The sequence below is a fragment of the Rhopalosiphum padi genome, chromosome 3 (assembly GCF_020882245.1).
Source record: "Rhopalosiphum padi isolate XX-2018 chromosome 3, ASM2088224v1, whole genome shotgun sequence".
Classification (NCBI taxonomy): Eukaryota; Metazoa; Arthropoda; class Insecta; order Hemiptera; family Aphididae; genus Rhopalosiphum; species Rhopalosiphum padi.
In genome coordinates, this window is record NC_083599.1 from 47,628,051 (window position 1) to 47,750,193 (window position 122,143).

The 122,143-nt window shown below is 27.2% G+C and overlaps 6 protein-coding genes, 3 long non-coding RNA genes and 1 pseudogene across 10 annotated transcripts; 6 read left to right on the forward strand and 4 right to left on the reverse strand.

The window, feature by feature from the left end:
- Positions 1–3,745: 3,745 nt before the first annotated feature.
- On the forward strand, positions 3,746–8,795 carry LOC132925146 (uncharacterized). The gene is made up of 3 exons (XM_060989568.1): positions 3,746–4,568; positions 4,700–5,201; positions 5,283–8,795. Exons 1-3 carry the CDS (start codon positions 4,089–4,091, stop codon positions 8,615–8,617), a joined length of 4,317 nt encoding a protein of 1,438 aa, XP_060845551.1. The 5' UTR covers positions 3,746–4,088; the 3' UTR covers positions 8,618–8,795.
- Positions 8,796–33,328: 24,533 nt separating this feature from the next.
- On the reverse strand, positions 33,329–41,811 carry LOC132926489 (uncharacterized protein KIAA2013 homolog). Its single transcript, XM_060990856.1, has 12 exons — positions 41,589–41,811; positions 41,428–41,503; positions 41,261–41,358; positions 39,820–40,297; positions 39,638–39,752; positions 39,464–39,580; positions 39,117–39,382; positions 38,961–39,048; positions 38,722–38,861; positions 36,790–36,939; positions 36,609–36,733; positions 33,329–36,522 (listed from the first exon to the last, which is right to left on the reverse strand). The coding sequence occupies exons 2-12, from the start codon at positions 41,481–41,483 to the stop codon at positions 36,326–36,328; spliced, it is 1,830 nt and encodes a 609-aa protein (XP_060846839.1). The 5' UTR covers positions 41,484–41,503; positions 41,589–41,811; the 3' UTR covers positions 33,329–36,325.
- A 4,014-nt stretch (positions 41,812–45,825) lies between these two features.
- On the reverse strand, positions 45,826–56,135 carry LOC132927153 (RUN domain-containing protein 1). Its single transcript, XM_060991616.1, has 13 exons — positions 55,607–56,135; positions 53,765–53,849; positions 53,391–53,531; positions 53,158–53,329; positions 52,959–53,053; positions 51,631–51,721; positions 51,108–51,199; positions 48,759–48,886; positions 48,298–48,499; positions 47,099–47,308; positions 46,924–47,021; positions 46,752–46,846; positions 45,826–46,040 (listed from the first exon to the last, which is right to left on the reverse strand). Exons 1-13 carry the CDS (start codon positions 55,732–55,734, stop codon positions 45,934–45,936), a joined length of 1,644 nt encoding a protein of 547 aa, XP_060847599.1. The 5' UTR covers positions 55,735–56,135; the 3' UTR covers positions 45,826–45,933.
- Positions 56,136–59,649: 3,514 nt separating this feature from the next.
- On the reverse strand, positions 59,650–70,124 carry LOC132927144 (carbohydrate sulfotransferase 11-like). Its single transcript, XM_060991606.1, has 3 exons — positions 69,830–70,124; positions 64,352–64,560; positions 59,650–61,757 (listed from the first exon to the last, which is right to left on the reverse strand). Exons 1-3 carry the CDS (start codon positions 69,924–69,926, stop codon positions 61,068–61,070), a joined length of 996 nt encoding a protein of 331 aa, XP_060847589.1. The 5' UTR covers positions 69,927–70,124; the 3' UTR covers positions 59,650–61,067.
- A 3,857-nt stretch (positions 70,125–73,981) lies between these two features.
- Positions 73,982–85,595, forward strand: LOC132926387 (U3 small nucleolar RNA-associated protein 6 homolog). Of its 2 annotated transcripts, XM_060990738.1 has the most exons (11): positions 73,982–74,667; positions 75,046–75,234; positions 75,327–75,453; positions 75,510–75,662; positions 82,168–82,532; positions 82,618–82,749; positions 82,811–83,033; positions 83,096–83,320; positions 84,491–84,764; positions 84,825–84,972; positions 85,031–85,595. In XM_060990738.1, the coding sequence occupies exons 2-11, from the start codon at positions 75,161–75,163 to the stop codon at positions 85,080–85,082; spliced, it is 1,773 nt and encodes a 590-aa protein (XP_060846721.1). In that variant the 5' UTR covers positions 73,982–74,667; positions 75,046–75,160; the 3' UTR covers positions 85,083–85,595. The 2 variants fall into 2 exon arrangements, with proteins under 2 accessions (XP_060846721.1, XP_060846722.1); XM_060990739.1 differs by lacking the exon at positions 73,982–74,667 and having other exon boundaries at positions 75,083–75,234; positions 75,361–75,453.
- LOC132926388 (uncharacterized) lies at positions 75,671–79,252 on the forward strand. Its single transcript, XR_009661428.1, has 3 exons — positions 75,671–77,520; positions 77,603–77,758; positions 77,871–79,252. It is a non-coding gene; the product is annotated as an uncharacterized LOC132926388 (long non-coding RNA).
- Positions 85,596–104,511: 18,916 nt separating the features above from the next.
- Positions 104,512–106,338, forward strand: LOC132927752 (beta-1,3-galactosyltransferase 6-like; annotated as a pseudogene).
- Positions 106,339–106,509: 171 nt separating this feature from the next.
- Positions 106,510–108,075, reverse strand: LOC132927753 (inhibitor of growth protein 4-like). The gene is made up of 6 exons (XM_060992341.1): positions 107,870–108,075; positions 107,575–107,813; positions 107,404–107,512; positions 107,224–107,328; positions 106,915–107,153; positions 106,510–106,737 (listed from the first exon to the last, which is right to left on the reverse strand). The coding sequence occupies exons 1-6, from the start codon at positions 107,904–107,906 to the stop codon at positions 106,636–106,638; spliced, it is 831 nt and encodes a 276-aa protein (XP_060848324.1). The 5' UTR covers positions 107,907–108,075; the 3' UTR covers positions 106,510–106,635.
- A 4,240-nt stretch (positions 108,076–112,315) lies between these two features.
- Positions 112,316–115,848, forward strand: LOC132926334 (uncharacterized). Its single transcript, XR_009661413.1, has 5 exons — positions 112,316–112,445; positions 113,170–113,298; positions 113,867–113,996; positions 114,721–114,849; positions 115,726–115,848. It is a non-coding gene; the product is annotated as an uncharacterized LOC132926334 (long non-coding RNA).
- A 2,121-nt stretch (positions 115,849–117,969) lies between these two features.
- Positions 117,970–119,955, forward strand: LOC132926429 (uncharacterized). The gene is made up of 3 exons (XR_009661440.1): positions 117,970–118,103; positions 118,828–118,956; positions 119,833–119,955. It is a non-coding gene; the product is annotated as an uncharacterized LOC132926429 (long non-coding RNA).
- Positions 119,956–122,143: the final 2,188 nt, after the last annotated feature.

Genomic DNA, 122,143 nt, shown 5'->3' on the forward strand with positions numbered 1-122,143 from the left:
ATCAAATACCTTTAGTTTTCACCTCGTAGATTCGATCAAATCCGCACACATCCAGTGGTGGATCTAGGATTTTTTTGTGGTCGGGGGGGAGGGGGCCAAAACTTTTAATATTAATTTTGTAAGCGCGATATTCGGGATATGATGTTAGACCTTACAAATTTAATATAACTACTACCAAGATAAGGGGGATCTTCGCCCCCCCCCCCACACACACACACACACACATCAAATCCGCCACTGCACTTATCAATAATATCCATCATCACCTCAAAACTTTTTTAGCAAATTATGATACTTATTTGTTATATACCTAAAACTATAACATGTAATTTTATTTAAATTAATTCATTAATAAAAACAATAAAATTGTAAATCTCTTTAAATTCGTACGGCTCATGTTTCCATGGGTCACATATAACAAAAACTATTTGGTATATTGTTTTTCGATATCGTACGTTAATTTTTTTATTCTGTATGTATCTTTAAATTATTTTATGACTTTTTGATGAAATTAGTTTACCTTTAAAATTATCACTCATTTGTATACTACCTATATTATGGATATGTCTATACACAATAATCTATAACTATTATTATAGTATTTATTTACTTTAATTATATGAAGTGATTAAATTATTGGACAGAAATGTTTAATAATATATTCTAAATTTCTAACCATACTGACTGAACTAGGTTGTGAAACAAATAGATATATAGACCTAACCTACAGATACGAATGGCTAAAGTTGTCTATTTATATACACGCATACATTTAAGTAGATACTGATTTCTTTAGTACGCGTTTTTCAAATAATTGAATGAAAACGGATTTGGTTGTCAATGTAAAATAAATTCTAGACGAATATATATACCTACTCTAAATTACTCAGAATGGAACAAGGGTAGACGAGAATAATTGACATCTTGTGTAATATAAATGCGACCGGCAAAATAATTATTTGTAGTGCGTAGTAATGAAAGGTAATTCATTCGGTTAACCTTATGTCCCTTTTATTTTTGCCAACTACATTTAGCTTTACACTGGCTATAGATTAATAGTTAAAGTTACTATAAAATCAAATTAACTCGACTACATAAGTAATTAGATATAGTAATAAAGTATAATATATAATATTTCAATAATAATAATTAAAGCATTATACATAATTGTATATACTGTTGGCACTAGTAAAAGCAATAAATAGGTATTACATTTAAAAGAACGTGATTTAAATGTATGATATATATACATAACTTGGTTTAATAATATTATATGAGCAGCGTATAGTATTATTACTTTTATTATGAAAATATGGGACCAATGAAGTGGGGATGGATGCATGGTGGCCCATCATATTTTCTCGTTCTCCGCCATGTTAATCGTATACGTGAAAACAAAAAAGTTCTAACACGGTGGTTCGCTTTAAATTATTATTTTAAATATTTTATAATATTATTACGCACGGGCATTTGTACGCACTACCTATATATTATAAATTACTTTACGCAGATATTATACGTTTTTCGAGCATTTTTTTAAATTATACTTCGACGATTCTTTATTTGATTTGAATTTTTATAAACCGTAAAATATAATAATTTTTGTAAATTTTTTTTTTATGGTTTTTCCACCGACATGTCTACTAAATCTACTATAGACATAAATTATTAACGACTGAAGTTTTCAAATATATTTTAAATTTAGTCAGGAACCGTAGAGATGTCAAATTATTTTTCGCACTTATATTTATAATACATATTTTATGTTGTATTAGATATTTTATAAGTAAATACCTACTCATATATTAGATTACAACAACATGCATTGAACGGGTACCTAGCCTATACATACATAACTATATACTGAACAACAATAATAAATATATCAAGTAACATAATAATGTTTTATACTTGATGTTTTTTTTTAATTTACAAGTTTTTTTCCATACCTATTTATTATTGACCTTTTTCCTCATTGTTGATAGCACTGCGCGTTTTGCATTCGCACATATAAACTATTTAATAAACAGAATTATTGCAGTTTAACTTCCAATTTCAAGTACAAACTCAAGCTACTGGCATTAAATTCTATTATTATTTGTTAATTAATGTACCACAGTTGGTTAATTTATTATCACGGCACACCGGTAGGTATATATTATTAAAGCATAATAATTAGTTATTACCCAATTACTACCCAATTATTAGACGTGTATTTCATAATGATGAATGTATAATAATCAACAATTTTCAACACGAAAACAGTTTTTCTCAGGGCCGTAACTATAGGAAATATAGTTATTAGTCACTTTAACATAATATGTTATATACAGTGTATACAAATTATTTTCGTTTGATCGTAGTTTTCATAAAAAAATTTAAAAAAAAAAGAGAGAGAGAGAGAGAGATGCACGAGAGTGAGAGGTCGTATAGGGGTATCCATCACAACAATCATCCCCTCACGGCCTCGTAATATTGCTTTGCTCGGCCGGAGCATCACACAATACAAAACACCCTTTACATTTGCTGCAGAATGCCCTCCAGCTGCTGAAACCCATTCTTCGGCAATCGCCGTGCATACAGCCAGAGCTGCTGCAGCCTCGACAATATATTATATAGGAATGGTACGAACACCCTTATTATTATTATTATTATTATTTTCCTTTTCGTCCCTCTCCCACAGGTGACCGCCATGTGTGTGACTACGCGTAAAAAAATACGAACGAGTATGACGAACTGCGAGAAAAATTTTAACTGCGTCGTAAATACAACACAATACATATATATAAACAGTGAGTTTATACACAAATGGGACCAAATGAATTTATTATCCACCAAGACATATTATTATTATTATTATTATTATTATATGAACATATGTGTGACGTTTCTGCGCCGGGGTTTCATTCATTCACATATTATATTATTATTATACATACATATATTACATTTTTAAATATTCTTAATAGGCCATGCAAATACACACAAAAAAACATTATTTGTCGCACATGTCTTCGAACGCACCGTGACACATAAGTATTAGTAAGCATGCTAAGCTGTCAAAAAACTTGACTCTTGTTATTCGTTTTTTAGACAACTTAGATTACAATATCATAATACGTATACTTATATAGATACATTTTTAATATTTACGTCTTCAAAAATTAAAAAAAAAAATAGTATTAATAAGTGCATAAAGCTATTGAATAAAAATGTCTGTTTAGTGGGTATGACAATATTTGTTCAACCAGTCGATTTTTAACATAATATTGTCACGTGTCGTTCGCTCGGTTGCCCATACGATATTTCTAACAAAGCATTCATGATTACAATTTATTTTTTTGCAAAATACACATCTCCTTTGTTGTTTTATAATTGTTTAGAATGAGAATAGTAATAAATAATCTAAAACCACTATTAATGCAAAAATGAGAACGTTTATGTCTAACCGTCACTCTTACAATGGTATCATTTGGACCATGCAAGGTATACATTTTCGTATTTAAAATCCAACATTATCGTGATTTAGCTCGCTTTTTAAGTTGGTTGAACTAAAAATAAATAAATTCTAGAAAATATTTACGACCTACTTAAAAAATTTAATTAAACTGACGCATAAAGCCTCTCAGATCTTTTAAAATGTTTACCTTTGACATCATTATTCTTGCCTTTTGATACAAAAAATTAAATAACACAAAAACTATTCCTTGTTTCCAATTCAAAAGTGTATTTATCAAACAATCTATTATATAAAAATAAGTCCGGTTTTCCTCCCTGACGCTATAACTCCAGAACGCACGAACCGATTTCCACGGTTTTGCATTCGTTGGAAAGGTCTTGGGCTCCGTGAGGTTTATAGCAAAGAAAATTCTGGAAAATTCAGGAAAAATTCAACAGAAAAGTGGGGAAATCGTTTTTCACATACAGCGCCATCTATTATACATAGCATGTACTTCAAACCAATAGCAACGGTGCGTGATAAAGTGTGTGACAGATATCATTATTCTCTGTTCAGTTAATTTCATTTATTGTAAATTATATGGATCGTGCATTTGAAGTTAAATTCAACACTATGTCCATAGTCCAAAATGCCTAGAGAACGACGTGCGAACATCGGCCGCCGCACAAGACATGCAAGCCAGCAACAAGTCTATTCAAGGAACTTAAGAGAAGAAAGACAAAATATAATAAGAGAAAATGACCGATTGAGACATCGCGTGAGCACACGAAGATCATTGGCATCATACAATCGCTTGGCATTCCAATATGATCCCACTGCGAACTACAGTGATGATGAAAATTTGGATATTGGACGAATGACGACTATATGCCGATATTGCAATGCGGTAAAGTTCAAAAGAGAAACGGTTGGATTGTGCTGCGCAAGTGGAAAAGTCAAACTGGATCCATTACTTACACCACCACAGCCACTGAAAACATTGTTTGATGGAAGTGATCCCGATTCCAGCCATTTTCTTCAACACATCCTTGAATACAATAACTGCTTTCGCATGACTTCCTTTGGAGCTAATATCATTCGAGAAGGCGGCTTCATGCCGACTTGCAAGGTAAAAGATACAACACACATAACCAACACATAATTGCAACACATAACAACTTCATATACACCACACACTACACCATCACACGATTTACAATGTATTCATGAACAAATTTTAATGATTATTTGCAATTACAGATACAAGGTCAAATATATCATTTGCATGGTTCAATGGTGCCAACACCAGATGAACCGCATCAATTTCTGCAAATATATTTCATTTCGTCGATGGTGGATCAGCTGAACGTGCGGTGCAATATACAGGGAGCACAACAGTTAAAGAGACGAATTATTGAACAGTTGCAAGCATTTTTTCACGCTAATAATGCTGTGGTTAATATGTTCAAAACAGCATTGGAACGAATGCCATCGGATACGCACAAATTTGTCATAAGAGCGGATTGTACTCCGACAGGTGAACATGTGCGAAGATTCAATGCACCCACCGTTAATGATGTTGCTGCAATTATTGTTGGCGATCCAACTAAATCACGAGACATTGTCGTTCAGCGAAGAAGCAATATCATGCATCGTGTAAACGAGACACATCGTTTGTACGATGCGTTACAATATCCAATCATTTATTGGCAAGGGCAAGACGGATACGACATCACGTTGAAGATGGTCGATCCAATTACAGGTACAATATTCACACACTAATTATTTCCATTATTACTTTTATTGGTTTCCATTAACAATTCATTTAATTTTGCATTTTCAGGAGTATCAACGAATAATAAAAATCTAAGCGCAATGAATTACTATGCGTATCGTATGATGATTCGTACACATGAGGAGAATGTCATTCTGAAGTGCGGTCGGCTATTCCAGCAATTCGCTGTTGACATGTATGTCAAAGTCGAGACCGAACGTTTAGCGTTCATCAGATTCAATCAGCCAAAGCTACGATCTGAGGACTATATACACTTGCGTGATGCTATTCATTCAGATGGTGATGTTCAGAATATTGGACGACTGACGATTCTCCCATCAACTTATATCGGAAGCCCACGCCACATGCACGAATACGCTCAAGACGCTATGACGTACGTGCGAAATTATGGAACTCCGGATTTATTTATTACGGTCACATGCAATCCGAAGTGGACGGAAATTGAACGCGAGTTGGAACCGGGTCAAAAACCGCAAGATCGCCATGACATAATCGCCAGAGTATTTCAGCAAAAACTCAAGGTTATGATGGATGTGCTTACTAAGTATCGAGTTTTTGGTGACACACGTTGTTATATGTACTCGGTGGAATGGCAGAAGCGTGGACTACCGCATGCTCATATCCTAATTTGGTTGCTGAACAAATTACATTCAAATGAAGTGGATGACATCATATCAGCTGAAATTCCTGATCCAGTCACTGATCCCCGTCTACACGACATTGTGACGACACAGATGGTGCATGGACCGTGCGGTGCATTAAATCCATTATCGCCTTGCATGGCTGATGGAAAGTGCACAAAACGATATCCGCGACCGTTAGTTGCTGAAACAGTCACAGGGATCGATGGATATCCAGTTTATCGTCGGCGTTCAAAAGAAGATAACGGTCGAACTATCAAAGTTAAAGTTCAAAATCAAGAGATTGAGATCGGAAATGAATTCATTGTACCATATTGCCCGCTGCTATCACGAATTTTCGAAACACATGCAAACGTTGGGAGTTGTCATTCGGCCAAATCAATCAAATATTTGTGCAAGTACGTCACAAAAGGCAGCGACATGGCTGTGTTTGGTATTGCGTCGGAAAATGTGAATGACGAAATCAGCAACTTCCAAATGGGCAGATACGTCAGTACTAATGAAGCACTGTGGCGATTTTTGTCATTTCAAATTCATGAAAGATATCCCACAGTTGTACATTTAGCAGTGCATTTGGAAAATGGCCAAAGAGTTTACTTCACTGAGGCTAATGCGGCACAACGAGCTGAGAGACCACCATCGACAACATTGACTAGCTTCTTTGCAATGTGTGAAGCAGATCCATTCGCAGCGACGCTGATGTACGTTGAAATGCCCAAGTATTACACTTGGAATCAATCAACAAAGAAATTCCAACGTCGCAAACAAGGAACCCCAGTTCCAGACTGGCCACAGGTGTTTTCAACTGATGCACTAGGTCGTATGTACACTGTTCATCCTAGAAACGATGAATGTTTTTATTTGCGACTGCTGTTAGTAAATGTACGTGGACCGAAATCATTTGCGCATTTGAAAACTGTGAATGGCCACCAATGCCAAACATATCGAGAAGCATGTCAACTATTGGGTTTGCTGGAGAACGATTCTCATTGGGATTTAACACTTGCAGATTCAGTTGTTTCATCAAATGCGTACCAAATACGAACGCTGTTCGCAATTATCATCACCACATGTTTTCCTTCACAACCAATTCAGTTATGGAACAAATACAAAGACGCCATATGTGAAGATATCTTGCATCGCTTGCGTATTCAAACGAATAATCCTGACATCCAAATAACCGATGAAATCTACAATGAAGGATTGATTCTGATTGAGGATCAATGCTTGACTATTGCAAACAAGCTACTGATTGAAGTAGGAATGATTGCGCCAAATCGATCGATGCACGATGCATTCAACCAAGAATTAAATCGAGAGCTGCAATACAATGTTGATACATTGCAGGAATTCGTTAGAAATAATGTTCCGTTGCTGAATGAACAGCAAAAACAAGTATACAAAACATTAATGCAAGCGGTGGACAATAATACTGGTGGTCTATTCTTCCTGGATGCACCTGGAGGAACAGGGAAAACATTTGTCATTTCATTGATTTTGGCCACTATTCGATCAAGATGTGACATAGCTTTGGCGTTAGCATCATCTGGAATTGCGGCGACTCTTCTAGATGGCGGTCGTACTGCACATTCTGCGCTTAAGTTGCCACTCAATTTAAACACAATTGATACTCCAACGTGCAATATTTCCCGATCCAGTGCAATTGGAAAATTGTTAATGCAATGCAAGCTCATTGTTTGGGATGAGTGCACAATGGCACATAAGAAATCACTTGAAGCACTTAACTTCATACTGAAGGATCTTCGGAGAAATAACAACATCTTTGGCGGCTTGATGATATTGTTGGCAGGCGATTTCAGGCAGACGTTGCCAGTAGTTCCCCGTGGAACGCCTACAGATGAATTGAATGCTTGCCTAAAGGCATCACCTTTATGGAATAACGTAAAAACATTATCGCTAACCACTAATATGAGAGTTCAACTTCAAAATGATCAAAGTGCTGCACAATTTTCCAAACAATTGTTAGATCTTGGAAATGGAAAAGTCCCAGTTGATGCGACATCTGGATTAATTACTCTTACCAACGACTTTTGCCGATTTGTAGACACTCAATTAGTTCTTATTGAAAATGTTTTCCCAAACATTAGTGAGAATTATAAGAATTATGCTTGGTTAAGTCAACGAGCAATTCTTGCAGCAAAGAATAATGATGTCCACGCACTGAATTTCACCATTCAATCAAAAATTGCTGGCGATTTGGTGACATACAAATCCGTTGATTCAATAACAAATCCCGATGATGTAGTAAATTATCCAACGGAGTTTTTGAACTCTCTGGAGATACCAGGATTTCCACCACATAACTTGCAACTGAAAGTTGGTACAGTTATTTTGATACTGCGTAATTTGAATCCACCGCGACTTTGCAACGGTACTCGACTTTCGGTAAAGAGACTTATGCCGAATTTAATTGAGGCAACCATTATTAACGGAAAGTACGCAGGTGAAAATGTATGTATTCCTCGAATACCAATGATTCCGACTGATCTTCCGTTTGACTTCAAACGATTGCAATTCCCAGTTCGCCTTGCGTTCGCAATGACAATTAATAAGTCGCAAGGCCAATCGCTTAGTGTTTGCGGGATAAATTTGGAAAATCATTGTTTTTCACATGGACAGTTATACGTTGCGTGTTCACGAATTGGGAAACCATCCGCTTTGTTTGTGTTAACGTCAGACCAAAAAACAAAAAATGTGGTTTACCAAAGAGCACTACAATGAAACAATTAAATAACACTTCATTTTAGTAGGTAATTGAAATGAATTTATTACTGTTGTGAAATGAAATAAATATTTTCCTTTTCAAATATATAACAAAAAAAATTTTTTTTCTTTATCTTTTAATCACCAAACGAAATGTTACATAAAACGAATCTGGTGGCGAAACGGAGTTCGCCGGGTCTGCTAGTTTATTATAAAATACAAATCATATAAATCACTACCTAAATAAACATATTATTGTAATCTGATAGGTATCATATAGTTTTTTAAAATACATGTGGTCTCAAAAAAAATATACCTACACTGGTTGCAATTAATAAATGGACTCGAGGCTCGAGTCAAATTATTTTAGTTATCTAATAATATAGTTGTATATAGTTATCTCATTGATTAATGAGTAACGGATACGAAAATATTTTATTTTATATATTTTCATTAATATTCTCCAAAACATGAATAAAAATTAAATCGTTTGAAAACGACCGCTAATGTATACGTATTATCAACAATTTCATTCGAACACATTAATTGTAATTATTATTATATAGATACATTTTAATCAATCAGTTTTCAATACTTACGAAGTACGTAAATTACCGACTATAAGTGTATTATTGTGTATTTTCATTTTGTTAATATATGAAGTTATGGAACAATATTATAATACGTATTATATATATATAACCGTATTGTGTATAAAATAACTACCTATATATATTTGCGACCAATGTGTACCTACATGGCTAGTGGTTACATGCGATTAATGCGTTATGCGACCAATTTGACACACGACCAAATTAATTGCCGTGACCAAATGTATGCAACTATAATATTATGACGTTCATTCGAATTCCAAAACAGTATAGATACTGCAAATACCAATAATTGTTCTATATTATATTCAACATTTGGAAATATTTTATTGTACCTTGTACCTAAATATTACTTATATATATATACTATTATACTAATAAAATAGTAGATAACTGATAATATACATTGTATATGTACAATTACATCGAATGAGCTACCTATAAGTTATAACGGATGTCTTATTTAATATTATAATACATAGATAAGTATTAAAACATCTTATCTTCTCTGTTAACTGATTAAAATTTATCGGTTTCCTGCAATTTTACATTAATTTCCAATTGTAATTTCAAAATCATGTTTTATTGATAGACAATAATATTATGTGGTTTAATATACAATATGCATGGACTATATTAAATTAACGGTGTAACGCATTGACCGTTTTTTAGATTAGGTAAAAAGATTTCCAAAAGATTTTTGTATATTTCACAAATATTATTACATTCACTTGAGTTAAATTTCTATGATTCGAAAATGTATTTTAAAATGTTAAATCAACATATTTTGTACGGCGCACTATAGGTCCAATAGTGCGTAATATGTTTTATTTCTACGATTATATAGTAATGCGTCATAATACTAGCTGTATCCTGTTTTTGATCATAATATACGAAACCATGATTATACATCAAGAGTTTGGTTGGGTTCCTATACATTTTGTAAATTATATAATACCTATTAGTCCTAAAATACAAAAAATACGAAATAATCCTTTATTTGGTTATTCAGGAAAACATATTATAAGTTTATACTATCGTAGGTCGTAAATAATTGTATGCAATAATATTAGTATACAATAATACATATTATCATAATATTTTATTTTTTAGGTACCTACTGATTTTCGGACACAATATTATATTCTGCTACGTTTCTACCATGAAGTATGGAAGCCACAAAACACAACATACCTTATTTAATGTTTTAAATATTATCGCCGACCGAGAAGACGATTTTTGAAACATGTAGTATAGTATATTCATATGTAGTATATAACTATAATATATAAACTGGTATTATGACATATGACTCTGATATTGAATAATATTATTTTTATTCTGGTAAAGTTGCATCACCTAATTAAATCCAACACGTTTCCTAAATAACGTAAACAAAACTGTATATATTATGTTACACACAATCTTTAAAATCTATATAATTTATAAAATAATAGTTTCTGTAAAATCTTTGCATAATTTAAACGTCAGCAGCATCGTGGATATCGTATTATTTTAGAGTGTTGTTATTATTATATAAATATTACCGTGAAACGTAATATCTTTCTCTATCCCCCTAAATCCTGATTGGTAAAATGTAAATCCACCCTACCCCCCTACCACCAAACGACTACCCGTTGCTATACATAAATACACAATACACCTATTGCAGAATTATTACTGCTTTCGATATAATATTTTATGATACGTCGAAATTCATAAAACAAACACATTTGAAATGATTATTCAATCCGCCTATAATATTTTAATGGCGTTGACGATGATGGTGACAACGGAGACGATAATGGATAATAATAATAGTAATAATAATAATAATAATAATATAATATGACGCTGCATGTTGGCTACAGACAACCGGCATCGTATCCACCGTATTTCGTTTCACCGGATAAAACGGATAACTGCGTCGCAATAAATTATACAGGATGATTCTCAAAGCATGCGCACCCCCATATTTTCATCTAATAATGAATTTGTTGAAATTCTTGATTTTGAAATTTTTTAAATATACTTAGAAACCTATTTTATAATTTACCTAATTCAAAATTCGAATGATTAGTTTCATACTTCTTAAGTTCTTTGAGATTAATTTACTCTAAAAATTGTTTACAAAAATATAAAATAAATGTAATATTGTATCTATAGTATATGTATATTATACTTGGACCATTTTTGCAAATTATAACTAATGTGTATGGAATAATATTAATTACTTGGGGCCTTGGTCCTCTTAGTATTCTCCAAAATCATTATCACGAAGTTAGTATCTCCACAGGACACTTCCCAAACAGTACAAAAAGAATTTTAAAATTTGATCTTCAAATATACTTGAAAATTTAAAAAATTCTAAATAACTGTATTATTGAAGAAAAAATAGGCGAGCATACTTGGTACATCATTTTGTGCATATATACAATATACATGGTATTCCAGGAAAACGGGGAAATATGAAATAACTCTCAAAGAATCAGAAAAATATATTTACAGAACTACGTTATATTGTGCTATTAACAGTCAAAAGGTTATAAATGTTATAAAATATCTCAAAAATCTCATAAATGCATAATATTCAAAGAGTTATATTGCTACGATTCCCAGAGAGATAGGCAGATGACGGAAAGAGCCGCATGCACCATGCAGCGTACAATTTTAGTTATGTACGACGTACGCGTCTACAATATGGATACCATATCCCGTCTCACGGACATTATTTTCAAGACGTAGTGAGATTAAAAATATTGTAATACGTTTTATTTTACTTGTGATTGAGAGTCACTTTAAATTTTCCTGTTTTCGTGAAACACCCTGTACATATAGGCACAACCTTAACCGTGCGACCGTTCTCTGCAGTGCCCAGATGTTTACAGCGTCGGTGGCACATAATAATATTACACATATACGTATATAGTTGGGTAGGCATGTACTATATAAATATACGTTATACATATATATATATATATAATATACAACATTATGTGTATACACATTATAGTAATAAGATCAAGTGTACAAGCACATAAGTACATAATATGATGTAGTCGCATACGGGCTATATACTATAATATAATAGGTACCTATACCTAAAGCTGTTTGTTCCCCTCCGCTCGAATGGAATCTCACACACGCACACACGCGCGCGCGGGCGAGTTTCGAAGATCTTTTTTTCCTTCACGTCGTCCGTGTACACTTCATCGTAGTCGGCAAAGGTATTACTCATTATACCTATACAGTGTGCCTATATATATAATATATATTATGTATGACGTATATAGTAAATATAGGTATAATGCGTTTCGTGACATCGGCAAGACCGGCGGACTGAGGACGGTGTTACGATGAGCGTTGGCGGGGAGTAGTGGACGACGACGACGACGATGCCTTCAACTATACTATGTAATACTGCCACGATTAAACGCATTTATATACGAGACGACTGACGAGACTTGCCCGCAGCGGATGACCGGTGTGCGTAAAAGAAAAAACTTAGCTCCCAAATCCTGCGACCCCTCTCCGACGACGGTGCATCACCTATATATTTATATTAAAATAACCAGTTAAAAAATATACAGTACCCACGTTTACGTTTACACTGAGGTAAACAGTACCTATATATTATTCTTATATCGTTAAAATAAAAATATTAATTTTTCAATTCAAAAAATATGTTTAGTTATGAATTACGATAATAGTATTATTTATATTAAAGAGTTCAATTGTTCAAAAAGTTTAAATTGTAAATATAAGCTTTTTGATGTTATTATGGTCGCAATATTAGAACATGGCGGTCTATCCTCAAAAATCTAGGAACAGAGCAAGAAATTACTCGTACATATTTTTATAATGGTATTTACCTTAATGATAAACTGTTATAAGTTAAATTATGTATCTTAATATTATATACCATTACGTCGACGCATTGTCACAAATTTACAATACATAATTATTTATATAATAATAAATAATTGGAAAACAAAAACGTAACATAAATATTGGCAATATTTCACTTACTATATTTATTAATTATGAACTAACTCAAATATAAGTTTGTTTGCGTAGATAACACCAACTATAAAATTAGTGTCTATATAATAGTATAATAATTAAAAGTATGGAAAACCCTCACCTGTCAGATGTCGGACTTGTACTCTCTTACCTCTGTCTCTTAAGAATATAAATTAATACCAAAAAATTAATGTTATTCAAAAATATACAGAAACACCTGAAACAGACCGAGTGGTTCGGTAACAGGGCTACGCTACAGCGGACACGTTTGTTATGCTCATGTTACGAGTATAATAGCCAATACAGGTAAAAATTATACACTAGCCACGCCATCGTAATACGAAATTACATCGTCTGAATGTCCGAAATCGTAACGCAATAGTTTACCTAATCTATAAATAATAATAATAGAACTATATATTATATTCGTATAAATTGTGACTATTTGAATATGACATGCGTTATTACTTATTAGTTATTACCTATACCCGCCTACACGCAACATATAAAACATTCGAACGCAATATAATTTGAATCTCAAAATTCTCGGAACGCCGACAATTATTGCTCACTTCAATATGTATGTAATCACGTCGTATTACAGTATTCGTACTGAAATAGAGACGCAAAACAGTATACGAAAATCGTTACAATAATAAAACATGTCTCGTTTCCCAATTTGCTATACCACCATATATACCTACGTTATTATTATTATTGTTTTTATATTGCATAGCTTCTCTATTGTACAGAGAAGCACCATTTCTGAAAGGATAATATCACCACAACTGTAAACATATACGTATGCGCCACGTGAAGCGTCACCCTACTAATGCAAGTTGGTTAGGTTATACAGGTACCACCCACATAAGATAATAATAAACCTTCAATTTAACCACATTATTGTAACCGGGCACAAAGAAAATAGAAATCGTACTAGTTAATATAGGTATAACTATATAACGTCTTCTGTTCAAATAGAACTGTAGTATATTGGGTTATTTATTCCAATGCAATTTCGAAAATGTCAAACGTGGCGATACATGTGCATATAGTGCACGTTATTAATATTACGTCTAAAACAGACTACCTTCTGCAGTTATATAATACATTTTATTATTGTATACAACATTGAAACGGCCGGCTATGATCCAATTTTCAAAATTTCACACATAACACTATATAGAGTATAGACGTCACAACCGTATAACGCGTGGTCTCCGTTCTTACAAACGTAGTGTAACATATCAAATTTTCGTGCAGCAGAACCAACTTTGTAGTGTTGTTAACTTAATATTACAGTAACAGTAAATATATTTAAATTATTATCAAATCTAAAGGTAAGGGCATTATATAATTTTATATCAATTATATCAATGTAAAAGTTTACAATTTTATAATGATCATAACTCGCTTCAAAATATTAAAATATTCATAAAAACTTCTAAGATACACTAGATAATATTATTATCATTAAATTTGATTATAAGTTAATTCACTCTAACACTAGTAGTCTGACAATACAAAATTGGTTTTACTTGACGCAAATGTTGGCGTATAAGACGAAGACAACACATATATGCGTTACATCCTCTTATTAATACTTTATGAATAAATTATACACTTAAGACCTAAAAAACCTATTATACAAGTTTATTATTATTATCAATTATTGGTTCTACATCTTGTTAACGGTCAATTGTTTTCGAATGTATTACACGCCAGCCCTGATTTATGCAAGTGCAGATGGAGCACTTACACTTGGCCCCCAATTTCTGGGGGCCCTCGGGCTCTGTAAGTTGTAGAAAATTTTTTTTTTAAAATTAATTCCACAAAAATGTATTTTCTAAAGTGTAATACCAACTATCAATGTTCAGACTTTAGTATATTCTTATCATTAAATTGTCAGTTGAATTTTGGTTATTTTTGTCATTCCATACCCCAGTGCTAATAAGTTACCATCACAAAATATTAAAATAATAATAATAGAAAATTGTTTGAACATCAGAAATATTTGATACCTAATAACTAATTTAAATTCTTTTATGATAAAATGTAAATAGAAATTGGTCGTTTTTTATTTAATTTTAATTATATAGAATAAATTGTTAAATTAATAAATTATTTTCCATTTTTATAATTTTATGGAAGACTGAAATTATTTAATTTTTATTTAAATTTTTATAATAAAATCCTTAAGTATTTGTATTTTTTAATATTTTAATGTAGTATAGTTTTGTTATGTTATTTAATTGGTATTGTCTTTTCATTGTTCTTAATTTACTAGACCAAGTAACTAAATTGTATTTATAGTACATGCAATAATGTACAAATATTTTATGAGTTTTAAGATAGGTATTTTGGTATTTAACACTTTTGTCTTTTAATATAGGTATAAATATTTTTTTTATCATTAACTTCCCCCCCCCTTTCTATGTAGAATTTTTCTAGAAAATTTTTTTTACTTGAGGGCAGGGCCCCAAAAAAAATTGTGCACTTTGCCCTAATTTTATTAAATCAGGCCCTGTTTACATGAACTCAATGCTAAGATTTCAATGACACAAGACCATTTTACTAATTGTTCAATTCTACATATTATTAAATGAGTGATATTGTTCACAATAATATTGGATTAAAATGGCTGATTGTCCATGCTTTAATAAAAATAATTTTTATTAGTTGTTTAAAATGCTATTTTAAAAACCGTTTATTTGTAATACTAGGTATATTAGATATTATATTAATTAGGTACCTAAAATGTTTGCTTTGAGTTTAAAAAAAAAATGTAATAAATTTATTTATTTTAATTGTTTAACTTTTTGAGATTGAAACGTCATAGCAGAACATTAGAAGCTCATGCATCCTTTTTACCAAAGGTGTAGATGCACCAAATTCCGATTAATATTTCTATTCAGAATGATGAGTTTTAGTTTTAGCCTTTTAGGTAATTAACTATATGTAAAACATTTTTAAATAGGAAAAAAATAATAGTGTAAATTTTATTAAACTATACAGGACTAATATACATAATGCCATAAAGGTACACAAAAACAATTAGCTTTTCCCCCTCCTTCTCATAAAATGCTAGCCAAACATGCCCTTGTTTATTGAATTGTGTATTATAAAATGATTATAGTATGGAAAATAGAACCAATAATAAGCGAATAGTATCATAAAGTTTAATAAGATTATTTACTGCATTAGTGCTTTGTCTATCATGGGGCATTACATAGAATTTTTTTTAATTGTATTACATTAGATTCTTCTTATGAAATATTATTACCTGTATGAAATTTATAAAAATTGTTTTTATTTTAAAGTTAGGTACATTATTTTATTTAAAATTCAAACGGAAATCTATAAGTACTCTATATTATAATGTACCTATATAAATTATATAATATAATATATATACTTTCATGTATATATATATTATCTTTCTTTAATATTTTTATACATAAATCTTTTACTCAATATTACAGTAGAAGAGACCTCTCTCTCGCACTAATGTACCGTATCGATGATACATTTGTATAGGTAGTTCATCTCTTTCTACTTAATCGTCATCATTTTCTTGTTTCAGTAAAGGAAGGAGCTGTTTGAGTGTTTCAATCAATTGAACTGTCATATCGCATTCGTGCCTTTTTATTAAATCATAAAGTTATGATAAACAAACGTGTCTAAAAATTTAAGTGATTTAAGAAACATTTTTGTCATTGTTTTAATAACAAACTAAATGATAGATCAGCGTATAAGTTTTACTTAAAAATTCCAATTAGTTTTTGTCAATTCAAACAATAAGTTCATGATTTTACTTAAAAATGTATTATATTGTATGCGTGTGTGTGTGTGTGTATGTGTGTTTTTTATTAATTTTCTTTTGAAAAGAAAAACTATCATATATTAATTTCTACTACTGTAGTATAAGTATAGGTAGACGTGTAGGTACATATTTACAATGTTTGTATGTAGGCCATAGCGGACATTTGGTTGAATTTTTTAGGGGGGCTATAATAATCAAATGTAAAGTGGTCCCCCCCCTTTCTATACACAAATATAACATATCGCCTTTGATGTTTGGGGGTCTATTGAAAACTTGGGGGGGGAGGCTAAGCCCCCTAAGTTTCCCCCTCGATGTTCGTCTATAATGTAGGCATATACAACAACAATATTGTCATAATTCCTTATACCTAATTTTGTAAGTTGGTAATTGTATTGTGATAACAATATAAGTAAATATTAGGCAGTTTTGCGAACAAAGCGATTGTTTTTTCTTTGTTTAAAAATTGTATCCTATTTCTTCCGATTAAAAACTAACATGATGCCACTGGGTGGACAATTAATACAATGGTTAAAATATGTACACCAAAACTGCACTAAACAAATTATATGAATAAAAAAATATTTTAATGTGAATTTGGTAGATGACAGTAGATAAAAGCAATAGCATTAAAATAATATAAGAGTTTAATAGTACCTATTATAATTAAGCTTTATAATTTAAATAAATATGTTTTTTATTGTTAAAGCTTTGAATTTAATAGAGGACTATATGCTCTCTAAATTCTTTATTAAAATAAAATTGTATTTCATGATTTAATAATATTTTACATTGACTTTATATAAAATTGTTTATTTATTAATTGGTGTATAAAATGTGTGGAATATTTTTAAAATATAACATTTTATTCAACATATTCTTATAATTGAATTTCGTGTTTGTTTAAATATTGTTATCACTTTATTTTTGATCGCTTCACATTTAATATAGTTATAGCATCATAGTAAAGTACACTACGACATAAAAAATAATATAAATATTATATTTATTATTTTCCAATATTGTACAGGAATAAATGAGGTAGATATGAATGATTTTGTGCTTACTCTAGAATATTATTTGTTTATTGTATTATTTATGAAATATTAAAGCAATAATAATGTTGTTTATTTCAAGCGTCGCGAGAAACATTTTTTAGGGAAATAAATGAGAAAATATCAAAAGGCGTATGTCGTTACCAATAAAATGGCTTACCAATACACCACTGATTATAAATTATAGTATACCTTATAGTTTATACCTATATACAGGCTATAGACTTCGCTTTATAGTATACCACGCATGTCTTCCAGTGTGGCTGAAATCCAATTGGCCGATTATTAATAAATTCACATATTCCCAATTTTCTGACTCTCAATTTGTCGACAAATCTGCTGCCCAATCATGAGTGTAACACTTTAAAGGGAGAGGGGGTAAAATAAAAAAAAATTTTAATTTAAGCTAAATAAAGAGGCAATGTTATTTTAACATATAAATATAAAATAAAATTATATGCTATTATTTATATACTTATTACTAATAAGTTATTAGTATTGGTATATTATAATTAATTAAAATAAATTTTAATAAGTACAGGAAAAACATAGATTAAAAGAAAATCAAATATAATCAAATGTATTATATTTGGTATTAAATAACTACTCTAAGTCATTAATGAATAATACTATGGTAATATTTATTAAATTATAAGCTAATATTATTTTTCCAGACGTGGGATTTAATCTATAAGTCAGTATAAAAATTATTTAAAATAAACCTGAACTCATGTACTAATTATATTATATTATTTAAAAAAAAATTATAATTTTGTATACATAGATGTGTTAAATTTGAATTCAATATCAACCTTATCGTCAAGTACAATTCGTGATATGTTATATATTATACAAAATTAAAATTAAAATTCATTGTGAAATCAATACATTCATCGTTTTGCTAAGAATCTAAAATATTATAGTTTCATGTATATATATATATATATATATAGTACATATTAAACTAATTACTGATTCAATAACGAAAATTTGTTAATAATAATTTTAATTTTATTTAAATAGTAAGTACACTGATTCAACAAAACAAATTATAGTTCCATAAGCTCGTCTGTTAATAATACACATATTATCGACTATCGTTCTATGTGTATAATGTATTTTAATAAATGTATTCGATTAATGACATTTATTATTTCTTCGGATTTTAATTTGAAAAACAAAATACAAATGTACCTATTAATAATTTTATGAGTAAAGAATTAGTTTTTTTGTAATATTTTATCTATACATATTTTGTATTTGCTAATCTCTCACTAAGTTTACAAAATTTCATAAATTTTAATCGGTTTAAAGCTGCGTGCTAACCTTCTAAAAGTGGTCAGTTGTCCGTGTCTTCGAGATGTGTGGAAAATACTTTTAACATTGAACTTAACGTTATTTCTGCTAACATCATTGTCATATCTGATTTTTCAATACTATATTGTCGTCCGTCGGTGAATTGGGAATACTATTAAAAGTCAATAAAACCGGTATATGTTTATCGAACGAATTTAATTATCGACACGCATCGGTAAACTAGAATGTCGACGAAATGGGAATGTTTTCAAAACATAACAAAACAGTATATTTGTCTGGGATGTCGGCGAATTGAAATTTGGCGAAGTGAATGTAGTGAACCGTACCACGGTATATTATATTATATAGGGTAGAATACGACTGTGTCCATTACTATTGCGCGCGTACCCTTTTGGTTTACGATTGCGCAAGTTTGCACGATTGTGCAGTGTTGTCAAACCAGGCACCAGCGATAGTATATAAATTCTAAGATTATTAATGTCGTAGTTATCTTTTATCGTAGTTTTGAATTGCCCGCCTATCAGTTTATACAACAAATCATAAGAATAAAAAAAAAAACACCAAACGAATTAATTAATTATTTAAGCGAACCTGGCTAGCTTTGTAAACCTAAAAAGTTGTAAATAATTTTTATATAATTTACTGTTGATTGTATACATTAAATGAGTTTGTAGTTTTTAACGTGTTATTTACTGTAGTTACAATTAAATTAAACATTTATGGGTTAAAAATTAAATCACGCCGTTGTGCATAATCTGGCAGCGTCGCAATAAGTCTTACACGGAATTGTGTATATTGTATATCATAATATCTTACCCAAAATGTATAATATTATGTTCGACTGTCCCGTCGAGACGTGCGCAATCGTATTTTACCGATTATTATTGTATCGTAATACATTTTTAACGTTTAATAATAGTATAAGTATACACTTATGCCGCTTAAAATAATATTGTGTTCAACTATACAGCCGCTTTGTACGCTGATGCAATCACAGTATATTATTATATAAGTGTAGGTACCCGGCGGAATATATATCGGAATATATTTTATACCCTCTGTATATACCAGGTGTTATACCTATAGAAAGGGACGTACACATTACATTGTATAGGTTGCTGGCGTTTGGGCACAACTGGAAATACCTGTGGCGCATCGGCGAGGATCCTGCTTCGCTTTATTATATACCTACTTTTCGACAGCTGGTCTGTATGCAACGCACACACGCACGCACACACACACACACACACACGATGTATTATATATTTTTTTAGTTGGCAGGAAGGTATAAGCATCGTATAGTAGTATAGGTACGCCACCATATTATAGTGTATGTATATACGAACGCGGTTCATGCACGAACGGTCTCCCTCTTTATATGCACATAATATAATACATTTATATGCGACGATACAAAATTGTAGGTATACACAACACACACACACACACACACACGCGCACGAGCAATATATAAACGTGTACGATGGTGGCGTTGTTCCACGTGTATAGGTATATACGACTATAACGTATATTGTATGTATAGGTAGGTCTATACCCAGGTGCCGAGTTAAAATAATATGACTATAAGAAAACCGTAACAACTATAGGTATATTGTGTTGCATTTGCTCTTCATTAAGCCGATAATATATAGTTTATTACTATTATGTCGGAAGACTTTTTTAATGGATTTAACAGGGCCACACGTAAGAACACAATAATATTATGTATATGTTGTTGTTTTTGTTGCAGTGGTGACGGTGGTGGTGGTTGTAGACGTTGTTGTTATTATTAGTACACTGAAACGCACGGGCGCCCCGAGACGAACACTGCAGACGTATACTAGTGTAGTAGTGTTCTACTATATTATATACCATCAGTTTTGCCTTATCTGAATACGTCTTAAAAACACAATATTGTCCTATAAACTGCAGTGCACTCAAGAACAAAGATCATAGAAAAATAATAATAATGTATCGTATAATATGTGGTTGTCGTATAGTATTTCGTGTGATCCTCTCCCTCTCACAACAGGTAAAATTCTGTGAAGGTCATTCGAAAGGAAACTCATCTATATATAGGTGCCCCCTACGCTGTAGGCATGTCCGCTGCTTATTATAACTGAACCGAATGCAATAAGGACAGATGACGTTCCGCAGTCACGACGAGTGTCATAAATCATAATACTAATATCATATTATATTAAACGATAAGTATATCGTGTTATAGTACTATGGAAAAAAGAAAATTGGTAGAACGCGAAATCGTTCGGATAAACATTTTTTTTTTAATAGTACGTGTAAATCAATACGATTTCCAGCTTTTCACTCGAGAAATTTCAGTGAATATATGAAAACGTAAATATTTCATTACATGATTCCATATCGAAATCAAATATAAATGAACAGCAATAGGAGGTACCTGCCATGAAACTGACGAAGCTGTACCTATATACGTATTATGTTTGCGTAACGCAAGTATGTAAATCCTAATAATATGTTAATTGAAACGATGTACTTCAATACCGACAAATTATGATCTCAATGTATTATATTATAATATATCACGTATGAAGTAAAAATGGAAAATATTTTCAGTTTCCATTGTACCTAGTTTAGTGGGAATCGCCTTGAATCTGATACGTTCACTGACCGCGAATCTTCTATAAAAATATATTATAGGTAATTCTATTCTAAAATATGAAATAACCTAAAATATGCACTCAAAACAAAACATATACCTATAACGACTTACGACTACACTATAACTGATTATTGAATATAGGATCATTATTACACGTGAAATTATCAACTATGACACTAACATGGCTGTGTTAAGAAAAAATTTCGTTTTGATGTGTCGTATACTGCACAGATTTCTAACGCATTAATTTAAGCTGTTTTTATAAGACATAAAATCACAATAACTATATTGTTTTCTGTAATCAATGGCAATGACATATAAATAAAAAAGATTATAGTTTTTCGTGGAGTCAATTATACGCATTCGATATGATTGTAAAATAGAAACTAAAAAGTAACCTATACCTATGGGGCTATATAACACTTATGTGGGTTTTGTTGAATCTATTGAAGAATATTTTATGGAAATAGGTCATCGGAAAACTGTTGATTTTCCATAAGATTCGTCCACTGTTTTAAGCTTTTGATTTTATCTATATTAGATATATTTATTAATAATTATAATCTGTGACAAATATAAAATAACGCCAGTGGATTTACCTTGCCTTAAACTCTGTTAAATGTAAATGACATGTATTACACTCATCTAGTTGGTTTTGACCAAATATAAAATGCAGATCGAAGATTATGTTCAATATTATTATAACTATTTTATTTTATATAATCAATAATCAATGACAACACGCGGATACGAAAAAAAATTCGTTTTTCTCGCGTCAACAAATCCCCGTGGTACCCTTATTGAAAATTTAAAATTTAAAAAAAAAATGGCTTCGAGGTGCACATCCTCATTCCTCGAGTATAGGATTACCTATTTATGAGTACCAAATTTCAGAACCATGAGTACAATAGACTTGGCCGTAAATCGCTCACACACACACACAAACATTGTCTTTTTATTAATATAAACGATAATATATATATATTATAGGTTACGTACAACTTTTTTAAAAGAAAACAGGACGTGACAGCTGAGCGGAAAAGTAACTATAGGCACACTATTAACGGTTTTATTCAAAATATGATGTTCGTAAACGAAATGCTTCGTATTATATTATATTATTATAAAATATGCTATATAGTAATTATTTTTACCCTTCACAAATTCGTTAGTGCACGTTAGTTTAAAATCTTTTTAGATTACTCGTGTGGTTGACGGTTTATTTATACCCATAAGAATTCTAGCGGCGTACTTCTGTTCATTTCGCCTACGGATATAGGTAATATTATTATGTTGGTCTCCGGGATAATATTCTTTTCACAAGATTGTATCAACGCAAAAACCACTAAAATAAACGAACTGTGTTCGGAATCTGAAATACTTTAAAATGTCCACGTTTTATTGCTCGTTTAATAATATTTTATAATATAGTGTTTTTTCTATATATGTATTATACTTTATATAATATACAATATGTAATAGGTAACTGATACATTATACTGAATAGGTTTTATATGAAAATAACAAAATAAGTAAATACGTACCCAAATTAAAACTATGTATATAATATTATATAGTGAGATTCATCAAGCATGCTCAACCCTATTTTTCCCATTAATAATTCAAATTATGATTATCGAGACTTTTTAATTTATGTAATCAAAGGCCATATATTAAATATACAAATTTTTAATTTTTTTGTACGAAGTATTTCCTGCAGTGGAAATGCAAACTCCTGTCTTTTCAAATGAGAATCCCCCTTCCCCTCTTTTTCCTGTAAATTATTTAGTTGATAATTTTTTTTTTATGTTTAAGTACTTAAATCGAAGTCCAAATTACTAGTTTTACAATCATAAAAGTGTTTATATTAAAGATAATGGTTCTTAAGAACTGTTTTAAAAAAGTGTAAAAATTATAAAATAAATGTAATATTGGATCTAATATTTACAATACATGCCACATGGATCATTTTTACAAATTATAAATGTTGATAAATTAATATAAATTACTAAAATTTTAACATCTTCCAAACCCATTATATCATAGAACTATTATCAATAGTACACACAGTTTAATAACTCAAAAACCTTGTATCTCAACAGGACATTCTTTAAAGTAGACCTAAGGTCTTGAGAACCTTAAAATATGGTTTATAATTGTATTGTATATTTAAAAATCTCAAAAATCATATTTTCAATAACTGCGTTGTCAAAGAAAAAATGGGTTGAGTATACTTGATGAATCGTCCTGTATACCAATAGCGTGCCATGCATTTATGTACCCGTAGGTATATATTTTATTGTTCGAAGTCAAAACAAAAAAAACGTAACGTACTAATTTGCGTACACATTACAGGCGAAACAATTACCGTAAAATCTCGATTTAAAAATAATATAGAAAAAAAACAAGAAAGTAAAAATAACATTATACCACTTTAAATTATAATATACCTATACAGTATACACATATAGTAATACTATATTCGTATATACGTTCTTCGTCGTAAACCGACGCAATATATTTGTAGTATTTGTAAGTACATATATACATAAGTAAGATATTTTGTGCAATATAATAATATAATGTAGTACCTACACTATAGCCGCCTTAGTTTCTTTGTATAATATATTAATATTTTAATAATAATAAGTGTAAAACTAATAGGTACACCACAAATTAAACATATTAACAATAATTAGTGTTCTCCATTAGGGACCATTATATGACAAGAATTTGCTTTAAAAGTCACACTTTCGATTGCAGTAGTAAACAGACGAAAGTCAATTTTCCTACAAATAAATATTTTTTTTAATCGTAATTTTTGTGTAGTATGACATATAGGTAGGTACTACTATTTTTTTTATTATCATTAAGATTTTTAATTTATTTGATGGCAGTTAAGGTACATTTTAAGTATCATATATCTAAATATCGAATAGCTTTTTATGTTAATATAAAATATATCGAATATTGAATAAATATTAGATCATTTTATTTATTAGTAAGCATTTTTAGTTTAGATTCAAGTGGAGTAAAATTGTTAGGGATACCCCGAAAAATTAGTGGTACACTTATACGACATTATTTATTCAAAACTAAATATAGTAAAGACATCAAAGTTTTTTAAAAATAAGTAAGTATGTAGATATTCTGTTTCTAACTATGAAATTAAAAATATTATCTTGTATACAAATATAGATAATTATTATTTATTATTATTATGTTGTAAAAAATTAGATTTTTTTGCAAAAATATATAGATACATCAAAAATGGTATAATTTACTAATTTTACTCTAGAAGTCTAGAGTCTAGAATATAAAAGCTGACTTAAATAATTAAAATAACAATTTAAAATGTATCACTCCGAGTAATATACAATGTATAATACTGTTACAACAGACACAATAAAGATAATACCTATTTGTAAGTTTTAATTTAATAAGGGTATTTTACCTAAATCTCCAGAAAAAAACTTCTGTAAAAAAAAGTCCAGTAAATAAGTCCAACATTCATTTTTATAATTTATATAATACACGGGTACTATTATTTTTTGAATAAACACATATACATATTAACATTTAAATTGTATTTTACTTTGTTTAAATAACTAGTACATAAACAAATAAATGTATAATTAAATAAAAAAATCTTTAAAAAAATAATACAAATTCGTATGAATATATTTTATCAACTATGAAAAATTTACAATGTAGTATATTTAGTTTATTTACATACATAAGACATATTATATTATAGAGTAATCTAAAATTTACTATAATATAGTACTTATATATATATATATAGTATAATTATAATGTAAATATATAAAAAATAGTTTTTCAAAAGAGGATGTTTAGTTGAGGTGGCGTCCAGAAACTGGAACAGTGATAATTAGGGGTCTGAAAATATAACGAGGAAAAGAAATTTCCAAGTACCATATAATTTATCCACAAATATATTATTATTTAAAATTGCAATTAACTTAAAATAAATAAAGTACGAGTAGTAAATACATTTTAACATTTATAATATATGACTCTATGCCCGAGCTGGTACCTATTTATTAGTTATTACTTAGTATTGCCTCAATTTATATAAAATTGTCCATTAAACTCAATTCTACTATTTCGAAAACCCTGCAGTAAACACATTGTCATACATTAGTTTAAGGCAATCGTGTAATCTAAAAGATAAAATAATATATAAGTACGTCTGTCCAACAAAATGTATCTAACTTAATAAAGTCGCGCCCGCAAATAATAACTTAGTATATTCATATTACTCGTAGACTTTTATTCTATTAAACTTTTTTTACCGGTTTTTTTGTCGCTGGACTTTTGTTTAGGGACCCCTTAATATTAATAACAAAAAACTATAGCAACGTGTCTTTTGCTTACCTATACAAATTGGATATGTGTAATATATTACCCGCCGTGCGTTATACTCACACACTGACACACAGTCACACTTACAGCGTAATAATATTGTTCGTATTTAATAAACAAAGTGTACACGCAATAAGATACAAGGTGTGGCAAAAATCCTCCCCGGTTTGGTATGTGATTGTAACACAGAATATTCTGTGATTGTAATTTGGGTTCGGGCGGAGGTGTATCAGTATATCAGTATATTTACATCGACAGAAACCAATATTTTAGTATTTATCTCACATAGCTTGTTGTTCACTCGGTATTCTGTGCTAGAAATGCTTCACGCGCAATAGTATCTTATCTTATCTCCTTGCATTATGATTGGTGACATTAAGTTGCTGTCGCGTTCACTAGATACGAACCCATGAGATTTATTCCTCTCGGACTATCTCAAACCCCAAGTGCATACATTTTATGCTAACGAAACTCTGTGTGTCCCGGTCAATTATATAGAATGAAATTATTTGTATCGAATACCACTTTGAATTTTTTAAATGTGTTATGCAATACAAATGTACAAATTTACAAATATAAATAAAATTTATAATTTAAAACTGTACAAACAATATTTTTGGGTATGTCGGCATATATTTATTGTGTCCTGCATACGCAGTTGGACGTGCCAAGTCATTATTATTGTTTGTAATTTTCCGTTTAGAACGTTTCCGAACCTTCAATAACTTATGATATATAAATATAATATTATAAGGTATAGTTGGTTGGTTCCTATATAAGTTATAACAATAAGAAATAAAAACGCATATGAATGACTCACGTGAACACCGTGTGTATAATATATTATTATAATTTATATCAAATATGCGTACCTACGACCGACGACCGCCTCGCCCTGACTTGTGTTGGCCGGTCCGTGTCGGAATAATTTCGACTGTGGTAAACTCGGTATAAAGTAATAATAATAATATTATAATAATCGTTCGAACCATCGACTATAATATAAAATAATACCTAGTTGTTTGTATATACAGTATACACGGACGATGTAAAACGTAGGTAGATAATATAACTGTATAGGTATATGTTATACACATTATATTATTATAAGACCATCGAATAATATGGTATCTGTACAGAAAACGTGTTTCCATATTCACCTTTACACGCATGACTTACAGCTTGTTTCCACTACCGTTTCGAGTCACGCTATCTAAGATAAGTGCCTGCGTAATTCGAACCTCAAATCGCGATAACACCACAACAAAGATCAATTTATATATTATATCTATTACACGGTTATGTCAATTTTATAGGCATGGAAAATTATTCGAGAAAATACGGCAATAAATTAGGTATACATATAGTGTATTTCATTGTGCGAGTAATAAAAATATAGGTTAATTGAGATTACTTACTTCGTCATTAATGCGATATCAAGACGCTGACAATTAATATTCAATTTTAAAAAATCGCCGCCTTTTCTCGTTATTGAACAATCTTAACTTTTCGAGACTCGACACCTAACACTGCCGTTCGGTTCCATACGATATTTGACAAGTACAGTAAAATTATAGACTTGTTACGTGTCTCGTGCTAATAGTAATTAGTAGTATCGATTATCTATAGGAATAGGACACGAAATCATTGCTACTTACACGCAGCCGTAATAGAGTATTTGTTCAACGGGCTACAATAATGTGCCTATATACAATAGTCAATAATTAATTTAGAGGAGGTCCTGCTACTGCTAAGCCTGTATATATAGTTACTATTGTTTTAAAAACGTATGTAATAATAAACTTAGAAAAACAAAAAGTATGAACAATTTATTTAAATTAGTGAATTTTTCATTTTTTTAAGTCGCGGATACCTATGATATTATATATTTTCATTTTTCTTAAAATGTTATTAAAATTGCCTATACTAAATTCCTTAAAAACGCTTGTGAAATATCGTCTTAACTACCCATAACCGAGATTAACTATATCATTCAGATATATTAGGATTTTACTCTTAATAAAAGCTTACCAGGATATCTAATTTTACCAAAATGTAAATGATAATGAGTAGTTATATAATAGGTACGAATTTGAAATTTTTATTTTCTATCTCTCATTAGGATTTTTGACTTTTTGAGCGACAAATTGAAATTGTGGATCAAGCCACGTGTATTGGCACTCAACCTGCATTTAGAATAATCATTAAAAGCAAATACTATAATAAGTGGTAATACGGCATATGACGTGAGTACGCGATGGATGTACGTATAATCTATTAAAAATATAACACTAATATATAATATTAAAGATAAATAATTAATAAACTAATAGTAGCTATTCGTACAGCACATACAGGTCACCGACTCTTCTGACGGTGGTTACTGATTTTATTATTAAAATATGAGGTTAGGTCTAAGGTCAAGACGTTAGCAAGCATTTTCGCTATAAGTTATATAACTGACGTTGTAATAATTCTAATTTCCAACTTTGTTTTTAGAAATCGTAAAAATAATATAATTAAACGTGCGTTAATCAAACATATATAATGTTGTCGAATAAAAATATATCAACTGTTAATATTTTACGAGTATTATGTATATACATATATCCTAATAATATTATGAGCACTTGTATTTATATCGTTATAAATATGTTATAGTCATCATAATAATAATTTAAATAATTATATACGTCGTAGGTAATCGTTATAGTCGGTTGCATAGGCGAACTATGCCGGCGGGAATCGGGGCTTTTCTTTGGAGCTGCGGCTGGTAGTGGGCAGTGGACTGTTCATACATATTTAAATGATTAGAGGTATAATTCTTGTTTGTGACTGTAGAGAAAAATCTATTTAATAATATTTTTATGTTGAAGAAATTATTGATATTGTTTAAAGTGATTAATGAGATAAAAAAATATGTACCTACATTTTTTAAAATTATATATTATATGTTCCGTTTTTATCAAGTCCAAAATACGAGTTATTCTGTTTAATATTTAGTGGTTACTGATTTGAAGGCAACATACTTTATAAAACTTCAAAATAAGTATAAATGTATACTTTAAAAAAAAATAATCACATAATATATTCAGGATAAAACAAATATGATGGCTGGTAAAATAGTTTTCCCCGGCTGAATTTTTTTTATAATCTAAAATTGGAAATTAGTATTAGTCGGCTGTGTATTGTGCATAAATATATGTATTATTATTTATTAGTATAAAAGTTCAAAATATTGTCCATCAAAAATGTCGAAATTAAGAAAAACATATTGATATAAAAACGTTTTTTTTTTATAGCACTATGAATGATTATGTTTTTAGTATTCGAGCGATTATAAGTTATAAATTATTAGGTATAGGTATCATTTTAAAAATTGTAAGGTATTATTTAACTACGCGTGATGTGCTTCTATAGATATTATTGTTATTTGTTAGACAAAAATAATAGTTCGACCACACAACTACTAAACAAATAGGCGCGTGTGGTTAGTAATAAACTAGAAAATTGACGAAAGATCATCGATCAAAAATATTTTTCATTTCGTGCAAACGGCGACAGTGAACATAATATAATAAATAATAATATACTATAAGCCCGGTTTCGACATTTCTAAGTATGGTCACTACTCACTGTAAGCTCAACTGGAACCGCAGACACGACAGCTGGACTTCATCGTCATCAAAAGAATCACTGCAAGCGTCTGCATCTTGCAAGTCCAAATAATATAGTCAGGTTTAGGTACCACCTAATTATTGTTGCGCTGACGACGACACGGTGAAATACATTTTATATCGTCTCGTGAAACAGTTCTATACCAAACCGATTGGCGATTGACCTATACTCACACGCGGGGCCCCCGCGAGGGGGGCTGATGGACCTTGAGTACAGGGGCCCGGCTATTTTAAGAGCCCGTGGGCCCGTTGAAATTTTTGAAATGGACCCGGACAAACATTTAGTATAGGAGCCCGAGATTGTATGTGGGGGCCCTGCACACAAGGCACCCTTATTACAGACGCTCATTTATTAATAATTATTATATATTATTATAAATGGCATTTCATGATACCATATTACCCGTACAAATACAACCAAACAACCTCATCCTCGTAATAGGTACAATCTGCGACCGCGGAATTCGATCGTCACTCGAATCTGCTATACCTGTTGCAGCAGTGGTGCCTATACGGTTCCGAATCGTGTTTATGACGAGAATATTGTATAAGTAGTAAGTTTTTACCACAGTAATATTATAAAACCTAATAAACTGATATTTATATCAGTCTTAAATAGCTCGTCTTACTGTCCTACGCGTGGCTAGATTTGAAAACAAATGGAAGCTAAAGTGTAAAAAAAACATAGATAGATCAAGCCACATCTTAAGTTTTTTAATTTCAACTATTTCGAGTAATTAATATTTAAATGTCATAGATTATAAATGTAAAGTAATTAAAATCGCATTACACGGCCCCCTTTCCTCATCAGTATCTACGTGACAGTACCGACCTATGATTGACAAAAGATTGACACAGTTTGGTCGATGATCGTTTGCAACCTCTAAAGGGAATTCGAGTAATTCGACATCGACCGCTTCTAAGTGGTTGTGGTGTAAATGTGTGTGTAGTAAACGATTATTAGTGTGAGTGGCAGTAATGTAAAATAAATAGTATAAAACCTACTACCACAGCCGCTTCCCAACCACACACACGCGTGTGAATAAAACGCTACACGAATATTAATTGTTTAGTTAGTATTTCTAAAAATGTTAACGGAATTTTTTGTTAATTATATAAACTAACACATTCATGCGATAAAACTTCTGAAAACATAATTGAATTTGTCATGCAGTAAGTTTATTTGAAAACGGCTTCTTTGCATTTTTTAATTTAAATAGGTATAATAAAAATTTATAATATTCAAAATTGTATTTAAATTTAATTTTATTTTAAAACAAATGGAGAAGTTATTATTTTCAAGTAGTCTTGATAAATTTAAATATGTTCTCAGAAAATGTATCCGATTTTTAGAATGATCATAACGTTTGGCATAATATACGAATATAAGAAAGGTTTATTTTTATAGAAAATCTAGCTGGTCGATTGATCCGATTGAATCCTTTTAAAAGTAGAACAAAAGAGAGTGCCAAAAAGAGAAAAGTAAGATTTTTAAAACGAAAATCTGTTTTTAATATTTTTTGATAATATATAGCCATATTATATTAGTAAAAATGTATTTAATTTTATGTAGGAAGCAATGACGTTAATTTTTTTTTATGTTATTAACTTTTTCTATGATAGGTATGCAAAAAAATCAAATGATCAATATGCCTTATATAAGTTATCATAACTATTATTTTTTATTTTTATTTATGTCTATGACTACCTATTCCTATTTTCTATTTGTTATTGGTAAATCTATTAATTAAGATTTATTATTGACTATTGAGTATTGATTATGATTAGCTTTTAACAGTATTAAAACTGATTTTTATTGTAGGTATGCAATGATTATTATTGATTTATCATTTGAATGAAAATACACATTCATTAGGTATAGCGAGCTACTCAAGGTACACTTGAAACCTATACTGTTTAAGAGGGCATTTAGCTATTTGACCTGTAATTTAACAGTATAATAATAGTTGTAAATAAATCAAAAATTTTAAATACGTAGAATTTTCACACGCTGCGTAGTAGCTTACCACGCACACCCAGTAAGCATGCATATGAACACTTTTTTATTCTGATTCTACATTATTCATACCAAAACGTATGTCAACAATAAAGAAAAAAATTAGTGCTACGTCTATAATAGACAAAAAAAAAAAAATGTAACATTTTTGTTATACGAACAAATTTGATGCGGTGAAACATTATTATTATGTAGCAGTAGGTAGAAACTAGAACATTGATTCATTAAGGCATATACTCAATGTCAATATGTTAAATATTTTCTATTTCTACTTATTTATTAGTTTTTATTTTAATAACGTTTACAAAATATTTCAAGTGTTTTATGTCATGTATAGAACATTATTATCAAAATGTTATAATGACGTTTGCAAGCGTGGATCATAACGAAAGAAACTTTCAAGTCTTAAACTAGTGTATAACAACTACATATTGTTTAAGCATATAGGCAAAAGTCACATGGAATTTAAGTGCACTCTCCTAGTTTTATGGTTGAGTGAACTACAACAGGCAACAGCACTAATTTAAATGAAAGAATTCATACTACAAATAATAGTTACTCGTCCAATATGATTCACTGAACTCGGCTAGGTAAATAAAACAACATTTCTGGGTAAGAGAAATGTTTAAATATTCTAGAATTCTACAAAGAAAAATTTATATTAATAATTTATCTCATTAAAAAAAAAATAAAAATAAAATTAATGTCACTTTTACAAATTACATCAAAGCCACAGATGCCACTAGCTTTAAACTACAATTTACATAGTTGAAATTTAAGATGAAAAAATATGAAAACACTATTGAATTTAAATTCAACATTAAACATTTGTGTAAACTGTGAAGTTAGATATTATATAAATCTTAAAGTATTAACTATAATTTATGATCAAACAGGTAATATTATTGAAATTTGTAATAAATACATTAAATAAATTTCATTATTTTAAACAGATTTTTCTTCTACATGTCAGGGACAGTCAATTTGTGTTTAAAAAAACTATTTGGAAAGAACCACATTTAATACTACATAAACAGGTTAGCTTTAAAACTCAACATAATCATTTGACACTTGTAAAGAGACTTTTATTAGAATATAATAAATAATAAAAGACAAATGATAAATTTAAAAAATAATTATTAATTTAATGATGCATGATAAAAATATGAAAACAGTCATAGATAAATGTGGTAATAATATTATATTTTTATTAGATTAAATATTGTGTACAACAACAAATGTATACATATACTAATGGAATTATATTTATGAAACATTGTTTAGGGTAACTTAATTATGTTATATTTTTACAACTGATTAATATTTGTAGCATTATGATGTTGACTATATTCTAATATTCATACATAGTTAGCAGTATTATCACAAAATACAATAAATTAATAAATAATATAAATAATATAATATTAGTTTTAACATGAAAAAATAAATAAGAAAATAACTGAATAGAATTGATTATACTTTTAACAATAACACATAAAACTTTATTAATTACATTAAAATTAATTATCAGTTTTTATTTATTTACTATTTTAACAAATTGCTTAATTAATTTGTTGATATTAATTATTTGTTTCTTATTGATTAATAGGTAATATAGTAAGTACTACTAAAACATATTGTAACTATAGGTAAATATATTTTTTACAATTAAGTATGGTATACATCACAATTTATTAATATTAAAATATTTTATTTTATTTAAATCATCTTTGTAATTTTTATTTTTGTTGTAAGATTTTTGGTCCATGTGCTAATGAAATATATTAAAAATATGTTGTTAAATATTAATCAAACTACATTAATTTGGTTGATGTAAATTAATGTATGAATTCAGAAATCATTGTTAGTTGTGAACAGGGGCGGACTGGCGCCTTCAGAGTGACCTGGGAATTTTTTTTCAAAGTAGCCCAAAAACCATTGTTTAATCTTATACTAATAACAGCACTTATGTTTAAAAAACCACACATTTTCTCAGTTTAATATTCATAATATAAATAATAACAGTAGACACATAACACGTTTTAGAAATACATGGTTATGATTAAATAATCATCAATCAATCAATTGGCTTGAGAAATTAATAATTTATGAAATGTAATTTTTTAATTTTTTTAATCTGCAGTCTAGATTTTTAGTTTTACAAAATATAACAATTATAGGGATGTTTAATGTAACCATAGGTGAAATAAGGATTAATAAAATACAGTAAAACCTCTACTCAATTTCCGAGCCTTAATTATTAAAATTGAAAGTTATATGAATTTTTAAAACCCAATATCCCATAAGTATTGCCCTTTTATTATTATCTTTGTAAGTTTTTATCAACATTTTTATTCAAATACTATAGAAAAATATAAAATATGTGGTTTTACAAAAACGTAACAATTAAACAATAAGAATTAAGAAAAATTAGATTTCAAAACATTATCCGGGAAAATTTATCCGTGGAGACAACATGGTGAGATACAAATGGTCGGCTCCCATGTCGCTAAACTTATTTTTCGAGTAAAGTTTTTTTGAACTAGTTAAAATTATTTGTTGTGTTTAATTAAATAACTAAAGTTATCAAAATAATCAATCCATTTCATCTGTAGAGAGTCGCTTGTCACTCTTTCCTTAAGACAAAAAATTCTTTGTTTGAGCTTAGTGTATCTACTGTAAATTTTTTTAACTAGTTTTCCATATTGGAGAAGTTTCATGTCATCCTCAATTTTCAGAATTCAGATAGTGAATTATTAAGATTTAAAATCGTTTCAAATAATAATTAATATTTTTTTGTGATTATTTATCACTTTCTAAATAACAAAATTAAAAACCATGTTTTAATATAAAAATAATTTGAAAATTATGCCGCAAAATGAAACGGTGTCGAAATTTCCCGATCTTCTGTCCGCCCCTGATTGTGAAAGTGGTGCAGATAAATATATTTTCTTTTGAATATAGTTCTTATTATACATTTTTAAACAAAGTGATTAATCCTTAATTTTTTAATAATAAAATGTTACTGAGAAAATTTAAAATATAACAAATGTGAAATATGTGGATTCATAAAAATTTTTGGTTGAATACTGAAAAGTTAATTAATTAGTGATTTTATAGCAAAATTTTGTTGAATAAACTAAAAAGATAAATATTTTTTTATATAATGAAAGTATCAATTATAATTACAATTCAAACCCATAGGAAAAAAAAATTCAATATCCATTATTACTTATTTGATTAATAAAAAAATATCAATAAATTATATTAATAGTTAAGAATGGGCAAAATAGGAATAAATTTTAGATATCAATTTACAATTTATGTATTAAATATTTATAACTTGTGCATATTTTGAAATTGTATTATGTATTTTTCATTTTTAGTTAATATAATAATTAATAATATTGAGGATCGGGGAAAACAACATCTTACATAATTTTTTTCCCCTAGTTTAATCCTAACTTCTAATAGGCATCTTATAACAGATTACATTTTTGAAAGATTTACTATTTATGGCCATGCTCTATATTATTATTTTTTTGACTAAATAGTATTAATGCATCAATACCATTACATATTATATTTTAATAATAATATTTAGTACATATTTCTGTATAATTATATTTAATATTTATTAATGAAAAAAATTAAATTGTATACACTTTTTTGAATACATTTTTATATTTTATATAAATTATGCAATCATTTTGCCCAACCCTGTTAACAATTAAATTATTAAATATTTTTATTTATTCCTTCTTTACATTCCATGATAAGATATTAATCCAAATGTGAAATATTTTGATAATAATTTTATATTATTAAAGGAATAATAAGTTTAAATCTTTAGTTGTATTTTTAAGTTTATAATTGATATTATATATTTATAAAAATTTAATTCTAGGTAAGACTGGTAAGACATTAATATATTGTCAATAAATAATAATAAAATTAATTATTATATATTTTTGTTAATGATTGTTTTATTAATCAAAATAGTTGAAATCTATAATTAGATGTTTTAACATGAGATCTTATAATTTTAAAAATATAAATGATAATAACTCAAAAAGTTATTTATAAAGGTTTATAAAATATTTTTAAGATAACATTTAATATTTATAAAACAGTTATTACTTTTATTAGCATTTTGAATATAAATAATTATAACGATGTTTATTTATATGCTAGTTTACCATATTTTATTCTTGATTTATCTTGCCAGTTAATATATTCATTGTAAATTAGTTTGAATAGGAAAAGGTGAAATACAACAATCAAACAACCGATTGCAACCCAGAAAAATGTAGGCAATCCTCCAAGACGGTGGCCATGTTTATGAAGTGCTAATACATGATGTTCATGTGCAGGAGCTAAAATATTATCATTGTTAAAAGTTTTTGATATTAATAGTACTAATTAAATAGCAAAATAAAAACTAGTAATAACTAAGTAATACCTTCTGAAACTTCTTTAACATGAATTGCATGTTTTAAATCTTCCATATGTTTTTTATCATAGGTTAAATATAATATTCCCGTTACAGGATCAGTCAGCTTAACTGGAAATGTTTTATACTCGGGCCTGTAAAAAATATTGATTATAATTTTTTTTATAATTTTTCTTAGAACAATATTTACCCTAACAAAACTGGTTCATCTAAACATCCACCATCACAAGCATAATAGTTCTTATCGCTGCGGTCTATAGCTACAGAGATAATAGCTTTATTATTTTCTTGGACTGACACTGTCACATTGATGTGAGTCATATTTCCATAATTGAGGCGCCTATACAAAAATGTATTAAACATATTCATTAAAAATATTAACATATAAAACCAATACATAAAATTTAATGTTACAGTTGCTGTTGTAATCAAAATCTACATTTCAAAAATAAATACAACTACAAATTTGGATAATTTAAAATAAATTACCTAATCAATTTAATTAAGTTTTTACTATAATAACCAGGGCTCATGACTTATAGTACATATAAGTGGGTCGCCCATTCAAGATAAGTTCTCGCCCTGCTCTAGCTCCCCCCCCCCAGATATTTTAACTCATATTAACTGGTGTGTGATCGAGGAGCGCTAGACCAAGCTAGTTCCCTAAATATTAAACAATATTATTGTATATAATATATAACAATAAACAATTTTTGAACACAAGTAATATTCTGTGATTTCGAATAATCGGACCATGGCCAGCTGATTTTCTCATGATTTTTATCAGCGATTATTCAACAATCACTGTAGTGCTGACTGCTATACTTTATACAGTTTACGAGTGTATTTATTTTTGATAGACACATTATTTCTAATCGTAAATAATAAGTAGGATGACTATCTTCATTGTTCACTCTCGATAGTCGATAAAAGTGGCACGATTCAAAATGTTTAAAAATAGCGGCTTAAACATAAATATACTTATTTAAATTTTTTCTTAGTTAAATCTTACTATTATGTATTAAATTTATGTTGTATTTTTATTTTTAAATATTACTATTATGTATTAAATTTATGTTATATGCAGAAATTCACTTAAACAGTATTATAGTGTTCACTGATACATAAATCATACATAAATCATTACTTAACTTCTTTTTTTTTATTATTATTGAATGAAGTAAAATTGTTGACCTTGCCCTTTACCGCCCCTCTTAAAAAAAAATTCTGATGCCATGCCTGACTAAAAGATGAGCTACCATGCTGTACGGTTGGTGCTAAATGATCATTGTGATGAATGTGTTAAATTTGATTTCATTGATTATTGTAAACAAAAAAAAAACAGTTGTGATCAGATAATCAGTCTATATAACTAAGAATATTTATTTATGATATGTTTTTTAATATTGCTTTTAAAGTTTATTTCATTATAAGTATATTTAGAAAAATATAATAATATAAATAAATATTTTACATCACAAAGAATATTGTTTTTAAACTATAGCAAAACAATAGATATTCATATACTTATTCATAGTTTAAATATGTAATTATATCCAAATATGAGCTTAAAATGTCTGTATAAAAAAATATTTTTTAGATTCAAGTATAAATTACTTATAACTTGTAAGGAACTTTGTATTAGATTTTAAAGTCTTAGCTATAAAAACTACAGATTTTAAAAATTTTCAATCGCAAAATAACAAATAGTGGAAATTCTAATTATGACTTTAAATATAAAGTAGAATCAATTAGCTATCCAAAACCACCCTCAAAATTGGAAATTGAAACATTTTTCAACAATTGATTGTACATATATCATACATACACATAAAAAACACCATAATTGTAAAATAACTAAATACATTGCCCCGTTTAGAATCTAAAATAAAAATTTAATATGTAATTAAATTGTTGTATTTAATGATGTATTGTATACATTTTAATTTAAATAATAAAAGTACAGAATTTGGAATAAAAATCAAAATTTTTAGTATTATCCATTTTTGATACTAAAATTGTTAATTTATCAGTTATGTTTTACCCAGTGATTGAACAACATACAACAATAACACAAATTATATTTTGAAATATGCATATGGCATAATATTTTTAATATTACCGGAAATAAAAATCTCTGTGTAAAAATTTTGGATGCATATTAAATTCCAAATGTTGGTTGCTAAATCGAAAATTACCAAAACTTAAAACCATTGCTTGAGCTACTCCAGCAGCCCCTGCTTTAACAAGATTATGACATCCCTGAAACAAAAATTAAAAGTAGATTACATAATGATCAACTATAAAAAGAAAAGTGTTTATATAATTAATATTTATGAAAATAAAATTAACAACATTTACTTGTTTTTCTAAAGTAAGAATCCATAATGACACAGCATTGTTAATTTTTTCAATTGAAGAAAGATTTGTCCATAAACCTACAGCTTGTCTAATATAATATCAAGATATATATGATTAAATTAATTTTTTTTTTTATAAAATACATAATATACGTACAAAGTATCATGGTTTGCACCATAACAACCTTCAACATATGAAAGACTGCTTGCAACTTTAGCAAGAACGGCAGGAGATGATGAAATTTCATAAGAAGGTGCTCGAACACTGGATAGAACATTGTATACTGTCGCATTGATTAAATCTCCATTTAAAACACCACTTGCTTTTGACATGCTTATTGAAAATCCAGTACTCCATAGCTTCTCCCAAATATCAATATGTGTCTTCTCAATGTTTTCATAATTTGAGACTTTCAATATTGACTGAGGATTATGAAAATAGATATGAAATAAATATGCACAAGTATTAAAAATAACAATAATAAAAAGAATAATCAAACTTACTTCAATTGATTTTTTTTCTAAAGTTGACTTAATTCCAGTAAATTCTAAGGAGTTTTTCAAAGCCAAATATTCTATTGCGATAATAATACGTAGTTTAAATATACTATGTGGTGTGACCTATAAAAATAAACATAATAAATATTTCAAAATTATTTAATTTACTTTTTAATTTACCTTAACACTAATTGGAAACTGAGAGTATGTTATTGAAACACCATAAATTGGGTTGTTAGTTGTTGATGTACTAATACCAGATTCAACTATAAAACTTTCCGTCAGGTCAGGTAATCTACATTAATAACATAACAATATAATAAAATGTATTTATGTAAATATGAATTTATAAACCAACTTACTGTATGGAACGTGTGCTATACATTGACCAACCATGTGTTTTATGAGATTGTTTCTTCAGTTTAGCAAATAATACAAAATCTGTAGGATTTGTAAGTTCTATATCCTGGACAAGAATTGTTGGTAAGGCTCGGAATGCATAATATTTAATACTACTTTGGAGTCGGTTGGAAAAACATTCATATCGGTATGCTATACCATTTTTATAACTGACAACTGTAGCCAATTGTGATGGAGCTTCAATATCTATTTTGATTATTGGATACCAATAAATAGGTATTGATAATGCTCTATTGCCTTTTATATATATTGGAGAATCATAATCTAGTGTTATTCCAAAATAACCATTTCCTATAAATTCTTTGTAAGGCTTTTCATCAAGATCCAATGGTTCATGTCTAATGTTGGCATCAAACATATCATAAGCTTGCTTATGAAAAGATAACTTCTCAAATAGGCCATTCTTCATAAATAATTCATCTATAAATATAAAATAAATATTATACATATATTATTAAAAATAATAAATTGAAGTATAAATTAAATATATATAAACAGGTAGGTTTTAATTTAATACATTTATTTAATAATTATAATGATCATTAAGTAACTATAATATGTGATTGTTCTATATCTTACTTGGGTACCAATAACATATAAGATCAACTAATTTTGTCTAATGATTGAGCTAAAAACTTTAGACATTATTTTATATTAAACATATGAAAGCATCTATAAGATTTGAGTAAACCACTGATAGCGAGATGCACTTATCCAGAAATTTTAAAATTTGTAAGATTTTAATTGTATATGTTTACATGAATCTATATGTATTATAGATTATTATTATTATATTATTATATGTTTTATGTTTTTATGCTAGTATGATGATATTATAATGATTTTATTTCCCAGATACTGATATTTTTACTGATAAAAAAAATTTCAAACTATCAGTTAGAAGTAATAGTATTCGTGGATTTCAAACAGTTTTAACACCATCATACAATTTTAAAGTATTGAATATTTTTATTTATTTTATATTAAAAATTTAAGGAATCCTATAAGTTAGTTTAGAATTAACAATACCTACCATCTATCTAAAAGATGCATTACCTACTTTATACAATTGTATCTAAAAAATTATGTTTCAATAATAATTTTAATTTCAACTATGTAATTTATATTATTTAAGATAAATTATACTAATTACACATATAAATATCTTGCGCAAAAGTAAAATATTTATATTACAAAGCAAATGAACCTCATTGTGTATGGTCTGCATACATAAACATGATTGATAAACTTTTGTATATAAAAATAAATTCTAAAATTGTGGGTACCTATCAAAAATACTTAATCATATAGTATGTAGGTACTATATTTTACACAAACATTTTATCAATGTATACAATTTATTAGATATGATTAAAGACATACCATATTCTAGACTTCGGTTGTTGGATGATCTCCAGTAAGGACTTAGATAAAATATTAATGTGACAATAAAAGTGATCACAATGGCGATTTTCTTTGATCTGTAATTTACAATGCATAGTTGTTAATCTATTGACAGACACGCGACACTCGAATAAACAAATGCTAACATTTTTATTTTTTCTAAGCTCCTTCTCAACCGGTACAGGAAATCTCGAGGACTCATATTGTCGCGACGTGTACGAACTATCAACAACAACAACAACAACAACAACAATAATTAATCAGACTACAGGTGTACATTTAGATGATATTATAATATTATAGTTACATGTTCGCGTCACACGGCGTAAACAAAAACAATTCTACAGGCGGTATACCCGCGGAAGAGCGGAACTAGATGCCAATTATGGTTTCACATTGTTTTTACTGCCTAATTGTCGACACAAACATCGGTGGCGTTCGGGTGTTCCCTGTTCGACGAAATTTTACGATATACTACTACTAATAATAATAATAATAATAAAAGTACTCGGCACTACGAAAATTCCGGTGTTTAGTGATACTGTTATCTCAACGAGGAGTGAATAATAACCGATAAGATAATCGTATCACACTATTCACACTACTTTCGCCGTTCCAAAATGTCATAACACTCATAACTAGCAAATCACATCGCGTATTTTTCAACATTAATATTATTATATTTGAGCCGTCTATATTATGTACAATTATTATTGTATTAGGTACAATATGCGAATCGACACGATTTTATTGTCAAGCTGATCTTTCTCTTCGCAGTGATGAGTATTGATAGGTATTTATTTTTTTTTTTCACAATATGCGGGTACAAAAAGGTTTGCCATCTCTCATCTCTGATATTTACACGGTAACAGAGAAGATTTCCTATTTTATTATTTTATGTTTATCTGTTGTCATTTCAAAAAAAAAAATATTAATTAAAATGTACAATTTCGCCGTTTATTTTTTGAAAAAAATAATGTTTATGTGAATATTGCAAGTAAAATCAGCTATTCATCGCATTTTTTCTAATTTACAACAGTGACAGTCCTACCTTTTTCCAAGATAAGAGGAAATATCTAATTAATATTGATCAAAACGAAAAAAAACTTTATTATCCAGAAACGTGGAGTAACAAACTAGTAACTACACTGGAACGCCCAACAATGAACTGCTCATAACCATGTTTATAATATTAAACATTTGATAATAAAGTATTTTTTTTTTATATTTTTAAAATACTAGATGATCAATTTCTTTGTCCTCATCACTCATAATTTCGAAAATATGTAACCTTTTAAAAATATTTTTTTTTATAATTTGTAGTCAATTCTGAAAAATAATGATAGAAATATTGTTATCGTGTTATAAGTTTTTACTTTTTTTAAAAATAAAATTATACATTTTTTATTTCATATTCCGAAGCAGAATACAATTCGGAGTATTTTAATATATAAAATCAAATTTCAGACGTGTAGTTAATGAATTATTCATTCAAAATTAAATTATAATGTATCGAAATTCTACTTTGGAAAATGAAATAGGTAAATAATGTATGTTGTAATTTTAAAAAGTTTTTATATATATCATAATAAATAATAATATAATACCAATATCAATGTATACTTTCTGATGGTTGAACTATAAGAATCTTTTAAACTTATCATGAAAATTAAGTATAGCTAAAGAAAGTATTCAAGAGAATTTTGGAGTATTTTTTATTAGGTAACACAGTAAAAATCCTCGTAGATAAAAATTATTAATTCAGAAAAAAATACAAATAGGTATACGATAACTCTTGTACTTACAAGAATATTATAGTTGATCAAAATAATCAAACCTAATGAAACTAAATATTTAATATACTCAAGACTATTATTCCCGGTATTTATTTTATTTATTTCTAGATTTTAATTTATTGTAAATCAAGGTTTTGTTAGTTGTAAAAAATTTTATTTTTAAAATAAATAAATTGATTCAACGAATAATGAATAATTGGTGAAAGAATTATAACATTATAATGTACAAAAATAGAGTGTAATATATCATATATATTTGTAAAATATAATTGTTTTATTATTATTATTATTATTACTGTTACTAAATTGTATTTACAGTTACATTGGAATACAGTTGTAGAAGTTAATAAAAAGATCGCGAAGAGAGTATAATCACAAAATACTAAATAACACATCAATAATATTATGTCTATGAAGATAGCTTTCGAACATTTGCCAATTACACCATCGTGGTAAATAATTAACATGATTGTGTTATTATAATAATAAATGAACAGGTAATTTAAAATAAAATAATTAAAAACAACGTTTAAATTTCCATTGAATGCAATTAAAAGTAAAATGTACAAAGTATTATTTCATTATATCGTCAATCAAGTGGTGACTAACGGGCTTTAGCCCCCCCCCCCCAATGGTTAGCCACAAACATTTTGATAATTTTATTAAGTTTATTGACTTTAAATTATTATATAAAAAAATTATCAACTATTGAAATTGAAACATTAGATATAACATAATATTATATATTTATACCTGTCATTCCAGTCCCCGGACCTCTGTTGTCTATTATTATCGTCGTGACGTCGCTAGTTGAAACTTTGTTAAAACTTGTGTAGGATACCGGAAACTTCTTAGATTATATATTTTTATCGATACAATTTAGTTTATCGCAAACCGCAGGGATCTTCAGGAAAATTCCATTTTCATTTTATTACTTATTAATAGATAAACTTGTATTGTCGTGCAACTGTTCATTCAAGTCGACATCGTTAGTTTTTCGCGAGCTTATTTATTTATTTATTTTTTGTTAATTGTTTATTGTTTTTTGTTGATTCCAATAAGTGAATTTAAATACAATGAAACGTAATCATTCTGGATCATTATTAAATTATTTTAAAGTTTGGTCACACACTACACCCGCAGAAGTCCAAAAACAACCAGTTGCCAATGTTGCCATAGACAATTCATCGACAATAAATAATGATGTACACTTTCTGTGCATATTTCAAAATAAATACTATTAAAATTTAAAAATTATTTGAATTTAGCTCCCCCCCCCCGAAAAAAAATCCTGGGTGCGCCCCTGTCGTCAATACTATTGTTACAATTATGTTTACTGCACCCAAGTACATAGGTAAATTATTTAATAAAAATTACGTATGTGGTATGTTATGTAGTTTAAAACGAAATCATGTAGGTATAAGTACTATTACGTCACATACGCATATCATTAATATTTACAATTTAATTAATATGAATTATACACAATATAGTACATAATTTCAAAAATAATTATTAAAATATATTTATGTTGTAATTTAATGGAATGAAGAAGATTTTTAATGAGCTCGGCACATTTACAATCTATAATTATTGATTTTAACCTTGTTTACGTTACAATAAGTATATATAATTCTGTGGCAAGGTACACTTTTTACATTTGGTTTTGAATGCTAAAAATGCATGTTCACTGTTCATATATATTTTTATTCAAATACTTATTGATTGTTAATCGACATTGTTGTTAACCTTATAAAAATTATAATAATTACTTATAGCTCAACGTGAATAGCTGGGTGAATAGTTACTTTTGATTAGGTAGTGATTTTAATATAATATTCTTATAATAATTTGTGCAGTTGTGCTAAAAACTTATTTCATAACTTTTTTTACTTATTAGTTACTATATTTTTATTTACCATACCCACTAATTAATTTTGTTTGTGTTTGATTAAATATGTATGGGTTCCTATCTGGAAAAATGTAGGTATTGATTTCTATGGCAAATTTTGATAAAGAACATTTTATAGAATCAATTTCGGTTAAACCCTTTTTCAGAAAAATAACATTTCCGTTATTTTGCTTATGCTCTATATACATTCTTTATTATTATTTAAATCCTTATTCTAAAAATTATATTCTAATAAATATGTAAATTGAGTAAGGAAATAAGTAATTTAATTTATTATACACATTGATTTATTCGATAGATACCTATTTATATTATAATCATTAAATAATATTATTTTAAAAATTGCTAAATATGAAGAAAAAAACAATGAAGTGAAAATGTGCAAAATAACTCTTCAATTATTTTGAATTGGGACAAACTAATATTATGAAACTAATTGATATATCTTCAAAAAGATAAATAATATAAAAAACATAATATATGAGCCGAGTAGTAAAGAATGTATGCAAAACATATTACGAATTAAAATGAAACTCAGAGAAGCATTAAGAATAGAAAATTACTATACTAACCGGGCACAAGCCCTTGACAAGATAACGCAATAAAAGAGATAGGTAGGTACTTCAGTGTATTGGGTAAAGCCAACAGGAATATTATATAGCATAATATATATTTATATTCATACATGATGTGTTGGTTGATACAAGATGTTCTAAGATAGTATAGTCGATTGAATAAGTTATTAGAAAAAAAAACATAGTTTGTTTCACTCTATTATTGAAGTAATAGATAATAGATCTTCATTACAAATTATAGTATATGAAAGGAAAAAAAAATTATTTTAAACTTATTTATTCTACGAAAATAAAGTAATAAACAACAAAGACAAAAATTAGTTATTTTCTGTTTACAAAAATATTAATTGTTTTTAAAATATAATAATATTAAAAAGCATCTTTTATGTTTTGTAGCTGTCGAATAGCTAAATCTGCAGGTAGATCGAAATTATATTGGTTCAATTTTTCCAGTGAATGCAATGCATCGTCGAAACCTGAAATAAAATTAATTATCCATTGTTATATGCAATACGCAATACGTGATATAGGATATCAAAGTTTTATTTTTAATTTTATGTAGGTACAGACTAAAAATTATAGATACCTAGTTCTATCTCCGGCCTATTACTATAATATTTTAAAACCTTTTTTAATTTGTTGTATTTTACATTTGCTACACTTCGAATGTGATTTTGAAAATTAGTATTTATTTTATTAGATATACGAAAATACATTGTTAATTTATTTGATTATTTTTAATTTGATACAAAACTTAAATGTATAAAGTGCACAATTTGAACGTTCTAATACATATAATTCCGGTCTCTAAACTAATAACTAATAATGTAATATCATATTCTTGGGATACTAAGATAATTACCTATGTGGAATATAAGCATAAGTGTATAATATTATAACTGCAGTATCACTTTCCTCAATGCTTTAGAATATAAAATAATATATCAAATTTTGTTATTTCTGTCTACAACGCGTAAGGACACCACAAAAACTAATTTAACGAAAACAGTTATTATGTAGATATTACTAATTGCTTTGATTAAACTTTTTAATACTATATTTTTAAAAAAAGTCGTTTTTAGTAGGTACAACCATTGAGTATACACTCAATGGTACTACTCATATGTTTTAAACGCGAGTCAAATCAATTTATCCATATTTTTTAATGAAGTAAAAATAAATCAAACCTGTTTGCGCTACGTAACTCCAAGGTTGATAGTAAAGTTCGACCAATGGTTGACATTTGAATATAAATTTTAACCAATTGATTAACATTTTTGAACTGAAAAGGTAAATTATTGTTAAAAAAATATAGTTTAGTAGGTTTATACAGATAGTGTTAAATTGTATGCATCTTACTTCAGTCCAGCGCATACGAATGCTTTAAAGCACGAACCGTAACTTCGCTTATATCTTGAATGGGATGAAATTATATTTCCAATGATAGAAAGTAGACACTGTAATAAAAAAAAAGTCGTCGGTTGAAAAAAAAATTACTAAATTTACAAAAATAAAATATCGTGCGAGTAATTACTTGTTTATAAGAAACTGACGATTTGCAGCCTTCAATATCTAAATTGAAACTCTGAGATAGTTTACGGGCTGGTGTCGAGTTGAAATAATCACCGTTTTTTATCTCGTAGTATTTTAATATGAGCTCCCATGCGTGCATTGATGATTTTGAATTGTTCATCTTTGGATGCAAACAGTCCACAAATGGTACGACACTCGTGCTTTGACCCACCTGCATAATATATTATTGTTACGGAATTATAATTTTTTTCCTATCGACTAGATATCTGTAATATAATTAATATAATATTAATGTCTAAATGCCTTAATGTTGAGGTTTTTTTTAAATTTGATTAATGGTTTTAATATAAATTATTATTTTCATTAAATTGTGTAGTTTAATATACAGATAATTGCAATAGAAAATAAAAAAAAAGTTGAATAAGTGGATACCACCAGTGGCGTGCTCGCGGGATGCCATATCCCCACTTTGGATTTTTTTGTAATGATTTATTATCTACATAAAAAAATGTAGGTTCTATAACAAGTCAAAAATGAATATCCCCCCTTTTAAAAAAGCTGAGCACGCCACTGGGTATACCACTTTGCTGTATAGTATACATAGTAGGTGTCTAGTGGATTACTAGCTGTGATGAATGTGTTAAATTTGAATTCAATGATATGGTATCATTGTATATGAAAAAAATACGGAAGACTATCAGTCTATAATGTATCACCAAGTGATACATTTCATAGCATTTATAATATTATTATAAATTATTAAAATAGTATGTATTTATAACATGTATTTTTATTTTTTTATAAAATTAACTAAAATCATTATTATTATAATTTAAATATCTAATTTCAACAAAATGTTAATTTCAAATGTGTATACAAAACAAAAATGATGCTTATATATTTTTATGAATATTTATTTTCAGTAAGTACTACCAATAGTGAATCTCGTATTCTCGTGTTAAGTTTTAAAACTATATTGGTTATTATAAAATTATTGATTATTTTATAAATTTCAAAATTGTTTAAATCAGCACAGAGTCGGTAAATTGCGTCTCCTCAAAAAGGTCATATTCATATACTATGTAAACTGCGGCATATATGTACTTTTAAAACATACGTAAATTACATCCCGGGTATATATGGACCAAAAATTGAAAATCCTGATCTATGATTAATAATTTTTTATAAATTTCACTTTACCACCATGAGACCATGTTGAATCAAATGTTGAATGGCTGGAGCTAATCGATTCCGAACCATTAACGCTATTTTCCCATTGCATTCCATCGCGGCTATAGCACCTTCGGAGTCCGACATATAATCACTATCGATATGAATTTCAGGTAGAGCAAGCATTTCTAATAGTTCTGAAACAACTAACTCCAAGTTGGCTCTGTAGTCACTATAAAAAACATAAAACACAATATTATGTTTTAATGTATGTACATTTTTTTTAAACACGTCAATACAAAGCAGTATTAAATCAATTTTGTGTTTTAAACTTTTAGAATTTTCCATTATCTGATTTAATATTATACTTTTTTAGGTACATTATTTTTATAAATATTATTATTTACATAATGTGATACGAATTGAAGATGTCTGTGTGTCTAATATCTTTATTATACATATATATAGGTATATGTAAAGCTTAAACTTACCCCCAGTGATTTATTTTCATAGATTTCTTCAATGTATTCATTTTGAAATGACGTTGACTACATGATATTTGAGTACCGATGAACATTTGTATTATTGCAGTCAACCGTCTAACAGCACCTACAGTTTTCTGTATGTATTTAAAATATAAAAATGTTTTAAGATTAGGATTAAAAGAAATATACACAAATAAAATCAACATAATTTTTTAAAGCATAGAATTTATATATTTTTATCACCAACACTGTAACTAGATGTATATTTTTTATATGTTATTCTGTATTCGGTATTTTTAATAAAACAATAACATTAAATTCATAGTATTTTAATGTTTGTTTTTTGTGTCTATCACTACGTTTTTGAGCAGTAAAAATATTACAATCTTTAACTTTGAAAGTGGTTTCTACATTATAACATTATGTTAGATATCGTTAGGAGTAAAAAGTTTTCAAAAAACTTTATCGACGTTTTCGAATAATTCGCATTTTTAGACATGAAATACTTTAAAATAAAGTATAAAAATATGTTTACTCTTTTTAAGCTATTTATAAGAATTTTTTATAGCTATACTAATTATAATTATATTGTAATTTAAAATTATTAATTGTAGATTCTAAAAACGTTTCACCGGCCATAACAACCGTATAGTTATTATTCTTATTTATAATGCGTCAATTTTCAACGTTTTCAAACTAATTTTAAACTTTGTTTTATATTTTTATTATTTAAAAATTCAAATAAATTCGAGAAACCTTATAACAAGAAATATAAATGGAAAATTGTAACCACACCTTCGATCATCGACATTTCTAGATGGGATACGTATTATATTTTTTTTTCGAAACCAAATATATGTTGCGTATTTACACGACTAAACAATAATAATTAGAATGCGATCCTTTAAAAATTAAAAAAAATGATTGATTTCGATTATTATTTAACATATTAAAATCACTGTGTACGAAAAATGAAGTGGAGACAAACTGTCACTATATCACTATTTAAATATGAATATATATATATATTCAATCGTAGTCCGTAAACGATTTATTTTATAGTATGTATAAAGATTTAGATGAAAAACATATTTACCGTCACTGAGAGCACTAATATTAACCTCACAAAACTGTTCTGAATATATTATATTATAGACATAACTAAACCAATATAATTCGAAAAATTTTAGGTATACAGATAATAGAATTAGCAAGAATGCCAAGAATATAGTCCTGATAATTATTCAAAAATCTACTATAGCAATAATCAATCTACTTTATCGATTAATCACGAATAATTTTAGCTTGAGAAAAATAATGTTTTTGACTTTTTGTTTAACATTTGTTTTCAAAAATGTTAAAAATCATTAAAATAATTTTTAAAAAGGTAGACCAGTGGGTATAGTTCTACTCATACATTAAGTGTTATGTGAGTCATTATAATTGGTGTAATTAATTTTAATTTAATGATATAAGATCACTGTATACAAAAAACGATTCTAAGCGGAGACGAATTGTCAGGCTTTATCATTAAGTATTTTTGAATGTTTTTTCGGTATAGTTATTAAAGTCATTTATTTTACTTTTAGTATTACAGCAGGCTGGTATAATTTTTTCTAATAACATTGCATTTGTTATATTATTATTTATTAGTGTTTAATTATTATAATAATACAATATATGGATTTATATTTTATACTATATTATATTATTATTATAAATTTATGACTTATGTTCATGAGTTAATAATATCTAACTGTAAATACTGTAAAATAGGTAGAATGAATAGATTCATAAAGTTCTTAAAATTAATCAACATATTTTTAAAATATCATTGTATATAATTATATCATAATATACATAAAATTCCACACGAATAATGTTTCTGAATTATTACAAAATAATTTACATCATTAATCGTTTAAATATTTATTTTATTTAAACTTTAAATTCAAATGTTTAAATATTTTTATTTTATTTTTTTGGTTTAAATATAAAAAACTTTATATTAAATTTAAAAGCCACAGCTATAAAGTATAAACACACATTTTGCAAATTTTCAGGAATTTGTCGAATATTGTCAAAAATTGAATTGTAAATATTTATATTTATAAGATTTTAAATTTATTTATATAGCTATAATAACAATTTATGGGAATCGGTGGATTATATATTATATTTTCAAACTTTGTGACCAAGCGAATAATTTTTATTGTTGAACTTTAATTTTTTTTATTTTTCAACTTGTATTTAGGCTCTTTTTTTAATGGTAATAAATATTGTACTTTATGTACAAAATTTAAGACTATAATAAAAAAAACAAAAGTATATTACGTAATTAAAATGTGTAATTACCACGTCTCTCGATTTTCGTTCAAAACATTTGTCTTTTGATACTGCTATTTTCGTAACTTTCTCTCCGGGTGTTTTTAATTTGATTTTACCAGCTGAAAATATTAAGTATAAAAAATTTAAAAATATAACCAGGTAACAAGTATACTATTTATTAGTTCTGCATCGAAATGGAAGTTTATTAAAACAAAAAAGGAAATAAATAATTAATTATATTTTTTGTTATAATATTTTGTTTGCCAATTAATAAAACTTAAAAATTATTTTGTATTTTTAATCATATTTAGTCATGCTTTTGGGTAAATATACTAGTTGAAGTTTTTTTCAATTTAGTTGTTAAAAAAAAAAAAATTGTATTTAAGAATTTATAACGTGTAAGACGTTATATTTTAATTAAATTTAACTGAGTTTTGACTATATAGCGGATAAAATGATTTTTTTCTTAGGTAAAAGTATACGAAAATAATTAGCACAGTTATATTGGCATGTATCCCGTAAAATAATAATTAATTAATATTATACTTACTTTGTAAATATTGTATAAACCTTTCAAGATCAGCTATTTGCGTTTTTAACTGATCGACCAAATGTTCTGTGGCTTTCATTGGATTTACCAACTAAATAAAGAATTGGATATGTGTATTTTACTGTTTATTAAACAATATATTATATTAATTGGTATAGCCGGTATAGGTAAAACAGTCAAACCGTACGGGTGCAACTCAATTTATTAAATCGATTTTAATAATTATTTTAAATTTAACTATTCATGTAATTTTAGTTTTAAATTCAATTTTATTTATACTTTATACATGTAATATGTTTTTATAAAAATAAAAATAATTATAGATAAAAAATTTATTTTTTTTACAGAACTACAGAAGTACTTGGTAAGCAGCATATTTTATAATATGTATAGAATAAAGAATATTGTTATGGGTTTCACAAATAATATATTCCACGAAAATATTATTAAATAACTAAGTACATAAAACTTGAAAGTTAAAGATATTTTTAGACATTTGAGTAGGTACTTCTCAATAACAGTGGTGTGTAATATAATAACAAAGTGGGTGGGTAATGCATATTGATAGAATCCAATAATGAATGAAGTATATAGAAATACGATATAAAACTTAGGTGTAATAGTAGTATAATAGTACTTAGTACCTACTACCTAAAAATAATAAAAAGTTTTTCCAAAAAATGTAGGTACTTACTCAAAAACCGTATTTACGAAATTTCGAAAAATTTACGTAAATATTATAACGAATAGGCCATTTAATAATTTATATATTATTTGAGCTTGTTTTGTTTACACACGCCGCTGTTCAATTGTTCAATTACAAAATATTAAAATAGACGTATACAACTTTCGTATTGAACTTGATATTATTTATAATTGTATCTATACATTACCGAAAATAATGTATTCGCACTTACATAATGTTTGCCGACAATATAATATTATATCATGCCTATCGTTACATCATCATATTACCCACACACCAGGAAAACACAAATTTTGCATATCCTTATGTAACGGGCATTTTATAAGTAAATAGTGTTATAACATAAAGGCCTCGTAGAATAAAAGAATAATCACGAATATTTCGTTTACAATTTTCACATACCTAAACTAACCTCTACCGGCTGTATCTATTATATGTATCAACAGATATAACAACAACAACAATACTGTTTTAATAAACTAGAGATGTTGTCAGCATTAATTTCAAATGACCTACTTTTGAGATGTCAATATAAGAGTTTAGGCATTTTACTAAAATATGAAATTACAATAACTTATTATAGGTGTTTAGTACAGTATGATTTAGTTGATTGATTACGTACCTTTTGAATTGCATTATCGACTTCTTCTTTTAGTTCTTCTACGGACATATTTTTAGAGTTTTTTATACTTAAATTTAATTTTTTTTCTACTTGATCTAAAAATAAAAAAAATCATTGGATTATCAATAAAAATTATTAATCTGAACGGAAAATAGGATAATATAGATTTGATGTAAATTAAAAAGATAATATTATTTACTAATTATATTGTTTTGTCTTTCGCGAAAAACGTCTACGAAACTTTCTGGAAGATCGAATTCATCTTTATTATTGTATATATGATTCTCTAAAGCTTCTAGCTGTTTTTTCATTTCCTTGATTACTTCAATTTGAACTTGATGTTTTTTTTCCACCATTTTGTCGTCATCGTTCTAAGAGTAAAAAGACTACCTATACATTTTCGTTCATAAAATGTAATTAATAAAAGTCTACCGTTGTTACGAGTAAGTGGTTCAGAGAACAATTCGTATACACGTTTGGGATGCCTTTAAATGCAAATTCCTCTAAATTTTTAAGTAAATGTTTTTTCTCTTCATCAGGTGACTCAATAATTTGATGAATTCTCAACTGTACCTGTATATTAAACACACACGTATAAACATAATCAATTTAGGTACTTCGTGTTAGTAGTAGAAGAAGTGTTTCAAAATTTAAAATATGAAAATATTATAATTTTAAATAATTAGTTATCAAACCTATATTAGTTGTAAATTTTAAATTATGGTGCAATTAGTTAAAGAGCCAAAAGAGTGCAATATGATAAACAATATATAAGTGCTTGTACTCATCATAAACTTGCATGCTACCTGTGAAAAATGTGAAGTCAAAGCTATAACAGATGAATGAAGAATTTCATATTGTTCTTCTAAGTATCCAACTTTATTGTTTTCACTAAAAAATCAAATTTTGACATTTCATAATTCTGTATTATTTATAATAACATATTAATTAAGCATATCTATTTATTAGTTTAGACTAAGTATAGTTATTATAATAAAATAATATTAGGAAAAAAGCAAAATTTGAACAGTCCATTGTTTGGGATAATTAATTATAAGCAGTGGATCATAAAATACTATGTTAATGAAGTTAAATTAATTAAAATATTAATAATCGAGTATCAAACACAAAAATATATAATATTTACGTTTGATGTTTCTCTCTCTCTATATATATATATATAAAATATGACTGGTATTTTTTTAAAGAAATTTTACTACATACATATATTAAAAATTATAATAATATTTGCTCGTCGATTTAGTAGGACATTATAGATTACAATTTTTAATATTATAACTAACGACAGATTTCCGATTAAATTATATTGTTATAAAAAAAATTATAGATTTATAAATATTTAAATGTGCACCCTATTTGCATTAACATTCAACAACATGGACATCATTTTTAGATACTGGGTGGATAGGTGAAATAGTCTCTCAAAATACCGTAATCCATAAATATCCTCCCAATAATTTTCTAGATCATAACGCCCCAAAATTAATCTTATTACAAATTTTATTGTCAAACTCAAGTTTTTCAAAATTGTGACTAGCTATACTAGTTGCGTTCTGCGCTAAAAATGTCTTTTGAATGAAGGCTTTTTAGATATTTTAGCTTCTATTATACATACGAATTGCTGCCTATGTTTTTTTTATTCAGTATATGCTAATTAAAACATTTTAAATACAAAAATAAATATTATGTACATTAAGGAACTTCATTCTCCTTCCCTTTACACAGAAGACTGTCTAGATATATATAGCATTGATACGAAGGTAGGTTATATAATTTTGTTTTGCCGTTTTTATTTTAAATTGTTATCATATTTAAAAATAATAATAACGATATTATGGCACTGGTAAAATTTATTATTTCTTTTTTATAAATTTGTAACTGTCATTATTGTCAACAATATTTTAATAATATGATAGATATGTATTAAAATGATAAACGATACAACATTATTTGTTACTTTGTGACTTTTAAACGAGTTTGAAAATTTGAATTATTTATTTATTTACAATTATATTAACGGGCGAAGGTTAGGAAATAAGTTACGAATTTAATATTCTATTATGACAACGTGTAATAAATAAACTTAAATTATGACTGTTGGCTTTCGTTATTATTATGGACAATTATAAATAATATTATAGGTGTGGATGAATGATAGAAACTCTTAAAATAGTAAATGTCAATAGGGTTACAATTCGAATATTATGCAAAAAAACTCTGACCATAACGTAGACGCTAAAATACGGGCAGTATTTTGGATCAAGACTTATCATTTTTCGTAGTTATCTTGTGGGGATGCAACTAGTGTGTAGCCAAAATCAAAAGTCAAAAAAAGAGGTTTTTATAATTTTGAATCGAAAAATTAAAACCATATGGTGTTATTTTTAAATTCAATCTATGTAATATTATTTTATTACTTTTTAAGACTCTGTGCTGTAAATTAAATTTTTTTGTATATGTTATTCTAATTCAGGATTTATACTATAGTAACCTATAAGTACTTACTAAACTTTAAATCTAAAGACAAAATGTTCATATTCTAAACATTTATATGTATTATTTAAAAATATCGACTCTATAAAAAAATATTTTAATCATTTTAGTGGCTTATTGATCGTAGGACTTACTTCCAATTCGTGTGACTAGTTTCACAAAACGAGTAAAGTGCACTGTCCTGTTCATCTGCAATATCCGTTCGGTTACAATTATTGATGTTTATGTTGCTATTATCATCGTTTGCCTTTATTATTTCCATTGTAAAATCGGTTGACGTCCAAATAATCGTTTGTAAAATTAACTTAAGTGAAGTTTGTTCAATATGGCAATTTAAATGATAAGAAAAAAATCGTGATTAAATATAATTAAAACAATATATTTAATAATATTTCGAGTAAGCGGGTGTATAGTTATGATTTATTTTATTTTTATTATCGTAGTCGCTTCAACTTTATAGGCATGCAAATTTTACACGATAAATTGCGAGAAAAAAAACAAAGGATATTTATTTTATATATTTTATATAAACACTGGAAGTTGTTGTTTGCTATAACAAGTTCGCTATCAAACTGTCATATGATGTAAAGCGATTCGGTAAAAGAACACTAAGTACGCAACCCACACGTTTGTCAGTTGCAGCTGTTAACACTATATAGAAGCCTAGATATGTGTTATAGGGAGGGCCTATCGATTTTTAGTATGACGTCAGCAACGGGTTCCCAAAGTTCGCGTTCGACTTGGCGCACACAGCGCATCACTACTACGATACCGCCGCCGCCGACTGCAATAATATCGAATATAATATACGGCGGTAGTCGCACACTGCACACACATAATATATAATTTATGAAGCCGAATGAAGTCGACGAAAACTAATTAAGTATATAATATATATATATATATAGGTGGTGCGCGTGAGGATTTAAACGGATACTTATATATGTATATACGTTATATATAGGTATGTGCTTTCGCACTTTTAAAATCACGTCAAATAGCATAATAACAATTATTTAATGTTAACGTGTATATATATAGTGTACCCAAACGAGTTAATAATTAATTATATCATAAGCCGTCTGCAGCGTATGTTGCGCGTGTATATTATATACGACCCGAGTAGATACACTGGCTATAATATATTATGTGTATTACGCTACAGTATTTTTGCATTGTGTTAAACAAATATTAACTGAAATCGTTAAAACGATCAGAATTATATTGTTTCGTGACAGGCTGTCCGCCTATATATAATACCTAATAATGATTTTACGTTATCCGTTTTCATCGCGTACAACTGTTGAAATATACCGTTAAAACATATTAAATATTTTTTATAGAGGTATGGGTACGCCTAATTTTGTCGTGATTGGACATTATAAACCTAATCGAGGAAAATACAACTATGTATTTGCATGTCAATAAAGACGATATGGAATAAGTTAATTTGAAACTATACCTATCTACGTCCGGTTGTGTACTCTAATATTACTATACATTATAGCGGCCGGCGCGGGATATCCGGACTTTTGCCGGAGGGCCGCGGCTGGTAGTTGGCTGTTCGGACAAATAATAATTAGAGGGTTCTTATGTTTACGCGGCTGTAGAGAAAAATAAATTAAATACATTTAGTATTATATTCTGTTTTTAATTTTTATCAAGTGCAAAATATGAGTAATTTTGTTTAGTAATGATTACTAATCTAAGGGTAATATTATGTTCTATATAACCAAAAATAATCAAGCGCCAATTAAAAACGCAAATTATAAAAAATAGGGTGAGACAAATTTAAGGGAGGTAAAATAGTTTTCTTGGGCCAAAATTTTTTCATAGTCCGAAATTTGTGTGGAAAATATATTTATGGAAAATAAAAATTATATGAACTACAAAATATGCAAAACAGACTATTACTTTATATTTTATAATAGAGGATACAATTAGGTAAATAAATATTTTATCGTCATATTTATTTTGATTTTAGAATTTAACAAACAACATTTGCAATTAAATTATACAGAGTGATTCTTTTATCGAATAATACTCATTATTTCAAAATCTATTATCGTTTTTAAAAATATTTTTATTACATAGTTTCTAATAAAAATAAAACATTATATTTTTTAATTGTATTTTTTATCATTTAAATTTTTTTGAATGAGTACATACATTCTTAATTTATTTTTATTTTATCGGATAACGCTATCATTGTTACAATATCTATTTTAATGTTTTTGAAAATATTTTTTTTTACATTCAGTTACCTACTACAAATACTACGGTTTTTAAATTTTTTACTTTTTGAATGAGTAATTTCATTCTTAATTTAATATTCTGAAGTAGAATATTTTTTGGAGTATTTCGATACATAAAAATCGAAATTCAGATTATTAGTTAATGTTTTATAACTTGATAAGTATTAACTTTAAATATCTAATAATAATTCATAAACTAGTCGTCCAAATTTGATTTTTATGCATCGAAATATTCCAAAAAATATTCTGCTTTAGAATATGAAATTAAGTATTCTCATTAAGTATGTACTCATTCAAAAAAAGTAAGAAAAATAAAAAAATCATAATGGAAAAAAGTGTTGTTATACATATCTGGATGATATTATGTAAAAAAAATATTTTTAAAAACGTTAATAGATATCGAAATAATGAGCGTTGTTCGATAAAATAATTGTTCAGTATATTAAATGTAGTATATACAAATAAGCGAGAAAGACAATCCGTTGAGTGTATTTGAGTGGTCATCGTCATTGCAGAGAGTATAGGTAACTGTAAATGTTTTTATAGTAACGTTATAAATACATGAAAAACATAAAAATAATAAAAAAGTATTACTCAGATAAATCTGAGACATCGCTCAACCACACAAAACGCAGTTATAAATAATTTAAATTAAATCCTTTATGGTCATAAATTTGAGTGTAAAATTCATCCGAAAAACAAAATGGTATTAACAATATATCGTGGACTACTAATTACTGTGCACATTTATATATCTATAGTATCTACTGACCAATGATAATTCATATTTAAATTCATTTCATTCGAGTCTTAAATTACTTTATTTAATATAATACCCTATATTTTTTTACAGGCGTATTTTATTAGAATTAATTTTGAATGCATTCTTAATAAAACTTTTTTATAACGCTATATTAATTTAAAAAATTTCACTTTTTATGTTTTGAGTAAAATACATGAACAATTCATTGCAAAGATTATTATTATTTTGTTAAAATACATTTTTAAATTCTGAGCGGAACAACGTTATATAGGTTATATAATATTGGTTTTATACTATGATTTTTTTTTGTGTGTCAGTCGTCACATTTAGAAGCAATACAAATGCTTTAATTTTCAACTTTGAGGGTGGTGTATCTGCAAGTGACAAATTGGATCTAATTTTTACTTTGATAACTTGTACGGCCAAACGATTAAAAAAGCTAAAAATTAACATTAATTAATAATTTTGTTACAGATGTGAATTAATTTAGACCATTGAACTGTGTAGATCAATCTGGATAGATATAATAAATATATGATCATCACCTGTACAATTGAATAGCTAACTTACCTACTTTTGACCGACGCGTAAACGAAGACACTTACCAATAAAAAATATTATTATAGTCAGTGTTTTCAAGCCACTCAAAACGATGAAGTTTAACATCGCCTGATTAAACTGTAAGACTTCAATAAGATGGATTTTTATTTTAAAAATTAATTCTGATTCATTAAACCACTTACCACGTCTCAATTTAAGTAATTTTCAATAGGTATTCAAATAAGTAATAACTATTTTAGCCTGTTTGTTCGTTTTTATGACCATTAATATATGTCAGTTAGAAAAAGAATCACTGATAGTCGCTTGAATAAAAAAATATAGTACGAATCCTTTGTTAATGGATCAGAATCTATATTTTGAAATTAAAATCCACCTTACTGGTTACCATATTAGTCCTACAGTTTTCTCGTTCAAAATTAACGCAAATTTTCTCACGATCTACTAATATAAAAATTACAATAAATAATCGTATTACATAACATTAATATGTGCTTATAAAATCATATTATAATACCCTGTAATATTGTTTCTGAAATACGATTAACAATAAAATGTAGATAGCAGGTATTGTAATAGGAATTATAACATAAAAAGAGAATTGTATAGGATATAATATTATTTAGGTATATTACAATTTATAACAATAATAATTAATCGTATTATTATAAATAAATTAAAAATGTACAATTTTGTGAAAATCTCACTACTCGTTTACACAATAAATATTATTTAGTAAATTATTAACAAATCCAAGTGTGCATTCAATAAAATAGGTAGCTTAGTATCGCCGTAGAATAGAAGAAAAAATAGCTAGTACACAAAAACAAAATGTATAGTGTTATAATTTAATCGTACCTGGTGATTGCGATGTTTATAATTTTTACGTACACAATAAAAATTATGAATTATAAAATGTATCACCTGTCCTGTCGTATCAAATAGATCAGAACATTTTACGTTGAAATCATAAATAATACACTACAGGTATGTGAAGAGTCCATCGAAGAACGAAAATGTTGTATAAGTAGTACATGTAATTTGTACGGAAGTGTGAAAAAATCGAGAATACAGTATCATATATTCGTATGCAACACGGGCACACAAACGCATCATAACATTGTCACAATCAAATTCACGAGTTTTCTTAATTACTATTTGTTCTATATTCGTAGATCATTTTTTCTGAGAACTAACTAAAAAAAAAATCGAGAAGATAGTTTTCATTCATACTCATAAAATGTATCACATAGTTCCTCGTAGGCACAACCTTTAACTGTTTTTAATTTTCGTCCATTAAAAACATGTAATAAATAATAATTAATAGTTAAAATATTATTATCTTATAATAAACGCAAGAGAATGGCTAAAAGGTATGTACATAAAGGATATTATCGAAAATACGTCGGATAAAGTTATCCGGACGGTTATTCTGAAGTAAATTATTCTGACAATAATAATTAGGGCCGGGATTTCTATACACTTAGCACTGTTTTCTTGATATTAATACCTATTAAAGTTACTCGATTCAGAATAAAAATTTTTAATTTTGCATTTGTTGAAAATTTTAAATTTTAAGCCGGTATTTTTTATTGTTTAGAGCATTTTAGGGCATTTAACACTCGAAATCTGGTTTTTTAATATTATTTTTAATGATTTTTACTTTAAAAAAAGTGACTTTATAACGTGCCAACAAGTTTTTCGAGTTTAATTAATCGAAATTTTTCGAAACGATCCGAACGACGAAAATCGAGATTACGAGCGGCGACGGAAAATTAAATGAGTATAATAATATTCTTTTATTAGATTAAAACGCACGGAAGACTTGTTATCGTACAGCCCCGTAAAAGATTTTTTTTCAAATTTAAAAAAATGCATTATTTTGAAATTTTAGGGCACAAAAAGCATTTTACGGGATTTTCTCGTGGCATTACATTCCCGGCCGTATAATGATTGCGTAACGTCATTATTATATTATGCGAATCGACGACGATATGCGCGAGTGCTGCAGCGCGCGCCTTAGCCCACTTCGTATCCGAAGATGTTCTGCAGATTGTAGTTGAACAGCTTGAAGTCGAGCTCGAACGTGCTGTACAGCCTGAGCACGGTGTCGTGGTCCAGCGGCGCGAAGTACTTGACCAACTGCGTGGACGTGTTGGAGTCGGGACCCTTAGGGAACCGGACGTCGGCCGCGCCCACCACGTGCCGGAGCAGGTAGTCCGAGTCCTCGACCAGCGACTCGTGCTTGCCGATGAAGTCGTAGTCGACGGCGCACGGCCGGCACAGCCTGTCGATGGGCGCCCAGTGCTCGTTGAACACCGTGTCCCGGGTGTCGGCCACGAACGCGGCGAACTCGGCGAACGTCACGTCGTCTCCGTCGCGCAGTGACTGTTCCGTGGCGTTGGCCCGGTACCGCCGGACGATCCGTCGGCCGAACCGCGACTGGAAGTACCGGGAGCTGTCCTGGTGCCGCTGCTCCAGCTTGTTCCGATACGCGGACAGCAGCCGCTCGAACGGGTGCCGGACGAACAGGAACTTGGTGTACGTGGCCAGCATGTCGGCCGCCCGGGCCGCCGGGTAGTCGCTCAGCCGGTCCAGCGTGCTGGGCTTGTGCACCACGTCCGCCGGGATCTGCGACAGGTCCGGCGCGCCCGGCTCCGCGTTCCCGGACAGCGCCATGAACACCCGTTTCCAGTTGGTGCACGCCACCTGTGGGACGACACGTCACGATAATGTGTGTTTTTTAATCACTCTATATAGTGTCTTGGTATATATAAAATACAAGAGGGAAGTAAGAAAGGATTCTTTGGTTTTCAACTTTGAGGATGGTTTTTGACAGCAAATTGGATATAGTCGAAATACTTTATAAGTGGATTGTTCAGACAGCACACACAGTCGCGAAGATAACGCACACTACTGCCCTCCCGCCCACCTTACATTATTAAATCTTATATTATTATTATAATTGTTATTATTATCATTCCTCTTCTTGTTTATATAATTATTATGCGTTTGTCGGCGATTGCACTTTTGCGGTTTCGGGTTTCTGTCACAGAACACAGCACCGGCTGAAATAATCACCGATAAACAGCATATAAAAGGCCGCACGACCGACGACCAAACACCAGTCTTTTACCTGATTTGTAGCAAGACCCACCCGGGCAGACTTGCGCATTTCGGGTAGAAACATCCCAACCAAACCTATCGGATGGTATCTATATCGGTCAATAGTGCAATAGTCAGAGTATTCCGGCATTGCACTGATCCATATATCTACCGCATTTCATGGGGCAATAATCGGAGTATTCTGGCATTGCACCGACTGCCATACCGTTCGATAGGTTCCATCTCCCCGTCGTGCCGTTAAAATGTTAATTTCTCCTCAGTCGATTTTTAGTATTTTGTTGTAATTTAAAAATAAATAACAGTAGATACTTAAATTGTCAACACGGCACACACATCACCAAATATTTACATTAACATTTCCTACACATGGTATAATTTTAACTTTTTGAACTACTTATAAGCATTTGAATTTTTTTCTATAAATATCAATAAAAAAATATAAAAACTCGAAAATCAAAAACACAGTTCCTCATAATTTGTTAAAGATGCATAAACTCACAATTTGTTTTTATGAATATGAAAGTTCAAATTCTAACAAAATTCATTAACATCACGAAAATTTGAAAATAATTTTGTAGTTATAAATATTTTAAATATTACATTTTTAAACTATAAGATTGAAAATTGAACACAAGGTTTCCTTACGTAATTTTAACTGTAACCAAAAACTTTAAAAATGTAGGTATATACATAGTTTTTTTTATAAACATTAAACATTTTAATTGGTACAAAATCAGATATTTAAACGAAGAATAACAATTTTAGTTATTTTATCGTAGTTTAAAAATATTACTAGTGGCTATTTGAAACTATATAAATATATTTTACTATTACAAAAACGTCAAAAATGGTAGGTTGAGTAATTTTATTTTTGCTGAAAATATTGCATTTGGAAATTTAATTGTTTGTCTAAAATATGATTATATACATTAAAAATTACCCACGAATATTATTTTTAAATTACAATAAAATAACTAAATTTGTTATTCTTCGTTTAAATATCTGATTTTGTACCAATTGACTTTTAATTCCCCGTAGTACCAATCATACTCAATAGTCAATTTGCTACAAGAAACGATTAACTAATAAAATGGTCAGGTTTTTCTTATACAAAATAAATCCTATAATATTGTATTTATTATTTTAAGTTTTTTATTATACACATTTACTTATGTATTATATATTTTTTATATAACACATAATAAGTAATATAAATATGACGTACTTATCAATTTGTTTACATCATATTATATTATATTAAGACAATTAGTTATAAACTATAGCTAACGTCAATTTAATGTCCAAAATAATTATTTTATTATAATATATATTACACTATTATCATAATCTTATATTTCTGTTGTTCAACCTGAAAATGATTCTATAACACCCCAGGGCACTACGGTTCATGTACTTTAGGAACCACTACAATATATATAATATATATATACGAAATAACCGGGACACCTGGTTTAATTGTAAGTGAGCGTGTATTTATATTGTACAGTATTATATAGTACTTATATATAATATGTAGGAAGAAGACTATACGTATATACCTCCTAATCTGTTTTTGAAGTCGGTCGGTAAAGTATAAGTGGGTTAGTAGTTGTTAATACCATGGACTATGGAGAATAAAACTAGTTTTAATCTTCGTGGTCATATTATTTACCTAAACGTATACACACTGGCCGCTGACTGTTTCACGTACTTAATATTATTATATTATTATGTTACAGTACACGCCGTACCTACATGCTTATGACGTATTGTCTCCGGTCCTACAGATGTATATATCACGGCAAATTTGCGTCCAACAAAACCAATTTTGTGTTACTAGATTCAATATTACTATTTATTTTTTACCGTTATATTAATTGTAATTATTTGTATTATCAAACTTAAAAAACTTGTAGCATATTATCGGTATTTGTACGTTGGTATTTTACAATATTGTACATAACCAAATTAAAATATTTATACCGTAAAAAGTGATGTTCAAAAATAGATATTATTCTTATACTTTTAAGTTTAAATGTTTTAATATTAAAGCCAATAACACCATAACGTTTCTGCTAATCGCCAATTCTCCATGTAGTAAGATGGATACAACACTTACGAGTGTGACGTCTTATTAGTATTAAGATCTAATAATGTATAACATACTATTAACTCACCTTTGGTACGTAACAATAGAGCAATTTATGTCGATTGTCGACCAGAATGTGGTCCAAGAGTACGCTATCATTGATGGCTTGCTGGTAGTCATCGTCGTTCTTAGGTAACTTGAATGAACGGCACATCACTGACACGTGCTCTTGTCTTTCTAGATAGATCAATCTCTCTAAAAACGATTGTGTGTCATAATTTTCTTCCGTAAAATCATCTAAGAGACAAAAAAAAAGAAAGTTTTTTTAGCATTTTAAAGAAAAACCACTTGTTGTACAACGGCAGTCTTTGCCATTAGTATTTATATAATTTATTTTCCTATTATCCGTAAAATATTATACGATAATTTGAAAAAAAATTCACAGAAAACCTTTTACTCATGTAAAATATGAAAAATATAAAAATTGTGGATTTTGATGTTAAAAAAACTTGTAAGAAACCTTGTACTTAATTTTCAGCTCTACCAGCTATTAAATTATTTTGTAATTTGACGAAATCCATCGAAATTCTGATAACAAATACTTAAAAAAAAAATTTGCTTAAAAAATACAGAAAATACAGCTTGTACATACCGCATTATGATTTAACTATGAAAATAATTAAAATAAAACAATTTAGTAGGAAACCATTGTAAACCTACAAAAAATTAAAACTTAAAAAATACTGTTCTAATATATTCATTCCTCTTTTCTCGCATTTGCCTAGTATACCGAAATAATTTATTATGTATATATATTGCTGGAAGTAGTACCCTTTACCGCCCAAAGCCTACTACTCGTAATTAAGCATTAAGTGTACAACAATAGTGTGTGCAAAATAGAGACATGCTGCAAAATATGTTACGCTGACATACTTTCAAAACGCACATCCGAACACACGTATATTATTTCTGATTACAAACATTTTCTAATACCTGATTACACTTCATTCCCCGAAAAGAAATCAATGGTGTTAAACATCTTATAATTAGATAATCAACATTTATCAAATATATTTGAGTTTTTGTTTTTACACGTTTAATGTGTTAACACATAATAATTGAGTATAATAATAAGCTATTTATTATTAATATTTTATATTGTTTATCATTTATTCATACATTTTCGAAGGCTTTAAAAAGTGTTTGTAGTTTATAATTTTAGATTCTGAGTAGAGCGGTGAATGTTATTTACTTTTTTGTTTTTTTAATGATATATGTGTTTTTTATTCTATTATTTTTCTACTTATTATTACTTTATAGAGCAGTAGACATAAATGAGTTTAAATAAGAAATAGTTACAACATTTAACAACATCACAACATTTTGCAAATGACTTTGTAAGTTGTAGCATAAAATTCATAACACTTTTTAAATTCAAATCTAAAGTTTAAACATTTAATACAAAGTTCCATACAAGTTTTTCTTACCAGAATTATAGGAAATAATTTTGAGGGTAGTGCCATAAATATTTTTATGATTGTCTGGAAGTCAAATTTAGAGAAAATTGGTTATACACACATAAAGTAACGATTTCTCATTAAACGCTTAGTTTTTTTTTTTTTTAATTCCAAAAGTATTAATCGTCTTTTTCAATTAAATTACACATTTTTAAATTTTTAATTAAACTTTAAATATTCCATTGATATAAATATTATCACATTCTACGCCCAATGAAAATTTTCGAAATATTTATAGCACTGACCAATTCACGTTATTCTACGTTAAGTTGATAACAATAATATTATATACTATTATAGTAACTAATAAGTACGTTTTAGGCACAATAATGGACAACCTACCGTATGTCCGTATCAGTAATAGTAAAATAATTACATATAATATAATTATATAATATAATACTATACTTGGTAATATAGGCTACCAGACGTCTTCATTCAGAATGGTTTTTCGTATACAATAATTTAACATTGAATTCAAATAGAAATCCACTACAGTGACCTACTCAATGTTTGAGGCACACTCGAAACCTACTGTACAGTAGAGCGGTTACCTACTTCTCCTTCTTTTTTTTAAATTCAATTTTAAATAGATTACTCACTCTCCAAAACAAACCCAATTTTTTTTAAATTATATAGATAAATTTTTGAAATTATCATATTTTAACAAAATTAAAATAATAAATTCAAAATATTTTGACTATACTTCAGCATTATTTTTATTATATGTATAAAGTTTCATATTTATAGCATTAACATCGTATGCGTATTTGTATTTATTTTAATTATTAGTAGGTAGTATTCTATTTATTATTCTCCACGGTTAATATTTTATAATTTGTTTCCATAATTTAAAATATTATCGTTTTATTATAGCATGTTTTAGTCTTATTAAATATCGAAAGTGATAAAACCTCATCCATGACTCCGCCAATTATGATGATATATATATTATTTTTACGTGATCAACTTGATCAATATTCAAGGTTCGTATAAACGCTAAAAGTGTGAGTTACTATTATTATTATTTCCAGGCACTTTACAGTATACATTTAATCATTGTTTAATTTTTATTAATTTTCCATGAATTAAAATATTAAATAAAAAGTGTTCGTGTTTTGATTTTACGATTATATACGTACCTATCTCATTTAAAGATTCATTCAAATAATTTCTCTATTGATGATCAAATAGTAGAAGATAGACACTCGAGAATAAAAAAGGTTCAAGGTAATATTGATTCACCGCGACTAAAGTTTAAGGTAGGTGTATTAATAATTATTATGTTTATACTTTGCAGAGACAATTGTCAATAAATTCCACATTTTAAATAAATAAACATTACGAAAAAGGTTCTGGCATAGAGGTGACATTCGGCGCTTTTCAAATAAACACACACACAATAATGGTTTAAATATTAACATATTATTCTTTTTTTGTATATACCTAACCACCTAGGTAAAACGTTAAGCCTTATAATATTATTATATACTAGGTATAAATACTATAAATAATATTATAATATAGCCTACTATATAGATACTTTATTAGAATAGTTTTTTTATAAACAAAGTCAGCACGAGTATGAAAATAACCATCATTAATATTTTACAGTATGAAATATAAGTACTTAATTTTTTCACGTATAGATTTACCTCGCGCGTTTTAATAAATAATAATGTACACGTATCTAGTACCATCTATCTACGTTTGTGGCTTTTCAAATTAAATTAAATAAACTTCAAGAATCCGAATTGTATGGTATTGATATAATAATAATATGATGACAACAAATAACAATATAAAATGTTGCCATGCTAAGGCATAGAAATGTATTGTACTAGGAACTAAAATTGTGTGTTGTACGGCACACTTTTGTGTTGAATAAAATGCTAAGTGTGTTAGGTATACGAAATTAAAAAGTGCGTAATGGCCCAACTGTTTCTTATAGTTTTTTCTTAGTTTTATTTTTGATTAATTTATTTATAGATAGGTATTAATACATTTTGACATATTATTTTGTAAAAATATTTTTTCTGTATAATATATAATATAAGTAATTATAATATAATAAATAATCGTGGCAAAACTAAAAATCGGACAAACCTAAGAAATTCCCTGGCAAAACGCGAATTTCTCACGATACTTAGACAAAATGTCATACTTCGTCTTTTGCCCTGATAGGTACATCTACCCAACCTTATTTGAGCAAAACCGTAGTGACTTTTTTCGTAAGATTTTATTACGATTATTAACGACCGCCATAAGCGGACATTTGGTTGAATTTTTAGGGGGCTATAATAATCCAATGTAAAGTGACTCCGCACCCCCTTCTATACATAAATATAACATATTACCTTCGATTTTTGGGGATCTATTAAAATACTTGGGGGACTAAGCCCCTCTAAATCCCCGTCCGCGATGTCCGCCTATGATGACCATACGTAGTATACTTATCATTGGTTTTGTATTTTATCTACTTCTTATATTATAAACACATGTGCACAGAATACACTTTATCTAATTGGTGAATAATATTGAAAGAATAATAATTAATCCTGTATGTAAATACCAGAAAAGTATATTTTTTATAAATAAATGTACTAACTTATTTAATTCTTAAAATGAACATTATACTATAAAATATATTTTTATTATTATTTATGCATATTTAATTATTTTTGAACAATAATATTTATTTTTATAATTATTTATATTTAATATTATAGTATATAGTATTTAAAATGCTACGGTTTTTCCTAAATAAGGTTGATCACTACTATGTTTGCCCGGGCAAAAGCCAAGATATGACATTTTGCCCAATTATCGTGAACAGATCACGTTTTGTGCAAGCATATCTGAGGTTTCCCCGTAACAAATATATATACAAAGTTAACAACTAACTTTGTACATATAGATTAATTACGTACCTACTGACTAATTCATACTTACGTATATAATTTAAATATATTTTGGGGAGTGTGAGGACAAAATCCTCCGCGTTAATGCAAAGTTTAATACAAATTGAATAGAACGAAAAAATATATATTTTAGTCTCTGTGTTGTTATCGTTATTCTATGTCCCTAAAGCGCAGTGTCTCAACCTTTATATTATACGGTGACACGCTATAGAAGTATGTCATACTTTGCAGCAGAATAAAAAAATAAGAATAATAGGTAATATTTAATATTTAATTTTAATTTATAATGTAAAATTAAAAATAACAAAGAAAAAATATATTATAAATAATAATAATATGTTTCGATAAAAAATAACTTATTTCTATTCATCAAAAAAATTATATCAAATGTTAGATACCAATTAATTATTGTTATAAGTCGTATCAAAAATGTTTGTACATTTTGCGTCATTTAATATACATACTTCGCGGCACTTATCCGGCGACACATTAGTTGAAAAACAATGCTATAGAGTATGGACTATAGAGTTTAAAGTTTCGACAACAATTTTGGGCCAGTAAGTAATAAGCTAGTTTAGTTAAGGAATAAGGATATGCTGCAATGAAATACACTCATGATTATATTATATTTTTTATAGTGATATATTTGAGCCTATATTGTGTATTTATGTGTTTCTTATTATCATACTACTGTTCGAACCTACTATATGTTAAATTAATCTGTTTTTGTTTAAACGATTAAAAGTTTATGTTTACTATAGACTAACATTAAAGATAATATTATACTATGACTGAATGTCAATACATTATGTACCTTATTTACTATATTTTACTTTACAAGAAATATACCTAACCTTTGTCTTTTTTTTATTTAATCATGACTATATTATTTATATTCATATTCTAAAAAATAACTTATATTTTGAATTGTAAAATATTATCTTACGCATTAGTGTATATGTTATTTGTTCAAAAGGTTTTACCGATTAATATACAAGTATTTACATGATAATTGCAGATTATAAGATATATTTGTATGTATTTAGTATATTATTTTACGTCCGTATAATAAATGTTTTTATACGCAAAATTTAAACAATGTAAATAACGCATTTTAATAGTACTTACGGGTTTTAAAAATATTTATGTAAAAATGTTCAGTGTAAAATAACATTGCTGTTGAACAAATTATAATCCAACACAGTATCACAATTTTGAGTATCATAATTTATTTTCTTTGGGTCGCAGTCGAAGAATCATTTTTTTCTCTCTAAAAATGGGTGTCACGTAAGAACTTTTCCAATCACCTGGTTAAATTTAAATTTGTAACTAATAAGGAACACATAGTTTAATAATTAATAATATAGTTAAAAGGTAAAAGAGAAGAAGAAGTTGTCGTCTTTAAGCCACATAACTGAATATTTCTCCAACCATTTCAGTAGGTCAACCATCTATTGCCGCTGTTGACCTTGACTTTAAGAAGGAGTAACGGCGACAGTACTTACCACCTCCAACGAAACAGGTTTTCCTTCATAAATAATATTATAAGTATTTTATCATTGATAAAAATAAATATGTAGCAAAATTATTTCCTATAATATTTTAATATCATTATACAAATAATTACTTTTAGTGCTCGCATAAACAACTAAAAAGTACCTATTAACTTAACTAAATGGGTGAAGTAAATTTATTATAAACAGATGTTTAATATAAGCTAAGAATTCTATTAAGAATGTAGGTCAAGTTTAAATAGTTTCAATATTTTAGTTATTAATGTTAACAACAAGTTAAAAAGATACTTGAGAAATAAATTATATTAGAATGTATATAAGTACCCAAATTATATAGAAAAACAAAATAAATCACTAACCAGTAATCACTAATTACAATCTGTTACAGACCTTAATCCCTATAAAAGTTCACAACATATGAGTAAGTACTTAAAAAGAACTAGACAGTAGACTTAATTTCCATCTCACATATATTTTAAAAACCAAGGGTTTTCTAGAAATCGTTTTGAAAATGAAAAAGATTACAAACGGTCATCAAATTAAATGTGTCAATTTTTTGTCGATCATATCAATGGACCTATATAATAGTAATGTGATTGAAACTGTTTTTAATTTGTTATTATGTGTACTAAAAATTTATCAAGCTATATTTTTCAAATTGCATTCCTAATCTATAAGTAGATGTATAAACCAATTCAAATGAGTTCTCAGAAATCTTCGGATGTCTTTTAGATGAGGTGTATGTGTATCGGTAGAATTGACTAAAATTACATACGAATGAGCATAAATCCTTTACCGTTCACGAGCAGCGACGCTGCGATAGTGAATTGTACAATTTGTGGAGGCTGTAGCGCTTCACTATTTATTTTAAATTACACTCGCATACACATTCGTGTTCACTTGTTACACACAAATTTATAAGATCAGCATACGCACTCGAAAAATTGCCTATATTTAACTCCTTAAAAACTATCTGTAATAATTATTATTATAGTACCTATTGAATTAATTCAGATTCAATACCGACCGTTACTAAGGAGATCAATATAGGCAATTTTCTAAGCAATAACTTCTGTGTCGTGTAAATGTATGCGTAGCAAGTGATTTATGGTGTGTGTGACACTGTGACAGTAGTCTAAAATAAATAATAGTGGTAACGCTTCCAAACGTGCACACACAAGTAAAATGCGCACTGTATCAATAATACATAATACATAATTAATTAGTTTTTTTTTATAAAACTAATAGTCTTTTGTCATTTATATCAACTAACCTATATTATTTTATTTTATTATAATACACGAGTTTGAAACCCTTTCGAACATTTTACTAATAATTACATAAATACAATAATTACAATAATGCTTATAATAGAGTAGTAAATTAAATTAAACATTTTAAAAATTGTGATAAGTTTGATAGAATTAAATCTTTAAGAAGATAAATATTAATATATTAACGTATATATATAGTATAAGTATAAAGATCGATAGAGATTTTTTTTGATTTTTTAGAAAAGTTTATTGTGTAGGCGTGTACATTTTGTAGTACGTATATGGTTAAATTGTTATTATTTCTATAAGGAAAGGAGATTTAATAAACAAATCTATCTAAGCTATGTATATTAATCAATATTAAGAAGAAACGATTTTTTCAAAAACAAGCGATAATTTCTAATTTGTGCACTAATAAAATAATGCATTATATGATTTTGTTTTAACAAATGAAATATTTAATGATAATCAGAGTATTTTTTTTTTAATTTATAAATTTCAAAATAATGTGAACTCAAAATTCAAAATTGATTTCCTTTTTATTTTTTTATGTTGGAAATGATATATTGATATAAATTGTTTTTTATTCACTTTAAACATTGTTTACAAGTGATAATAAAAAGTATGTACAGTAAGCTCAAAGCTGTTCTACATTTAGTAGTTTTAGTTCCAATCAATTTGATTTAAAAAGTCCTCGACTGATTACAAATAATTGTAATTGCACGATTTGTGAGTAATCAAGAGAATGAACCACATCCTAAAACAGATAGTAATTTAAATGGTTAGGTACAATTTTACTAGACAGGGACAGGAAAACCATATCAAAATAATAGTGACAATTTTATTTTCTTAAGTTGTAACTGTTTTACTCATATTGAAATATAATGTAGTTGTAATATGCATTTGAAATTATTATTAGTATAAACACAGACACACAGTGCAACAAATCAAATATATTGGTCTAGTTCACCCATGATCTTATCAACACCAAAATTGTCAAGTTCATAGTCAGTAGTCACTCAGTCATAGTATAATGTTACCTATACAAAATGCAAAAAAAATGTATTTACTATAATGTCTATTACTGTATGTCCGTGTATAATACAGTACAGACATTGAATCAATTCAATCAATTACAATTAGGTACACATAAAGTTATAATTTATAAGTAATAAATATCATACACTAAATAGCTATTGTTTTGAATTACATGATTATATGGTTTCAAAAAAAAATATTTTCGAACTATTTTATTTCCTGCTAATGTTTATTCCTTGAATTTTGAATATTGTTGTTTATCATAAATATTAGGTTCAACAAAAAAAAAATCAGGTGATATTTTAACTGTTATATTTGTTTATTAATTTGCGTGTCATATTAAATAATTATTTTATTTAAAAATAAATTTGTTATAAATCATTATTGACTATCTTTAGAAGTGCCGAATAAAAAGAAATTGTGAAAATTGTATAATGTCAATTATAATATATATATAATATAATATATCAGTTTATTTTTTCAATATAATATATATAGGCACAAAGCAAAATTTATACTTATTACTTAATCGATAGGCATTACATTTTACAAGCTATAAGAGTGAACTGTGCAAGTACCAATGTATATTATTCGTGACTTCGTGAGCCATAGTTGTATTACTTGTATAATTGTATTACATAATTATGTTTTGACTTGTTGACTTATGGTGAATAGGGAAAACATGACGGCTAGCTCTGTATTTATAATTTAAAACGTGAGTCTTATTACATTTACAGTGACTAAAAACACCTTAATATCATTGTAAAATTTTATTAATTTAAATAATTATTATACAGCATCTACCTATACAATATTTAACAGTTAACACGGGAAATGCGAATCATATTGCCTATAATCTATAGACTACCGTATTAATCGTATTATAGTATTAGTATAACATTATATAGGTACATAATGTGATAGTTATTATAATCAGTATAATGATGTGTATAGGTATAGGTTAGGTATAGGCGTTTTGCTATGATTGTATTATTTGTATTTGGCGCGTTTTAAAAGAGCTGTAAAAATTTAGTCAGCACTCGACAGCAGCGACACTTACAAACAAACTTTTTTGTTCGGCGATCGAATCGTTCACCGTCAGGAGTGCTAGCGACGCACGGAAACCACTGTTCCGGTGATTCGATATTTCGATCTGATTTTTCAGTTTTTACCCGGTTTACCGAATACCGACGAGGCATTGGATCAATCGGAAATTCGGGACTACTTGGAGCAAAACAATATTATATTAGTACGTGCATTTCAGTCTACGGGACGCCTTGATCGAGAAAAATTCGACCGTCATTGCAGCGCTCGTTGTGAACTTGCTAGGACTAAAACGATCAAGAGATTTCGGATCTATGCTTACAAATTGTTATTACGACACATTACTTGGACGACCTAATTTCAATTACAACGAGAACAACTTTACATATACTCTGATACTCTGTTAACAGCAGTCTGCGATCCTCTTCGTAATCGTGGAACGTAGAGCGTAGCGACTCAAAGTGACTAGACCACAACTGACTGGATGGCCAATTAGTAATCGGAGAGAGGTCGTTGACGGTCGTGGGCCGTGGCGACTGTGGTGGTGCCGCCGCAACTGTATTATCATTTATCATGATAATTATTAATAATATTATGATGATTAAAACATTCAAAAATCTTAAAACAGAATGGATTTTATAAATTATAAAATAAAATGCTCAATAACTATGTGATCAAAACTTCAAAACGCGTTAAGTATACAATGTAAACACAAGACTAAAGGATCACAGTACCAGAATCCAAACAGCAATAATAATTATCATTTTCTCGTCGATCGCTATCGATATTTTGTGTCGTACGATGCGCTGACCGCCGACTATTCTATTCGATCACGAATTATAGAATACGAGCAATGGGATATACGGCTCGAGTGCTTATCATCAATAGGAGATAAAACATAACACATTACAGAACCTTATCGATCACAAACACGATTTAAATATTAAAGGCACGGACGTATATATAAATATAATATATACGTCCGTGATTCAAGTTTATATGAAGTAGACCGTGGTGTGGTGTCGAATGTCAACGCGTTTAGGACCAAAGACCAAACGGCTAAATCACTCGGAAGTTATCTGATTACAGCGGTGAGGTAAGTGCATCGGTAACGATTTGATTATTTTTTTCAAACGCTGTGCATCTTGCATGCCTTATTCTAATGATTTTTCCCGATTGCCTAATTAAGATCCCGATGTTTAATACTGCCCAATGAAATGTCAATTGAGTAATAAAACTGATTTTTAAATCTAACATCAATAAATATTTGTCTGTTTACTATTTTATAATTTTTATATTTTATAATATTGTATATGATGGATACTTATGAGTTATGATTATTTTATTTCATACTGCCCAATTAAATTACCACTAGTCACTACCCATTTAGTTAGAATAAGACTACAAATGTTGCATAACGGTTTGATATCTGACATAGTCAATTTTGATCTTATGTTGAAATTATATATTGTAGATAGGTACTGCAATTTTTTGGAATCATTCAATTTTTGTTCAATTCTTTTGTACATTCCGCCCAAATTATTGAGGTGTCTTTTTTGTGTCTTGGCCAGTGGATAAAAAAAATCATCATGTCGACTGACGAAGTGGAATCCGAAATCCATTTCATGAAAACTTACAGCATAATGAAATGGGACGAATTAATGTAAGCATACTTTTTTTAAACCTAGTTGTATTTTATTAATTACCTAAAATATAGACTTAGATAATTTTCTTTACTTTATTCTTACATATAAGAAAGCTTAATGATGATCGTAAATCACTTAACCAGAAAATCGCACTTGGGTTGGCCACCAGAGAAGAATTGTCAAAACAAATAAAAGTTGAATTAAATATGCTGGATACGTGTCAACTTAAAATTGACGTAAGATTATAAAAAATGATTTTATTACAATTATTATTATTATTTTTATCTTATAGCAAGAAATGAAAGAAAATGACACAGAGTATATTAACACTGAAATACTTACAATTTTATCAAATCGTATAAATGAATTATACAACAATATGTTTCTACTGTTTCCCGTTGAAAGAACTTCATTAACAGAATATATTGAATTTTGCTCAAATAATGTAAGTGAACAAATTACAATATTTATGGTTTTAAATTTTCATAAACAAGATGGAATATGTTTTTGGTTGCCCATAAAGACTAGGTATTGAAAAGTCTTTAAAGTCTACTTTATATAATAATTTTAGTTTAAATTTATGATGAATGATGACTATTAAAATTAAATCTTCCCCTGATTATCAACAATATATTTTAGAATGTTGGACTGTATATAAAGATAAATATGATGACAATTCAATAACTTATATTTTGATTAATGTCTTGCGTATATGCAATACAAGATAATACTATTATTTACAATAGCTTAAGGATTTTAGTTCTTCATTCCTCGCATTCCTGTAAAAATAATTAATTATTAAAATATAAGATATGATAAGGTAACAATATTATCATACATATTGCATACAGTACTTAAAGTCATGTGAATATTAATTATTAGTTATCTAAATAATTGGTACTCATTTAATATGATAAAAAATAATAGTCTAATATGATACCTATCTTGGAATATGTACTTACACTAATATGCAACCTGTATAATATTATGCCCACTATTCTACCTAAATATTATACTATATTACAAATAATAATACTCATAATTTTTTTGTAGAAAAATATATATCCAGTCAGTTTGAAACAACTTTTATATCGTTTAATAACAAATCAGATATATTAGTAAGATTGTACATCAACACCATACTTCTTTTAAGTGTATTTCTAAAATGTTAGTAGCATCTCTTATTTATTCTGTATTTAACCTTTACATGACACCTTAACATTTCAATGGGTTTTATTTAGGCCTTAGTGTTGAAATGTACAAAACTTTCTGATTGGTTTACAGTATGATTCTCAAAATTGTTGTTGTCCAGTGTATTATAATATGCTCTCAATTAGTCAGTATAAAATGTACCCTTTACACCTACTGAATTTTCACTTTTCATCTATATTTTTATTCCACAGTAAAAATTTACCACTTTTCATTTTAAAGTCCATGTTCTATTCCACAAAACAAATTTTATTAATATTTTCAAATATGTCCATAAGAATTTTGTAATACATATAAGAATAAATTGACTGTGCTATTTATTTGTGACGATCAACTACTTTCTTATTAGTAGAGACTGGATTTTTATGTACTTACATATTTTAACTAAGAGTATGCAGTTTCAATAGGATTAGCTTTCTCAAAAATTGATTTTCCTATGAATTTATGTGCAAAATTTGTTAGTGCATAAAAAGTATAATTATTTGCATGAGCTCTAATTTCATGTGTTTTAGATTATCAAAAATGTAAGAATTTAATTTTAAAAAAAATTGGTATTTATTTGATTCGAACCACTAATAAGAATAAAGCAATATCCGCGAATCATCAACTCCTAACTACTTTAAATTAGTTTAATAATGGTGCTCAGCAATACATGATAGATGCTATCATAGCATATCTACATCTTCTGTCAATAGATGCATTTAAAGAGTAGTTAATAACTTAATGTTGTAACGCATGTGTTTAGTGTAACTATAAAATGTTCAGTCAATACTACATCATTGTAAAATATATTTTTTTAGTAAAATGAGGGGGGGTTACCTTCGGTGGCTGGATGTATCAATGGGACTCTAATAATAACACATTTAATGAGCACGAAGAAACAAAAATTATTTAATAAATTTAACAATAATGTGTGGGCAAAACCATATATAGTGCACCAAGTTAAGACGATTACCAGTTTGGGGTGATTAATCAGTTTTATTGTATTTTAACTGATCTATATAATTATGCAGTTAATTCAAACTAGTCAGAAAGTATCCATGATTCAAAAGTTTTAAGAAATACAGATAATATATTTTATAGATTTGAGAGAGGTAACAGCGCATTTAATAATTCTTTCACTACATTAAAAATCTGGTATGACAATAATTACATATACAGTATTCCACAATATAGCATAAACTATAGACAGAAATCAAGAAGTGTATGAAAATTCAAAGGAGATTAAAGAAGTTATTGATTAGTCCAGGGCTCTGAAGTTATAGAACTAAAAGTGTATGTTTTATCACTTTAATATACACCTAAAAACACCAAAATAAGTGAGAAAAATTGGTAAATATACCAAATAAAATTGTCAACAAAATTATTTTTAATTTTAATTTTTTGTTAAAGAATTTTTAGATCTTATTAATTAATGATACAAATTTTATATTTTTTTTTATAGAATATGGTAGTAGGTATTTAGGATCTATTGGTCAGCTCTGGAACGTAAATATGATGCATCCGATCAGCGGCAGATTGACTAAACAATTCGGGCCGGGAAATTTCTGTGTAACAAGCTCACCCAATATATTATAATAATCATATTTTTCTTATTTATTATTTAATATATTACACGTATAACATACAAGTGCATAACTTTTTTATTTTTAACATTTACAGACATTTCTCATAGTTAATAACCATATTTGTTAAGCATCTAAAAAAAATCAATTTAAAATCATAATGAAAAAAATATCAGCTTTTTTACTAAGTGCAACTAAAATGTCATGCATGTACAGTACACATATAATAATATTTATCATTAAATAAAAACAAATGTTAAAACAAATTGTATAAAAATTTTGACTGTTTAAAATAAAATATGAAGCTAAAACGATTAGCTTGCAAATTAATTATGAATGCTTTACTAGACATTATTTTAATTAATTAAATAATTGAATTAGTATATACTATATTTCCTCTGTTAATTAATTACTATTTTTATCTATATCATCAATTATCTCACCTATATCTAAGCTACTAAGGAAATTTTTCTTTACTACCATAAGCATAAATGTGTCAAGCTTTAATTCACTTGTAGTACTTTTAAGTTGTATTTTAATATTTTTAAGAACTGAAAAAGACTGCATGAAACCTAAAATAAAATCTCTATAATCTTTTTAATCTTAGTATTTTTTAACTCCTGTATAAATTAAAAGCTGATACTTGCGTTAATGGAAAGGTAAGAAGATACTAGTAAGCCAAAGTTAATTTGCTATATGCATCATAGTAGTATATACTTTTTAAATCCATTAAAGCAACAAACAGCATACGTTGTGCATGATTATAATTAGGGCTCGGATTTTAAAGCAAATGCTTCTTTTTATATATTTAAGATAAAAATCTAATTTTTATACATAATTCGTTTCACGTTAATCTGATTTGAAATAAACAAATTTATTTTTGCTTTTTTTAATATAAATGCTTTTTTATTGCTTTCTTCAGTTATTCTAGCTGTGTAATTTTTATTTGTTTGTTACGCTATAGTAATTAAAAAAATGTTCATATAATTTATAAGAAATGTCAAAACCCGTAATAAATTATTATATAAAAGTGTTTATTTACTTAATAAGAAATGTGAAAACCCGCAATAATGACCGTGACCGTACCATTAGTGCGAAACGTCATTAAATGTAATGATTGAAATGTATAGATTATCGATCTACAGATAGCTTATGGGTCGATAGCTTATCGACTATTGCATATAGTTTGTAGATTTTAGTTTTTATTCAGTTTTATAAAATTATAACCTAATTCGTGTTAATTTTTAGTCGTGTTTTTTTTTTGCTTTATTTAAAAATAAATATGCTTCATTTTTGCTTTTTTTAAAAAATGTTATGCTTTTTTTGTTATTTATTATGCTTTAAAATCCGAGCCCTAATTATAATGAAGTACAAACTCTGGCTTTGATTTAATTGTCATTATTGTCTTCATTTTCATCATTATCAAGCTGTGTTGTTGTTGTTTGGTATGACTCAGATACTGATTGTTTAAATACTTTCTCAATTAATGGAAAAACTTAATGGTTTTGACTTTAGATTTTCAGGTGTAATACTTTGGTCAAACTTTTGAGTTTTAAAGCAAGATTGACAAAAACTTAATTTTAAAGTTTAGAACTAATGTGCTAAAAGATTTAAAGTAAAAGTAAAAATAAATTAAACCTTTTGTTTACACTTATAACTACTGTTTATTACAACATTATATACTTCTACTTTGGATGTTAAATAGGTATGAATCACTAATAGATCTCAACATATATATTTTTTTTAATTCTTAATTTTGGTAAATTAGTTTTTATTAATAAATCATAATTTTTGTTTTCAATATCCTCCTGAGACTCTAGTATTGTATTAACATTATTAATAAATTGTCTAACAATTGTATTTAATTACTGACCATCTCTTTAATTTATTTTAACAACTTTAAAGTTCCATTCACCAAATTTTGCTGAGATTTGTGAATATTCATACCAATGGTTTGCTAATATCTTAACATAGTAAATATTTAATTTGCTTTACCATGGATCACAGAAGAAGCAGAATCGTTGTTTTAAATTGTTCCTGTATTTAATATTTATACTAAAATGATAATTGAATCGTCTACATTATGCTTAACATTGGTTTTTTTTTTTAATTTTACTATAAAATACATTATTTTTATAACTAGATACTGTGAAAAAAATTGTGATACGATACCAGATAACATCTAATTCACTAATAAGAGGATGTTATACTCCTGTGTATTGACTCTGTCTTACTAATGTAGATCATAACAAATTTGTGTTCAGCATAACATATTTTGTGATGTTAGCTTTAATAGTAGAGTAAACTTACCTATTATCAAATTTAAAGGCAAGAATATTATCTAGCAAATTTCATATGATTTTATTGATATTAATGATATTATTATTTTAAAGTGCGTTATAGCTATATAAAATATTACAACTTTAAAATGATAATATTAATAAAAGCATACGACATTTCCTATACAGACAGTATTCTTACCTTTAAATTTAAACGCAAATTTGCTATGATGTATCATGTATGTTAGTAAGGCGGAGACAACACATGAAAAATATAGCAAAAACTGTGTTTAGCGCGGAATAGAACAACTCAGACTGTAGTGATAATTAAAACTCCAAATTTTTATGCAATATAGTTACGAACATTTTCTGTGAAATATCGTTTTTAATTTTTTTTTTTTTTTATCAAATTTATTATAGAATAAATTGTCTCATGACTAAATACTTAAGTATGACAGCAACCTTGTGACACGTTTGTCTTGAGTCTTGACGTTAACTGTTATCGCTACTCATTGTACTTATTATTAGTACCTTAATGCCATGGCTAAATAGTAAATACTAATTACTAAATACTAAAAAATTAAAAATGTTATTCTGTGTAAACTGTAAATACTTTTAGATTTAGCCGATAAAAATTCTAGCCTGCTACGTCTTATTATCATGGAATAAATTAAGATTTGTTAATTACTCCATGAATACGTTCAGAACGGATAGTATTATTATTATTATTTAGTATTATTGCAGTCATATTTATTATAAGTATTTCGACATGCCGAATTGCCCGATGTCATAGCCACAGATATAGATAATAAAATAATATGTGGACTCCTAGGTGATAATATAATATTACCGACCATCTATATGAAGCCAAACCATTTTTTCGTCAATACAAATAATTTTTAATATATTTTTGGTCGGTATATGTGTATACACTCGTAAAAAACATGTTTTTAATAGTTAACGCTTTAAGAAAAAAAAAGTACAAATACACAAAAAAATCAATTTTTTCTACCCATATATTTCTTATGGAATGAACCGTGATCAGTTTATTTCACGATTATAAAAAACTATTTTTTTTATTATTTTTAAGAAATATTTCTTTATAATCGTGGTTTATTTTGAAGTTTGAACCGTCGGTCTTATCAATAGACAATGTGAAGTAGTACTATTTGTACTCATTTGAAAATCAAAATACAAGTTTTCATGTATTCGTGTTTTCAAATTTTATTTAACAGTTTTAATAAACTGAATCTTTTATCCTAATTTTCTTAGAATATCCTTTTAATATACTACCACATTTGACAACATTTTTTTATTTAAGTACAATAATGTTGTTGGATTACAGTTATTCAATTTAAAAAATGTAAACAAGTATTTTCGTCTGGGATTATATGCTTGTAATAATATCGCTTCACTCTTGTTAATATTGTCCATTAAAATTAGAATAAACTCTTAGAAAAACACGGCTACACATATTTTTTTTATCACAGATATGTGTTAATAATATTTCATAGTTGGTTTTTCTGTAAGTAATAAATTAAATAAGGTAATTAAAGTTAGTGTAGATACATCTTTCTGTATATGTATCATGTTTAACTATTTCCAAATATAACAATAGATAATAAATAATATAAAATTATTTTAGAATAATCTTGGATTAAATAATTTTTTTCTTTAATAATAATAACTAATATTTTAATGTTGATGATAAATTAATAATCATTTTATACATTATAGCTAATTACTGTTTTAAGGTTTTAAATATTTTAATTTTTAAATAATTATTGAAATACACATAGTTAGCATTCCATAGTTTTTTTCCATTTCATTACTGAATTCAAATTAATTTGTTTAACTATGAAATATTAATTTAACTATTATTAAATCTTGATTTCAGACATTATTTATCACTAAATGTAGCAACATGTTAGATACCCTTATGTCAAGATATCATAGTGATCCTGAAGTTTATATAACTGCAGCAACATATGAATTTGATGATAGAAATGATGTTGAATCAGCTAGAAAATATTTTGCAGAAGGATTAAAATATCACAGTAATTGTAAAAATCTATATGTAGAAGAGTTCTGGGTAGAAGTACAGCATTTAGAAAAGACTGCAGGTGCTTCACTTCCAATTGCCATTGAAAAATATAGAAATCTCATAAAACGTTTTGAAGGTGATATTGAATTTCATTTTATATTATTGGACAGAGCAATACAATTAAGTGCAGTTAGAGAATTGCAATGCAATGTTGTCAGGTATTGATTAGTTTTAAATAAAATATATTGTAAATTTCAATAAATATATTTTTTTATATATATTTATATATATATATATATGTAGAGATATGGTTAAAAAGTATAGGCATAGTGAACTAATGTGGCAAAAATTAGCAAAAATTCATATTGATGGTTTTATCTATCATCAGGAGACTGAGCAATTACACTATGACAAAAATTATATTAGTGGTATTAGGTCAGTATACAAACATTTTAATACATACATTTTTTCATAATACTAACATCTTTTTTTACAGAAACTGTATTAAAACCTATGAAGACGGATTGAAAGAAAATTTACCACTAAAAAATAAACATAAGCTATGGAACTTTTATATTGATCATGTTATAGAAATTAGGAGATCTTATCGCATGAAAAAAGAAACAATAAGAAATTTTATGAATGAAACAATGGAACGAGCCTTTCAAGAAGCTCATGATAATAAAGCATTACTCAAAGCTGAATATTATACATATTGGGTACGATTTCATAAATTAAAAATTTTTATTTATAAATAATGCGTTTATTTATTTTTATTTAGGCTAAAAATACGAATAAAGACTGCCATATGATTCTGAGAAAAGCAGTTGAAGTGATTCAAGATAGTGTAGAACTTTGGATAAATTTAATATCATATTATTTAAACTATGACAGTCTCGAAATGGGCATTGAAGCCTTTCAAGCTGGTGTTCGGGCTTTGACAAACAAATCGATGCCTTTATGGGAAATCCTAATTTTATATATGGGGAATACTCATCCAAAATTGGTAAAATAACTAATAAGTATTAGTATATCTTTACAAAAACAATTAATTGAAACTCTAGTATTTAAAGTTAGCCTTTCGATACTTGATGTACCTAAATAATGTTTTAAGACTTTGTTGACCAACATAATTATGTATAAAAAAATTAAAACATTTAACATGTTACCTAGCCGCATTCTAACCCTAAATTAAACTTTGTCCACATCATATGTCTGTATTTTATTCTTACATTTATTCTGTATTCTTATTTGATACTACATTGAATTATTGTTATTATGATCACATGCATTTGAATTATAATATTTTATTAATGTCCTAGACAATTAACCTAAACTTAACAATATTTAACTTTTCTTTTAAAATTTCTTAGACTGACAATTAACTTTTTTATTTTCCTATAATAGTTGCAGTCATTTTCTTTTGATATTTTGTTCAAAATGAAATGATTAAATATTATAAAATTAAATCTTAACTAATAAATACATTTCAATAAGTAACAGTGAACTCAATATTTTTTATTTCTTAGGTATTCTTTGCAGTGTATATATATTTTTGATTCAAATAGCATATATCTTCTCATAGTAGACAATATTTAATACTTGCCCATGAGTCTTCTATAATTATACTATAAACCAGAGGTTCCTAAAGTGGTCTATATTGATCCCTTGGTATCTACTATCTATTGTTGTTTGCAAGGAGTCCATGTTACCAAATAAAAAAATTGGAGGTGCATGAGGTATAAATAGTGGAGATCCACGACTTATTAAATAAAAAACGCGTTCATTGTAATTTTTACGAAAAAAATATATGCTACAATTTAAACGTAACAACATTTAATATCAAAGCATCAGATTAAACACCCATTAAAATTATAAAAAAATTTTATGTTATTACATTTAAGTTGCATTTCCTATCATTTAAATAATTAAATATTGTCATTATTATAAAATGTTTACTATATAGTAAACCTTATTCAAGTAAGTAACTTCATATAAGCTATAAAAAATACCGTTACATTAATTTGTAAAAATTGAATGTAGAGTTCTACAAAAATTGAAAAAATTGGTACGTGGTCTAAAGGGAAAAAAAGTTTGGGAACCTCTGCAATAAACATTATTTTCTCTCTATCAATATTTTATTGTTTCTTTATAACAATATTTATTCATTTTTTAGCTCCAACAATTATATCACGAAGGCTCACATTTTCCATACCCAGAAGTAAATTTTGTAATCAGGCCTGAATATTTGGAATGGAGTGTAGTTCATAATGGTATACTTTCAACTCGTGAATTGTTCATTGAACTTAGAGACATAAAACCAGAGTGCAAACAGTTGTATACAACCATGATTTCATTTGAACTCACTCAAAACTCTGGAATTACCAAATTAAAAACTATCAGAAAATTGTATAATGATGTATGCAATGTTTTTGGTCATAAAGACATTGGTGAGATAGCTTTAATTTTCAAATGGTATTTTTTAAATTGATTTTAAAATGGTTTTACAGGAGTATGGTCTGACTGCATTCGATTTGAATACATATACGGATCTCGTAAATTAGTGAAAGAAATTTATAAGGCATCATTACTGTGTTTGGAACCAAATTTAAGGAGTGGTATGGCAGAAGAATTTGAAAAACTTAAAGAAGAATTCATGTATGTTTAATTGCTGTTAAACATAAATTATATACTTACATTTTGTTTTATTTTTTAGGGAAGAAGATCCTAAAGATGAAGGAGTTATTGTTATTGATGATGACGAATAATTTTATAGTTACAAAAATATTATGTTTTTAATAGTAATTTGTGTACTTCCTTTTTATGTCTGTGATATGTAGTGTTAAGTTAAAGTCTGTTTATTATTAATGATTATTTTTATTTATTTTTTAAGTAATTATATACACAATATATTTATTTCTTTTTTAATATTATACCTATCATTAAGTATAATGTAATTTGAGTGTATAGCATTTATGATTAAGACATACATCATAATTATTTTATTTACAAAATATAAAGAAAAAAATGTAAATGTATGATTATAGTTTATGTGGTTAACGTAACACAACGGTGCTATTATATTATACATGTATAACATACATATCTGTGGTTACTATTGATCATAATAACAGTGTTTTATGTAATCAAAACTAATTTCCCATTATTTACATGAAAAAACTTAGATTTTTCATCCAACTGTGAAATCTTATCTGACTATTAGGATTATGTTTTAAGCACAACTAGTTTCGGAAAAATTAAAATAATTGATTAATATTTTATGTTTATTATTTTAATTATTATAATTAATTGACCAATAAAATTATCATCACAGGCAATGGCACTTAATAAAAAGAACATTTAAATAAATGCGTTAAGTTTGACTATTATTAATTTAAATTACTTTATTAGAATTTTAAATATGCCTTGAGTAATATTACTTTTTAAGGAATTATATTTAAAAATTATTTACCTGGTTTTTGAGAAAATTTGTGCAATTTAAAAAACAAAAATCAAAATTTAAATTTAACAGATTTTGTTTATATATATATATATATATATATATATATGTATATATAATATATAAGTATATAAATATAATATAAATCTTACTCGGGAAATTTTGGATTTAGAATACAAGTTGATAGAATAAAAATGACCTGAAAAATATCAATCGATTTAAAAATGGTATTCAAAATAGGTGTTAATATTTAAAAAGTCAGAGAAATTTATACAGCCAAGCCGGTTTAAGGTCCCGCAAACAAAATTGAAAAATATGTACTGAATACTGAGTTATATATTGTATACCTTGTTATCATTGACCACGGTATTTGTTATATGTATAAATATTATGAAAAATATTAAATTAATTATACATAATAATCGAATTAAATTATAGTATTATTGAAAAACTTGAGTGATACTGGTATAGTATTTGATTAACTTATAATTTATACGTTTAATAACTTATTTATCTAGGTCATGTTAACAACTAATAAATTATAGGTGTTATGTAACTCGACCCCACCTCAAAAGCAGAACGGGAAACAACTTAACTCTCGTCTACACCTGATTCGTCCTCTCCTTAAATCCAACATGAGCATGTCCAACCATTTACTTCTTTACAAAAGTCTCCTTCAACCGATCTGGTCCTACGGCATCGCCCTCTGGGGCACCGCTAAACCCTCAAATCTCAGAATAATTCAAGCGTTCCAATCCATCATCCTCCGTATGGTCACCAAAGCCACGTGGTTCGTCACAAACGTTGTCCTACATGAAGACCTATAAGTTCCACCCATTAACAAGACTGCAGCCACCTACTACCAAAGACTCCACTCCAAAATGCAAGGCCACCCAAACCAACTTATATTCAAACTGCACATTAAAACACTTCCAGGCAACAACCAGACACCTAAACCGGAAATGGTCCAGAGACCTACTAAATAATTTATAATTATTAAACTCACATTCATGTAAAGAATAGGCTAGCACTACTGTAAGTTACGCTTTTCCCCGCCTAATCACCATCATCCCCCCTCACATTTAGTTATTGTACATATTATAGTATAGATTGTAAATATTTAAATAAACGTTATTTAAAAAGGTGTTATATTTGTATTCAATGATTTATCATTGAAAAACAATTCTTAAGAATTATTAACCTCTGTATTGGTAAATAGACTTTAAGATAATCTAAAATCATATTGTTTTATTTATATCATTTTTCAATCTGGTAGATTAAACATTTTTAACAATGTATTTTCAATATTTTTAAATTACTGTAAAAACATCATAGGTACCTGTAATTGGAAAATTTATTATTAGCTTCAAACTTTACTGAGAAAACTATTTTCAACATAAATTGAAGTAAAATTTCATAAATATTATCTTAAAAAAAGCTAGAGTATTTTTTTAAATTGTATCCATAAAAATTACTATTATATTATATTATGTATTTAATGAAAGTTTTTAGTTCAACTAGTAATAAATAAATTCTTATCAGCTATAAAACTTAATACTTAAGTCTTGATTTTAAAACCTATTTGTTTACAATTTAACATTAGTTTATATTCCTTATAGCCAAAGTTAAGGGGCCCGCTACATCAGCATTTGTTTTCTCAGTCTATATCTCCCACCATAGGCGGAGATCCTGTGAAATATTGAGGGGGGCTCAAATATTTGATGCCAAACAGACCCACACCCCCAACAAACTAGTTTTTACATTAAATCACTCATAAAAATTGTTCTCGTTATCATAATAACTTAAATAATTACAAACATAAAAAAAAAATAATTAATAATACCATTTTTAACTTAATTTATTATTATTTTATGACATTTTTTGTTAAAAGTATTTAAAATAGCTTCATTACGTAAAGCTTTAGTCTTATCTTTTTCAATATATTATATTGAAAATTCATTACATTTTTTTTTATGTATAGATGTTCTTAGCCATGTTTTTATTTTCCTCATAGCAGAAAAACTTCTTTCACACGTAGCAGAACAAGCAAGTTGTATCATTTTATAAAGATTAGAAAATACTTGAGGTGAAATATTCTTTTTAATATCTTCAACATCACCAATAATAATGTCTTAATTATTCGGTATGTTACCGTAAATAATAAATTGGTAAATAGTATGTATGTAATGTACTAGGTCAGCCGGACACTAGGTACATTTATATAATTGTGGATATAAGAATATAAAATAATGATAAAAATTCTACAAACTGTACAAAATTACGGTATTGTTTGTTTAATATTTTTAAGGGGGCTTTAATTTAAAATTATTTATTTTGAGTGGGCTAAGCCCCCGTAAGCCCTCCACCCACCGATCTCCGCCTATGTCTCCCACATAATATAGAAACAAAGATACCACGATTTCCACGATTACGATTTACGACTTTCTGCCCAGTCTCTGGTTCAGTTTAAGGCAAACAGGCAAAAATACCCATTATATAGGTATTATATAAAGAAGATTATTTCTTGTGCATAGACCGGATAGATTTTTAATATTTACATTTACATTTTTTATAAATATAAGCATGTTTTAATTTAAAATAATTTCGATTATTTTTAACCATTAATAATTTATTCAAAATTGTAAAAATTTATAATCTATCCGGTAAATTCACAGGAAATACCTACTCTTCTTTATAAAAAAAATTATAGGTGCTTTTGCCCTAAACTGAACAAAAAAGAGTCGTAATCCGGTAATCGTTGAAATACGGAATTTTTGTTCCTATATTATGTGATGGCCGATGGGAAATAGACAGAGAAAACAAATGCTGGTGTAGCGACTAGCGGTCCCTTATTACTTAAATAGTTATCTATTAAAAACTTATTTAACTGTTTATTTAAGATTATTATATATACCACCTGGCATCTACTTCTACATATTATTAATATGATAAACTTAAAATAATTAAATTTAATAAAAAAAAAAATGGATACCATGGATACCTAGCAGGTAATAACCGCTCTGCTGACTGCTATAGTGCAGTTGTAGGTGTCCCGCAGTGTATCTACCTATTTCGTCATTGAGTAGGTGCTTATAATGACAGATTATTAACAATCAAAGCGAGCGATTTTGTAAAGTGAGAGTAAGTTTGTTACCGATAAAAGTACGAGACCTCTCTTATGGATTTTCCGACTTTATTTGAACCCTTAAATCCGCCACTGCCTAATGGATGTCTGAATTATTGTTGATTGACCTTACTGGAAATACCTACCGTAAAACAATGTTCATATTATAATTACATAATACATTAAAATGAATTAACATATTCTGAAAATATTATTTATTATTAAAAATAAACAAAAACAATATAAAAAAATATAATATAAAATATGTCAAAATTATAAAAATATACAAATTATTACACATTTACACCATTATAATAATAAATGTATTCATTTAAATAATACTTTTCTTTACACCATTATCACCTAATGGATAACCTCTGGCGGTCGTGGGATTCTCTCAAGTTTCCTTCGGCTCAGCCAGCGGTTTTTTGCTACGCAAATGGAAGGGTGACCAATTTAATTTTTTGTTTATAAATTTTTTTCTATTTTTTTTATACAACTATTGTTTGTGTTAAAAATGTAATACAAAGTGGATGATACGTTTTCTATGAATTAAGCGATTTTATAAACGATAAAATTCATCATTAAAATTTGATTTCAATATGATATAATATCATTACGTATTTGTAGGTATATGAAAAAAAAATTATTCATGGTAACTTAAAATGGTGTGTATTATATTATAACGAATTTTACTAAATATACGCAATGACATTTTCGATTCATTTTAAAATATTATCTATTTTATACTATGAACCTATTTTTACTGTTTTACGGTATTTACTAAAAGATGATATTAAATTTTAAGTTATAAAAATTGATATAATATGGCATGAATACAGAATATTATAATAACTATAAATACTAAAAATATTATACATTAAATTATATGTTCTGAAAAAATTATATCAACTTACCGTAGGTAGGTTATACTGAAGTTAAAGAATTCGCAAGCAGATTGGATAGTTGGCTTATATACGCAAAATAGCCAAACAAAACTTCAAGTACTTTTAAGAACGATAATTGTAAGTGGTTCTTAATTATTACTAAATGGAATTTTATACTTTTTCATATTATATTATTACGTATTTTAAAGATTTAATCATTACCTAGTACCTATACTAAGTGTAAGTCACTACAGGATTTTTTTTTAAGTTAGCTTTTTTATTTTATTATTATTTTATTACGAGTAGGTTGATATAATTTTTCCCAAAACATTGATTTTGTTATATCTATTATTAGTATTTAGTTATTATAATAATGCATATTAATATTTATATCATAATATATTATTTATTTATTTATTTCATTAGATTAAGCACCAAATGGCTTTTAGAATGATATAAACAAAGTAATGAAAATGAACTATTATTGTTTTTAACTTCTGGATTAATACACAAATACACATTACTGTAAGTACCTACCGTGAAACAATTTTCATATTATAATTACATAATATCTTAAAATAAATCAACATGACAACATACCTATATTTTGAAAATGTTATTATTTATCGTAAAAATAAACAAAAACAGTATAAAAAAATATAATATAAAATATGTCAAAATTATAAAAATATTTAAATCATTTTTTATAATTTTTTTATACAATTATTGTTTGTGTTAAAAAAAAAGTTTAATAATGTAATACAAAGTGCCACGTATTCTATAAATTAAGCGATTTTAATATTTAATAAATTATAAACGATAAAATTTATCATTGAAATTTAATTTTAATATAATATATCATTGTGTATTCAGTATTTGTTTATGAAAAAAAAATATTCACTTGACTTAAAATTGTGTGTATTATATTATTTAATTATTACCAATTGTACCTTACGAAATGACATTTTTGATTTATTTTAAACTATTATCTATTTTATATTATGAACTAATTTTTATTGTTTTACGATATTTACAGAAACATGTTATTAAAGTTTAATTTATACAAGTAGATATAATATGGTATATGAATACATATTATTGTAATAATTATAAATATTAATAATATCATAAATGCAAGATTATAAAAAATTATATCAACTTACCATAGGTAGGTAATACTGAAGTAGTGAAGTCTGAAAGTAAAATAAATTACTAACTTATAAATGCTATTATTAATATTTATTAAATTACTATGTTTTCATAAATATGTTAAAAATTAAGATAAAGTTTTATTTTTATAATTGTATACGATATTTTTTTGACATTTATGTGTCAAAATATAATAAAATAATTTGTAATAAAATATTTTAACATATTAGCGCAGTCAAATTAGAACTAGTTTTTGTTTGACAAATTTTAGTATTTTTATAGTCTTCAGTAGTTCAGTGTAGGTATGTTTTATTAGCAATTATAGTTTATTACAATCGTCTTTAGTTGGTTGTTTTTTTGGAAGTAAAGATAAACCAGAGTTGTTACTCGATCGTTTGATAAAATAATATAGAGTTCTTATAGTTGTAAATTTTAAATAAAACTGTACCGATCGAAAAGATGACCACCCAAAGCACTAATAATTGAATCCGATCCAATTTGCTTCTAGAAGCCGCCGATAGATTTAATTTTATGTAGGTACTTACCTATATTGGGTTTTCCAATTGACAATTATTTTGTTAAAATGGAAGTCTCATGCACGTAATGCGTACGTCAAGGCGTACATAAGGTAGGTATATTTATATTCATGTTATTGACTATATTATTATTAATTTATTTTATAATCATTAATCACTGATTCGTGTTTATTTTTTTGTCGATCATAATATTATATAATTAATTAATAACTAATATATAAATTATAATTATATAATATTATGGTCGCATCACAGACTGAAGTGCAGAACTGAAACGTCAAAAACTAGTTAATAATTATTAGTATATACTAATAGTAGGTAATAGTTGAAGACTGTACTAGTAGTACCTTATACTAATAAAATAATAACACCATAGTGTATATAAATACTAAATAAATACTATGTAAAACTATAAAATAATTGATGACACAATATTATGTATCGTTAACAACGCAAAAACTGATATGAAGCAGTGCACAATTGACAATTGTAACAAAAAATTTTTTCACAGAAATTTTTTTCTTTTAACAAATATCAATCGTACATGTATGTAATAGTAAGTAAGTAATAAAATTATTTATTCTATAATAAAATATTTTATATACTGATGTTTAATTTTAGGGATAGTTTGTTCAAAATTGGGAAGTTCTGAATGTTCTGAAGCTTTATAGCAAACGATAAGATGTGCCCAGCATAAATATGTTCCTGACAAGCCCAAAAACCCTTTTTTTTTTTATTACCAGAAGGCAGAAAATGGAAAACTACAATGGGCGGTGGCCGGTGAGTCAAAGTAGAATAGTAGTCGAGTTGTAATTTATGACAACAGAAATGAACATTGAATTTTCACTATAAATGGAGGTCTTTCTTTTTTATCTTTATAAAATATATGGTTTATTGATGCACATTTAAATGTTCCAGTATATTTGCTCAATTATACATTATACGAGTAGAATTAGAAGGAAATGTTAAGACGTGTGTTTATGCTTTTCTTCCAGATAAATTGGATAATGCAATATATCATATTATCATGAAATGTTATTAATCTTTTTTTAGCATTTGTTTGAAATATATGAAACTCCCCTTAAACCTAAGGGAATCGTTATAGATTTTGAGTTGGGTGTAATAAATGTAATAAATTGAGTTTTTAATGGAGTTCAGATTCAAGGTTGTAACAAAATGACTATTTTAGTTTTACCTTAGATTATTCTTGCTTCCTTAAAAATTCCATGAAATATCTACCTATGTTGAAACCAAATTATAATTTTTTTACGTTCTTTAATTTTCATAATACTTATATCTAATTCTTAACCATATAGCCTATAATATAATTGACTAACAAGAATAAAACAAATTAATTATTATGTATTGTTTATTATTTTAAACATATTAAAACTTAAATAATATAAGTCACTCAAATAAAATTATTTTCAAATAAAACAGGTTAGCCTTCATTTTTTTGCAGCCACCTTTTATATTGACATATTATGTATAGTGTGTATATTGTACCATTGTTTTATGGCACCTTATTCCTGAGACCCAGATTATCGTCACATTCACAAATCGACATTAATTTTAATTCACTGTGGTAGGAAAGTAGTACATACAACGCATACAAATACAGCACTGCAACAAAAACAGTAAAACATGTAAAAATGTAATGAATAAAATTGAGTTGCTGAGCCTTCTATTTCAGATTGGGATTCATACTCTTATGAATTGCGATTATAAATTACACAATGACCAACTTTGCCTTGAGTGGAGATCCACTACTATCCATTCAATAATCATACATTTATTTAGTAAATAAATGTTATAATAAGGCTATACTATATACTACATAAGTCATAAGTTGTATAGTTTTAGTTTTATGTTGTATTATTATTTATTTAATTATACAAACTAAATCTAACTAAACTACTAAACTCATGAACTCCTTCATATGAACATGTTCAGTAGGGGTCCATTATCTTTTTAAATAATAATAAAAAAATATATAATTTTTTAGGTACCTAATATAAAATATAAATTATAGTTAACCATATAAACAGTATAAATAAATGAGGTACTGATTTCGAATTTGGAGAGCACACCCAAATACCCCTCCCCCTTCCCCACACGCACACAACACTAAAATAATGAATGAGGATTAACTTAATCATAATTATTACAGAGTTGCAAACCTTTCGGTGGTGCCCTAACATTTGTATATTATGGTTTCCTCTTCCATCAACGTGGAATTCATCCTTTCTCGTTAATACCTATCAACTTTCATTCAAATGTTAAAATGTATTTTTATTGTGTACATCAAAGAATATTATTTAATTAAATATTAAGAGGCTACAATTTTTAATAAAGTACCTATAGGTATAATGTACACCGTGCCAGTGGTATACATTATATTATAATTAATAGGTAACAACATTACCGTCGTCTTAAAAGGTCCCTCGAACATGGGCTATATTATAATATTATATAAACTCTAAAATCCGTTTGAAAATTGAGTACTCGTAGATATTAATTATTACTATACCCATTATTATCAGTCTACAAACGAGTTAATTGATTATTTCCTAAATATGTTAAGGAATATTTACATGTTATTCTGTAATTTTTGTTAACATTTATGATTGCTTATACAATTCAAAATATATATTTTTATCTGACAAAATTATTTAAATATATTGTAATTATTATAATATTATAATTTATCATAATTTTGTTAAATTATTGTTTTTTTTCATCGACACAGAACTTTATATCGTTTTTTTTTTTGCTATATGACAGAACTCGTCATCTTTCAGATCACTAGGTAGCGTTTCTATAAGGGAGGAAAATCGTTAATTAAAAAATTTTAAATACACTCTCTCCTACTAAAAATATTATTTAATTACATATAATAGCCCACAACGCTTTTCTATTTTCTCATTTAACCAAGTATAACTTCCACGGGAAGACAGACAATTGCAGTAGGTCATATTTTAATCTGCATGTTTATCATCAATTTATGACCATTATACGATAATGATTGCCATCATTGCTACAGCCTACAGTATGATGATGGCAACTTTACATATTACAAAAAAAAAAAAATAGTAAAAGCTTACGCAAATAACCTGACATAGATAACCAGTCTATGGTGTGACTATCAGCTTTGTCGTCGCCATTGTCTTTTTCTTCTTCATCATCATCTTCTTCTTCATCTTCACCTTCCTGGTCACCTTCATCTTCTTCATCATCTGCTTTCTTTTTTTTCCCTTTCTTTTTGTGATGCTGTACTGCGGTTTGACGATACATCGTCATGTTTTTTCGATATTCCATGGCGCGCGTTCTCAAATAGCTTGGTGGGCTTTCGGTTGTAGTCCGCTGATTGCGTTCGTCCCTAGATCCGTTGTTAACATCGATCGTTGTACTCCTTTGATTTGACACAACGGTATTAGCAACAAGAGTAACAACAACGGAATTCGTCATTTCGTACTTTCTCGTCGGGTGAACAAGCTTAATAGTTATTTCGGGGGAGTTATTATTTGACCATAGTCTTCTTCCGTATTTACTTTTTAGTTCTTCTTCAGTTGTTTCTTCATCACCATCTTCATCTTCATCTTCATCACTTGTATCCTTCTAAATAATTTTAAAATTCGTTAAGATTATTGTGAAATAATTATTTAGATTACGTAAATAACTCAAAAAAATTTACATAATGAATAATGAGAAGAACAACATATTTTTCTGAAACTAGGTACAAATACTAATGCTAATATTAATTAATTCTAATACCTATTACAATTTATAAGTATAAGTAGTATTATATTATTTATATTAATAAAAGTAGCAATATGTAGTAGGTATGTTTCGTTGTTGTCACAAAATACTGATTAATAAAGGAATTATTCTTTGCAACTTTTATATTAATAAATAATAGATATATAGATAAAGTAGGTATTTCTATATTATTTTTACTAAGCATATCTAATTTATTCTATAATTCTTTTTATTTAAAATGCAAACTTTAACATCCTAATAATAATCCTAATAGCTACATGCTACATACCTACTGGCTACTTACAATTTCTAAAAACTAAAATTATAAAAACATTGATAATTACAAAGTATATATTGTGTTTATACATTTTAAAAATTCTATAATATAAATAAAATATATTATGTAGTTATTGATACATTACATCTGTGTCATTTGAACTTCCTACGGCGATGAGCCACATTGATGGTGCACATCTCTTTTTGTCTGCTACACAGTAGTGGCTGTATAATATTTTACCAGTTAATAATATTGTTACAATTTTTGAAATGTATAATAACTTACGTGTTGTGTTTTAGTAATCTGAAGTATAATGATAAAACTAGCCACATAACAATGAAGATGACCCAAAGAACAATTGTAAAAGTTATCAAATTTCTTGATCTCTATGATAGCACAGATTTTAATTAAAAACTAAAAATAATGTCATATACTAATAGGATTTTGTGTTAAATCTACCAACCTTTTAAATATTATTAAAATAATATAATTTAGTTTTGTGACTATACTAAAAATAATCTTATAATGTAATCAAGTGAATACACTATAATGAATAAATAGTTAACACATTATTGTTATTCAGTCTGTAATTTAAAAAAATAATCAAAACTTTAATTTAATTATTATTGTTTTGCGTTGTTACCTACTAAATATAATAATCCCAAATTATTATTCGAGATAAAAAAAGAAAGGAAAGTAGGTAACTACCGTTCTATATTCTTTTGTAGGTATATTAGCCATTAGGTATCGAGTAGGATTATGGGTGTGCTAAATTCGTGACTTCCCATGTCGCCGAATCCCAATTTGCCGAATCCCAATTCGCCGACACCCCAGTTCGCCGACTATTTATTTAAATGTTCCTAATTTGCCGACTTATTAAAAAATAAAAGTATATATAAATTTGTCATGTATAAATGGTTATTAATACAATGTCAGTAGATATATTATATAAAAATAAAAGTAGGTTATGCTATATTATTATACATAGAGCTAAGGCATATATTCTTCGAACAGAATTTTTACTTCATCATTGTGTATAATAATCGTGCACTAATCCAAATGTTTGTACTTGACGCCATATAGACTTCTCAAAATGAAAATGGCATCCTTTTATTTCTGTGTAATATCTAAATAAATCTTTTTTGGCAACGATCATTCCTATTTCAAAATCAATTTGAAATGTTTTTAGTTTAAAAGCCAAATCATTTCTCAAGGCAGCTTCTTTAATTATATTGAACATTCTCTTATAAGTATTATTGCTTTTATTCGGTAAAAGAGCATAAATCTAAATATAAATAAATATATGAATATAATATATTATAATGTATAAAAATATGAATATAAAATAGATATATATTTATATAATATGTTAATATATATATTAATTTTTGAAATAATTCCATACCATAACCATTGGCACTACAACACCCATTACAAAACAGTGTAATGTGTATATTTGCATAAATAATTGGGGGGGCGGATTTAAATGTACCATCCACTGTCGGCGAATCGTAAAAATTAAAACTTTATTAATAATTTGTCGGTGAACCAAGACATCGGCAAACTAAACTGTCGGCAAAAATGGAATATTTTAGAAATATTTTAAAACTGGTATATTTGTCGGCAAACTGAGTTGTCGGCGAATTGGGATTCGACAAAGTGAGTATGAACCGTTAAATTTGCATTTAATGATGTATCATTAGATAATAGGTACGGAAATCGATTCTAATTGGATATTGTCATTTGTCTGTCAGCTTATATCACTAAATATATTTCATGATATGTTTTTTGATTTAAGAATTAAATTAATTAATTTTATTATTAATTGTATTATAGGTAGCCAAAAAGTTAATATAATTTTTTGCAAAAATATTGATTTTGTTGTATTATTAGTATTTAGTTATTATAATGATACATATTAATATTTATACCGTAATAAATTATTTATTCATTTTATTAGATTAAGCACCAAATGACTTTTGGAACGATATAAACAAAGTATAATGAAAATGAACTATTATTGTTTTTAATTTCTGGATTAATACACAAATAAACTTTACTGTAAGTACCTACTGTTCTAAATTTACTAGTTACTAAATTCTAACTTTAATTACCTACTTGTGACTGAAAATTGTCGATTTCAGCTTTTTTACCCCACTCATATTTTTTTTATTGACATTTATGAAAAAAAAAACTTAAAATGTATCAATATATTATACATTTCAATAGTTGTATTAGTTTATTGAAAACACTTCTTTTCCAATGAATAACATCTTATACTTGTACTAAATAATTGTAATACATTTACATAAATGCGAAGTCCAAATACGTAAAACAAGTAGACAATAACTAGTTGTATTCTATATCTAAACCAAAATTAAAATTTTTCGAATTCAATTTTAACTATATAATCTTCTACTAGAGTTCATCTTTAATTAAAAATTAAAAGGGCAGTTACATTATTGTGATCGTCGAATACAATAATACTCCTTATTAAAATTTTTAGGAATAGACGAATAATGAAAAAATTATACGAAAAAAATAATTTTATTATTTTGAACAATTTATATCTAAATAATGTTGACATATTTTATAGGTATTTATAAAAAATTAACTATCGAAACATTTTTAAACAGTGACTTAAAATAATATACTTAGGTAGTTCACACTTATAAGAAATAATTGGAAAAATTGCTGTTCATTCATTATAGCAAGGTTGACCTGCTTATATTTTTTTGTTATGAGTTTATTTAATAATTTTAAACAGCACCTACAATTGTATAAAAAAAAAAAATAATAAAATGAAAAAAAATATAATATAATGAAGAATTCATTTATATTCTATTATGAATTTTTTTTTTGTAAACCTAGTTATTACCCATATATTTAATACCTTATACTAATGATACAATAATATTTTAACTTACCGAAGAAGCTCCTATAATCGCTACGCTCCAAGTAATTAGTAAAAAAACTATAGTTCCAAGAACAACGAATTGCTCTAAACGAAGCAAAAACAAATTTACAATTAGTGATATATATAAAAATGATAATAATGACGATAATACGCACAGAGGCGTATTTTAGGGAGGTGTCCTCCGTGTATAGACACCCACATATAACAAAATATAGCCCTATATGTATTAGTATTTTACTTGTGGCTATTAAAGTATTTATATTCAAACTGAAAAAGCGAAATTAATTGCATTAAATCCGACGACATGTTTCGATTGTTTCGAGATATACTCGTATTTTTAAGCTAAGTTTACAGTTTATCTGGATTATTGAATTATTCAAATTTTATCAGGTTTTTTAAGTAAATTTTGGAAACCCTCCAAAATCACCCAAAATACGCCACTGGATATGTGAATAATACGAATATCTACTAACTTGATAGTTCAGATACATTCATCCCAATTACCGCTAATGACAATATCTAGAATATTTTATTTATTTTAAGTTATTAATCAATTTAATTTTGATATAAAAAATAATAAAAAATCATGATTTATTTGTATTGTGTAATTAACTTAAATAAACTTAATTATTATAGAATTTTGATTAATCATTATTCAATGACTTCGATGTACGAGTATATACATTAGGGCTACGATAAAAAATATTTAACTCAAAATCATGAAAGACTAAATTTATCTATCTGTATTGAAATTTCGTCGCTAAAATAGTGAAATGTTGTTAGTCGAAGAGCTAAAATTAATCTTTTTAAATTTTAAACACAAGATTGTATTAAGTATATATATATTCTATCTCGTTAGAAAACAGTTTTCGTCGAGCGGCAGTCGGTCACTCAGACAACAATCATTTGTCACCCATAACCTAGTAAATGTACGACTGTACCCACTATACCCAGTCTACCCTGTCGTATAGTAAAACCACTAAAACCTTGTCATTGAGAAAAGTTCGAAAACCGAAATTCTTTCTTAACGTGAATATAAAGTAAAGAAATTTATATTTATAAATTTAAAGAGCCTATAGATTCAAAAAATACCCAGCCATTTTCAATAAAAATTAATATAGACTTCCTGAAACCCCTATATGTTGTTAGAAGTAAGCTCACTTATGAATTTAGTTTTGGCTCGCAAAAATGGGATATGTTTTTGTTTATTAAATGGCAGTTGCCATTAGTTAAAGAATATATTTAATTAGTATAAATATTCTATACTCTAGGCATGTTGAAATTTTAGTTGCCTATAAGAGGAATACAAAATTGTTATTCCTATTATTATAGTGATCTATTTTAATTTACACACTTATAATATGTTGTGTAGTTATAAAGAATTGATAACAATTAACAATATTGAACACAAATAATAAAAATCTGTTCTGATTGAGTCACCTTTTTTCTTTCGAAGATCATGACTTTTTTGCAGGCACAATCCATTGAGGATTTATTAATTTATGCATTAAAAAAAAGGATTAACAAAAATGTTGTACATAATCGAAGTACTAAGATAAACATAAAATAATAAATATATTTATTGTTAACTGATTTTGCATATTATTATCACATTACTATGCAACTACGTAAATGCTGCAAAAGAAAGGACAATGTCTACCAGGTCAGCTTTAGTAACTTTTATAATTTATATATTATTAAAAATAAAGCAAAAAAATAAAAATAAAAGTGCAAGACAAAAATCTTATTTAAAAAAACATTTTAGGCCAAAACAAGGTTTTGAATGAAACATCGGTCTAGAAACACACGATATAATTAAAATACAGTAGAACCTCGATTATCCGTGACTCGATTATCCGTGTTCACGATTAACCGTGCTCACTCTTCCGAAAATTTAAAAATAAGTATGGACTGTAGATGTATTATGTATAACATTATTGTATATATTTCTAATTATAATTAAATAAAAATTTTCAAAATTTCATTATTATAAAATTGTACCAATGTATTTCTAATTATAATTTAAAAAAAATTACATTATTATAAAAAGTCTCGATTAACCGCGGTTTTCACTTATGCGTGTGACCCCCTCCCCGCCATTACCCCGGATAATCGAGGTTCCACTGTAATATATAAATAATTATTATTCAATACATACATAAAATCGGCTAAATTAAATAGGTGATAGATGATAGAATGTCATGTAGTATTTTATAAAATAGTTTATATCTGTTTAGATATAAAATATAAATTGATATGAATATTATACACCTACGTGGCTACGTGCACCAATTATGGAATTGTACAATAGTACTCGTATTTATTAAAACTAAAACATACCTTTTTGGCTAGAAAATGTAAAATGGAACACATTTAAATAATAATAATAATCATAGTACCTAGGTAGGTAGTTGTTATTATTATTAACATTAAAAAGTTACTAATCGCTTACCGTAAACACTACTGTAAAAACTGCAATTCCAAATTCTACGGTTAAAGACTGAATAAACAAAAAATTATAATTAAAAAATTTCATTTTGATTTCCTGTTAAAAAAATAAAATATTTTACAAATTACAATCGTTATGAAATGTCATGATGTATATATTTATATTACAGTGTATTTGTTATTTATTACTAGGCATTGACTTGGACTGTTGAAATACACAAAAATAATAAACACTCTTTGACATTGATTTTAATTACAAATAACTAAAATTACTAAGTCTTATAACATATTAATTTTTAAATTACAATTTAATGTGATGATAGTGGAGTTATGGTAAATTGATGAATTGTGTAAATGCAATTTTGTAAACTTAAACTTGAGTGAACCTCGTTGCCCAGATCATATTTAAATTATTAAATTTCGATTTTATTTTTTTTAAGAAAAGGTTACTGTAATTTAACAAAGCATAGTTTATTTATTTATTTATTTCTGCTTTCGTCTATTTATATACATGTACATGTTAGATCGTCAGGAAATCTTTATTTCTTATTAATAGAGAACATTAGGGCCTATAATCTTCGACTCTATCATTTTTCTAATTTATTAATTTTTCCGATTAGTTTCTAAACAGTGTCGTTGATAGCGTATCGACTTGTTTCAAACCTACAACTATAGTTCAAAAGTTTCTGGTAGAGTATTTCTCAATTCCACTTATTTATTTATATATTTCCATCCATACTTTAATGGGATTAATTAATTTTTTGGAAACTCAAACTTGTATAGGATATTGTAAAGACTGTCGCTAATGTAATCGTGCTTTATTGCTAAAATAAAGGAATGTATGCCAAACATTTTGTCCACATGTTTGGTTTTCTTCTCAGTTATTTTCTTTTGTTTTGCATTTTGATGGCTTGTAAATTACACACATTTATTGGATTATTAGTTACATTGTGCCATTATTTCACCATTCTCACCCATTATTATATTTCCGCGTTTATTCTCCTATGATACATTTCGCTAGCTGTTTCCATTGTAGTGTTTTGCTTCTGAACGTCTGTGAAATTGATGGTTTATATTATTCCAGTTTACTTGCTATCGTATTTACTTATTTTTTTTTGTACTTCCTTGAACTCTGAATAAATCGATATCGAATGTAATTATATTATCGCTAGAATGTCTTTCCTTACATATCTATCTTACATTTAAATTGTTACCTCCGCGACAGCATACTACATTCTAATTGCTTGCTATAAATGTTGATTGTATATTATAACCCAATCTAACCTATTTGGTTCTTCGGTAATTTCCAAATTTTTTTTTGTATTACAATTTTTTTTTTAGAATATTGAATTATATATTACATAGGTAATCAATGGCGAGCAGACAGGGCAGGCGATAAAAGCGCTTAAGAAAAAGGAAATTTATTTAATTTATAACATCAGTATATTATGTTATGTTATCGGCATGTTGCAATAAAGATTTTTTTTATTTTAGTTATAGTATACTTCATTATCTGTTTTATATTATAATATTTATGAAACAATTTTAAAAATGTTGTTAGGTATGTTAGTCAAGGCAGATAAGTAATCAATTTTCTTTGAAATTTACTGTTGCTGTTAAGACGTTTTGGACGTAATTCAAATCCGGACTCTAGCTATGTACGCTACAATAACAGTCGTTAAGTAACAAGAACGAATGACAATAACAATAATTCGCATTTCGCAATAGAAAAATATTAGCGCATAAGGATGATACAATAAATACACAAACAGCTGAAGATGATTGGGTTTGGTGGTACTGATAATCATAAAATAATAATAATAATAACACTGGTGTTGCTGGTGCATTGCGGCCGTGAGCCACCACACCGTATTTGGTAATGGCAGTGCACTCTGTGCGGAGTGTGGTCGGTCGCTAGATGCTGATCGGCGACCGTCTATTACCGACAGATTGCGGTGTTGAAATTCGAAATCAGCACTTGCTGCTCTACCATGTCATCACGGGGAACGATGTACTGTGTATATATAAAACCGAATCGACGGCTGTATGATGTGAGGACGCCCGTGGTAGTCGACGTCAGCTCAGCCGTACGGCAGACCTGTTCCGACAGTGTATATACATGTGCAAATTTAATGAATCATTAAGAAAACACAATCCATTAACGTGGAGAGAGTTCTTCTTCATAAAAACACCATTGCTCCATTGTGCGTCGGCTGATAACCGGCGACACAGGAGTAGTTCAGACGTCTTTCGACTAATCACAATTACAAATCGGCCTTACTAAAAATTTTTGTTCCAATTTTCGTGGCATTTTTTTTTCCACTTTTTCCAATCACCGCGATGGGTATTACCGTGTAGGTAATAGTTATAAATTTATAATCGACGGTATAGTGTGGTTTGATACTCACCATTTGACTTTCAATCGTCCTGTATACGTAATATACTATTGGTGGCTGCCATATTATGTATCTCTACAAACGTAATGCGTGCATGTGCAATGGTACTTCTACCGAAATCATCGACTATGTCTGTGTATTACATTATTACTAACGCGAGCAATAATGCGAGTACATTTTTTTATAGCATGTTCACGTGATCAAATAAAGGTCTAATTAAGATATCAACACTGATCACACACATATATTATAGGCAGTACTGATAGTAAGTACATCGTAGTATCCTACATGGTGATCGCTTTTCAGGTGCACAAATATTGAAATATGTGTAATACACTAATACCCATATAAAGTAGGTATATTTCTACAAATATATTAGGTATAGATAATATATTATTAGGTATCCGTGTTAATTAATTTTTTATGTATTGTTGTCACGCATTATTATTGTAGTTAACTATACAGACATACAGTGAAAATCGGTTATAACAAATAAAGTGATTTTTATATACATATAATATTTATGTCATTATATAAAAATAAATATATGTTACATTTTTCTCATATTAACTTTTAAAAATAGAAATGGCAAAAAAGTTATAAAAATTAAAACAAAATTTAAAAAATACAATTATCCAAATGATAAATTTATTTTTTAATTATTTATAATCCGGTAATTTTAAATACAATTATATATCATACTATATTGCAAAAAATCAATTTTATATTTTCCTATGAGTGTATTTTAAAGTTACAATTATTTTACATTCAAATTCAACAAACCATCTGGTAGATTTTTACTATTTTTTATTGGTTATCATAATAAATGTTTCTTATCATCTATTATATGATTATATTTCATATCTTTTTGCATTTATACATTTGTATCAATTTAATTCATGTTTCAACTGTAAGATTCTTTCAAATATTTTCTATTAAGAATGTAGTTGGTCTCTTAGTTTTTGTTTGATTGTTTTAATTTCTGAATTATTCAATGGTTACCAAACACTAGTTGTCATAAAAAGATTTTCGTTCACCTTATGGTGTGTAGTAGTGACATTTTATCCTCCAACCATTTTATAAATTTAACTGACTAAATATTTTCAGATGGCAGTACATAGATCACTCGATACATGCTGAGACATGAATTCACATTTCTACCACTTCGGAAAGTATCAATATCCTACGTGTAAAATGGACTAGAAGATACTGATAATATTAATTGTTTTATGCAATGTACGTGTAATGGTTATCGAATGTAATTGATAGTTAATTAAGAGTAGTGTAACAATTGATATTTGTTACAAATCTGAATAAAGGATAACACCTTTAGCTTGTAATTTTCATTCATAAAACTAGCCTTAGCTATAAAATTCTTTTGATATTAGTTCCTACATTTATTGTATTAATAGGTTTAAATTTAACCATAACCCAAAGTGATTTAATTTAAATTGTCAAGTTTCGATAAATGTTTACCGTGATTTTATTCAATTATAATTTGATATTATTATGTTCAAATCAGAATTATTTTTGAAGAATAGTAATGTCATACTATATTGAACAAAACCTCTTTTTAAGTTGGTTGACGAAGATGGGAACATATTTTCTACTAGAAAAACTTTTTGCGTTCAATGTTTAAACAAAAAAACACAATGATACTAAAGAAGACTGTTATCACAACAGTGATAAATACATTTTGACATTTCTCGAGCATAACGAGCATTCAAATGTAGATAAACAAGGAAGTATTCGACATTCGTAGATATTACATTTAGATAGTACCTACTACCTACCATGATGGTAGAATAGATTTAAATTTTTCCATCCATTTAATATTCATTTCACACTTTTCACAGTGCTCAATGCTCATTGCTCATAATTTGTTAATTACTCTTACATACTTTTAATTAATTATTTTTGGTCCCTTAATTTTTATGTCAAACACTCAATGTTATGAAACACCTCATTTTTATTTTTTTTAATGTTTTGTTATTTAATATTTTGAATATTTTTTGATTTTAATTAAATATTTTAAGTGGGCATTACTTAGAAACAAATGTTACTGCATAAAAAACGCCTTACATACTATTTCCTGTCAAGTTTTTCATTCATTCTAGGATACATATTAACGTTGTTTGTTTTGAAAACATTTCTCCAAATGTATTTTAGAATTAAGTTGCTTTTACTTGTCTTATCTGCGGTAAAAAATGTTTATCGTAAAGATGCTATATGTGAAACACGAGCTCAAACAAAAGGAGACTTTAAAATACTTTTTTTTGTATCAAAAGACAAATCTTTAAATGTTGAAAAGCTAGTTCATGAAGACTTATTGAAAAGAATGAGTATAACCTTCTCACTCATAAAATAATAGCATCATTTTCTGGTGTATATATCATATAAACTTTGATTATCTGTTAAAATGTGATGACGATTCTTTTGACAATGTGTTATTAATTGTCAATGAGGTAGAACATAAGCCTAAAAAAAGGTTCTACTGGGGATATTTTGATGGTAATGCAAACATTAAAAATAAGAGGTTAATTTAAACAAACTGATTGAATAGCATGTGATAGATATTTACTGTATGCTTTGGGAGGAGGCTATGTTTTATCCAAAGATCTTATCATCTAAATTTTGAAGAATTGAGATTACCTAAGGTAAGTTGATCATAGTAGCATAATATAAAGTAATAAGAGAAAATATTGATATAAAGTTTAACAAATTCATTATGTAATAGCTTACCAATTATAACGGTTTTATTAAAATTATAGATTAACTATTCTAATTCTTGTTGTCTTTTTTATTTTTCAGTTTCTTTGCTAGTGAAGATGTTTTGGTTGGCGCTTTGGTAAGTCCATTAAATATTACTAGAAAACATGACCGGCGATTTGACACACAATGGTATAGTCGCTTATGTCAAAATGATTATTTAGTAACACATAAACGTAGTCCTGAAATGATGAGACTGCACTGGTCAAACATTATTCAGACTGGAAAACTATGTGATAGAGTTAAAAAATATGGCTTCCTACAAATATAACTGGTCAGTGATGCCATCTAAATGTTGTTAGAAATTTGTATTTAATTCCATAAATACATTTTTCAACATAAAAAGACTGGTGTAATTATTAATATAATACATTTGAACATTGTAGTTTGTTTTCAGTTTTGAATAAAAAAAAAAATATATATATATTAACAACACCAATTTTATATAGAAATTCAATTTTATTCTTATTATGCTTTCAATTCATGACAATATTACAAATTACAATCGTTTGTTCTTATGCCGTAAGAAAATTAACATAACATTATACATTATATGTATGTATAAATAAAATAAAAAAACGTATCATTTTTAATATGTGTTATTTTTTCTTCCTGTCTGTTATACATTTAAGACAGAACCATTTTCCTTTAGGCTTGGTAGTTAATTTGACACATGCAAAGTGGAACCATTCAATAGGACACTAAAATAATAAAAGTACACAGTTAATAAAATATGATAAAAAAAAATGAAACAATATTTACAATAAAAATTAAGATTGTTATTATTTTTTCAATGGTTTAAGTATTTAATAAATTGTTATATAAAATAAAAACAATAAATACATAAATAATTAATAAATTAAAATTAAAATTTTTACATCTGGATTATCACAGCCAATCATTTCACCATAAGAAACTTGGTTGCATAAACAATACGTTGGTTCATTTGGATCAACAGGCATATCTAATACTTCAGTCGAGTGTGCAACTCCGGCACCAGTAAGGGAACTAGTTTCTACTGTAACGCTGGTTACACTATTTGTAGGGTTTGTTGGATTAGTGACAACATTAATTAAAGGTGTTTTACTAGGTGCTGCACTTGTTGCTTTTGTAACTCCTGAAAAATGTTGGTAATTATTATACAAAGAAATCAACTTAAATATGACTAAAATTTGTTGTACACAAACCTTTTTTCAGTTGTTTCATTTTAGATGTTTTTTTTGGAGCTGTTTCTTCTTCACTCGATGCACTCTTATTTTTAATTTCTTTGTCTTTAATCTTTTTACATTCTCCTGGAAGCAATACACATAAAGAAATGACCAAATACATTATTGGAATTATAATATGATATAATGCAGAACACCTACGTTTTTGTGAATTTTCTTCTATATTTCTTGTAGCACTAATGGCTCTGTCTTGAATTTCAGCTCCAAAGCGTGCTAAATCTGAATCAAATTCTCTAATATGTTTATCTACCTGTAAGATACAATGGAATAGAACATTTTTACGGTAATGTTAATAATTCAAAATCAATATACCATTTCATAAGTTTGTATAGCCAATTGAACTTTATCATCACTGTATTCTTTTGCTTTGTCAAACTGACGTTGTATGCTGGTCATCATTTCGCGTTTTTTATCTGCTGTGTATCCCTTGGAATTTGACATATAATCGTCTGTCAGTTTGTCAACGTTGCGCATCAATTCTTGAACTCTGGAGTCAAGATCTCGCATCAGAGTGAAGTTTCGTTGTAACTCAACAGGAAGATTCTCTAAATCTAAAATATAACTCTGATAGTACATCGTTTAAATGCAAAATCGAACAAAAACTTACTGTTCAGATAGTGTTCCAAGTTAAGAGCAGAAGTCATTTTTATTATTTTATGATTCGGCTGAGAATTATTGAAGAAAAAATAAGTATAAGTATACTTATACTTGTACACTTGTATACAAAAACAAACGGGAATTTTATATGTTTGATCAACTTTTACAGAAAGTGCCTTATAAAATATAAATTTCTTCTGTTTATATTTTTGATAATATTTTTAGTGAATAAGACGTGAATCACACCATTTTGATATAACAATGATATGTAACAGCCCGATGATCGTATAAACAATAAACATACAAATAAATATGTCAAGTTTGGCAACACTGTACGAATACAACATTTCAAACATTTCTAATTTTCAAATAAGCCAATTATTAGTCGAGTCAAACGACATTTATATTTTATTTATTTAGACGGTTTATACTTTATACCCAAATACCCAATTAAATAAAATTATATATATATATATATATATGTTACGGTAAATGATGTTAAATGAAAATTAACATTATTCACAGGTTATTAACGTTATTTACCAAATACACAAGTGATTATCGTTATAAACCGGATAATCACGTTAATGATTAATTACACAGGTATTTGTTGTTATAGATCATCAGATATGCAAATGAATCTCAAGTAGGTAGTAGGTACTACAATTTGAAAAAATCATGTACCTATTGTATTTTAAAAAAGAGAAAAAATGCATTATTATTTTTTATTTATTTTTACAAGTTATACTGCCATGATATTTACTATTACATAATTGTTCAGCCCCACGGCAAGCACAATGCTTATTATTATAACCAGTCTTGCAATAGCAACGCTGGTACCTTCAAGGGCCCGCAACCGAATAATTACTAGCTGCTTCTCTCAGACCTCAGTGTCAACTGTAGTCTACCATCAGCTAATTTTATCACATTGTCCATGTCTAATAGATTTTCTTCGTAAACAGCTATTTCTTGGCGTGTGTAATTGTATTTAATAAAACCATATTCCCGGTGGCGTAATTTAGAATTGGTTCTGGGGTGGAATATTGGGATATAAGTTTATACTATCATTCTTAGTCTTCACAAGAAAATAACGATAATTCCCTCATTCGCAAAGGTGGGCAAGTTAATGAAAATAATTAACTCAAGTTAAGTTAAGTTAAGAGGACACAAGATCGATAAGTTAAAAGTTAACAGTTAACAAATTATAAATTTAACTCGATATGTTAAAAGTTAATATAGAAAAAAAAATTAACTTAACTCAGTTAAAAAAAAGTTGATCTATTTTTTTTTAAATTATTATGTTAATCAAATAAAGAGTGAATGTGTCTTCCTATTTTCTAATTTATAAATTATAAAAACAATTTGATTGAACTTTTATCATAATGTACACTGTATACCCTTTTACTTTTCTATTATTTATTAACTTAAACTATGCTCATCTCAAATTAATAATTTAACAAATACATTTTTTTATAACGTATAGCAATTGAATGTCATAATACGTGAAGTTGAGTACATGACCTTCATATATATAAGTTATATAACATCAAAACATAACAATTGTCAATTTGTAATTTAAAATTATTAATTTTATTAAAAACATTATTGCAACTCGCATAATATGTAATCAAATATTTGTTGAAAAAAAGAACTAACGCACGACCATTTTAAACTATTTGAAGATTGAAGTTGTCTTGTATTTTCACTACTCGTTACCGTACTTAATGACATTTTTAATTATTTTAAGTAATAATGTAATAAATAATATTAAGAAATCTGAAATATAAAATGTCTACCATATAATATTAAAACAATATGTCAATATAACGAATGGACTAAATAAATATCGCACACGGTAGGTAAATGAATGACGATTATGATAAAGTCGATTACGATTTACAAACAACGTAAGGGACTGGTCGATGCAAGCGTACTATAATTCATAATATTGTCTACAAGTATAGACCGGCATAATATTATCATGTATATATTATTATACACAACTATAACTATATAGGTACTTTAAACGATAATTTAGTTTTCAAGTTATTTTTAGAATTTTCTTTCCAATTTAAGTTTTATTTTTATTTTTATACTGATAATATCAGATAATATTTCGTTTATACGTAGATATTACTATTATAGCAATATTTACGTAAAAACGAAAAATTTCAAAATGTTTTTAACTTATTGGTTTTTTTTTTAAATCAACTGAGAAAAGCTAAGTTATTTCAACTGTAAATTAAACTAGTTAAGTTCATAAGTTGATTATAAAACAAACTAACTAGATAAGTTAAAAAGTTAAAAAAAAATTAACTTTTTAACTTAACTTTAACTTTTTAACTAGTTAATGCCCACCTTTGCTCATTCGTAGGTAAATAACGTTAATTTCCGATATAATATCATTTACCGTAACACACACACACACACACACAAATAAATATAAATGCGTAAATATATTATTAATTAAAAAAAAGAAATATTGACCATTTAAGACCTAGAAATATTATACATAAACCTACCTATTAATATGTTTAGTGGCTGGTACCTTATATGTTGCAATAATACGATTTTATTGGTAGGTATTCAATAGTTGATCGTTTTTAGCTGGTTGTTTATAAAATGATTTTTTTATTTTCATCGTGTACTAGCTAGCACTTATTTGCATGCTTTTACGAAATAACTATAGGTACCTACTCAGTCTGCGCGCGATGTAATCTCTATTATAGTATTATTCGTATTTCGTACATGAATTTTATTGTCGTTAACTATTTATTTTATACCTTCTTATTTTAGGCTATTTTAAATGTTTGACATGTCATTCTGTAATAAAACAAATTAATTTGTGTCCACATGAGACGGTGGTGTACCGTATACCTAATGAGCAGGCAAGTAGCTAAAATATTTCTACAAGGGGAAGGCCAATAATTTTTGGACCGTTTATCATTTTCCATAATTTTTCCCAATGAAATACTTGTAGGGGGCTTATCTCTCACACTCGTCATTAGGCGGTATGCCATATAAAGGAAATCTTATTAATTTATATTAATAATTTACGTTTGGTTAGTAATTGATTAAAAAGAAATGTTTTTTCAACAAGTATACCCAGGCCCGGATTAAGGCGTAAGCAGTGTATGCTTCAGCCTACACAACCACGGATTTAGGGGCACGGGCACTACTTACTATCCTTATATTTTTTTTTTTAAACTAGAAAAATTGTACAATCTGTAAAATAATTATTGACAATAAGCACAATACTATCCTGATGTTATTTTTATTTAAATAATATCGGACATTTTAAATAGTAATAATCAATGCGATCAATTAGAGTGTATGTTTCCAAATTTAGAAATAGTTATGCGTATGTACCTTAGTACAGCAGTTTCAAACAGCTCAGGCGAAAGAGCTTTTTCTGTACTTAAAATGGTAAAATCCTATTTGAGGTCAACCATGAAGGAGGAAAGACTGAATGCAATAGCAATATGTAGCATTGAAGCAGAAATGGTTGAAAAAATAGATTTCAATGATACTATTAACACATTTGCCCATCAAAAAGCAAGAAAAAGAAAAGTATAAAATAATAGTTTGTTACTTTTTGTAATATGATTATTTTATATTTTTATATATCTAAAATATATTTCGTTTAATTTTAATTTTATGTTTTTACATTGGGGAAGGCCAATAATTTTTGGACCGTTTATCAATTTCCATAATTTTTCCCAATGAAATACTTGTAGGGGCTTATCTCTCACACACGTCTTTAGGCGGTATGCCATATAAAGAAAATCTTATTAATTTATATTAATAATTTACTTTTGGTTAGTGATTGATAAAAAAAAATGTTTTTTTCAAAAAGAATACCTATCCAAAAAATACAAAAAATAGATAGTGCCTAAAATAAAATAAAAAACCCAACGATTATCGAAATCGAAAAATAACAAAAACTAACACCAGTAAAACCGACCATTAAATTAAATTTATAGTTGAATGTTTATGGCCCATGTAAGATTAAGAGTTTATCAAAATAAAAAAGACTGAACTATAGTAGATTCAAAACTTCCAAACTATACGCTTCTGTCGTTTCTGACACCCAAAAGCCTAAGTTAATTATATGTATATAGGTAAAAATTATAAATATGTATCATACTTATACATGACCTCAATAAAGTATTTTTAAATATTTTTGTTACTTTCATTAATTTCATTTAAGCTTATACTTCATAAACACTATAATACGTGTTTTTATATGATAATTTAGACAATTATAAAAATTCATATGTATTTCATATTGAAAAGAATCAATTTTAAGTTTTTCTACAAGTGTCTTCTTTAGTTACACTTATTTTATATTCAAATTCGACAAAACATGCTAGTAGATTTGTACTATCTTTTATTATCTATCATAATAATTGTTTCTCCAATCATTATACATATTTAATCGACTACTTTTTTTTAGATGGCAATACAGCAGATCACTCAAGGCTTGCTGAGACATGACTACGCATTCATACCACTTGGGAAAATATCATCATCCTACGTTGAAAATTAACTAGAAGATACTGATAATTATATAGGTTTTATGCAATGTACGTGAAATGGCTATTGAATGTAATTGATAGTAATTTAATAGTAGTGTATCAATTGAAATTTGTTAAAAATCTGAATAAAGGATTGGGAAACACCTTTAGCATGAAATTTTCATTCATAACATTTGCCTTAGCTGTAAAAATCTTTTGATATTATTTACTATATTTATTTCATTAATAGGTTTTAATTTAACCACATCCCAAAGTGATTTAATTTAAATTGTCAAGATTCAATAGATGTTTTACGGTGATTTTATTCAAATATAATTTCATATTATTATGTTCAAATCAGAATTATTTCTGAAGAATAGTAATGTCATACTATATTTCAAAAAATCAATTTTATATTTTCCTATGAGTGTATTTTAATGTTACAATTATTTTACCTTCAAATTCAACAAAACAGCTGGTAGATTTTTATAATATTTGATTGCTTATCATAATTAATGTTTCTTATCATCTATTATATGATTATATTTCATATCTTTTTGCATTTATACAATTGTATTTTAATTAATGTTTCAACTGTAAGATTCTTTCAAATATTTTCTATTAAGAATGTAGTTGGTCTCTTAGTTTTTGTTTGATTGTTTTAATTTCTGAATTATTCAATGGTTACCAAACACTAGTTGTCATAAAAAGATTTTCGTTCACCTTATGGTGTGTAGTAGTGACATTTTATCCTCCAACCATTTTATAAATTTAACTGACTAAATTTTTTCAGATGGCAGTACATAGATCACTCGATGCATGGTGAGACATGAATTCACATTTCTACCACTTCGGAATTTATCAATATCCTACATGTAAAATGGACTAGAAGATACTGAAAATATTAATGGTTTTATACAATGTAGGTGTAATGGTTATCGACTGTAATTGATAGTTAATTAAGATTAGTGAGACAATAAGTTAATGCCGAGAAATTCTGACAATTACATGACGAAAGAAATTCAAATTTTGTATTACTAACTTTCATTAATTTCATTTAAGCTTATACTTCATAAACACTATAAAACGTGTTTTTATATGATAATTTAGACAAATATAAAAATTCATAGTTTTAACTGCTTATAATAAACTCAATTCTAATATAAATGTCATCAAACTCAGACCATTAGATTAAGAAAGATATTCTAATTTTCTATTATTAACTTTCATTAATTTCATTTAAGCTTATACTTCATAAACACTATAATACGTGTTTTTATATGATAATTTAGACAATTATAAAAATTCATATGTATTTCATATTGAAAAGAATCAATTTTAAGTTTTTCTACAAGTGTCTTCTTTAGTTACACTTATTTTATATTCAAATTCGACAAAACATTCTGGTAGATTTGTACAATCATTTATTATTTATCATAATTATTGTTTCTCTAATCATTATACATATTTAATCGACTACTTTTTTTTAGATGGCAATACAGCAGATCACTCAAGGCTTGCTAAGACATGACTACGCATTCATAACACTTGGGAAAATATCATCATCCTACGTTGAAAATTAACTAGAAGATACTGATAATTATATAGGTTTTATGCAATGTACGTGAAATGGCTATTGAATGTAATTGATAGTAAATTAATAGTAGTGTAACAATTGAAATTTGTTAAAATTCTGAATAAAGGATTGGGAAACACCTTTAGCTTGAAATTTTCATTCATAACACTTGCCTTAGCTGTAAAAATCTTTTAATATTATTTACTATATTTATTTCATTAATAGGTTTTAATTTAACCACATCCCAAAGTGATTTAATTTAAATTGTCAAGATTCAATAGATGTTTTACGGTGATTTTATTCAAAAATAATTTCATATTATTATGTTCAAATCAGAATTATTTCTAAAGAATAGTAATGTCATACTATATTGCAAAAAATCAATTTTATATTTTCCTATGAGTGTATTTTAAAGTTACAATTATTTTACCTTCAAATTCAACAAAACAGCTGGTAGATTTTTATGATATTTGATTGCTTATCATAATTAATGTTTCTTATCATCTATTATATGATTATATTTCATATCTTTTTGCATTTATACAATTGTATTTTAATTAATGTTTCAACTGTAAGATTCTTTCAAATATTTTCTATTAAGAATGTAGTTGGTCTCTTAGTTTTTGTTTGATTGTTTTAATTTCTGAATTATTCAATGGTTACCAAACACTAGTTGTCATAAAAAGATTTACGTTCACCTTATGGTGTGTAGTAGTGACATTTTATCCTCCAACCATTTTATAAATTTAACTGACTAAATTTTTTCAGATGGCAGTACATAGATCACTCGATGCATGGTGAGACATGAATTCACATTTCTACCACTTCGGAATGTATCAATATCCTACATGTAAAATGGACTAGAAGATACTGAAAATATTAATGGTTTTATACAATGTAGGTGTAATGGTTATCGACTGTAATTGATAGTTAATTAAGATTAGTGTGACAATAAGTTAATGCCGAGAAATTCTGACAATTACATGAAGAAAGAAATTCAAATTTTGTATTACAAACTTTCATTAATTTCATTTAAGCTTATACTTCATAAACACTATAAAACGTGTATTTATATGATAATTTAGACAAATATAAAAATTCATAGTTTTAACTGCTTATAATAAACTCAATTCTAATGTTAATGTCATCAAACTCAGACCATTAGATTAAGAAAGATATTCTAATTTTCTATTATTAACTTTCATTAATTTCATTTAAGCTTATACTTTATAAACACTATAATACGTGTTTTTATATGATAATTTAGACAATTATAAAAATTCATATGTATTTCATATTGAAAAGAATCAATTTTAAGTTTTTCTACAAGTGTCTTCTTTAGTTACACTTATTTTATATTCAAATAAATACAATATTGCAAAAAATCAATTTTATATTTTCCTATGAGTGTATTTTAAAGTTACAATTATTTTACCTTCAAATTCAACAAAACAGCTGGTAGATTTTTATAATATTTGATTTCTTATCATAATTAATGTTTCTTATCATCTATTATATGATTATATTTCATATCTTTTTGCATTAATACATTTGTATTTTAATTCATGTTTGAACTGTAAGATTCTTTCAAATATTTTCTATTAAGAATGTAGTTGGTCTCTTAATTTTTGTTTGATTGTTTTAATTTCTGAATTATTCAATGGTTACCAAACACTAGTTGTCATAAAAAGATTTTCGTTCACCTTATAGTGTGTAGTAGTGACATTTTATCCTCCAACCATTTTATAAATTTAACTGACTAAATATTTTCAGATGGCAGTACATAGATCACTCGATGCATGGTGAGACATGAATTCACATTTCTACCACTTCGGAAAGTATCAATATCCTACATGTAAAATGGACTAGAAGATACTGAAAATATTAATGGTTGTATACAATGTACGTGTAATGGTTATCGACTGTAATTGATAGTTAACTAAGAGTTGGGTGACAATAAGTTAATGCCGAGAAATTCTGACAATTACATGAAGAAAGAAATTCAAATTTTGTATTACTAACTTTCATTAATTTCATTTAAGCTTATACTTCATAAACACTATAAAACGTGTATTTATATGATAATTTAGACAAATATAAAAATTCATATTTTTAACTGCTTATAAAACACTCAATTCTAATGTTAATGATATCAAACTCAGACCATTAGATTAAGAAAGATATTCTAATTTTCTATTATTAACTTTCATTAATTTCATTTAAGCTTATACTTCATAAACACTATAATACGTGTTTTTATATGATAATTTAGACAATTATAAAAATTCATATGTATTTCATATTGAAAAGAATCAATTTTAAGTTTTTCTACAAATGTCTTCTTTCGTTACACTTATTTTATATTCAAATTCGACAAAACATTCTGGTAGATTTGTACAATCATTTATTATTTATCATAATTATTGTTTCTCTAATCATTATACATATTTAATCGACTACTTTTTTTTAGATGGCAATACAGCAGATCACTCAAGGCTTGCTGAGACATGACTACGCATTCATACCACTTGAGAAAATATCATCAACCTACGTTGAAAATCAACTAGAAGATACTGATAATTATATAGGTTTTATGCAATGTACGTGAAATGGCTATTGAATGTAATTGATAGTAAATTAATAGTAGTGTAACAATTGAAATTTGTTAAAATTCTGAATAAAGGATTGGGAAACACCTTTAGCTTGAAATTTTCATTCATAACACTTTCCTTAGCTGTAAAAATCTTTTAATATTATTTACTATATTTATTTCATTAATAGGTTTTAATTTAACCACATCCCAAAGTGATTTAATTTAAATTGTCAAGATTCAATAGATGTTTTACGGTGATTTTATTCAAAAATAATTTCATATTATTATGTTCAAATCAGAATTATTTCTGAAGAATAGTAATGTCATACTATATTGCAAAAAATCAATTTTATATTTTCCTATGAGTGTATTTTAAAGTTACAATTATTTTACCTTCAAATTCAACAAAACAGCTGGTAGATTTTTATGATATTTGATTGCTTATCATAATTAATGTTTCTTATCATCTATTATATGATTATATTTCATATCTTTTTGCATTTATACAATTGTATTTTAATTAATGTTTCAACTGTAAGATTCTTTCAAATATTTTCTATTAAGAATGTAGTTGGTCTCTTAGTTTTTGTTTGATTGTTTTAATTTCTGAATTATTCAATGGTTACCAAACACTAGTTGTCATAAAAAGATTTTCGTTCACCTTATGGTGTGTAGTAGTGACATTTTATCCTCCAACCATTTTATAAATTTAACTGACTAAATTTTTTCAGATGGCAGTACATAGATCACTCGATGCATGGTGAGACATGAATTCACATTTCTACCACTTCGGAATGTATCAATATCCTACATGTAAAATGGACTAGAAGATACTGAAAATATTAATGGTTTTATACAATGTAGGTGTAATGGTTATCGACTGTAATTGATAGTTAATTAAGATTAGTGAGACAATAAGTTAATGCCGAGAAATTCTGACAATTACATGACGAAAGAAATTCAAATTTTGTATTACTAACTTTCATTAATTTCATTTAAGCTTATACTTCATAAACACTATAAAACGTGTTTTTATATGATAATTTAGACAAATATAAAAATTCATAGTTTTAACTGCTTATAATAAACTCAATTCTAATATAAATGTCATCAAACTCAGACCATTAGATTAAGAAAGATATTCTAATTTTCTATTATTAACTTTCATTAATTTCATTTAAGCTTATACTTCATAAACACTATAATACGTGTTTTTATATGATAATTTAGACAATTATAAAAATTCATATGTATTTCATATTGAAAAGAATCAATTTTAAGTTTTTCTACAAGTGTCTTCTTTAGTTACACTTATTTTATATTCAAATTCGACAAAACATTCTGGTAGATTTGTACAATCATTTATTATTTATCATAATTATTGTTTCTCTAATCATTATACATATTTAATCGACTACTTTTTTTTAGATGGCAATACAGCAGATCACTCAAGGCTTGCTGAGACATGACTACGCATTCATACCACTTGGGAAAATATCATCATCCTACGTTGAAAATTAACTAGAAGATACTGATAATTATATAGGTTTTATGCAATGTACGTGAAATGGCTATTGAATGTAATTGATAGTAAATTAATAGTAGTGTAACAATTGAAATTTGTTAAAATTCTGAATAAAGGATTGGGAAACACCTTTAGCTTGAAATTTTCATTCATAACACTTGCCTTAGCTGTAAAAATCTTTTAATATTATTTACTATATTTATTTCATTAATAGGTTTTAATTTAACCACATCCCAAAGTGATTTAATTTAAATTGTCAAGATTCAATAGATGTTTTACGGTGATTTTATTCAAAAATAATTTCATATTATTATGTTCAAATCAGAATTATTTCTAAAGAATAGTAATGTCATACTATATTGCAAAAAATCAATTTTATATTTTCCTATGAGTGTATTTTAAAGTTACAATTATTTTACCTTCAAATTCAACAAAACAGCTGGTAGATTTTTATGATATTTGATTGCTTATCATAATTAATGTTTCTTATCATCTATTATATGATTATATTTCATATCTTTTTGCATTTATACAATTGTATTTTAATTAATGTTTCAACTGTAAGATTCTTTCAAATATTTTCTATTAAGAATGTAGTTGGTCTCTTAGTTTTTGTTTGATTGTTTTAATTTCTGAATTATTCAATGGTTACCAAACACTAGTTGTCATAAAAAGATTTTCGTTCACCTTATGGTGTGTAGTAGTGACATTTTATCCTCCAACCATTTTATAAATTTAACTGACTAAATTTTTTCAGATGGCAGTACATAGATCACTCGATGCATGGTGAGACATGAATTCACATTTCTACCACTTCGGAATGTATCAATATCCTACATGTAAAATGGACTAGAAGATACTGAAAATATTAATGGTTTTATACAATGTAGGTGTAATGGTTATCGACTGTAATTGATAGTTAATTAAGATTAGTGTGACAATAAGTTAATGCCGAGAAATTCTGACAATTACATGAAGAAAGAAATTCAAATTTTGTATTACAAACTTTCATTAATTTCATTTAAGCTTATACTTCATAAACACTATAAAACGTGTATTTATATGATAATTTAGACAAATATAAAAATTCATAGTTTTAACTGCTTATAATAAACTCAATTCTAATGTTAATGTCATCAAACTCAGACCATTAGATTAAGAAAGATATTCTAATTTTCTATTATTAACTTTCATTAATTTCATTTAAGCTTATACTTTATAAACACTATAATACGTGTTTTTATATGATAATTTAGACAATTATAAAAATTCATATGTATTTCATATTGAAAAGAATCAATTTTAAGTTTTTCTACAAGTGTCTTCTTTAGTTACACTTATTTTATATTCAAATAAATACAATATTGCAAAAAATCAATTTTATATTTTCCTATGAGTGTATTTTAAAGTTACAATTATTTTACCTTCAAATTCAACAAAACAGCTGGTAGATTTTTATAATATTTGATTTCTTATCATAATTAATGTTTCTTATCATCTATTATATGATTATATTTCATATCTTTTTGCATTAATACATTTGTATTTTAATTCATGTTTGAACTGTAAGATTCTTTCAAATATTTTCTATTAAGAATGTAGTTGGTCTCTTAATTTTTGTTTGATTGTTTTAATTTCTGAATTATTCAATGGTTACCAAACACTAGTTGTCATAAAAAGATTTTCGTTCACCTTATAGTGTGTAGTAGTGACATTTTATCCTCCAACCATTTTATAAATTTAACTGACTAAATATTTTCAGATGGCAGTACATAGATCACTCGATGCATGGTGAGACATGAATTCACATTTCTACCACTTCGGAAAGTATCAATATCCTACATGTAAAATGGACTAGAAGATACTGAAAATATTAATGGTTGTATACAATGTACGTGTAATGGTTATCGACTGTAATTGATAGTTAACTAAGAGTTGGGTGACAATAAGTTAATGCCGAGAAATTCTGACAATTACATGAAGAAAGAAATTCAAATTTTGTATTACTAACTTTCATTAATTTCATTTAAGCTTATACTTCATAAACACTATAAAACGTGTATTTATATGATAATTTAGATAAATATAAAAATTTATATTTTTTACTGCTTATAAAACACTCAATTCTCACGTTAGTCACATCAAACTCAGACCATAAGATTAAGAAAAATATTCTAATTTTCTATTATTAACTTTCATTAATTTCATTTAAGCTTATACTTCATAAACACTATGAAACGTGTATTTATATGATAATTTAGACAATTATTACAAATTCATATTTTTTAACCGCATATAGATCACTCAATTCTCATGTTAGTTACATCAAACTCAGACCATTAGATTAAGAAAAATATTCTAATTTTCTATTATTAACTTTCATTAATTTCATTTAAGCTTATACTTCATAAACACTATAAAACATGTATTTATATGATAATTTAGACAAATATAAAAATTCATATTTTTAACTGCTTATAAAACACTCAATTCTAATGTTAATGATATCAAACTCAGACCATTAGATTAAGAAAGATATTCTAATTTTCTATTATTAACTTTCATTAATTTCATTTAAGCTTATACTTCATAAACACTATAATACGTGTTTTTATATGATAATTTAGACAATTATAAAAATTCATATGTATTTCATATTGAAAAGAATCAATTTTAAGTTTTTCTACAAATGTCTTCTTTCGTTACACTTATTTTATATTCAAATTCGACAAAACATTCTGGTAGATTTGTACAATCATTTATTATTTATCATAATTATTGTTTCTCTAATCATTATACATATTTAATCGACTACTTTTTTTTTAGATGGCAATACAGCAGATCACTCAAGGCTTGCTGAGACATGACTACGCATTCATACCACTTGAGAAAATATCATCAACCTACGTTGAAAATCAACTAGAAGATACTGATAATTATATAGGTTTTATGCAATGTACGTGAAATGGCTATTGAATGTAATTGATAGTAAATTAATAGTAGTGTAACAATTGAAATTTGTTAAAATTCTGAATAAAGGATTGGGAAACACCTTTAGCTTGAAATTTTCATTCATAACACTTGCCTTAGCTGTAAAAATCTTTTAATATTATTTACTATATTTATTTCATTAATAGGTTTTAATTTAACCACATCCCAAAGTGATTTAATTTAAATTGTCAAGATTCAATAGATGTTTTACGGTGATTTTATTCAAAAATAATTTCATATTATTATGTTCAAATCAGAATTATTTCTGAAGAATAGTAATGTCATACTATATTGCAAAAAATCAATTTTATATTTTCCTATGAGTGTATTTTAAAGTTACAATTATTTTACCTTCAAATTCAACAAAACAGCTGGTAGATTTTTATGATATTTGATTGCTTATCATAATTAATGTTTCTTATCATCTATTATATGATTATATTTCATATCTTTTTGCATTTATACAATTGTATTTTAATTAATGTTTCAACTGTAAGATTCTTTCAAATATTTTCTATTAAGAATGTAGTTGGTCTCTTAGTTTTTGTTTGATTGTTTTAATTTCTGAATTATTCAATGGTTACCAAACACTAGTTGTCATAAAAAGATTTTCGTTCACCTTATGGTGTGTAGTAGTGACATTTTATCCTCCAACCATTTTATAAATTTAACTGACTAAATTTTTTCAGATGGCAGTACATAGATCACTCGATGCATGGTGAGACATGAATTCACATTTCTACCACTTCGGAATGTATCAATATCCTACATGTAAAATGGACTAGAAGATACTGAAAATATTAATGGTTTTATACAATGTAGGTGTAATGGTTATCGACTGTAATTGATAGTTAATTAAGATTAGTGAGACAATAAGTTAATGCCGAGAAATTCTGACAATTACATGACGAAAGAAATTCAAATTTTGTATTACTAACTTTCATTAATTTCATTTAAGCTTATACTTCATAAACACTATAAAACGTGTTTTTATATGATAATTTAGACAAATATAAAAATTCATAGTTTTAACTGCTTATAATAAACTCAATTCTAATATAAATGTCATCAAACTCAGACCA

Coding starts and splice junctions, on each gene's coding strand:
- LOC132925146 (XM_060989568.1), top strand. CDS start 4,089: ATGCCTAGAGAACGACGTGCGAACATCGGCCGCCGCACAAGACATGCA. Junction 4,569..4,699: donor GCTTCATGCCGACTTGCAAG/GTAAAAGATACA, acceptor TTGCAATTACAG/ATACAAGGTCAAATATATCA. Junction 5,202..5,282: donor GATGGTCGATCCAATTACAG/GTACAATATTCA, acceptor TTGCATTTTCAG/GAGTATCAACGAATAATAAA.
- LOC132926489 (XM_060990856.1), bottom strand. CDS start 41,483: ATGAGTCCTCGAGATTTCCTGTACCGGTTGAGAAGGAGCTTAGAAAAA. Junction 39,581..39,637: donor AGTTTCCAATTAGTGTTAAG/GTAAATTAAAAA, acceptor TTATTTTTATAG/GTCACACCACATAGTATATT. Junction 39,049..39,116: donor GGTGCAAACCATGATACTTT/GTACGTATATTA, acceptor ATATTATATTAG/ACAAGCTGTAGGTTTATGGA.
- LOC132927153 (XM_060991616.1), bottom strand. CDS start 55,734: ATGGAAATAATAAAGGCAAACGATGATAATAGCAACATAAACATCAAT. Junction 53,330..53,390: donor ACCACTTACTCGTAACAACG/GTAGACTTTTAT, acceptor TTTTACTCTTAG/AACGATGACGACAAAATGGT. Junction 51,200..51,630: donor GTTTATACAATATTTACAAA/GTAAGTATAATA, acceptor TAATATTTTCAG/CTGGTAAAATCAAATTAAAA.
- LOC132927144 (XM_060991606.1), bottom strand. CDS start 69,926: ATGATACTCAAAATTGTGATACTGTGTTGGATTATAATTTGTTCAACA. Junction 64,561..69,829: donor CATAAATATTTTTAAAACCC/GTAAGTACTATT, acceptor TTTGTCTCTTAG/ATGATTTTACGGAAGAAAAT. Junction 61,758..64,351: donor TCTATTGTTACGTACCAAAG/GTGAGTTAATAG, acceptor GTCGTCCCACAG/GTGGCGTGCACCAACTGGAA.
- LOC132926387 (XM_060990738.1), top strand. CDS start 75,161: ATGTCGACTGACGAAGTGGAATCCGAAATCCATTTCATGAAAACTTAC. Junction 83,034..83,095: donor CTGAATATTATACATATTGG/GTACGATTTCAT, acceptor ATTTTTATTTAG/GCTAAAAATACGAATAAAGA. Junction 84,973..85,030: donor AAACTTAAAGAAGAATTCAT/GTATGTTTAATT, acceptor TTTATTTTTTAG/GGAAGAAGATCCTAAAGATG.
- LOC132927753 (XM_060992341.1), bottom strand. CDS start 107,906: ATGACTTCTGCTCTTAACTTGGAACACTATCTGAACA. Junction 107,814..107,869: donor CTTGGAACACTATCTGAACA/GTAAGTTTTTGT, acceptor GTTATATTTTAG/ATTTAGAGAATCTTCCTGTT. Junction 107,513..107,574: donor CTATACAAACTTATGAAATG/GTATATTGATTT, acceptor TGTATCTTACAG/GTAGATAAACATATTAGAGA.